The following is a 144,179-nucleotide window of genomic DNA, read 5'->3' as shown; positions in this document are numbered from 1 at the left end:
TGACAACTAATCAACTCTCATTGCATTTCTCTGTGTGTTTTGAGGGTGGGTGGGTCGGTGGATTTGCACGTGTTGCATTAATATGCGTTTGTATGTATATGTATATTGTGTGTGTGTGTGTGTGTGTGTGTGTGTGTGTGTGTGTGTGTGAGTTCATCTCTGTCTGTCTCTATCTGTGTGTGTGTGTGTGTGTGTGTGTGTGTGTGTGAGTTCATCTCTGTCTGTATCTCTATCTGTGTGTGCGTGAGTTCATCTCTGTCTGTATCTCTATCTGTGTGTGTGTGTGTGTGTGTGTGTGTGTGTGTGTTTGTTTGTGTGTGTGTGAATCTTTTGGCCTTTGTTGTTTTGGATTTTGTTAAATAGTCCTTAACATCCATACCATCCTTAACATCCTTATTTCTCTGATTTTACTTTGATATAGAGCAGACATGTGAATTGGACAGTGTTACAGTGTACAATGTCACATTGTTACTTTTATCCTTTTGATGATGAAGTTGACAAAAGAGCAATGTTTGGAATACAGAAGAGTTCAAACTGCAAGAACACCTCTATTACCAAGAGCCTTAGTACTAGAGACCTCAATGTTTACAGATGAGGCCAGGAGAATTATAGTACATGTTCCCAGGTTGAATGAAGATAGAAGAACCTTGTCAGTTGCATTACTTTGACAAGCAAAGTGCACACTGTGTTGTAAACTATCATTTGACATTACTCCTTTGCTGGATAGGAAATATCTACTATGTCTTAAATCAGAAAATAAAGCTGTTTTTGGCTAATACAGTAAACTGTCTGACAGTCCGTTACATAAGTGATAAATACACAGACAGCGTGTTACTCGAGGAAACCCAAAGGGCAGTCAGTGAGATTTAAAGATGCTTTTAAAAGCATTGCCTTGTTTAAGGATTTGCAATAAAGACTTAATCTTTATGTATTACCTTACCTCTTTAAAACATTGCATGCCTTAAGCAATGACACACTCCAGCGAAACTGTCATTTCACTGTTAATTCAGTCTGACATTTTCTGCAATGAACAGTTGCCACCACAACCATTCAAATGGTTGAGTCATATGATCCAAGCATACGGGTAGTATGTTTGGTCAGCCAAGAGTTTTAGGCTGTACCACACAATTCTGTTTGCCTCCTCAGAAATTCCCATCTAGAGAGGAGACATCAAAGTGAATCTTGTATGGGGCATTGTGATATGCCTCTGTGCTCACCTTTAAAGAGGAGGAAACGCACCTGCCACTCAACTTCTCTATCATTTCTATCTTTTATGGTCGATATTCCATTTCCCATGACATGTAATGCCTTATTCATACAATTATTTTATTAATTCATACCTTTTTAAGGACATTTTGACTTAACCCTGTTAAAACAATCTATTCACCTTCAAAGACAGTCCCCTTTCCACCTGACAGACCATCGCATGTTAAAAAAAAAAAAAAAAACTTTCCTCATTTAGGCAGTGAACAGTACACATTTTCAGACCGTCTCATTCAGGTCATGACATGTTTTTAGTATCGGTATGGTATCATGTTGGGCAGATGCTGTGTGCGTAGACATGCGGTGTTGCTGCGTTCTGAGCGTAATTCTTCTCTTTACAGGGGCTAATGTTTATGCACTGCGTGGACAGGTTAAATTAGGCCAAAGGCCTGGGGTGCTGGGAAATTGTGTAGCCCACCAGTGCTTTGCTAGCTCATTTGTGGTTTTTGGTTCTCACTGTGTGAGTCATTTCCATTCTAATAATGGCAAAAGGTCGACAAGCGTGGGACAGTGTATTACACTGCATCACTTTCTGTCCTTTATTACACATGAACTTTCATGTCCCTTGCAGATATGATTATTTAAATGCATGCCATAATTTCAGGGGAACTGCTGGTGTTTTCCAGCGCCACTTTAAGTCAGGACAAAAAGAGAATGAGAGTATTACAATCTATGAGAAGATACTTAAAACATTTTAGTCTGGAGGTTGAGCAGCTTTGCATTTCTTCTCTGTGACAATTAAATGAGGTTGATTTTAGAATTTGTGCTTTTGTCTTAAATATGTAGGTAGCAGAATAAAGGTTCAGTGGCTAAATCTTCAATCATATTCCTTTCTAAAATCTAAACACAATAGTATTTATACAGCACGGTTAGACAACAGATTTCCACTTATTTTCAATCCCTAAATTCAGAGTTCTCCTGAAGTATCTCACGTGGAGAGCATCACAATGTTGAGAGGCGGAACAGCTGGAAAAGAGGGGAAAAGAACGCAGGTTCCCCTAAAATAATTGAAGCCTGCCAGTCACAGAGCAAATTATGCAGCAAATGCTATAGCGCTTAGTGGGAGCAAGTCACTGCTGCAGAACAAGTGGTAGTGAGGGGTTACAGTTGGCTGATATCTGATCCGCTGGAGGGGGGTGACCAGCAGAGCAGCTTGATCTGCCACTGTGCGGTAGTGTCAGACAGACGCATCGTTATAGAGAGAGAGAGAGAGAGAGAGAGAGAGAGAGAGAGAAAGGGAGGATGGCAGAGAACACGGCAGAGCTGCAGCAAGAGCTCTCTTCATGGCCAAAAAGAGGTGCGTTGCATCCAATGTAAGCTAATCACACAATAAACCTTATTTTGAATGAAATACCAGTAACAATGGCAGCTGGTTGAAAGGCTGATTGGCTACCCTGTTAGTCTGAATTGCTCTCCATTGAAAAGGAGTATTAGAGGTCGGTGAAATGCACCCGTGAATGCGTGGAGTGGTTGACCCATTTAAATGTCCTTTATCAGCCGCGCTATGTGTATGCCCACATGTCAGGCAGCGTCGCAGCTGAAAACCGTGGATTTCACAAGTCGAAGCTCTTAGAAAAACCACAATTTCTTCTGTGTCATTGTATTTCTTGTCATTATGAGCTCTTTCCTGTTGGGCTCTGGAATATGATCAGATGAGAAAAAATATTCTGTCATTTCCATCCCTGTTGATGCACCCATCAGTAAGAGGAAAATAAATAAATAAATAGAAATAGTCTGTGCTCCTCTGAACCTTCGTGTGCATGATGTTTTACTGCCATCTGTTGCCAGCTTTCTCTGATTTTACCCCCCCCCCCCCCCCCCCCACACTGCGGTTTTGCCATCTTATTCATTTGCTTAGTTTGGCTGCAGATATTTAGCTAATTCTTTTTTCAAGGCACTGTATGAAATTCATTTTTAATCGTTTTTGTATAAAAAGAAAACAGCAATTGTGTTGATGATGGTATAATGCTGGACATGTCCTGATCACATAAATGCACATTTGCGTATCACACACTAAGCACCACTCATTTTAAGTGACCCCAAGAATGTAATGTCAGTCAAAATCATTTTAATGAGTATTTCTTGAAAGCAGTGACTTGGATAGTTTTTGAATGACATAAAACTTCAGACAGAGCTGACCTAGCTTTCATACCTATTAGGGCAGTGGATCAAGTACTGAGAAGCTTAGAAAAGTTACTCTCCAGTGTTGCGTTAATTATTCACCAGCTAACTCCTCTGAATGAGCATGCACTCGGGTTGAAAAAGTCACTTTTCATTTAAGGCTCAGCCACATGAAGGAATAAATAAATGACCACCGAGAAGAGCAACAAGGAAATATTGTTTATTTTGGTTGCTGAAATATTCAAAAGCTGTTTGTTTTCCCTGAGCTGGTACACAGTGAAAAGACATATGCCCTATATCAGTGAGAATGCTGCACTGAAGGCCTGAGAATACCTAAAGCGTATGCTGCTTTTAAATTTAAAAAGCTTAGCACTTTTTAGAGCAAAAAAAAAAAAAAATCAATTGGAACCATAGCTAGGAAGTGCGGTCAGTTCACTTAAACTACTACAAAGTCTAAAACGTCCATAAGCATCGGTGTGGGTAACTGCATCTGTGCTTAAGGAACCACAGTGCACACATTTGTGGGCATGTTTATTCTGAGCAGTCTGTTCACCAGCTCTATGTTTAGGGAACGATAATTCGTGTGGGATTGCTGATTCCCAGGACTGGAGCTCCTCCCCATCTCGACTGAATCAGTGCACCCAGGCTTCCCTGAGGACAACAGCCATGGTAATTAGCCTGCTGGGCTGCTCACAGGCCTGTACTCTAGAGAGCTCATCAGAAAACATCAGGCTGCTCACCCAGTGAATACACTAAACATTCCTGACCGCGGCACGTTCGACCCACTCCGCAAAGCCAAATAAAGACTCAGAGATGCTAAACAACAGCCTGTGGGAGGAAAGAAATCAGTTTCTGTGTAATCATTTCTTATTTATCATTTGGAAGTAGTGTCTGGACTGCATTAGTCAGGAAAACTATTAAATGGTTGTACTCAAAAATGATCGTATTAAAACGCTGGAATCCCATTTTATTTGTGCCTTCCAAAAACAAATAGCCTCAGAATATGCATCAGTGTCACTATAAGTTCACTGAGCGCACTGCTATGCTAATCATAATGTTTAAATTCAGAAAAAGAACAAATGATTCAAATAGCCCTTTGGTTATGTTCCATTACTTACACTGTTACGCTGGTTGGCCGCTAGTTTGTTTTCACCCGTCACAGTTTTTTTTAGGGTATTTATTGACAATCTGTATGCAGAACGGTTTCTGTAACTTCCCAACCTGTAATTAGTCCTACCTGAAGTTGCAGGCCTTTGATTGCCTTTAGGGAGGTGTCCTGCACGGCTGTTTGAAATTAGCATGAGGGCGATTGCCCTGATTGCTCGCATCTGGTCATTAAAGGAGACTTTTTTTCCCCCCTGACAAGGAGCACCGTAATCAAAAATGGATGGCAGAATAAGAGAACTTCAAGCTGTGCAAAAGCTGATTTGTCATCGAGAAATCCACAGCTTTTCATGTTCTGATGCCAAATCTGGGGCTTTGTGCATAGTGACCATTGTGTTAAAAAACAAAACAAGTAGTTTTCTTTTCTTTTTCTTTCTTTTTTTTTTTTTTTTTTGGAAAGTATGGAATAGAAGCACGTTCTCTATACCAGGTCATTTCTTCATACATACTTTAAGAACTTTATAAACTGTTTTCAAAGTATTCTTCTCTCTTGGTCCTCAAATCCAACAAATGGAAATTCCTTTGACTCCTAACCCGGAGGTCAGCTAATCTGATGCTTGGAGTTCGTGAGAAGAGCTAAGAACTCTCTTGACACTAAAACCAGGCAGTAATTATGAACCTCTCAACCACTAAACTTGAACTCTCAAAACACACTGTGTCTCAGTCATTTTCCAGGATTTAATTTATACATTCAATTTCCTCTACATTTCCATATTTTTGTCCAGTGGTCCACACCATAGATGTTCTATGTGCATACAATTTGTAAAGAACTAAATGAACATGTGCTCTCTTGGTTATACCAGTGTTCATGGTGCTATGAGGTTGTGTCAGTATTTTCTCATCATCCATCCAGACTGTCAAACCATTGTTTCACTGTCTACTGAGAATGCTCTAAGAATTTGATTTGTAAACAGTTTTAATACATGAGGTCAGAATTTCAACCAGGATGGCTTGCTTATTACTTGAATCAGATGTTGGACTGTTTTAATTTGGCAAATATCCGGAAGATCCTCTGAAAAAAATGAGAACACCGCTGGAGCCGTTAGAAGCCGTACTGCATTGATGTTGTAACATTGGCTGAGTGGGAAATACTTTTCATGCTGTTATGCTGTACTTTTGAAAGGATGCTTGAACCTGAGTTGGTTTCACTTGGTTCAGCTCTAAGTTTAATAAATAGCAGGCTTGCAACCACGCAAGTTCCATTAGCAGGCCACACCTCCCATAGCCAAATCTGCATCATGTTCATGCTTAAATGGATTTGTTGTGAATGCTGCATGTTCTAATGAGATTTCCCTCCCTTTACACCCTCTTGTTTCGTGCTCTCTCTCTCAGATATCGGCTGCCTGTCAGGAGCAATGGCGGATTGTGTATGATTGAAATTGCTGTACACAACACAACAGCTAACAGGCAACAGATGTATGTGCCCCAGCCTTCGTCAGAGGTAAACCCAGCATTATCAGTATTACCAAGTCTATTAGAAAATGCTTTTGGTTTTAGATATGTATTTTCTGCATCCATCATTAAGAATATCAGTGACGGACAAACAAAGTATGTCTGTGTGAATGGGATTATAGAGTCACTTTGCTTAGTACCGCTCATGACTATTTTACTGAAAAACAGAACGACTTTAGTTTATTGTACATAAAATGGATATTGTCGCAGGTTAGAATATTTGAAAACGCCAAGCAAACAAAATATTCATTTCTTGCTAATTGAATGGAGCAACAGCATCATTATTTGTACAAACAAGATGAACGGACACGTACTTCATACTCATTGAAAACCATTTGATATAATAATAAATTGAAATGAATATGTTGTGAAAGAGGTAAGAAGCTTGAGGTTTTTTGTTTTTTTTTTTAACTGCAGGAAAAAAAAAAAAGAAAAAATATAATTGGTTCGTCCTAGTGATTCTAATTAATGTAACTTCAGCACAGGCCTTGGCAGAGATTTAATCAGATGCTTTCATGTGGAACATCAGAGGAAGAACGAGTGTACAGTATGTTGGAAAAAGTACACATTAAACAGTCATCCGTTAACACCAGCAGAGAGTCCAAATGACTGGGCGAGGTTACACTATTTTTCAATATTTTTCTATAGGATATTGTCAAAATGTATTAGAAATAACACCGAGGTCAAATGGACCTGCAAAGCCTGACTTAATGTAGATGTGTTAAATTAGTGATTATATTAAGGAATCAACCATGGATGCATGCTCTGGCAGTTCTCAAAGTGCCATTGATTTTTGGATTACTTCGTTATTAGGATATTCACACAGGTACCTGCACATTTACACTCACTCAGCTCCAGCACAACTCCTCCATACCCTTTATAGTATATGCGATATATCTTCAGTTCTCTACAGTTTTCTCTTATTTCTTATAGTGAATGAACACTGGTCATTGTTAACCCATCAGGATTTTAGTCCCTTTGTGTGTGACAATATCTATAGGAAGCTATTTGTGCTATCAGCTCCCTTAGATATATTCCTTGACGTTTAACAGTTGAAAGAAATTTTGCAATGTCCAATCACAAATGCAGAGAAGGCATTGTAAAGGATTTACTCTGTAAGATACAATAATATATGCGTATGTGAAAGTGGAAATAATCGCCAAAAGCGTACTGAGTGTGAAATGCGTGTCTATAGCCTTTTCAGAGTTCTATCTGGGAATGTGTGACTATAACCTTTTCAAAGCCTGGCTCAGCACTACACATTGCTCATTTTTTCCCACAAGGCCCTGTGGAATTAGACTACAATATAATGTGTTTCATTCTTTAAAAATGCTCTATAGGTTTAAAATGAAATATGTTAAGTGGAAATATGGAGCAGAGCTCTTGGAATTTAATAGGGGAGTTTTTTGTTCATCAGTTACCTTAGGCTACATTCGCATTCAATATTTGTGGTAAAAACATTTCAGAACTTATGGGATTTTAGTTTTGTACAAAACAGGGGGCAGTGAATGCTTATGGACTGAAGTAAAAAAGTATTATATGTAGAGTAAACAATATAATTCTGTATTAATAATGGCAACACTGATATTGTCACAAACCTCCAGGTGGCCTTTGGACCTATATTCCTGGGTGGTGTACCGTCAGTTACAGGGTTGCGTGACAGTGCAGAGGAGATGGCAGGCCTGGTGGGCTGCATCGGTGAGCTGCAGATCAACAGTAAAGAGATCTTCATAGTAGGTGAAGCAGTCAGAGGTAGAAACGTTCACAGCTGTAAGACATCAGTCTGTCAGCATCAGCCTTGTCGCAATGGAGGAACATGTGTGAGGTAGGTGAACTCTTGTTTACCAAACTCTCTCTCTCTCTCTCTCTCTCTCTCTGCCATCTTCTCTCTATATATTTCTCTCTCTTTTCCCATCCTGAGCCACTCTTCGGCTGTTGCTTCTTTAAGATCACAGGTTCCATGAGAAACTGTGCTTTTGGGTGAAGTTACAGTACCGCTCCATTCAGAAGCTGGTACTTAAACTTCATGAAGGTTATCTAAGTATTTTCTCAGAGAGTCAGTGATTGAAGTTCACTTCTCGGCTCACTAATGGATTTGTGCACTTGAGTGAAATATTTCTGTCATGTGTTATTAAGCAATACTAAACCCCACCCCACTCTCCATTATTCTCTTAATGACCGGTAAATGTAAAAGTGCCTACAGCACACACGTCCTTGGACACATTGTTCAGCTGGTAACCATCCTCTAGCCTGTAGTTCTCCAGTACACATTTACTCTTAATGTTCCTATCACTCAGTAAGAAATCCATAGCAGCTAATCAATTTATGGAAGCGAAAGAAACAAAAGCCATTAGTTGTACATTAATGCGGAACATTGTTCCTTTTCATTTCCTTTCTCTTGCGGTGATGAAACATCTGTTTTAATAGCCATGTTTTTATAACTGTTTTCTTGATAGATAATTTGTGGAATGAGATCTCAGTATTGGAGGTACGCTCATCAGTCCTCTTTGTTAATCAAATGTATCAAATATATATATATATATATATATATATATATATATATATATTTTTTTTTTTTTTTTTTTTTTTTCATAATACAGCTTTTCCAACTCTTGTTTACAGTTTATTGAGCGTGGTGCTTTTTTTTTCTTGTCATGGGAAAGATGTAACAAAATAAAAAAAGCTGGATGAAACATTGGTAACATATAACAGTATGCTGAGATGTACAAGTTTGTTCACAGGTTCGTCCTATTGGTTATTAACCAAAAAAAGCACAGACGGCCTCCCTATATGAACTCACAAATAATCATAAGAAAACTGTAAAGCATGTCAGTCATAAAAGATATCCCAATGTACTATGACCTACGACTTGCTGAATATTATTAACACACACACGCACACGCACACGCACACACACACATATATATATATATATATATATACGCACACACAGAAATCAGTAGATTTATTGGTCATATTTTATTTACTGATTTCATATTGTGTATGCTTAGCAATTTATCACACTTGAAGTTCACTCTGGCCTGTAACTGTCAAAATAATCGACATGAAGACAGCATTATTGTCCTGCGTCCAATTCCATACTAGCAGAAGAATTGGTATAGATTCCCTTTATGTGAGTGTGAATGTTGTGGGTAGACCCCTTTGATAGACTCTCTGCAGTCAGGCACCCTACTGCCTTTAGGATGCTTGTGCTTGCTCCCTAAAGAACAACTATGTTTCTAACTTTATACACATTTTTAATTATAAATATTCAGTTTTTGAGTCATTTCAAGCAGCTTAAATTTTATCCAAATAATGCCCTGTTGCCATGACGAAGACGTTGCAAATATAGTAAATGGCGTCCAGATGCAGCAGGGAGGATACATACTTGAGTCCAAATTGCCTGTAATCAAAGGCTTGATTGCATTACTCATGTGTGGTAACAAAAGTGCAGATTTAGGAAGGTGTGTTTGTGAACACTGGCAATCATTTGATTGCAGATTGTGCTCATTAAACTGTAAACATAATATTGTTTCAATTTTTGCCCCAAAAAATATATTTTAAAAAATCATTTTAAAGTGTTAAAAACCCAAACCGAGATCAATAATTCATCTTCTGTCTGTCTCTGTCAGTTGTTTCAGTCTGCATGCACATTTAAGAATTAAAACCATTCGAAGTGCCAGTATCTCTATATTTCACTCTCACCATACGACGGGAATGCTAGACTTTGGCATAAAAAATTGTAAAGTTTGTTTCATTATTTATTTCCAGTGATTACTTATATCTGTTTCATGTATTGCAAGGAAAGTTCTATATTTAATCTGAAACTCCGGCATCTTCTTGTATGAGAAGTCTATCATAAAAAATAAATAATGATCCAAATAAGATTGTCAAACTGCCTTTCAAAGCTGACCAGGAAAGACCTCAGTATTTGTGGCAAGTCAAGCTTCTCACGTTGCTTTGCATTTAAATGATCTATTTTCCTAAAAAAAACACTACCATTATTTGTTTTGTTTTTGTTTTTGGTTTTTTTTCCCCATTGTATTTGTGTATTGTATTTCTCATTGTATTTTTTTTTTTTTTTTTTTGCCCAAGGCTTTTCTTGTCCACCTATCCCGGGTAGACTGTTCAGTAGTGCAGCACTATATGTTGATAAGTTTTTATTAAATTTCAGACAGAAATTTGTTTTGAAGAAAGCGCCACACATGCGAGCGCGCGCACACACACACACAGATAGACAGACAGATAGACAGACAGATAGATAGATAGATAGATAGATAGATAGACAGACAGATAGATAGATAGATAGATAGATAGATAGATAGATAGATAGATAGATAGATAGATAGATAGATAGATAGATAGATAGATAGATAGATAGATATGTGTTTGTTTTTTTCAATCACTTTTTGTCTTACAAAAAATGGGATGCTTTACTTTGCATTGTTCGTTCTATCTTGAGTAATGGTATATGGTTCCATAAGAATGGACTTTTTTTCAGCTGTAAAGTAACAACATTCAAGTCCATTCGTGACTGAAGATATGAAACCTGGTCATCTTGTTTGCATTTTAATGCCTTGACAATAGCCTCACTTTACTCAGAGTTTTAAAATAGAGCACACTGCCACAAACAATGGAATATATTCTCTCACAGTCTCCCAACTGATGCTAGCTGGCCTGGTATTCCTAACAGATAGTTCTCTAACGTTTCTGTGTCCTGTATACCACTTCTCTCATAGATATTGTTCCTTGTTCCTTTTGTCATAAGACAAGATTTCACAAAGGTAGGATTAAATCTCTAGACCTAATTCACAGTTATGTTGAAAATATGAAATCATATTTTTGTGCTTAAAACAATCTTTGTTTAATCTATGCATCTGTGGTTCCTTTCTACCAAAGTGCCCCAAACTAACCATCAATCAACACTGGACAGCACACAATCATTTTTTTTTGGTTAATTTAATCTACAGACTCTTAGTCTTAGTGAATGCTGTCCATCTCAGTCTATGGTTCAGGCTTATCGCTATTGCTTAACATTGTCAGTGTTTCATGATGAAAGATAACCTTGAGACCACAAGGTTTAACAACTTCAGATTGATTTGAGTCAAAGCAAAGAAAAAGGCAGGTGTGAACAGCTGTGTGTTATCCACTCAATTCATCCTCTCACACAGAGACATCACTCACTGGCCCTGTCAGAAACAGCTCTAAACTCTGCTACAAACTATGTCATGCCCGCCCAAGTGTATAATTGAGTGTTTGGCCCACTAAATAGCGCAGACAATCTACCGCATTTGTGGTCTGACCAATCAGTCAGCTGCCCTCGCAGCTAAAGCCTGCATGTCAGCTGTACCCTCAGGTTACACTTCGCAACAGTGATGCTTCAATATAAGTAGCTGCTAAATTTAAGTATCCTGACTTGACTTGTGCAGTTCCTACCTTCTTTTTTTTCTTTTTGTTACATCCAACCAAGCTCAAACCACCGCACCAAAGACAGAAGAGGAAGGTTTGAGATTATACGAAAATGTAACAGTAATACTACCACTAACAAATTGTCGGCTTTCCAAATGTTAAGAGTGTCATTAGTAAATGTGATTTTTTTTGGAGGGGTCACTAATCATCTGGGCACTTATTTGTGTATTTGTTCATTCATTTCTTTTATACTGGAAGGTCACTGCTGGATGCAAAGGCAGATAATGAGTAAGAGTTTTGCTCATTAGAGCACTGGAATGGTGCTGACATTCTGTAGCCGCCCATCCTCACTGTATGCGACTTTTGATCTATGCGTAGTCTCTTCAACTAGCACAAGAGAAACGGCACACTGTATCTGTGCTTTTCGAAAGATGTGAAAGGTCTGTACTGCTTGCCTCTCACAAACAACATTATTATGACAACGTGGAGCGGCAGAGCTCCTTTTGTGCAGTGAATATTATTGTAAATATCCACAGTCGAACTTCCTCAGATCTCGGAAAGCGGTGACCATGGAGACTCTCAACTTTGCTGAGGAATGGCCTCTATCCTTGTTAGTGTTATACAAAAAACATTTCAGTATAACTCCAATTATCTGCCCATCAGTAACAAATGACCGCAGAACATGTGTCTTTGGTTTACCATGTCGGATCACTCAAATTATTTCTTGTCAATCATCTGAAAAGTATCACACATAGAATCCTAACATAAACATGAAGCCAGGATGATTCATTGACCCTACCAAATCTTTCCTTGTAATTTATCCTCAGCATGGAAGGATGCTTATTCAAATGTGTGTGTGAACTGCTGATGACAGTCATAGGGTTGAGGTCAAAGAAACTGTATGCCTACCAGATGGCTCCACTGAATGTCGTATGTACCATAAACCAGGAGTGAGTCTGGGGATAGACTGAAGCAAGTGATAGTAGAAATTATCACTTGCTTCAGTAGAAAAACAGCAGAAACCACTATTGTGAAGAATTTGAAGATTCAGACATTTGTTTTGTAGATGGAACTGGACCAGTAAAAAAAAAAAAAAACATTGGTTTCTTTTGCCTTTATACCTGGTAATATACAGTTTTCTTGAATAGGTATGTGTGGCATTTCCTTGCTAAATTATTCAGGTGAATTTATTTCAAGAAGGTTATTTTCTTTCTTGGCCAGTGGTGCTGACAGCTCATTACTTCACTTGTGAGATATATACGTTTGGAAAGCATTTGACCCAATTTAGTTGTGACCTCCGTTGCCATGCTTTCAGACTGTTGCTCAGATTACAATGAGAAGTCACAGTAAAGAAGTGTTGTATTTTTTAGTGTGTGATATTGTGTATTACTTTGAACTTTTTTCACAACTCTGTACGTATGTATTACCAACCTTTCTAAATATGGAAAGGGAGAATTCAGTGTTACTGTTCAAGAGTACCTCCATGGCAGGCAAAATCACTAAACAAACACTTATGATTTGAATAACAAGGTTAATGTAGGTCACATTGCTGTCTTAGGAAAGTAATGGAATCTAACCTACCAGGATCTTGTTTCAGAGCCAGAATTGTTCCTCAACATAATGGACCGTTGCCACCGCTTCATAAAGCCTGAAACTGTGATCTTTTATGTCACAATGGTGCTATGAGCTTCTAACCTGGAAATCCTGTACCGTACAAACTTCTATCGAAGGTCATGTGACTTCTTAAATAAATTATGGCAGCCATTCTCAAAATTACATGTTTTCCAAATCATCAGAATACTTCTATGAATATGTAGTAAGCGCATAGGTTGAGAGTCGAGTGTCCTCCACCATATGTAAGGAACACCTGAGAGCGCTCTTACAGGGCCTCAGACCGAGCCAGAGTGTGTATTGAAGGGCAATCAGTCAGAGAAACAGATGTGTTTGCATGTCGTACATAATGCAGGGCACTAATCCTGCAGCTTGCTGTGGTGTTACCTCCTGCTGTCCCGGAGGCAGTGACAAAGCGCCAGCCATCCCTCTCTGGGAATAGAATAAAGAGCTCTCGCGTAGAATGGCCACAAACGAGGTCAGAGATTGTCTTACTTTAGAGTGGAAGAAAATTAGAGTCAACCTGAGCCACTGTTTAAATATCTGAAAATTAGAGTCAACCTCAGCCACTATTTAAATTTCAGAAAATTATTCGCAAGGTATTCTGTTTAGCATGTCTGGTATAAAACCTTGAAACTGCAATGTATCCAATGTTTTTATGAATATGTTGAAATAACTGATGATTTGTTGTTTACCCATCTCAACACAGTATGTCTGCTCCTTTGTCTGTTCTATTTTGTTCTGTTTTATTTTGGATCAAAGCTCTTATTTTTACTTTGTCATTGTTTGTCCCAAAAGTAACAAAAATACTGGACAAGCTAGTGTTTTCAGTAATATTTTAATTACATTTTTCATATATTTTTCCGCATACAGTGTGACATTTACTCCGGAAAGAGAGTGCATCCTGGTTTCTCCCCCGTCAAGACAGTCATTTCAAACAATTCTAAATTTCAGGGACAGAATGTAAATATTTCATTTCAAGAAGAACCCAGTTCTGGAGAAGCAAAACACATCCTGCTGTGCTGTAGCTCAAAGCACATTATTAATTTATAGGTTTGAAACCCCTCCAATGCTTCCTGTATCTGATATGACACCTTTGAAAAGTGTGTGTGTGTGTGTGTGTGTGTGTGTGTGTGTCATAGTACAGCCAATGAAGTCCCTGTCTGAATATTACTTATCATTCTGGCCCACCCTCCACTTCTCACCCAGACATAAAGCCCAGGAATATAAAACAAGCATGGAGCTACTGGAATTTTTTTGTTGGGGGATTTCTACTTGGTATTACTTCAAACACTTCCAATTACCAGCTAGCTGTAACTGAAGGACTGGATCGAACAAATATACCCCCCATACTTTCAATTAGCTAAAGATCCTCTACTAGGTCTATTATGGCTTTGCATTTGTTAGATGAAGAAATCTATAGTTTAATTTGAATATGTCCCCATTGTACAATCAGTTCATCAAAATGTCTTTTCAGGACGCTCAAACAATGTTTTTCTCATTCACCAAAAGATTATCTAAATCTCATGTCAATATGTACTATTGACTGAAAAACAGTACTTTCATCCAGAATGTGTACAGTGTTTTTGTTTTGTTTTGGGGGTTTTTTTCTCTTTTTTTCCTTGTTGTTTTACTCTTCCTTTCTTTCTCTCTGCTTTATGTACAAGCTCTACTGAACTAATGATGTAGCAAAGGTACATTTCATTTGTGTCCTAATGATCTTTCCCTTTTTTTTTACTTTGTTTGTGTGTGTGTGTGTGTGTGTGTGTGTGTGTGTAGTGATGTGGACAACTGGTTCTGTGTGTGCCCTCCTCTCTTCTCCGGCAAACTGTGCCAGTTCACTGCCTGTCAACGGAATCCGTGTGGTCACGGTGCCACCTGCATTCCCAAGTCTCAGCTGGAGGTGCTGTGTCTGTGCCCATACGGAAAGCAGGGACTACTGTGCAATGAAGGTAAAGCTTTGTGTGTTAGGAAGAGAAGGATTTGTGATTAGGCTTTGGTTGATGGAGGCATCATTTGATGTGCGATGAGAAACAAAGAAAAGAAAAAAAACATATGCTTGGAAGGGGATATGTGTTCTTAGATAATATGCTGGAAAGAGGCTAAGCCCTCAGAGAATTTGATATTGCAGTTCAAAGTAGTTTGATCAACTGAACACTTAAAAAAAAAACAACAAACAAACATAAAATTATTTTAAAAGTATGGTTTAACACACTGTTTAACACAGAACTGGACAGACCACACAAGCCTGGGCATAGCTTGTATTCTACCATTGGTGGATGCCAACAAACAGTTTCTACAGTGATTATGAATAAGAGCAATACAGAGGCATTAAAACCAATGTGAAATAAGTTTTGAACAAGGAGTAATGTCACTGTTGTTGCAACTTTTGGCACTTAGCTAATTAATTCTCCAACTCCAGGGGAAGATTAATTTACAGTAATAGCCCTAAGTTAAATAATTGGACAAATGTCTACTAATGGAGCAAAGTCCAGACCATTTGAAGTGTTCCAGTGTCCTCAGATTCAAAGAACTTTATTATAACTCTGATCAGACAAGTACTGATCATTCAAATCCCAACAAAAGAATAAATCAATTCTTTCCTCATTTTTGGCTTGTCTGAATATGAAAAAAATGGTCACCATCAACACTGGTTAATGTCTTTTCAGTGTAATCCTGTAAGTCTGTTCATTAAAAATCAAGCCCGTCTCTGTATCCTGGCTGAGCTTAACACTTCTTATGAGGGCAGTGTATCTATATCACTCATAGCCTCTCTTCTCTGAGCCTTCCAAGTGTTCTTCCGCTGAACAAATGCGTGCGTTTTGCAGTGATGTAATTAGCGTGGTGAATGGAAGATCGCTTGGCACGGTGTGCGCTGGTACGGGCATGCCAGACATCCCTCTGTCAGCCACAGAGTAGCCTGATGCCAAATGGACTTCTCTAATCTCCCGGTGTCACACTGAGTGCGGCTGACATTTGAATTTAAAGCCTGATAACATCAGATAACATCAGGCCGACTATTGATCACTAGTGAGGCCTCCGCACCTCTCAATGTTTCCCTGCAGTCTGGATGTGCAGTGCTTCCATAAACAGCATTTTGGGGCATTTAAAAAAGACTAATATAAACCTATCTTGCTGCGTTTCAGAAGATTTTCTTTTGTTTGTTTTGTGTGTGGAGTGATTGAAATTACAGTCTATCTTAACTACTTGTGGAGAGCATTATAGCCAATCCTTTATTTATAATCAAATTTTAATTTAAATGTGTAGTGTATACTTAGCTTCTTCGCTAGGCTAGAAGGAAGTGTATCTAAATATTTCCCAGTAATCCTGTGGATTTTTCAATTCTCTGTGGACTGTGACAAACACTGACAGTTTCATAGCATCTGCAGTGTACTGAGGTTCTTCTGGACCGCTGTACATGACATGCTCATGGACCTGTCATAATGCATCCTCTCTAATGCATCCTCTCTTCATCAAGATGGTTCTACATCAGAGTAGAAGATTACAATGTCATCGGAGCAGCTGGAGAACACGTTTGAGCCCGAACAGTGCAAGTTCAGCTGAATCCTATAGTCTCAGTGTGTGGTACATCTATCTAACACATATATGCAGTCAGAGAAAGAGAGAGGGAGAGAGAAAGGTCAGGAGTCTCCTCTGGTTCTTGTTGTTGTTGTTATTATTGTTGTTGTTGCAAGTATGACATTACAGCATCAGGCAATCTCCATGTTACCCATTACTATAATGATACCTAAATATGTATGTAATACCTCTTTATACACATCTCAGACATTATTCATGACAATTAATCATGACTGTAGCCTCCTACTAGTGAATATTGATTGGCACTCAGTTTTATGAAATGAATAAAAACACACTGGTGATATGTGAGTCTGTAAGGGTTCACAATAACTTGGGAGTAGGGCAGAATTTTAACAGTCGTCTACTTACAGCCTCAATCAGCCAGTCCTTCATTCCCAGCGAGAGTGTGAGGAGAAATAGTGAGTGCCTCAGGCAATCTTGCAAGAAGACACCATAAACACTTGGGTACTGTCATGCAGGAGGGTGGGGACAAATATAGCATTGCATTCGGACATTCTTTGAAATTAAAAATAGGCTGGATGAATGGAGATTTGCTGTGAGTTACATCACGCGCTTCTCCAGTCATGTTTTTTGTGCATATGCACAGTAACAGTAACAGTAACAAACCTGTTTTCTTCATTCTAGTGATGAAACAGAGAAAATGAGAAGATCTTTATGGGGAAAAGTAAATTCATAAAAACAAGTAAATAGAAAGTGGGCAACTCGTCTTTAGAGGAAGGCATTGGCTCCAGTGTGTGTTTGCTGCTTATCTGAGCACCTGTGGCACTGCGAAGGCCATTATGATAAAAATTACTCTTATTTGTGGGCAATTGAGCTCATGTCAGGTGCGTATGAACATTACCCAAAATATCCTCCAAAAGCCTCTTCATAATTCTCTGAATGTTTGTGCAGGTCTGAAACTATGCTGATGCCTTCCTTTGCAAATTATCAATTGGGCTTCAAGTCAAGTCAAATCACTGCAAGTTCTTTGAAGAAGCAAGATGATCTGTTTAGTTTTGTTCAAATATGAGAAGGCTGCGTGCTGAAATTTACTGCAGTTTTGTTGAAGGTTGTCCTTTATATAATGACCTACTGAGTCTATAGGCTTGTCACACAGTTTCTCACTCATAAGGATACATTTCTTTTACAGACAGGTGGCTAAAAGACATGTTGAAGCATGCTGTTTTATGCTCTGTAAAAATTGTTTATTTGAGAGAAATCCTTTACTTATTATCAAATACTTTTTTGTTTTTTTTGAATGTGGTAAACCCACATCATCTGTAATCTACCTGTTTGCATCAGTGTAAAATTTTGTTCTTTCTGGCTCAAGGGAAATAATTTTGTCTTCAACTTTCATTCGATTATTCAGTTAGTGAGTGTTTCTCATTAAGTACCTGTCCCTGTCGCTGTTGGGGAATACAAACAGTCAGCAACGAGCATCGTGCTCCGAGAGCACCAGTCCTACTGAGAGTTTGTCATGTTTAAATGACTACAGACGCAGCTGAGCTGTTCATTAGGCTCTGTGCAAATAAAGGAAGACTCGATAATAACTCCACAATTTCAAAAAGCATAAATTATTCAGAACCAAAACAGAGCCCAGACACTGGCAGCTGAAAGAAAACGCAGAACTCTGGATTTAGCTGGTGCCTAAGGGGGGGCGGAGCAGCAGACAGGGAGAAAATGCTAGTGATTTGGGGAGCTGTGCGGCACTGCTGTGCTACCCAGAGAAGGGGAGTGTGGAGGAGAGAAATCAGGATATTGCATCAATCCATTTGGATGAGGGAGAGGAAACGTTTGATACGGCCGTGGTGCAAAATAAAAGGCATGCCTTAATGGGCTGTGTGGGGGATTATATCATTTAGGAGATTATGCATTTCTGAATCAACAAGGCGCCAAAACCAAGGAGAGGTTTGATCATTACACAGAATCCCTGAGAGTTACCTCCCCACTGCTGAAAAGTTTATACATAATGAACAGCTTGACAGATGGAAATTATTTATGCGTTTTGTTAAAAGAAAAAACGAATGTTAGTTAAAAATGGCAGTGAGGAAAGACAAGCTTTTGTCCCTCCATGTCATGAAAGAAGACATACAAATGGAGGGTCCCCTACTTAAAAATGCTTTGGGCAATAGCACCATCTAGCGGTGGTTTAATGAGAACCATCTGGTTACTGACTCCCTTTGCCTCAAAATTGAGCATGTTCTAGACCAGCTGCAGAATACTAATATTAGGCATATCTTGGGAGGTCATATTGCTATGCATTTGGGTGGTTCTTTGTGGTTTATTTGCTTGTTTTGCTTCATTTTGTTTTGTGTTTTATGTCCTACACAGCCATAAACGTTACAAGGGCCAAATTCAGTGGCACTGATGAGTTTGGATACACCTCCTACATGGCGTATTCCCCAATTCCCAGTCTCAGCTTCTTCTATGATTTCAAGTTAAAGATTACATTTGCCAATAACACATCTGCTTTGAAGGACAATCTCATTCTCTTCTCTGGACAAAGGGGCCAAGGTAAGACATGATGCTATAATGACCCAGAAAGTGGAGCTAAACTCGGGGCTTATATTGTCTAACTAGAGAGAGATACGTGTGAGGTCTGTGTTTCCAACACTGTCAACCACTATCTATTGATAACATTCATTAAAATGATGGTAATAAAGATGTAATATTTAGGTTTGTGTTCTCTGTCCTATAATCCTGTGACCTTTTAATGTAATATTTTTTATTTTAGTCTTTTCAATATTTCATATTTGTTTGTTTTTCATGCTGCTGCAAAGCACAAAGGGGGCTGTGTTGTTGTTGTTGTTGTTGTTGTTGATGTTTTTTCAGTGTGAGATTTTTTTAGACAGAGAAAAAGAAGTACTAGGTGCTGTTTCATTGGCCTCTACTTTTTAATGTGTATGTGGTCTTCAAATAATGGGGTTAACATTAAACGTCATTTCATCTGTTAACATTATTTCGCTCAGTGAACAGAGATTTCACTTCAAGTCAAAACACAACGGTGAGACAAGTGAATCAAGTTCATTCTCATTAATTAGGCAAATTGAGCTTCATGAGACATGGAAGCACTATTAAATTGTCTCGCACTGCTCTCATTTTTTTAAGGTCAGTTTTAGCGGCTGCTAACTGACACGTCTCCAGTGCAGGATGTTTAATCAAAAGATGGACAGCTGAATAAGAACACTGGGCTTGAGAATCCTCTGTAGTTCGGCGGGCCTCTCCTGGGATTACAGTTTAGGGTGATTCATCGAGGGAGAGAGAGAAAAAGACAGCAGCATGAATAATGAAGCAATTGTCAAGGGAACTCACAGTACAGTAGAGGACAAAATCGAAGAAGGAGAAATCACACAAGATGAAAAACTTGCAACTCACCTGATAATTGGTCTGATAAACTAGTACTGTTGACTCATCAGCAATGTTTAATTTTACATTTTGCACTTGAATGGGCTTCTGATGAAATGGAAAAATCTTTTTCTGATGTATTTAGATGTTTTTGAAGTGTGATGATCTTTGTGTGTGTGTGTGTGTCTGTGTGTGTGTGTGTGTGTGCATGCGTGTGCGTGTGTGCTTACATGCTTATTTTCTCTTCTCCAAGGTATTAATGGAGATGACTTTTTTGCACTGGGTGTGAGGAGCGGTCGAATCATCCACAAATTCAACCTTGGCTCTGGTGTAGGCACCATTGTGAGTGATCGACTGAACCGTAGGATTCACATACACACTGTGCGTTTTGGTCGACACCTCAGGACAGGCTGGCTTAAGGTACGTTCCATAATGCTGTACCTGGAGAGTGATAGATGGATAGATGATTCACGTTAAGTAAATATGCAGTGTCTCTCATCTTTCTCATTACGTAAACCTATTAAATTATGCCATATATATGTGTATTTAGGTTGATGGGCAGAAGAATAAGACAGGGGTTTCACCAGGGGAACTGACTGGCTTAAACATCTTCAGCCAACTCTATGTCGGAGGTTACAGTGAGTTCACACCAGAACTTCTCCCTGTAGGTGGCAGGTTCCAAAACAGTTTCCAAGGTAAGGTTTTCCACAACCCATTTTAAGGTTCAGTAACTAACAACCGTTCCGACTGCCAGTCCAATGAAACCTTCAATGACAAAACAGCATCTGTTTACCATAGGGCGGGGCGGGGGGGGGTTCTATGTCACATTTACATGTGTAACAAGGGAGGGGCTTTCAGAGGTGGGAGGAGAAGCTGAGCTCTTAAGTTGATTGAGATGTTGTCCTTAATTACAGTACTCTAATAAAGCTGAATGTTTAGCGCAAATCCATTTCAATCCATCAGTCATCTGAACAAGGGCCTTGTCGAGATTTTGTCATGTCCAGCATATCCAGTTTCGTGTCTGTTCATTCCTGGATGACCTTAAACATGGCACGTTTTGTAGGACTCATTCATTGTGCTAGTTTAATTGGAAAGCTGCATATATATATATCAGTGCCTCGGTAACGACAATGACAATGGTGAACAGCATCGCACATTGTTTCGCCAGCGCTACAGTTAGTTCCATCATTATTATTAGGCTTGTTATTATATGAGATTGGCCACGCTTAAATTGAAGGTGAACAAGTCTTTTTCAATTTGCTGCTTGGAATAATCATCATCGCTGTGTGATTTTCATTAAACAGCCTGCGATTTGTCTCTTAAAAAAAAAAAACCTCACATTTGAGAATAATCTCAGTTATGCATCAGTTGGCCGGATCTACGCAGGCACCAAAACACAAGCCTACTAGTGATATGCGCTATGGGCCAATTCCGTCTCATCAACCACAGGCCTTTTCTACAAGTGACAGTGTTCAGTAGCATCTAATCTGGTTCCTCTGACCTTCCTCCCGCTCTCATTTAACTGGCAGGGCTTGAATGAAGTGATAATGTAGTAGACAGTCATCAAAGCTCCAGTGTCCCTAAGGAAAGGTAGCAGCAAAGAAAACACAATGTCTCCAGTGCCTTTACTTTTAAAACTGAGCATCAGGTCGTTCCATTAGATAACATATCATAAAGATAATTAGCTTCAAGGGTGGTCAATTTTGTCTTTTTTTTTTAAAATCAGATCTATGGAGAGCAGTGCTTTGAAGCAGGTTAAAAAGAATCTTAAATGCGGTAGATTGATTAGATGCTGTGTTTAAGTTTCAGCTCTCAAATACAACATAAAGTCTGTTTATCTGATAACACAACTACAAATGTACCATCTACTGCCATTAAAGGGAAGCCCATTTCACATTAGTTCATATTTACATTACAAATTGTTATCATCTCTTTCCTTCTCTCTCTCTCTCTCTCTCTCTCTCTCTCTCTCTCTCTCACACACACACACACTCACACACACACATACACACACACACACACACAGTCGCACTCATTCTTTGTTTCCAACTAATACAAAAAAAAAATCATCTCCCGTTTAAACCATCTGCCTCACTTTGTCAACAGCATATATTTGCAGTTTTGCTTCAGTCGCTTTAGTCTGCCAAGTGCAGGGAGGAGACAGCATCATGTCATGAATATTCATGAAGGAGAATGACATTTCTCCACACATCCTGTGTGTTGGAATGACTAATTCAGCAGAGAAAAGGAGGATGTGACCGTGGGCTTAGCTGGCACACTTGTGAAGGACCCTGGTGTTTTTGGGGCTTGCACTCTGAAGATAGAGAACAGATCACGCTGTGTTTTCTGTTTCTCTTTTCCAACATAAAAACAGACTGGAAAAAGGAGTGAGTCAATAAAAGGATGGAAGAAAAAGTTGAGGGGCAGTAATGTGGAACAAACTGTTTTGAGAATCCCTAAGATGTTTGCTCACACAAACATCTAGACCTACTTAAGATCTACCTTGGGTTGAAAACTCAGAAAGCTCTTCTCAAATAATCTGGTATATGATGTAAACTTTATCAGACTTTCTTGCAAAACTTTTCCAACCACATGGTGTTTGTTGGGATTTTATATGCCACACATTGTACTATATGTTCGCGCTATTGTGATTCTTATGCCATTACTTATGCCATGTCCTATATGTCAGCCTACGTATGTCTTGGCATAAGTGCAACCTCCCATTCCTTACCTTCAATAGCATGGTCAAAAGAGCATTATGTAATTCATTTACATGACTGTGTCTGTAAATGAAAAGACTGTTTGTCTTTCTGAGTTTCCCTCTGTGTGTCTGTTCTGTAACTCTGTCTCTGTTTAGGTTGTATTTTTGATTTGCAATTCCGCACAAGACGAGACGGGAAGTTCAGAGCGCCGGGAGATCCAGAGGGACATCCGGAATCAGGTCGTAGTATGGGTCAGTGTGGTGTCTCTCCCTGCGGCCTTGTCAGGTGCCAGAATGGGGGAACGTGTGTGGACTCTGGATCAACTGTGTAGTAAGTGTTATATGAATTTACACTAAAGCATTGAGTTCGTGTTGGAGTCAGAGTGAGGATCAGAGTTTGAGACAGGGTTAGAATTGGAGTTAGAGCATGACTTTTTGTCTTTTGATCATGTGGGGCCCATTTTGTCCGATGGAATTAACCAAACAACCATATAATGCTCTGAGAGTCATTATCTGTGAAACTGTGTGAAGCCATCTCAGCACAGTATGACGTGTCCCATTGTATGTGAAGGAGTCTTGAGGTGAATTTTGATTGGCAAAGGTTGAAGCTGAAGTGTCTCAGCAAGCATAAGGCTTATACCAGGTGCTGCTGAAACCAGCAGCATAGAGATGTTGTATGTCATACAAAGGCTTAGTGTAGCTCACCATTCCTCCTACTGAGGTAATCAATCTTATTATCCCAGCAGCACAGAGAGAGAGAGAGAGAGAGAGAAGGAGGGAGAGAGAGAGGGAGGGAAGATAATGAGAACGAGGCTCTGTACAACATGGTGACTAAGTGAAGGGTATGGATGTTAAGCAGATCAATCACAGTTTGGCTCAGAAGTTGAACAGATAGAGAGACAAATTGGTCAATTTAATTGATTTTAATGCCACACAACTCTGACAATCTATTTCTGTCACTTTTTTTGTTGGGGGGCGGGGGGTATGGCTATGGATTAGTCTGAAAATAGTGTTGCCATATTTCTTTTGTCCTTCCTATCTCTTTTCTTGAAAATATAAACTTTATTGAAGAATATTTCATTGTGACATTTAAGTGTTGTAAGAGAAAATGAGAAAATTTTGCAGGAACATATGCAACTCTGAACCCTCATCGCTCATGTGGTATTAAAAAGACCCGGCTACACTATTTTAATTAGGCAGCTCAAGGACTGTTAGGAAAAGCCACTTCAAAGCAATATGTGGATTATATTAGTTACACAAGCATATGTCATTTAAAATGTAAAAAATATTTCACATTTTTTGTGTGAACAATTGTTTGTATGACTAACATAAATTCACCTAATAACTGCAAAAGAAAAAAAAAGAATAAATTGAATCGTTTGAGATCAGACGAGCCTGTCAAAAGCAGTTTTGAAAGAATATTTGCCTAGTTAAAGCGTTTTGTTCCTCTAAAACTTCATTTCTTTAACATAGCGTATAATTTTAGTGGTGAAACTGACACATGATGACATTACCGACCAGAGAGTACAGTGCTCCCGCAGTGCAGAGCTAACGTTTCAAATTGCATCTCACAGGGAGGTTATGACAGTCTCAACACAGTGGGGGGCAGGGGCACCCCTGCCGAGACTGACTCAGTCCAATCAGATGGATAGGTCTCTCGGATCTCCTTAGAGATGCATGTCTAACCTGAAATAACCTTAGAGAACCAGACCATTCTGTCCACTGTCTCTCACCATGACAAATCATTCAGGAGAAGACACTCGAGGCCATTTAAAATAACCCTCTTTTGTTCAGTCACCAGCTCTGACCAATCACAACCTATAAAGTCCGTGTGGACACTGCACACGGAATGTACTAAAAAAAAAGAAAATCATGGTAACTCACTACTTTAGCTCACCAAGAACCTGTCATCCCACCCAAAGCCAGTGCAAAAACACAACCATTAAAAACACTGCAGTAAATTCAACTTTAATAAAACCAGGCCATGTAATAATTCCTAATACATTTAGTTGGCTAAGCACCAAAGATATGGTACCACGTTCTTGTTGGTGTTGTTCTCTTTCTTCTTCTTCTTCTTCTTCTTCTTCTTCTTCTCCTCCTCCTCCTCCTCCTCCTCCTCCTCACGGGTCATAGCTCACTAACCATTTGGTAAGTTTTCAGAAGACTTGCACACTGATACGACCATGTCTGTGAGGAAGCAGGGCCAAATGGAATCCCAGCTGGCCTCTTGGAAGCACTGTATAATACAATCCAGAGAATTCAGTTAAAAGCCACCATGAATACATTTAGGTTGAAATGTGGCAATTCAGCAAAATGACTACACAATCCAAATTCGTCACTGCTTTTTAATACAAATTTGAAGGAATGACAAGAAACCTGGTTGAGCTTACAAGCACCAAGGAAGATCACAATTTTCAGCCTCAAGCTGAAAGGGTAAAATCTTTTGCTAATGTTTATATCATATCTTTAACTATCCTGAACTCATGAAAAGTACAAATTTTCTACAGTGTTATAGTTCATTGTTCAAGGATTTTTTTTCTCGTTGGGTTCATTTGTCTTGTGCCACCTTGTGTTCCATTTAGGGTCTGTTCCCCAGAATTTCTGCTTGCAGCTTTATTGAATATAGTTTTATTTCTGTTTGCCCTCCAGTTGCCGGTGTTCATTTGGCTGGAAAGGGGCATTGTGTTCTGAGAGGGTGTCTGTTTGTGATTTGGAACACATCCCCCCTCCCTCATGTTCGCATGGCTCCACCTGTGTCCCGCTCCCGGCCGGATACACCTGCCTGTGTCCCCTGGGCACCGCTGGACAGTTCTGCCAGCAAGGTCAGCCCCCACCCTCCCCCCATCCCCCATCCTCTCCTGTTTGTCCTTATTGTTCAAATACATAAGGGAGCACCCTTCAGAGTGAAAATGTATATCACAGCTCTTTTAATATCTACTTCCTCATCACCCTGTTAGATGATAGCTCTATTTCTCTGCCTGTCACCAGGGAAAGGAACATATGTCAAAAAATACATCAAGAAAAATACAGGGGAAAAAAAAATTATGGACTATTGCTTTTATAACAACCTGTGCTGAAAAGTATGTTTTCCCCTGCGTGTGCAAGGTTATAAGTGTAAGTGTGCTGAAAAAACATTTTTTTTTAATAGTGTGGAATACTCACTAAAGGTCAAGCTCTTAGCTACCCATACACCATCAACCTTATATCGTATCAATCAAACTGACACTTTACAAGTAAATAAAATAAAAATACGGTGAGCTTCATTTTTCAGTGAACAGAGTGGCCTCTAGTTATATTGAGACAGTGCACTTTCCTTGATTTGAGGTGTAATTCATGATATATAGGGTAAATGGCATATCAAAGCTATACATGCAAACTGGACGCACAATCCTGAAACAGTTGATTTACATTTATGAAATTTAAGAAACCCACATGGATAAATACTTTTTTAAAATAAACTACGTCAACACAATTATGTTAGCAGTTGAATCAACACTTAATTATGTAGGTTTATATCAGCTAAATGTACAGAGCTAGAGAAATATACCACAGTACCATGGTAATCGTGAAATATTTATGAAAGATAACCCTCCAAAGGCTACAAGAGCTCTAAAAGAATCACAGAAGTGCAGTGTGCCCTTTACAGTGTGAATGAGTGTAGGTCATGTGTTCTCGTGGCTGTCAGGATGAATTTCACACCCCCTTGAACCTGCCCTGATCTCCAAGTCTCCAATCTCTCACCCAATCTCTCACAAATCTTTTCATTTCTGTCATCACCCTGGCAAGGGACTGCAGTCACACTTCACCCTTCCTGCCCTATTAGCCGCCACTCACATCTCCTTCCAAAAATATTCTCCAACCAAACAGTCGGAATCAAGCTGAGAAACATGGAGAATTGAGATAAGGCATCAAATTGTGAGTGTCAGTTTGCCGTGTATTTTTTTGCTGTTGTCGTTACAGCCCTGGCCATCAGTGACCCATTTTTCAGTGGCAACCAGTCCTCCTGGATGTCATTCGCTGCCATCAGCATCAGACACAGAACAAATCTGCAGCTGCAGTTCCAGACCTTGTCACCAGAGGGCATCCTATTCTACACAGCGCAGTATCTCGGCGCTCGAGCAGGTAGGGAAAACTATATTCCCCCAGCCCTTTTTATTGACTTACTGACTTTAAGAATGAATTACAAAACCATCATTTAATTTTAGTAATTCACTATAATTTACATGATACACGGGAGTCAATCAGCACAATTAATAATTCGAGTTCCTGGCAAAGAGGTACTAATGCAATGCAAAAATTTACCATGTCTTTGGGTCTTTTGATTACATTTTGAAAGTCTTAAATTGACACTTTTAACACGGTTTATACATAAATCTGTATTCAGCTTGTGAGAGGTTGTCATCAACAAAAATGCACTGAATATAGCAATGTATGTCCATAGCCATTCAAATTACGAGAGAGGTTAAATTTACATAATTTTTTCTCATTTTTATTACACAAAAGAGAGCAGTTGTATTAAGGTGCAAAGTGACATTTAGCTGTTTTTTTTTTTCTTTTTGTCATTGTCAGGAGACTTTTTCAGTGTGTCTCTAACATCTGGATTTGTACAGCTGCGCTACAATCTTGGCGATGGTACCATTGTGCTGCAATCTACGAAAAAGGTGGACACAACCGGCAGGACTTGGCACACGGTGAAAGCAGGAAGGGATGGTAACAAAGGCTACCTCACACTGGACGATGAGCTGGTGACACGGAATTTTTCTGAGGGTATGACTACTCTTGACGTTGGTTCAGACATTTTCATTGGAGGTGTGTCCGTCCTAAGCTTAGTTTCCTCCGATGCAGTGGAGAATGAACCAGTGGGGTTCACTGGCAGTATTCGTGAGGTCATTGTCAACAATCAAGATTTGGAGCTGACCGAGGCAGGGGCGTTAAATGGAGCCAATGTTGGAGACTGGGATGGAACAGCCTGTGGGTACAAAGTGTGTCGGAACAACGGCTACTGTCGTCCAGTTGGACTTGCCTCATTTGTATGTGTTTGCCCCCCGGCCTGGACTGGATCACGCTGTGAGCGGTCCATTTACTGTGTCAACAACCTGTGTCAACATGGTTCATTATGCATTCCTAATGTTACGGCTGCCTCATATTCCTGTGTGTGCTCCCTGGGCTGGGATGGAAAGTACTGCAACCGAGAGGTGTCAATGGAAACCGTTCAGTTCATTGGAAATTCCTATTTGAAGTACACAGATCCTAAATACAGCTCGAGAAATTTAACATTCACGCAGGTGTCCTTTAACTTCTCCTCCAGCTCAGACAGCGGACTGATTCTGTGGATGGGCCGGGCGGAAAATGAGGGAAATGACTATCTAGCTCTGGGACTTCATAACAGTTATCTCAAAGTTGCCATTAACCTAGGAGAGAGAATAGCTCTCCCTCTGGTCTACACAAACTCATCTCTGTGTTGTAAACAATGGCATCATGTGTCTATAAATCACAACCGGACTGTCTTCCAAGTTTTTATTGATGACGAGAGAGTCATTTTTGAGGATGTGGACCCTTTTGAGCGTTACGTAGCTCTTAATTATGGAGGTGTGTACTACTTTGGTGGGTTTGAACTAGACAGAGATGTTGAAGCAGTGACAACAGATCTTTTCACAAGAGGTTTTGTGGGAAGCATCAAAGATGTTGTTTTATATCAGGACACAAGAAAGCTACAGTTTCTCCAAGGCACTGAGGGTTTTAATGTTTACAAAGGAGATGAGTAAATATGAAAATATTTTTCCTTATACATCATCAGGAGGCAAAACATGACAGAAAGAGAGAACATCACTATATTGGGTTGAAAGCTGGATGCTGTATATAGACTTACTGAATTTCTTAATTAGTCTAGTCCTAGTCTTAATTTTATGTTCTTAAATATGTGTTTCCATTCTTCAGTTGTGCCATTTGCAGGACGATTACTTTTTTTTTTAACAGTTTTAGTATCTTCTTCTTCTAGTCACATTCTTAAATCATTTAAGATTTTCAGTGGTTGTCAATCTCTTGAAGATGATTTTTAAAAACATTACCTGTAATTTAAGTATTCACCAAGAACCCCAAATCCTCAAAACAAATAACTTAAATGGATTTGTAAATCTCCTAATGGTTTAAATTAAATCTCAAGCAGTGTTTGGCTTGTGTATAGTTCTTGTTTTGTGTATAGTTCTTGTTTTGTGTGTTGTTTTGTATATGTTGTTCTATCAAGATCAAAAGTTCAGTCATTTATGATTGCAGTATCACACTCCACACCACAGTGTATTGGAGCAGCTCTCCCATCATGAAGGAAAAAAAATCTATGAACAATAAAAAGATTGACTTTATTACGAACTGTACATAAACACAATGTGCAGAAGGCACGTCTGATGTCTAATATGCATGACAAGCCAAAATGTACAAAGACAATATTTGTCATTAGGAACAAATAGAAAATATTAAGAGATTTTTTTTAAAAAATTAAAATAAAAAAATTAAGATCGTAAAACAAAAACATTAACAGGAAAGCTGCATTCAACAAAAAAAAAAATCTGCTTTGATGGTTAAACCATGGTACAACCTATTCCAGCTGTTTATAATTCATGGTAGCATGCTAAGTATAAATCTATCTGTGACACCTGCTGTATGTCAACACAGCAAATCTAAACCAGAAACAAATGAGAAGGAACTCTTTTTTTGTTTTTCTTTTCATTCAAATTTGAATTCAAAATGTGATAAAAACTAAAAGTCTAATGTTTTTGTCTTTTTTTCCAGTAATAAAAAGTCTGCTTTCTGAACGTTTTTAATACCTTATTTCTACTGTATTGTAAATATTTTTAAAAAAAGAACACGTATAAGGAAAACTGAAAGTGACCTTGAGTTCAGTCATGAGCGCCTGTCCCTTGAATCTCTCCTTTTCTTCTCATAATCAGAATCGCGTCTGTGTTTGTCTCTGTCCCTGTGCCGACTGCTGTAGTCATCGCTGTGATGTCTGTCTTTCCGTCTTTCACCATGTCTATCATCTTTTGAATGCCGGCTCCTGCCATCTCTATACCTCTCTTCATGGCTGTGGTGTCTCTCTCGACTGCGACTACGACTGCGGCTGCGGCTGCGGCTGCAGCTACGACTGTGACTGTGACTGCGACTGCGACTCCTGTCCCTGTGCCCTTCTTTCTTAGAGTGCTTCCCTCGTTCTCTCTCATGTTCACGTTCGTAGTGCCTGCTCTTGTGGTGGTGTCGTCCATGGTGGTCACGATCCTCCCTCTTGTAATCGTCCTCCAAGCGTCTCGGCTGCCTGACCCACGGGTCGGAGTAAAGCTGTTCTGTTTTCTTCTCTTCTTTGATTAAAGGCCCTGGCATGGGCTCGGAAGAATCGGCATACCTCGTTGTGTCGTAAGACAGCGGAGGTCCAGTTACAGCATCTGGTACGGGGGGAAAGCATGCTTGGGGAGGGACGGGTTGAGTCCAGGGAGTAGGATGAATCTGACCTTGGGGCTCAGGGTGGGGAAACATGATTGGAGGAGGAGGAGGAGGAGCAGGGGGGTAACCAAAATTGGGTTGTACCTGCTGTTGCAAGGGCATAAAAGGTGCTGGACTAGTCTGAGGAGGGTATGTCTGCACGGGTGTTGGATGGTACTGATAGTCTGGTGTGCCAGTGTGTATGGGAGGAAAGGGAGCAGCTAGAGGTCCCGGACTTGAAGGGGTGAATGGATGGGGATTCAGTAGTCGGAGCCTTGACTGTTTAATGTCCTCGTTTTTGCCACTTGATGAAATAGTGGTAATGGTCTGGATTTCTTCCACAGGTTTGTACTCCTGAGACTGGTGTGGCAATGGTAGCATAGAGGCCTTGAGTTGAGATTTGTCAGCATTCATTGTAGGAGCATTATAAGCTTTTTCTTCAACCTTAACAGATTTGGAGTCCAAAGGCTCAGATGACACAGTGGTATTTTTTAAAATACCACTTGTAGGTTGTTTCAGACTTTTTGTTGGGCACGATATATTTTCACTTTTGGAGGCAACAGAAGTGCTACCACCTACAGAAACATCTGACACTGGAAAGGAGGCTGCTTCAAGCTTCTCTTGCTTAGATGTAGCATCTGTATTGGTCTGTGTCATACTTGTAACAGCCGTACTGGTCTGCGTCACATTGGTAGCATCCACATTGGTCGGCACTGCATTGGTGCCAGACTCATCTGTGAGCTGCGCTGTAGAGAGGCTAGCGAGGAATGTCTCAGTGGAAACATCTGGAGGCTTTTCTCTCAGTGACACAGAGGTGACACTGCTAACCTCGTTTGCTTTCTCTTTAACCGGTGAGATGGGCTTCTCATTTGAGCTGGATGACCCAGGCTCTGTTTTAACAGTTTTGGAATCTTTTTTCTTGATAATGAATCGATCCAGTCTGGGAGCGCTGGGTGGAGTTTTGGCAGAAACACCTCCTTGGCTTGTACCATCAGCTGAGGAAGCTTGATTCTCTATGATACCTGGAACATCCCTTTTGTTGTCGCTAACCGATAGAGACTTGTCGGTTGTATCAAGCATAGGTGGCATTTGTCCCCCTAAACCGACTAATACTCCTGGAAGAAAACGTAATGGTTTAGCGGGCTCTTGCTGAGTGACCTCTGCAACAAAGGTATCTTTTTCGACAGGTAGCATACTCAATATGGACTCATCTACAGCTGATTTGAGTATATGTGAGGCTTCCTTTGGGTGAGTTAAAACCAAGCTGCTCTTAAAGTGATTTTCTTTCTCCCGAGGTTCAGCAGGTTGCCGTACAGAGTTGACCAGAGGTTTGCTCTCCATTAAGAAACTCGGAGGCTCTGCAGGTTCATTGGGTAGAATTACCCCATAGTCCCTTTTAGGTCTCTGTCGAATTACGAGCCCAAGGAGAAGGTTTGGACGGTTGGCCTCCAATCCTACATTGCAATACAATGTTGTAATGAATGATTTTCTACTGACAACTGGTAGCTATATATGGAACACTTAATGGATAAACTGGGTTATGATTACAAAAGGGAAAGATCTCACCTGGTCCATCAAAAGGAACAATCTGGTGTGGGATTTTCTCGTTTGACCCCAGAGGAATGAGATACATGTCTTTGACCTGCTTGAGATTATTGGCAACCACTCCATACCTTCTGCGGCTGCTGAAATAGGCGTAGAGTAGTGTGTATGAAATTTCATCCTCTTCTGTCTCAGGAGCAAATCTAATCACACACACCTCCTGGTAAAGAACAGCAAGGGAAAAAAACACATTGCTTCAAACTGAAATAGCACACAAGAGTATGGCATCCCAATTCACAATCTTTATAAAACAAGCTAAGACATTCATATTCTCTACCCACTTTTGTACCAGAGGCACGGATCTTTTCCACATAGTCCCAAACTGTCTGAGGTGAAATTCGCCCACCGACTTGGATACTGTCCGGCAGATCCTGAAGCCAATGAAATAAGAAAATCATTTTAGATCCTCTAAGTAGTCTGGAATAAAAAAATCAATGCCATTTACAATCCATGTCACTTACAATTTTCAGACCCATTTTTCATCTTAAAACTTACCACAGTCAGGTGGTCCAAAATTCCTGAGACTGGATATGCCTTTGTTAGAAACCTAGCTACAGCTGGCATATCAACAAAACCATTCCATAGACTGTCCAAGCTGGCAAGGAACGCTGCTGTATCCTCTTTACTGCCCAAGCTCTCTGACCTGTGAGAAGAACTGGTCTATCAGTACAACAGTGAAGGGGAATTTGCCAGAACCATATCTGATTTAACATTCTGAAACATTAAAAGTTCCATCCCTGAATAAACTGGTAGATCACGGGTTGGTTTGAAATAATATTCTGGCAGAATGGCTCTCACCTCCCCTCATAATTGAGCAGGCCTTCTTCCAAAGCCCTGAGGGATAGGTCATCAGCCACAGCAGAGGTAGGCGTGTGCTGTACTTCTCCATCTGTGGTGGACTGTCTCCTAATCACAGTGGTGGCTACTTTCACTACTTTAGTGGTGGCCTCTTCCACTGGTGGAGCCATTCGACCTAAAAACAAAACACTTGCATTTATTTGTATACAACACATTTGGAAACCTGGGGGATCAGTTTATGAGAAATCTTTAAAAGATCCATTGTAAACTGCTGTGATGCAAACGTAATATGAGAACCAACGCTTTCTATATGACCGACAAACGCCATATCAAATGATCTTACCTGTGCAGATCTTGCAGTTAAGGTCAAACAGGTGAGACTTGTGCAAGCTGGTTGTATCTTTTGCTTTCTTAGGTGAGTCAACCTTTGTTTCCTTGGGCTTGTCTTCAGGCTTTTCAGGTGTTTTGGGCGCAGGCTCAACCTAAGGAGGTATAAGGAGCAAGTGATATCAGATCATTGAATTGAATATGTATTAAAAGTATCAGTGGCATATCAAAAGAATTCAGTCCGTTTGAACTTGACTGCATTTTACCGTCTTACATTGTATAATAATAATGGATTTAACAGGGATTTGTATGTCATTTATCAACCTGAAACACTATGATCTCAAAGTGGGACCATGGTTTGCAGATTTTTTACATTTCTAAATTAATGATTGTTATAGAACAGAAAATAACAGACCGCAGCAATCGGCAGCTTTAACTGAAATAACGGAAGGATTCAGAGCCTCTCCTATTGCCATCTTCTTCATAAAGTCCAGATTTGCAGAACACGAGCAATGGCTGCATTAGTTTCCTCTCTCTCAGACATGGAAGACGCTGTTTACTGGAGAACAGTCAAAAGTCTCTGGTGGCCCTCATAACTAGTGTTCTTCTTGCCAGGATGACGAGTTACTAAGGACACCCTGTTCTGCACAGATTCACAGCTGTGCCACATTATTCCCACTTATTCATAATGGACATCTCTGGGTTTTTAGTCAATGCGTTGGAATATTTTATACCTTCCCCCCGAAAGACGCTTTTCAATAACCCTATCCTAGATTTCCTTTAATGTTCCTTTGTCCCAATGATACAATTTATTATGCAGAGCAACACTCATCGCGACACACAAAGACAAATGAATGTCCAAAAAGCCTATTTAAATGTGTCATAGCAGAGGGGCTATTTTCACAATCCGTTCTATTAGCTTTTGTATTTGTACTTCACCAACTAGAATTGCATTTCCACATTCAAATTAAAGTATTCAGAGTCAATCGAGGCCAATTTCGTTAAATCATAAAAATGTGCCAAAGACCATTTTTCACACAGAATACTTTTGACAGCTGCTGGATTGCTGCTCCTGAGTGAGAATGCGGCCTTCCCCTTACCTCTTCTGCAATGTCCTCAGGTGCTTTCACAGGCTCCTGGTTCTCAATTTCGATTTCACCCTTGTGAGTGATTTTAGTAATTGGTCTTCTCTCTACCTCTCTCTGTTCTTTCTCTATCATTTCAATTGCCTAACAAAAAACAGAACGACACAGCATTAAATTAGTGTTTCTTGATAATTATTGTTCTCAAACAAAATGGCTTTAGTGTAATTGACTACAATGTAGCATAACATCACATGAATCAAAATATAATAATAACTTGGGGGGGGGGGGGGGGGGGGGGGGGCGATATCCTTACATGACGATTCTCTCTCTGTCTCCACGCAGCCAATTCTTTGGAGGCTAGTTCTTCTGCGCTCATTCGAACTAAATCCCCTGGAGAAATCTCCCCTTTGAGAACACGCTTGAATAACACCTAGAAATGGTAACACAATGTAAACAATCCATTACTGAAAGATCTGATTCTGATGTGGTTTAGCAATCCTTTTGAAAGAAAAAAAAAAGATAACAGGAAATCATATAAAATACACAGATTTTATTAGTCTTCATGGAGTTACAAAAAAAAATACTTACATTATTTTTTGTGTCTTTGAGGTTGAACATTAAGCTTCTGTATTTGTTTTTATATTTGCTATCAGTGCTTTGAAACAAAGCAAAAAGCTCTTTCTCAATTTTCTTAGCCAGTTCAGCAGGCCGGTCCGGGGCAACCTTTATTTCAGACTCCTTCAACCTGAAACAGTTTTAAAAAGAGTGTAAACTGCAACCTGTTCAGTCAGATACTGGACACATACTAAGAGGATGTTGCTGAAACAGACTCAAAGCATGACATTTGTTTTTATTGGTTTTGGGGGGGGGGGCATCAGGCACATGTCAGTAATACCTTTTTAAGAGAATTTCCTTGAGTGAATCACGAACACTGCGCCTAATCTGTCCAGTAGATGGTTTCTTTGATGTTGCAGGTGAGATCTTTGTGCGCTTGTCGTTATGTTTCGAATAAGATCCTGAGGAGACAGAAATGGTGAAATGTTTACAATAATAACTTGATTGATACAGAACCACAAAGGATCTAAACACGAGATTATAAATTCAATACCTGTTTTGTGTGCTGAGTCTCTGACGTCTAATGACTGCCCTCTTTCCCCAGAGTCCTGAAATTCATTGAGAGATTAAAGATGTACCTGTATAATTTACCATTAAACATTTGTAATGTAATGCAGCAGCACACTGTTGGAAACAGATGAAAGAGTGGATCTTGTTGTTAGTGACCATGAGTCTGTCTATGGCTTTCACAATTAAAAAAATATATATATATTTTTTTAAAATAATCACTGGTGATGAATTTAAAGTGGTATGTGTGAAAAACGACAGAACAGTTCTCTCTAAACACCCACAGATACTAAATAAACCCACAGATGATAAATAAATAAACAAACAATTTAAAAGAAGGCTGGTGTAACTGGGTATAACTGGAGCTGCATTATGAAGGTAATGGTCAGCATTACTTGCTTCGATCAAATTTAAGAGAAGCATTTTGAATGTTATGAACGTTTGCTACTGCTCATTAAAATACCCCATGGGAACAGCATTGAGCAGAATAAAAAAATAGAAACTTATAAAACTAATTTACTTATCTGTAAGTGCAAAATGAGTTAACAATTTAACAAGTGCAAAATAGGCCACTACTCGACTCAAAAACGTCACTGAGCCATAAAGTTACAATTGACTGGTGAGATATTGTCAAACAAATTAGTTACAAAAATGTGTCAATAAACGGGTCGCTAAAATGTTTTTTGGTTTTTTGTTTTGTTGTGGGGTTTTTTAAAGAGGACGGAGTGTATGATTTGTGTGTGTACATTAATCACAATAACATCAAATGCACTGAGAGTATCTTGTTTGCTTACTCTTCTGGAGGGCCGCACTCCTCCTGACGTTACTGACTGCTGTGGACTAGGTTTCTGTTTGGAAGCTGGGTTATCATCGGAATCTGTCTTTGAGCGCTCTGTCGCTTGGGCAGGAGTCTCTGAGCTAGTTTTGCTATCCTCCTCTGCACAGCACTTCAAGCACACGTACTCCTGGTCTTCTTTCTCCATTTGCTGGACTTTTGACAGATCCAGTCCCACACAGTCACCATGAAACCAATCATCGCAGTGACCACAGCCCACCATGAACCTAAAAATATAGTAATCTTCTTACATTTCACATTGAGAATAGCAGCATCTGCTGTTGGTGGTAGTGTAAAAACACTATGTGTAGGGTAAAAAGAGAAGGTACTCAAATAGACATCCTAGCAGGGGCTTTCTTTAGTCAACTACTTTATACTCATCAGGCACAGCATATATGGATAAGACTGATCTTTCACTTTCTATACACTACATCTATAATTTATAATCCACTAGTCACTGTATTAAAATTCTCCTCGTGCTGAAGAAATAAATAAATAAAATGAACAACAAATTCAAACCTGTTGTTGTGGGGTTTCTTGCATAATCCACAGTGTTTGCTTGGATCCCACACGGTATCATTGTTCAAAGGATCGCTCTCCACAGTCTCCTTTTTCGCAGCAGGCGCGTTATCGGGGACAAACAACTGCGGCTCATCCACTGATACGCTCCTGGAATTTCTACTCTTGTGCCTTTGATGGATCTTCTCTGGTCTTTTCATCTTCAGCTTCTCCTGCTCCTCATCTGTGCACACGTCCTTAACGGCTTGTTCTGGCTTGCTCACTCCTGGCAGAGCATTTTGCAGTTTCTTGTGAGTGTGGGGCTTCTTGACGCCCATCTGCACTCCTGGACTGTGGTCAGAGCCCGCTGTTCTACTGATTGCAGGTGAGAGAGCCTCAGACGTGTTTGGGTTGTGTTTCACAGTATGCCCGTCTCTTAGCTTTTGTATTTTTTCTGCTGGTGGGGTTTTAGGACATACCCCAGGCCGTTTTAAGGCAATGTTGGCAGGCTTGCCTTTGGCGATCTGAAGATTTTCTGATGTAGCGTTTGGAAGCTTTTTCAGTGGGAGATGTTTGGAGGCCTTCCCTAGCACACCTGGTCTGGTGGATACTGGATGTTTGTTTTTGGCTAAAGAAAGTGACTGGCTGGATTTAAATGGCTTTTTGGCTGTGAGCCTTTTCTCCTTTGTCCCATTCTTGTGCTGAGGTGTACAAACAATCTGTTTTGAAGGATCATTTTGGTCAGTGACTTTGGTGTCCACAGATGCAGAATTTACTGTGCTGGGCTTAGCTGACACAGGACTACTAGCATTTTGTACATCATTTGGATTTACGTATGGTCCCAAAACCATGGGCATGTCATCACTGCATCGCTGACTGGTGCTCACGTCATCTGTGGTCGCTGAGGCCAACTCAGCATTAAAAGGTTGGTTTTGTCCTGAGTCAAACGCCATGCTCTCTGCATTTACTGAGTTTTCCTGGAAGTTGAGAGACTGCGCTGGGGCCGTATCTTCTGTTCCAGAAGACTGGGAGGGCCCAGGGAGCAGCTCGATTTTGAATCCTCCAACAGTGACCGTTAATCTCCTCAACACGACAACAGGGTTCATTGACGGATCAACTTCGTGAATTCCAAACCGACGGTTAAGTAACTCCTCTCTTTTCTCCAGGGAGCTGCTGGAGCCCTCCGAGTTCCCACTAGATTCTGCCTCTCCGTGCTTCTCCACTCCTCTTCTACCAGGTCTTCCCTGAGGTCTGCTGCTATAAGGTTTTCTTAAGGGCCCTGAGAGCCTTATTTGTGAACCTCTCCCAGCACCTCTGGTTGATTCTTGGGGGAAAAAAACAGTATCAGTAAAAACACTACTGCAAGTTTCCTGAAAATCACCAATAAAATAGGTCTTTGTTGAAAGTAACAGATATATCAGCAGAAGTCCAGGTTAAATTGAAGTCTTCTATCTAAGCATGCATGCAGTTCTGTGCAATCACACTCATTCTTAGAGATCAATGAGAGGAAGGCAATTTTTTTTTTAAACATTTTCTACAACTTCAGCTGTTCTGTACAGCTGTGATTGAGGGTTCAAAGTTAACAGGTGAGACGAGACATATCCTCACCTTGTACTGTTGTGTTTGTTGGCTTCCTCTGTAACTGAGCAGCAGTTGCTTTCCTCCTCCCCCTAGGGAAACTCTGCTGGGTCAGCTCTCCACAAGTTGAACTCTGACTGCTCTCTGGTACACTCATGTCTTGGCCTGTAATTTTAATACACAGGGTCACGGTTATAACCTTCACACTGACCTTCAAAGTAAGATGTGATTTGTTGACTTTGGTTAGCATATATACCACAAAAATTCAACAAATAAAAAAATAACCTCAAAAAGCTTAATTTACGAACAAAGTTTAATTAAAGGCAAAGTTGTACACTGTATATAACTATGTATGTAACAAAATAAAGTTCTTGAATATTGACACAAGACAAATACTACATTAAATCTTACTATAATAGACAAAAAGTTAAATATACACCTGTCGAGTGGGCAAGAAAGTTAGGATTATCATTCCCCAAGAGATGGAACTGAGCGCTAGCAGATCCAAACATGGGATCTTTGTCACTGAGCATGTTCTTCAGTGAATCTTCTGGTCGGTTCTGACCAGCTCCAAAATCTTCACTTGCTTCACATTCCAGGTTTTGGCCTAATATTAAGGAGTCTTCCAACTGGTCACTGGGAATTAAATGGTTAAAGGTGTCAACTATATCCATGAATGCTTCTGCTTTTCTGTTTGCTCTGTAAGAACAGAAGAATAGTTATTGATATTATTAATTACACTCAGAAACACATCAGCAGTTCCTGCTTTGCTTTACAGATGGGACAGAGCAAATGATAACATGAGAACAACTTATTCACTGCATGCAAACAAAACTTACTGTATATAAAATCAACCTTGATGGTTTGGTATACGCGACAGAAGCAATAAAGCAATGGCAGGCTGAAAATGATTCTTCTACAGAGGACTCAACATTTTAACACCCATTCATGCTACACACAATGGCATTCACATTTTCAAAAAGTAAATAAAATGCAAAGATCCCTCAGAGTATTAAACTGACTGAATAACTTGTATCAATGGCAGCTGCAGCTCAGGCATTTCACTCTCACTAAAAAGAAGTGAAAATCTGAGTTCTGCTATAATGATAAAATGATACATACTGTGCAGGTCACTCTTGACTTGAAGTATCCTCATGACACATCCAGATATGTCAGCAAAAATTCAAAACTTTTTCTATGCAGTCTAAAACAAACCAATAAACACAGTTCATTCCTTAAGCATAACTTCTCACAATTCAATTCATGTTATTGAAAATCACATAGATGTATGAACCTAATATTTTTTTTCGACGCCACTCACCTCAGTTAAACTTACTAAATAATGTCAACGGGTAAAACTCATTGTTACTAATGTGCAAGGTTCAACTGTCAGACTTTGGTATTCATTCGAAATGGACTCGTTCGGCAAAGAACAACAAGTCGGAGTAGATATATTATTATTTATGCAACGGCCCCTCCAAGGCCCTGACCGATAAACTGGGCAGCAATTACGACGTTGCTATAACCCAACCGTGTGAACATATGTGTAGCTAGGTTAGCTAAACTGCCAAACATTTACATGATGTTTTATCCTCATGAGAAGTGACTTCACTTGACTGAATACAATAATACTAGTGTAATTTATCTTTACATCCAGTAACTACGCAGGCGCGTCTGATGTTGTACCTTTAACAGCTCACGAGAGCGTGGACAGGTGTGAAATTTAACTATGTCAATTAAGCTTAGCTTAACACCCTAGCATACCTTAGTTAACACACTGCAGCTTGCTAGGAAGATAGTGGGACAAGCGTTCAATAAACAATCAGAACAACGTATTCGATTGATTAGTCTGCTGGTACCCTGATGTCTAGCTCAAGCGGGCAACTTATTAAAATATCAACTTGCTTCCCTGACACCTCAACGGCACATCTAATGACATGAATGTAATTGCCCCGACTGCTACATCTGGCTAGCAACTTGCTATCTAGTGCTGATACTACAGGCCTAAAGCATCTGTCAGGAAACTACCAACTGGAAAACAGCACACTGACGACTGTTCGCTTACTGGTTACAGATCAGAGAGAACAGACGACCGTTGTTTGCTAACTTCTAGGTGTCTGTATAGTAGCGAATGAAACGTGTACCCAACGTGTACTGAATCAACTGACGGTGTTGCCACGTGATTCTGAAATTATGAATACTAAGGAAAGCAGGTATTTGTGGAGTAAGGCTAAAACATATGAGGTTAGCATGGTAGCTAGCTAAACAGCCAGTGTGCTAATCTGAATCTCTATGAGGCGGGCCAACTTGGTTAGCTAAACTAACCCAAGCTAATTAAACACAGCATTCGACCGACCCATGTCGTATGCTAACTATTTGCACATATGCATGGTAGCATTTACATAAATATCCCGGGAAGAGGATACAGACAAAGCAGTTATTAAACTGTGAGTCAAGAAGTACCATGATTGTCCCTCTTAATGTGTGTACCAAGCTAGGATAACTAATCCTGACCTAGCTAGCAGAATTGCTAATCCCAATGCTCATCGCTGCTAGGCAGATAGGCCCTATGTTTGCTACGTTCACGCCCCCTTGCTCTCGGGCATCTTGACCGAGGGACTTGAGTAAACCATGAAATGTTTGTAAAAGTAAAGCAAACACAGTTACCTTTTAAATGCAATGGAATATCCAGTACATATTTTGTGTTGGCTGTAACTGCAGCTACATTTGTTTCGCTAGGAGTCCGGTAAAGTGTGACCAGCCCTTAAGCCGCCATTGGACCCAGCAACGAAAACCCAACACACGATAAACTCGGATACAGAAACGAGTTATTTGTCACGTGATGTATGTTTACAATAATAGTGTCTTTTGGTCAACCGTGGCACTGGAGGTTTACGGTCATTATTTGAAAAGACACTATGTGAAGCTTACAGTTTTCCCCGATGGTAATGAATACGACATTTACGGACAAAAGTATTTTTGATCAAAATATACGATGACTAGCAAGAATAATCACGCTTTATAGAGTAAATATATTCCACCATATTTAGTAAGAGGTTATTTGAAAACAGCACCGAGTTATAATTGTGCCTAACGTAATTAACTCGTAATTCGTTGTGTAATACAATTGATGGTGCAATCAAATATCAATTTGGCAGGAATGTGGTCACTAATTAATTAAAGTGCTGGAGAAAATAGAAAGGTCCCAGCACCCACATACTTTTTATTTTAGTTACTGACAGCAAAATTTTGATGCATTTTAATTTCATTTAATTTGGTTTTTAATTAAGTCAAATGAAGCGGCAAAAATTATGAATATCTGTTCTAGGGGGACTACATATGCAAAACATATGCCCATGCGTTGTCTCTTGAACTGGCATCTTCAACATCATGTGCCTCATGTGTTAGAGATATTACTAGCAGCATTATCAGAAGGTGCAGGGAAGACATACAAGTTACCCAACAATGATTACACATAATGAGACTTTGATAACTCTTTATTGTTTGTTTACCATATTATGCATGCACATTGTAAATGGCCCAAGGTCTTAGTTAAATTTCATTTTCATACCCCAGTGAAACAATTATATACTATGTAAATCAAGACAAGCTATAAAAATATCAACAATATCACTTTCAAGCAAAACAAGGACTGACACTTAATCAGTTACAGAAAAGTTGAGAGAAGGAACAAATGTGGACAGGAACATACAAACTAAAGGAGAAATCCTGTGTAACAGTACAAAAGACAGTCAAGACGAAAACTATTTGCTAAAAAGTAGCAAAGGGAAATATTATTTGAAGTGTGCTTTCTTAGACAGGATGCCCACAGTAGAGACACAACAGACCACATTATGTAGAACAAAGCCTTGGTATTATTAATAACTGGACAGAGAGAAACCATTCAGTGTTTCACTACTGGTGAACCGTTGGTCACTATTATTTTCTGCAAGGGTCTGTTTTATCTTCTGAATCAGAAGCAGAATGTGCTTGGATTTAGCATTGGTGTTGCACATTGAGGAAACCAGCACACAAATGTATTAATAGAAATACCAGTAAAAGGTTGTTTATTATCAAATATATTAAGGATATAATTATAACTATACACTGCATTAGGGAGTTATAAAATATATGATCAGATGCTATAAATTAGATTACTGATTAGCAACACCTTGAGCAACTTCCTTTCCTCTTGTTAAATATTGTGGCCAAGTATATCAAGCTGGTAAAGACTAGGTAACATTGATAATCTAGGGAATATTGCTAACATGAAGGATACAAGATAGAAGAAAAAAATGTTTGCGATTCAGTTCATGAAATTTATGCATGAAGTGATCATTTTAAAAGGAACACTCGAGTGCATATTATTGCAGAAACTACCAAATTAATATGATATCTAAATTTCGCACATAACCATGAGCAAAACTACAGCAAAATCAAATTAATAACCAATAAATGCAATAACAGATGACTCAAAGAAAAATACAGTAAAGATCACTTTAAATACTGCTTTAGCTAACGTAGACGGGAAAAGTGAAGGAGAAAATCTGTGTGTTAGCCTTGGGGACAGCCGTGGCGTAAAGGTTAGAGAAGCAGGCTCCTGACCGAAAGGTCGCAGGCAGGGGGAGTGAATGAACAGCACTTTCCCTTCCCTCAACATCCATGGCTGAAGTGCGCTTGAGCAAGGCACTCAACCCCCCAACTGCTCCATGGGCACGGTATTGCAGCTACCCACTGCTCCTGCTCCTAGTGTGTGTGTATAAGATGGATTTGAATTTCACTGCTCACTGTTCCTAGTGTAGATGTGATCAATAAAGAACTTAACTTGAATACAAATGCGCAGAAGGGAAGGAGAGAAAATCAGGGGTAGCTGTTCTCTTCCATAAAAGCAGTAAAAGACCTTTGAAGTATGCCCAAATATCATTGTCGCAGTTTCCTTTTGGGGAGAGGTAACAAGCCATCCATGAAAACACTGTGTACATAGGCACTGAAAATAATTATCCACAATGTAAGTCTACGCAGGTGCTGCATATTAGACTAGTCATTTGCAAGGTGAGTTGGACTAAGTTTGAATACTGAATTTTGGCTTATGGAGCATTATATCTGTGCTCTCTTCACTTTTTGGCATTTGTGGTCTATGATCCTGATGCAAGAGATTCAGCTACTGCTGCCCAAATAAAGCACACTGGGGTTTTTTGTTTGTGTGTTTGTTTTTACCTTTCTTTTCTAGCTCAGTGTTTCAGTGTTTTGTCCATGAATGACTGGGGTGAAAACTGCACAGTCATACAAGAACATTTTTAAGTAGACTGAACACATCTCTACAGCAATAATTAATTCATCAACACCAACATACCAACAACTGGTAGAGTAAAACAACATTTGAGAGATTCAGTGGGGATTATTTCCTATTGAGTTCTTATAACAAAAGCCTTGATGAGCATGCATTTTCATCTGGTACAAAGAATACTAAGTATGTTACACCAAAGAAAACAATACATAATTTATTGAATGCAGCACGTGTAACGATAAAAATTTGAGTCTTTGAATCTCAGCCGCATCTTTGGACGATATCTCTCCAAATACAGAAGCTGCTTGCTGTTGAACGCTCCTCTTCGTTTCCTGATTGAAAAGATTGTATTCAGTAGATAAGGTCAACCAATTATAGTGCAACAGGCTTGTTTCTGTGTTAGAGTAGGAATTCCTTTTAACTTCTATCAGAATCTTTATACAACTTCACCCCCAAATAAATCCTCAAACCCTGAGACAAACTCTTGAAAAGTTTTTATTTCTACCCTTCCTCATCCCTAATATATTACCGAATGTCCTATCAAATGCACTGAGGGAGAACTTACTGTCGAATGAACTGGACAGCATCTTCATACTTCATCCCTCTTTCAATCAAGGCAAGGGCAACTAGGACAGGGGCTCTTTGGAGTGAGGAAAAAATATTAAATTTAACAAATAGCTGCTTTAGTTTACGTTAACCAAAGTGAAGAGGGTTTCATGTTGGAAGCTCAAAAAAATATACATTATTCATCTGCTCATACACAGACCTTCCAAGTCCAGCTACACAGTGGACAGCCACACAGCAGCCAGCCTCCTTGTGAAACTTTACCCTGAGGAGATTCAGCCAATCATCGACAATCTGTTTGGATGGAGGAGCTCCATCATCAAATGGCCAGTCCTAACAAAAGATACATGAAGTTGTTACACATCAACATGTAAAGAGCAATGTATACCCAACTTCCTATCGACTGATACCTGTGTCATTAAATGTGATCAAAACACATAATGAAACCCCTAGGGATTCAAAACAAAACATATCCAAGCATTTATGTCAGTAATGCTTACAGAATCAGGGACACATGTTAGTGTAAAGGCTACATTATGTACATTTCCTTACCAAAACTTGAATCCCCTCTCTCTCCACCACAGAAGCGTCATAGGTGGCTTCACACACCCTAACAAGAGTCTTCACACCATACTTCTTTAACTCCTGTTTCAAAAAGAGCATACTTTCACAGACCAACTATAGCATACTGTTTCAAAAACAGCATAGGCCTACTTTATCACATACCAACTATAGCAAGCACACAGGAGTTGAATAAAAAACTGCTATGTTCTGATCAAGAGGAAGGAGATCCATCTCCCTTTCAAAAAGTGTACTTTCAGTTGATTTTGAGGAAAATACATGCATGGGAACAACTTAAAACTATTTATTTTCTGATGTGTTAAGTACACTTTCTGTATTTGAGGGGTTTGTGAGAAAACTGGACTTACTTCAATGAACTTTTTAAGCGTGATGTTGGTGGGGTTGTGAGTGATGAGAAAACGCATACTCTTGTACATGATTTCCACAGGGGCCGGGCGGTTCATACGAGCCATGCTGACGTTTGTTCTTTCAAATGAAATGGAAACGTGGGAGGGAGTTCTCTAGTGTAAGATGATGTTATAATGCCCTACAAAGGATTGCAGTTATATTCAAAAAAGAAACTGCGGGGCAATGTGAATTAATTTCCCACAGCCAAACTGTGTCAATAACACCAAAGAGATGCTGTCCGTCGTAGTGAGGTGAGCTCTCCTGAACTTGACTGTCTAGTCGATGCTGTTTTCCCACAAAGAGAATCGCAACTCCTCTCTGGACTCGCTCTTTAAACACTGGAGCTTCGTTCACTTGTCTGCACAAACGTCGTGCTGTGCCTGGCAGTAGTCTCCACTCCCCTTGAGAAACTCCATAAATGTGCGACCAAGAACACCACAAAAGTGCTGAAACAGACAAACGAATTCAATAAGTTCTTATAAAATCTACAAGGGCACGTAACGCGTCATCATTAAAATCAGACATCCACGTTACGTATGGTGGCGAAAATCATGTCAAAAGCTGTCCACTCCAAAATGTTCGGAGTCTAGGCTACCAGTCATATTGTATCTCTAGCTGAATTCTTACACAAAAATAAGATCTCAAGCATTTGTACTTTAGATTTAGCGAACAGGTGAAGAATCCGGCCTATTTATGAATAAACAGACGTAGGTATTTTTTGTACGTGAACACAAAATGAACACGATTAATTGATGTTTGAAACAATTAATGTTTGAAAATCTAAATACACTCAACCAGACAAATAATTTAACAAATCATCATTATTTCATCAAGTATTCATTTTTTATCTATTGACCTGACACCAAAAGCTGAGCCGAGCTAGATGAAAACCGGCGTGAAGCGGCATCCAGCCCCTCTGAGAAGAAAAATAGGCCAGGTCACAACTTGCCCGACATAACATTAAATGCGAGCAAACTGCATTTTCGATGAGAAAATGATAAAATTGTGAGTAAAGTTACTTACAGGGGTGTGCTTACTCATTGATTGCAGGTTAATCATACAGGCGGTTCTCAAAAAGCGCCAAACGACAAGTCGATTTGAACTACACACACCACGCTACGACACCTTGCCGATTTGGTGACGGATTTGTACGCATCGAAGCTGTGACCTCATTTAATTCTCCCTCTTTGCAATATTTTCAGTTGTTATTGATCATCGCCACCTGCTGTGCTGGAGGACGTAGTGTCGGTGTGTGTGTGTGTACATGCCATTTGCCGGAGGGACTTGGTTGTATATATATATATATATATATATCAAAGTCCCTCCGGCAAATGGCAGTTGGCAACTGAATTAGTGAAATAAGGCTATGACGTTCTCCACTTTTACTAACAGAGAAAATATCTGTAGTACTACAAGGCAAGTTGTGCTATTACGTTTACTTTTCTCTTTTGATCCCCTCAGGTAGGACTTTCATTTTTGTTGGCCAAACCCATGTCAACCTGACTTTCCAGACAAACGGGTCACGTTTCCATGGTAATCGAAGAGTTCTATTCATATCAGAGTGAATAACCCCGGCTATCAGAGCTTGAGGGACTGTCAATCAAAAAGGAACACGCACAATGGAGAGTCGGAGAACCACAACAAAGTAAAGGATATACGGTATACCGTGTACAGTCCTAACACTAATTTGGTGATTACAGAACATGTATGAAGAGGCACTCTTGTGATATGCTTTATCTGAATGTGCTTACTTGACTGCCGGTGAACAATTGCCTAGAGAATCCTTATAGTGCACTCAGCTATGGGGCTGGACCCCTCTCACCTTGTATCATCACTGTCTTTCATTATCATCCTGATTTCAGTCCATACACAAGTTAAAAATTCCTTAAAACACTTTTAGTCCACTGACAGGTGTGAAACCAATCTATCTATTTTCAGGAGACCTCCTTCTCATTGGTGACTACTTGAGATATTTTGAATGCAGAGCTTTGACAATATCTATTAGGTAGTAGTGTCAATATTTAGGCTCTCTTCCCTCAAAGATGACAGAATATTGTCTTTGGTGAGGTGAGTGATAAGATGCTGCTTCATCCTTTAAATTACTTCAGGGCCTTAAGTCCTAATATACAGTGATTAACAGGAGTTCTATGTCATTTTAAATCATTGTATTTTTCAGACAGTGAGTAGGCTACTTTTAGACTAATGAAGTAATGGAGTAGGGTCTGCTTGTTTAAAGCTAAGTATTTATTTCACAGCTTTATGATGTTACCTGTCATAGAGCTACTTTTGTCATTGAGATAGTGAGTGGATACACACACTTAGCCAAAGCAGACAGACGGATGAGTCTTAGGCTGAGGGTACCTTATTGGACTCCATTTCAACAATTTGAGTAATGATGTTGTGGTAAAAAAACTAATTACCAGGTGTTGTTACAAAACTGTATTTAGTAAATGGTGTTTAGTGATAAAGTACTTTTTAACGTCTACAGGTACACTCTGCCCATCGTGTGATTTGTTTGTTGCAATACCATACTATGTACACTAGGTGGAAACACAGACAAAGAAAAACAGGCATTTTTTGGTCATGGATGCAGTTCAAAGAAAAGCAGCAAATTCAATCAATAACTAATGACCCTGACAACAGAAGAAAAAATTACATTTATCAGAAATATAGGCACACTGAAAGAGTATTGCAGCAGCAAAACTCTGTGTGGGCCATCAATTTAACAATACGATCCATTTTATTTTTAATCAATTCAGAATATGACCCGGCAATTAATGGATAAAATCAGCATTTTATGCAATTTTATGTAGCATTTTATATTTCGTTGCTATGTTCCTGTCCAAACAACAAAGTTTAATTTATTACAATACCCAGTTAAGGGTAGGTGATAAATGATGAACAGATACTAAACGTATAAGTATGGAGTGCTACATTATTCATTAGACACATTTTACTGAATTTAATTTCTAACATCTCTTACATTTTAACTGAAAATAGATAGTAATGAAATTATAATACTCTTGTCCATTTCTTCTGACCCTAAATAAAATGAAAAAAACGCATTTAGATCAAGAAGATAGCTGGGAGGATTTACTTGGTCAATTCTGTGAATAAAAGAAAAGGCTCAAACAACAATAACAAAAAATGTCACATTCAGTCATTACTTTGTGATGGTCAAAACAAGCCAATGGAGTTACAGTTGCAAAAATGCAAAAACATTTATTTATGTCCTGGGGCATTTTACCCATTGTGATAAAATGGCAATCCTGCTCATGGACTTACTGTCCTGTGGGGATTGTTTATTTTTCATTTTTCATTTCAAGTGTTTGTTTTGTATGTTGTTTACACCTCAGATGAGTTGCGTGCTCTTTATCTTGCTCACTGGTGAGTACATATTGTTTCGGCAAACTGAGCATGGCTTTGATCTACTTTCCTCACACTGTTCAGATACGACTGGATCTTCCAGGAGCAGGAGCTTTTTTTTTTTTCTCTAACTCACTTTCTCCTGATCAAAAACTCCTCCAAATGTTAATTGCTTTGCAAACTATACCATCCACAGTAGGGGGGGATTCATTATAAAGAAGCCTTTTAGAACCAAAATGAAAGAAAAAAGTTTCCAGTGTTTTCCTATTGTAGAGTACCTTGGGGAGAAAATATCTGTTTTCAGTGAAGTAGAACAAAAATAAAAACTGTACCTCTATGCTTTTGGAATTATTTACATATTTACAGAGATATCATTCATGCCATAGTCCAGGGCTCAGAAAATACAGTACAAGAGCTTAGATTTCATTCTTCTGCTATTTTAATGTCAATCAGCCAGCGGGGACTCTGATAAACTGAAGAGTACACACATATATTCCTCAGGTCTAAATGGGCTTTGAGCATGAGCTGAAGGCAAATACAAGCAGGACCCCAGTTCCTCAGGGCCGGATTTGAGAAACAGTGGTTTAGTCCCTGCATGTGGTATGAATTCTCTAAGCAGTAATGCAGACAAACCGACAGCACAGATGTGAACTATCTTAAATTTTTAACCATAAATGTTAAAACTCGATGAAGATTAAAAGATAACAGTATCAAAAATGTTTCCCACAACACTATTAAAGGTACTCTGAGAATTAATGTTCAGTGTGAATATGTGTTTCTTTTATGTATTAGCAGGAGTAATGATTATGCAGCTCTGTTTGTTTCCTTCTCTTCCCAAGTTAATTAGCTGGTCTATTACCAGCCTGACACCACAGAAGACTTTTGATGTTAGCTTTCAATTAACATCCAAACTATTTCTTACTTTGGTATGCCACTAATCATTTCAACAACTACACTTTCACATTTGATGTTGCAATCATAATAATATTTTTCAAATACAATTTTAGTAGCACAATTCATACAGTAATGCCATTTAAAATTTGATACTTCTAATTCACAAATCGTAAATGTGGCGGTCTGTCATCATTCTGATGCCTTTTTAGATCTATTAAATTTAGATCATGGTAAAAAAAAAATACAACAACAAAAATTTGTTTAACAATACAATTATTAGTGTAATAAATTTTTTCTACCATCGAAAAATAGCTTGCCACATTTTCATAATTCTAGTTTAACAAAATCTCAAAAACCAGATTTGAATTCAATTTTACATCTGTACTGACATTCAGTGTTATAACAACAAAGTAATTAATTGGAACTCTTACACTGGCATTATAGGTTAACATTCATATTAATTGGTCCAAATGTATCAAAAGATGGAACCATGATTATTTCATTTCATGAGATGTGTTAAAACTGGAAAAAAAAAAAAGTTAAAAAAAAATTCACAGGAATGTATATACTCATTTTGACTGAAAAGTTTCCTTGCAATCTTCTTGTGGATTTAAGCCATAGCTCAGGACTTCACCCTCCACTGCAGCCCAGGCCATTCTCTCAGTGTTGAATTTGGCAGCCCAGTCCCCTGTGGGGGAGACCACTATAGCCCCTCCACCACCATTGACCCGCTCGACCATGTACTGCAAAGAGGTCAGGGCTGCCTCTCTGGCCGTCTTACCTGTGTCAAATCACAGGATAAAAGAGGTCTAGCATTGAGCAGAGTCTGTAATAGACTGGACTTATGAGAATACATAGTGTGCAATTACATTGGCAGATACCCTCATACATTAGCCATCTGAACATGTAAAACTTGCACGTTCAGTGAAAAACACAGCGTTGTTTTACAATGTGCTTTGTTGCTTTGTTTTATATTCATGTTGCTCCCATTATATTGTACCTTGGCAATGCTTCCCCTGCATCTGAATCAGCCACTCATTAAACAGGAATAAGACACAACACACAACAGACATCCTGCATTCCAAAACCGGCCCTAAACTTTATCCAGTCATTATCCCCTGAACAGCATTGTGAAGGGAAAAAAAGTCCCTGAGAATGATATATAGTACACACAGACCCAGATATTTGTCTTTGTCAGAGCAATCTCGCTTATTTTTCTTATCTACTGTAAATTGGTTTCTCTCAAAGATGAACACATTGTTAAGGTAGTAGGTAATACTTTTGAGACCTTTAGCAATCCATGCTTTAGAGTTTCTTCCTTAATACAACCATTAAACCAGTTAAAACTCCAGAGAGCTGTGCTGTTACCATGGGAGGACCAACTGACAAGAAAAACATGAACCAAGTGAACAAAAACACAGGAGCCACCCTTGCCAGTTCTCCCAGTCATTACCAAAGTACTGTGAAGCAAACAGTAGCCTGCTGACCTCTCCACAGACATTGCCTCATTATTGTCAAACTGCTGCTGAAGGCTGCACAGCCTCCCTATCCTCTTGTATTCCCAATTAAAATGATTGGCAATAGTAGTGTCAGATCTTCATACTGTTTGCATTAATTCAGCATGGTTACAAAATAAAACTCTGATTTTATTGTCAGGTACAAAGAATCATCACAGAGAATTGGTTATCCACAAAAAAATTTCTGTATCAGCAACATGGTAACAATAGCTGAACACAGAAGAGAAAGAAGCAATCTTCAGCAGTGAAGAAAGGTTTTAAAGAGAACAGTGAGGTTATTATTCTGAAGTATCAGGCTGTCAGATTCTTTCTTGTGAACAAGAGCTGCAGAAGTTACGGACGGATGGACGGACGGACGGATGGACAGACAGACAGACAGACAGATAGACTGATAGATAGATGTCTTTCTCAAAGACAACTGAAATCGGCCTATGGATAATGAAATTAAACTAATACGGAACTAGTGCGATGCATGTGTTACATTAATCTAGCAGAATATTATGTATTGGATCGCAATGTTTAGATTCATTGCTTACTATTATTAAAAAAAGGTACTATTATATTAATGCCTGCACAATCATTTAAATCAATGCCTTTAGGTTAAACATTTCCAGTGTTAAAATACTGCAAGCTCTTTTTAATTAATTAGCATTTGAAATATCTCAGCCAAGTCGGCACTTGTTGCTTATGTGTTCAACACACACACACACACACACACACACACACACACACACACACACACACAACACAGACACTCATACAAACACATAAAAGGCAAGGGTGAAAACAGAATAAGAGAAGAGAAAACATTAGAAAACAGAATAAGAGAAGAGAGAACATTACCTTGCTCCATGTGAAAGAGGATGAGCCTGGCTAAGGTGACTTTGAGAATAGCTTCTCCATGGCCAGTACAGGACACAGCTCCACTGCGATTATCTGCATACCCACCTGCTCCTGTTTCCAAAGCAGCAATAGCAGATACTGTTTACATAGCAGATAAATGTAACCTTCAACGCTGAACTTGTTCATAGAAAAACTGCAGTAAAATTACATGGCTACATGACATAGTCATATGTCTTCCAGACAACACTGATGCATTATCAAAATAGCTCATATTGCATTTACTAAACATGCTCACAAATAGATAGATAAATAGATAGATAGATAGATAGATAGATAGATAGATAGATAGATAGATAGATAGATAGATAGATAGATAGATAGATGGATAGATAGATATTATAAAAATGTATATGTAGAAATGTGTATATTATATATATATATATATATATAGAGAGAGAGAGAGAGAGAGAGAGAGAGGGATATACTATACCTGTTAAATAGATGGCAACATAATATAATATGCAATCTGTCACTACTACAAAGCAGTAATATAAATTTTGCAAAGTGCAACACAGTCAGTCAAAATAATCAAAATATAAATATATCAACTATTACTAAACAAAAAAGAAGCTTACCTATAATAGGTGAATCTCCAACCCTGCCCACCATTTTGTTTCGGATTCCCCCAGTAGAAGTGGCACATGCAACATTGCCAAGTGAGTCCAGAGCTACTGCGCCAACTGTATCATGTCCCCTAGAATAGTAATAAACACATGAAGTCCAATTCTGAATTGAAAACTCTTCCAAACAAACATTCTACATTCTGCTCCAAAAGCATCATATCCCCATAATTGATCAAATTAAGTCAATTTCTGGATCAAAAGCTATGTCCAACACTCACTCTACATTTTGCCCTAACAGGAACATGTCCTGTAAATCAGCAATAAAGGAATAATGTCAGGTTCTGAATCAAAAACTCTCACCATACTCGAAGAGTTAATTTATTAAATTGCTTAAATTGTTAATCCTACCCCTGGCTCATAGCCTGATCAGGCGTGCTTGCCTCATTTCTCCTTCACATCGAAAAAAAAGTTTATGATCCACTAGATTAATTGCTTTAAATTTCATTTTAAAAAGATTATTCCCATGCTTTCAATTGAGTCACTCCACATATTTTTTCCCTCCCTGCATTGAGTTGTCTGGGAAATACACTGTAATGTAGCTACTGACAGAAATGGATCCAGAGAGGCAGTGTACCTCGCTAATAGCTGCCACAAACTGCCCTTGAGGTAATACACATACCTGCAACTGACCCATAACCATCTGTCTGTTGCCAGAGCAGAGGAGCGAGGAGAAATGCTTTTAAATCTCTGCCTTTGCACTAGAGCGTTACTTGTTTGAGAGAGGTCACACAGAGGTCAAGCACAGCGCTAATAAACACTCACTGAAGTTTAACACAAACTGGGCCACAATGATAGGTGTTGAAGGAAATGTCAGGCAACAAATGATGTAGGACATAAAAGTGAATTGGTTACAGAATTCTCCAGTAATACATCAGGCATCAGCCTTTGCTGATAATAAGCCAGTAGAATCTGCTGAAAGAGAAACTCGAGTCCAGAGATACGCGCACAGTCATGGACAACACTCCTGTCATTTGACAAAACCATGGTTGGATCAACACCAGCGATGAAAACAAACAAAAAAACAAAACAAAAAAAACCCCAGCATTTTATGAGTTTTGAGCTATGCTGGTACAGGATAAATCAAGGGTAAGTTGAAAAAAAGCTGAGAAAGCATGGTCTCAGGGGAATGGGTGAACAAACAGATTCCTCACAGGGAATATTTGTCTGACCCAGTTGGGGAGGAATCACCTCGACAGGTTCCTAAAGCGACACATCAATCATTTTTGACAGGCAGCTGATTGCTTTTTTAAATCACTACTGATGGCTGGATCTGCCTCATCGACCCAGGCGAAAACAACGTTTAAGAGGTGTTTGATGGTGGACTGTATTTCAGGTCTAAAAAGTCTGTAGTAAGCTATGTAGTAAATCTTTTGATGTCTACGAATAATGTAATGGACCATGCAGATATAGTTAAGATACAAGATAAAATACTTCTTTTCTCTGTTGAGTGACAAATATTCAAATACAAAACAATCCTGAAGCTAAATGTTTGTAAGTCTATACTAAGGAAAAATTGATAGCTATATCTCATCAATAGTAATTACAATGTACATTTATGTCACAATTTACCCAAGTTGTCCCATCAAAAGGCTGACTGTAACCAGTGTATAGTCCAAAATCATACAGAACCATGGCACAATTACAATGATTTGAATTGAATTGAATTTGCATTATATCAGTAAAGTAATTCAAGTTTCAATAAATTGAAAGTTCTTAGCCTTCCTAATTTTTTTAAGTTACCAAGTGTCTGTCAGCGGTCCTTCCGAAGCAGAGATCAAGGAAATATGGGGAGGGAATTTTAATATCATTACTATCACATACAAGTACGCTATTATAATCTGTCTAGAGTTCTTCCTGTGAAAAGTGCACAAAGTGTTACCACTGTACCTGTTGTTATATACGACTTGGGCTAATAAAACTGGACAAAGGGCTGCTGTAAAATGGTCCTAAATGAAGGGAGAAGGTAATTGAGTTGCGTGGGTTCTGAATTAAAGACAGGGAGACTGGGCCATGGACCGAGCAATGGGAGGCCATCAATAATGAAGCCACAGCAGGGAGGGATGAAAGGCTGTAGCTCAGCCAACTGTCACTTAGCACCTCCAGTGTACTATTTTTACTGGCTCCCACCGGGGGCTGAGGTTACACCCTGCCACGGCCTTGGCTACTTTGCTCTTCAGCTTTCAGCTCTGCAAAAAGGAAAGGTGACAACACGGCACTTTCTGCTGCAGCCAGACCCCTGGCTGCCCTCTCTGAATGTTTTTTGGGGGAAAAGCTGGCGTTAGTGTGACAGGTGTTACACACACCTCCATATGGCTTTTCAAACGCAGCCCATGTGCTATAAGCATTTCAGAAGCCATCCTCCCTCCTAAAAGATTTTTCATTTGGGAGGCGCATAAAGCTTTATGGCCACAAACCTCATGAATCACAAGACCTTGTGGGGAAGGCCAAGAGGGCCGAATTGAAAGGATCATGTGTGGGGTTAAAAACATCCACAGATTAAAACTCCTGAGTTTTTAATTTTCTGGTGTTGAATCCATACGATTTCTAGCCCCTACTGTAGTTACATGCTGTAGGATATAAACAAAAGGGACAATACAATATTAAACTGTACAAAGGACAACCAAAAATATATAAGTTGTAAACTTTGAAAATACTCCTTTGTGATTTTCTGATGATTACTGAACATTAATTTACAGTACAGAAATTGGTTTTTCTTACCATTTAGGGTTGAACAGCTCTTTCACACCAACTATATATTTCTTAAATTTCTCCCATTCTTTTCTCTCATTCTCTGTCACCAAAGCATCTGTAGCGGTTGAAGGAAAGCCAATGCTCTCTGCAAACAGGTTAGCCCCTCTATCAGTCAACATGACGTGGTCGGTCTGTGTCCAAGCCATGTTAAAGAGGACCAAAAACAAACCAAAAAAAAAAAAAAAAAGAAAGTCATTAGCTCTCTCACACAGTTGAATGATCTAAGGAACTAAGAAGGATGTATCACCTTGACCTTGTGCTCGCACGTCTGATAGAGAGTGCGAGCAAATGAAGTTTCCTCAGAAAAGAAATATTCTTATCAGATACATTTCTTGTCTTGAAAATGTTGCATCTGAAATTCACATTCAGAGAGATACACATTCACAGTGTAATTCACATTCCTCTGGCAGCATGAGTAACAGAAAACAACTTATTCCCAAAGCTGTCTTTTGACTTTCTCCAGATTTCAGTGTAAATCACTATCATTAAAGTACTACAAAACACCAAAGACTTTCCATTGACAGCTAACATTTCTAGCACCAGTGACATTAGGTTATTCGAGACAGAGAGAAAACATACCTTCAGTATCCCATGAGAATTAAAACAATATTGCATGACCTGTATAATGTGAGTTGTAATGGATTTTCACCATATGTGGTAATAACAGTGAGTCTTCTCCACAATGCGGGCGAATATCACAGCAATATTCTATCATCAGAACATAAAGATAAATAGAACAGAGCAAAAGGACCTTAGAGTTTGCCTCATTGTTAGCACAACCATGCAACCCTGCCAAGCATCTTAGAGACACAATACAATAGAGGCCATGAAACATTTGTAACCACATAGTTTTTCTAACATAGTTTTTTTCTAACATAAAAATAAATCATCTAAACAATGTCAACAAGAGTCTTCTACCCTCTGTTTGCCTTAGCTGCATCTTCTATACTTATTTGGTCCAATCAAAGACTTCATGCATAACAATCGAAGCGAGACAAAGATATCATGCACAAAATTCCATTACATTTTCACAGGTTAAATGCACTAAAATATTTTTAAAAACCATTCAAATAAAACACTTAAGCAAATGGTATTTAAATTAATATTTATAAGCATTGGATACATATGAATGGAATGCTTACATTTCAGAAACCTACTCTGTACAACATACAGGTTTGCAGCGGATCTAGTCATAGGTAAGCACTGCTCTGTCCACAGTTTTTTCTTCTCTTTGCACAGTTAAAATGAATCAGATTATAACTACACTCGCAATACTGTAAAATATTAACATGGGTATCAACGTTGTTTTTCCTGGAGCACACTTTACATCACAGAGAAAACATGAGCTCAGTGAAGCTCGATTGCTGCATTGATCATGCCCTGATGAATTTTTAATGTTAGCTATTAAACGGATCTGCCAATCTAAAGCAAAGCCAAGGGCTTTTGGGGCACTCGGGACAGGTGCTGCAGCTAATCAATTCTCCTGATATCTTGCACCTTTGCTTCTTGTCTGTCTACTCAGTTGCAAGGTGAAGCTGTGAGGTAAAGAGTAGGGGGAATAAAAAACCCTCCAAAGGTTTCTCTTGCCACCTCAGACATGTAAGTGGGTTACCCCTGCATTTCAGCAAAAATGAATTACAGCTTAGGCAAGAAAAGGAGGTTTTCAATTCACTCTACCAAAAATAAACAGCTGTAGGTAGATCATTATACTATACAATCCATACTATACAATCAATAACATGCCATAAAATAGTACATTGTTCATACCACCAAAAGTCAGTTTGAAATCATTATAATAAAAGCGTTGCTTCAATTCATTTCCCGACATTATAACAAGAGTTTAAATATTTTGTCCATCCGTCTCCTGTGCTGCTTCCAGTATTGAAAACAGGCAAAAACTGCCATCTTCAGATGCAATTCTGAAACACAGTATCTCAACGAGGCTTTAATCTTTTGTATTAGACCTTCACCTCAGCCACGATTCCTGACTTTTAAATGACAACAAAAGCTTTACTTGGAAGAATACCAAGATTGCAAAGCAGGCTAGCGATCCACATTTTACCTGATAATAATGTTTCATTGTAACTGGAATATCTCTTCACCATTTTTCCATGATTGTCTCAGAGAAATGCAATGAACTAGCCTATCTCCATTCTAGATTCTCACTTAGTGGGACCAAGAAAAAAAATAACTTTGCAATATGTCAAAGGAGAGATATCATGCTATCAGACTTCAATTTTCACATTAAAAAGACTGCTGATTGAAATCAATCCGAAAATCAGCCTCCATTGATTCCCTTATCACCGAATCATTTCAAAGTTGCAGAAAAAAGGACGGCATGTTAAAGCTTTACAGGCAATCAAAAATCCAGTCTGACTGAGGTACGCTATCATTTTTAGCTTTGAAGTTAACATCATATCCTTAATATCACATCTTAACTTTGAAGTTCACACCATATTTCACATGCTAAAAGATTTTTTTTTTTTTTTAAATGTAATGCGTTTTCATGAAATATGGATTCGGATGCTGATCAGCTTCTGTTTTTCATTGTAAGATCTTCAAAGAGCACCACTCAAATGTAGGGCAGTCTTAGTGAGAGCAGATATTAAAACATAGTGCTTTTATCATTTTCTTCCACTGTGAATGTCATATGGGGAGCTGGCTTAAACATATGCAAATATACAATGCGTTTTTTATGTAAGTGCTAACATGCGCTAGTGTCTGTATTCTCCAACAGTTCATGCATTGATAAGGTGACAGAAGAGGTTTACATTAACTCCATTTCATAGGTCATATGACATCAGCACGCAAATAGAAAATATTTTCTCCAGATGTGAAAATCTACAGTTTCATTTGAGCTTTTAAAAGGAAAAGCGATTAAAGATATGAAATATCTGAAAACCTTGTACTACAGGAAGTTGTTAATCTACAGTGGTGAACTCAGCTAATAAGCGAGATCACCTATCTTCACTACTAAGTCACTGAACTAATTATCCTCTAATAATAGCTCTGACACTTAAAAAAGAAAAGTCTTAACTGTTTGATTCAAAGTAAGTCTTGCCTTTGTTCAGCTGGTAACATTCCTGCGACTCGCCGTGGAACACAGTAGGTGCAGAACAGTCTAATGCCAAACCATCAAGTTTAGTCAAGCAACCAACACCATTTGAGGCTATTATGTTTAAGCATCAAAAAGACAGTTTGAAGGGTTAGACTTTTATTAGGAGGCATGTGCCATTACATTAATCCTGACACTCTGAGTGAAATAAGAGAGCCATGCTCATTGCACAGCACAGCACTTCCTGATGAAAACTTACAGACAACATTTCCTGTTCTGAATATAACAAATACATATAAAAGCCTTTCTACTTTTATATAATCGTATCATAGTCAGGTTCACAAATCACACAGGGGACCCATAGCTGTGCTTAAGTGTTGATCTATTGCCATTTAAGTGGCATCTAATTTGGCCCATTGAGGCTATGCATTCCACAGCATTGCTCAATGACAGACTGAAGCCCTTTAAAAATTGCCATGGTAACCTCTCGCTAGTCCCTTAACGTTACACCACAAAAACAATAAATAACTATCACAAATTATTTGTTGACACCTTTCCCTGATGCTCCAAAATTAAACGTACAGGACAGGGAATAGAGATGAAACAAAAACACATTCACAGACCATAAGGTGGAGGGGGTGGAGGGGTGGGGGGTATAATTCTCATTTCTCTCCCACTGGAGCACCACACTGAACAAGCTGGTGCATTTGAGCACAGGATAGAAAGGGCAGAAGCTAACTTAACAGTTAAATGCATTGCCTTGGCATTGCTTGTGGCCAATTACATTACTGGAATTTTGAGATGGCAAAACATTTTGGAAACCCCAAGAAATTATAGCCCCCTTTTTGGTACAGCATATTCTGAACTGCCTGACAGCACACACCTGTGGATAACCTCAAAAATGGATTGATCTGTACCTATAGACCTCTGAGGGTGAATCTAAGAGTAAACCTCAAGATAGAATGACACAAAAACATTTGAAATGATCTCAAATTAATTTAAGCATAATGCTTAGTGAGAATATATCTTTTATATTTGATGTTTGCAGATTTTGTCTTTTACACTGTTATGGACAGTGAACAAAGTGCACTTGAGGAAATGAAGCATAACGAGTGGACAGAATGTAGTTTCCAGGGTTTGCTCTGTCTACACTGTCATTTTTCATTTGACTTGTGGACTGTTCTTCTCAGACATGTTCTTCCGCTTTTATACCATCTCAGTAAGGCAGACTGACAAGCCTTGTCACAGCTCAAGAATTCAAAAGTTACAAGGAAACTAAGCATGCAACAGAACAATGAGGTGGAAAAGGGAATTCCCCAATTTACACATAGACATCTGTTGGATTAAATGACAATGATAAATCCTAAGACGTACCCAACTAGCAGGTAAAGCACATTAATGTCCATGTTGCTGAAGACCATGAAACTAAGTGTAAGTGAACACATAGCTACTTAAATATTATCAAACATAAACAAATCCACAACACCATACTATTTAGACTAATAACAAAAGCCACTCAAGCTAAAGTCGCTATGTCTCATTGTTGGGTATGTATATTTTATTTCTTCATCTATTCATTTATTGCATCACATGAGTTCATGTGAACCTGCTACAAAGAAAACAGTGTTAATAGGACGCTTTTTAGACTCGGCATGGAGGTAGGGTTAGAAGCGTCGTATGAGGAGTAATAGGATATGGGTAAGTGTTGATTAGTAAGTGGATCTGACACAAAGCACAGTACTTGCAGGTAAAGACACTCAATCAGTTCAATGTCATTTCAAAAATGGAGTGTCTAGTGTACTTCAAAGTAATTTATGACAGGACCCCAAACAAACTGTCTATTGATGAGTTAGCAAAGGAACACAATAAAAGACAATTTTGACCTTTACTTCCATCATACACTTCACACATCTACAGCATACCGGTTTGGCCTGTTTGTGTAATATTATACATACTTAATCTTCCTGCGGGTTAGTGCAATAATCAGGAAAGTTACATGAAAGAAAAGATGAGAAAACACTTGCAATTGAAATACTCACACAAAATCAAAGAGCACGTAAGAACTGCTAGTGGAGTGGCTACATAGAAATACAGCAGCTGTGCAACACCGCAAGTCAATTACAAAATGAAAATTACTAATGGAATTGGATGTTGTAGGAGATTAAATTGGAACTATTACACTTCCGCAGACTCAGTCTACAAAGATGAGAGAGGCTTTTGCAATGTATCCTGATACCGTATTCGCTAATGGCAACTAGCATGGACCTATACAATCATGTCTGGCAGTGGAAAGCAGTTAAGGCAATGTTGCATATGTGAAATACAGATTTCTATGGCATTAATCAGAGGAAAGCCCTGCTCAAATGTGTATTCTGTTTAAATTATAAGCTCCAAATTGAGTATTATTTCAATGTTCATATTTGACAAGGATACAGCAGAGATCAAAGTGCTTTGAGAAAACCTTGATGCAGATATGTCAGTGTTTTCTCTGCATTCCAAAATACGTGCTATTGCGGCTGATAGACAGGCAGAAAAATTATATGTAATTTAATACTAAGGCAATTCGAATGACACGTTAAATGAGATACATGCTGAATATACATTATGTGTCACAGAATGTGATTGACTGTGTAGACATAGGCGCATGTGAATTATCATTAGAGTTCATTCTCTCTATACTGGCGATTAGAGACGTGTGGACTCACTTGGAGTCACTTGGAACAGCTTGTTCAGTGCACATAGAGCAACAGTTTCTTTCCCTGAACAGAGCCTTGGCAAATTTTTTAAAAACAAATGATCTTACTCTAATTTTATAGCCATACAAAGATACAACTCCAAATAATTATTTGGCAACAGTTTGTATTTATATGCAAATTACCAAACTAGTGTTTGCGTTTCAAGCAAATATGATGCATAATGCTCTAACAAAGACATTTTGTGCTTGGTATCTCAAGTTTTTTGACTGGTCACATTGAGAGAATATTCATAGTGACCTGCACACCACAAAAATTAATTTGGTCCCCCAATTTCAGCTCTGTAACAGATCGTGTGGAAATTTGGACATCAACAATGTTCAGATGTGTTGTTCATCAAGGAACACAGAAACTATGGCAAAAATACAGTTTTCTGAATTATGTCGCACTTGGTGTAAACAGTATGACTTTATAATTTACACTTGGTACAATTAGCACATCAACACCTTCTAAACACATGTAAATGGCCTAATGTTTTTACTCTCGATAGAAAGCTCTCGATTTCTTTTAAAAAACCCATACTATCACATTAATTTATTTATTTGAAAAATAATGTTAACTGAAAGGAGATATCAAAAGGGTTAATACAATGTAACTGGCATCAGCAAGCCAGTGATCTCATCAAATGTTTCATCAAATGCAACAAAACCACCAAGGTTATATAAAGCTAGCTGCACACGTATGAAAAATAAATTAAAAAAACAAAACAAAACAAAAACAAATAAAAACAAAGAAGCTATACCAAACAAACCTTTTCCATCACAGCTCGAGCCAGAGTGACAGGGTTTGCAATGTTTCTGACTGAAGACACGGCTCCAGCAGCCAATGTCCCTCCATCCATAATAATGGCATCCAACTCCACTTCTCCATTAGTATTAAGCACTGCACCATGACCTAAAGTAAGACAAAGAAAACAATGTGCTTTTAGACTCTCACTCGACAGATAATGGATGTTCCCTCCTCTTCTTCCTCTGACTCACTGTTTTCTACAATGGTTTCTTTCCTCTTGCACTTCACTCTAAACCATCTTCTCACAGGAGAGAGGAGTGAAAATTAAGTCTGACCTTTACTCAAGCTCAGAGGGGGGTTCACTCAAATCTTACACTTCATCCAGTCGATGGGAGGGTGAACAGACTCTATCAACACTAGGCATGCTGTGAACCACAAGTCTAACAACTATCATTTCAAAATGAAATGACAGATTCAGTCGTCTTGGTGGTTCAAGTTAGACTTCATACTTATACTCATTGTTGTGGTCATTGTCCAGTCCATAGTTAAAGTTAATTGCTACAGGATGACAGACTACAACAAAGATAGTAAGCTGCAGTGCATGTGTGTATGCATGAAAAACTCCACAGACTATCATTTAACTTTAAGGTTTGAGGTTCAAACAAATCTAAAAGAAAATCTTCTGTCCACTGTATCTGACGCGACAACTCGATAACTTACATTTTTTTTAGATTCTTGATAAAAAAAAAAAAATAGGACTATCTTCCTTTTTTTATTTGTCTAAAGTGCTACCAACATCCACATGTGCTCTCTTTCTTTGTCTAAACTTGTGTGTGTGACTTTCTCCTTTCTGAGTAGGACTGCATTAGGCGCCTATTGATCAGTCTCTGCTCCTTGCTACTACAGTGTATAGAATTATCCCCTGATGAAGTGCTGATTCCACTACTCTGGTATAAAGAGGATCTGGCATTTCACCTACCATGGCAGTTAGCCATCACAAATGAGATGGATCTTGACAAGCAGGGTGCGTTAATGAAGTGTCTTGTTTTGCTCCTGCCGGCTTGGTGTAATCTGATGATTACTTGAAAACTTCTCACTTTGCTCTCAGGATGATCATTAAAACAAAGCACCAGGGGTGTACAGTGAAATACTGCCCTACTCTTGGCTAAGATGAAGTCTGAAAATAATTCATTTTCAAAGGATATCCCACTGATTACAGCAGAGAAATGAAAATAGGTGAGGACAGACTAACCTTTAGATGTGATAAAGTTTTACTCTCATTTTAATTAGTGACAGAAAACCCATGACCACAGCAAAGGTAATTCAGTCTCACAGATAACACAGCATAATTGATGGCGAAGGATTTTAAGATTAATCAAACCACGTTGACATTCTTTCTAACAAATCTCTCTTTTTTAACGCGATACTGATGTTGTATAAAGAGTGTTGTGTTTGAATGACACCAACCTGCATCAAAAACAGGGTCATCCTCCAAGGTCCTCACAGCTTTTTCTACAGCATCAAGTGCACTACCTCCATTCCTGAGGATCACACTGCCGGCCCGAGCCGCGTTCTTCACTCCATCAACAGACGCTTTTGATATGTCATCAGGAATGGCCCATGCTCCACCGTGCACTACAATCACTGTTTTCATTTTCAGGTGTCAGCAGCTCTGCAGAAATAAATATACAACTGTGAAGTGTCACAGAAAGATGCATTTCTGAGAGTGTAACGAATTCCCAAAAAGGGCCCTGAGGCCTATGCTGATGCATTAGGGGGAAATGTAGCTTTCACAGCTCATCTCAACAAGGGGAGAGACTGTTAACAGCAAGATCGTTGTCAGGCGCCTGTCATGTTTCGTCTTCCTCCATTAAGGGGAGTGAAATGAAAGATGACATGAAAAACAGGTTCACTCGACTAGGACCACTCTCACGGTTTTTCAATAATTGCACACTTTAGCTTTTTACTAGGTATACCTTATTTCAACAAATTTATGAATGTGTATTGTTTAGTATCAGCTAATCTTTGTGTTAAACACAAGGAAAACTGACCAAGCTCAGTCTCTAAGTTACGCCACAGTTACCACTTTGTGAATAAGACTTCGACAGGTGTTCATATGTCATGAATTTTGCTGCTATGTTATGTATCTGGTGAATTATTAAAATGAAACAGGGATTAGAAAATTCATTAGAGGTGTGCAACATGGTAGCCCACAGGTTCCAAAGGATAATGTGTTAAACTGCACTTTTCCCACTGCGAGTGGGAGGTACTTCTATTTGACAGTACAGGAACTTCGATGCTGTCTTAATGTACCGTCACAACATAAACAATGTACTTTTCCTAGAGTGACAGTCTTAAGAGTGGATAAAACCGAATACAAGTTGCATGCGCTATCTCTGAATTACATCCAAATACCATAATTGTATTCTATTCTTTTTACGCCGCTCAGACAAATATTTAGACTTATGGGATATTGCGAGTCTGATTTCCTTTTGAAAAGCTGCCAAAGATAAACATTAATGCTACAGCTCCCTTGTTACGAATCAGCTTTTCTAAACTCACTCTGTGTGGCACTCACAGTACAGCGACGCAAGCAGACCCCACTAACGGCAGGACAAACATTCAATCATAATTGGAGACTTGTGTTACCGATCAAAACGCAACGTTATCTCATAAGCAAGTTTTGAGTTTCGACATAATCATAGATAGAAAAATATATATATATATATATCTATACATATGTATGTAACAATCCCCGGTACTTACTGTGCTCGCTTAGGGTGCAAAGTTTGCTTGGGCTGGCTAATGAAGTTATCCAGATCTCCGAGGGATAGCCGCATTTTATAAGCTACACAGAAGGTTATCTAGTAGGAAGTATCGTCAGAACAGTATCAGCTGTTTCAACAATTTAAAACGAGTCCCAAAAATAACGAGGTATGAGCTTTCAGCCTCTTATCCTGTTTGGTTAATTTTTGTTAGCTGCCTTTTCAACCGACATATCGTACCATAGCATTTGTCAGGGAATTTGGTGTTAAATAGCCTATATGAGGCAGGTACTCACGAGAAGGATAAAACTGTTTTCGTGGGATTGTAATTCGGATCACTGGCTCTGTGAGACGTGAGCAGAAGTGAAAGTATCAGTAGCCCACCAAAACTCATCAGTCTTCTAACGCTGCATCTTTTCTGAAATGGATTATGAAGGATTATGACAACAACTGGATTCAGTTCACGGCGTCCACTGCATTTACTGTAGTTCACTACTCATTTATATGTGCCATAAGTTTGCAACACAACACCAAATTTCGCCAAACTCAGCAACTAAATCAGAATTATCTGTTTTCCAGAACAGTGAACGCTCTCTTCAGGCCTGAAATCAGTCCGGAGTTAAATTGATATTCAATACAGAAAAATGATGGGAGCAGACAGAAGAATCGGGAACTCGAACACTAATATTTATTAACTTTTAAGAAGCTGGGCTGCCCAGCATTCAGAACAGTTACAGTCCATCTTCTAATACTGTTATACAACTGTTTTAAACACTGCAGTTTTTTTTTTTTTTTTATGTTTTAATCAGTCCTCAAAGAGGAAACCTAAAGTTGTTTGAGGTAAGGTAGTGGGAATCAAATCCACAGTCTATGCACCAGGACCTCCAATCAAAATCCTACAGTGTTTGGAACTGGTGACTGTGGAATGCAATGGAATGCTTTTGGCTTCATTTTGGCATTCATGAAATTGCTTGGAATCTTTTTTAGCTGTGTTTATAGCTCTGCTACCATCTTAGAAAATGAAAAAAAATGTTTATGTGAGTATTATTATCTTGAGGAAAATCTATTTGCACCACAGGGTACATTTGCTTGCATTCCTGGCCATAATTCTACCATGCACAGCAATAACTGGATGCAATGATGCCCACAAGATATCTGCCCGCCTATAACAGGTCCACCATCATTATTTGACAGCTGGGAACAGGCGGATTGGGATGAAGGCTTTCTTTGGCTTCCTCCAAACATAAACCTGTCCAGATATAGGGAAAAGGGTAAAAGATCTCCCAGAAGACCATATTATTTTCTTCCATTGCTCTAGATGGGAGGTTTTGTGCTCAGTACCCTGAACTAAGTATCATTTTGTGTTGGCCTTGTTTACCATGGTTGGCAGCCCTGTCATAAATATCAGCTTTGTCCAATTCAAATTGTGTTTTTTGTTGAGAATGGGGTTCAGATATGTAGATTCAGGTCTTCTTTTCTCCTGATGCCATTTTCTTTGACTGGTATGTGTCATCATAATTTATGATGCCATTCCCTTCAATACATTCATTAATTTTATGGCTCCCATGACTGATGCACTGCGGATAATTGAGCTCTTTCAAAAACCAGTGGATTTCTTAAATTGCTCTAGAAACTCATTTATTAAAGAGCTGACCGGGAGATGTTCTTTATAACAGAAACATGTGACTAAGGTGTGTGAAACATATGTGTAAAACCAGTGAAGCATCCTTTTGAAATGTTCTTTGGTCATGCCAAATCAGGGATCATTTTCCATTTTGTGTATTGCTTGTTCAATCAATATTAGTTATTAGTCTTGTCTAATATTTGACTGATAAATTCGCATGATCTGAGCTTTACATGTTGAAATGATTTACCTTTTGTGCAAAGTACTTGCAACTTTTTGTTTGTTTGTTTTTTGGCCTTATAAGTCTGTGGGAGGCTATGGAAAGCATATTCTGCAATATAGTGCATGTGTCTATGTTGTATTGTCCCAAGGTACTGATATACAATCTCTCTCAATGCCTTATTTATTATTTATTAGTAATTACAGATATATATTTAATCATTTCACGCTAATGCATAGTTCAAATGTGGACTTTCCTTCAAAATGATCAAATACATTTTTATTGATAATCATTAAATTCTCTTTCCCTTCCTTTTTTTATGTTAGAAATTCTCATCAAGATGTTGGTATCCTTCTCAGGCCATAAAAATGATGTATTCTCAATGTCAGTGGATAACATCCTCCTTGACCCAAGCACATTGTACAGGGTTAGAATTAAGAGAGAGAGGAGACACACGGCATGCTCTTCTCTGTCTCTGAAGGCATGTTAATTGCTAACGCATTTGAGTTTTCAGCTATGCGGATGCCACTCATGCTGCAAGAGAAGAGGAAAGAGCAGAGAGATGAGTATTTAAGAGTCAAGTGTCCTGAGGAGAGATCGACCATGACGATCTCTAAGGAATAATGATGAATTAGAGCATCATATTTCTCCTGGCATGCCATATGTATTGATCTGAACATGTCTTATGCATTTAAGAGGACAAGTGGGAGACCAAACACTTAAGCTATGGATTCTTTATTTAGATGTGGTTTTCAGCTAATGAGTTGGGTAACACTAGCAGGTGTTTGTCCCCAAGAATGACAGCAAACTCATTTCCTGTGCAGCACAGTAAAACTAATGCCCAGCCCTCTCAATGAATTGTTATATCTGTGCTCAAAGTGATGTATGGGTGGGTATATAATGCTTGATGTATGGTTCTCCTCACTAACTCATTTGCACTTAAGAACCATTTTTTTCTTTACGATCAATGCTGAGTATTTCTACAAACTTCCTCTGTGTTATGCATTTGCTCCAATTATTTTTATTGAATTTTTCTCCCATAGGAGTGTAAAAAATGGCAAACTGCAGTCATAAATGAGCTTGGCTTATGCCATTGATCTGGGCTATGGTGTTTCTTTTAATGCCATGATATTGATCATAGTCGTCTATCTTTTTTTCTAGACTTCTTTCCTGTGCATTAGTCATAATTTTTGAGGTTTTTTAAACTGACTTTTGCTTCACTCAGTTAGGTCTCTGGGGAATTTAGAAGGACATTTATAATTTAAAAGTGATTGTTTGCATCATTATATGACAATGTACGCATTGTTTATGTATTTTCAGTGTGAATTAATTGGCTTGTGTTAGCTATATGTATAATTCCAACAAATGTTCCCCAGTATATCCCTCTATTACAAAAACAAGATCCACAACACTGTTAGGACCCTCAAAGACAATGTTTAAATTGAAAATAGTTGAAGTACTATTGCAGCTGATCTAATGCTGTGGGGAAGACTGCTTTAGATAAGGGGCTAGTATACACCATACGAAGGACAAATTAGTTTTAATAAACTTCATTCTGTTGAGTGGGGTTCTTTTATGGGTAACTAGACTGTAATTTATGGTTAATTGGCGGGTAAAATGCATGAAAAATCAATGCCTGTTCTTTAAAGTTACTACATACAAGTCATTTGGGCATATTAAGGGTAAATGGTTTGAGATATTGTCCATTTTGATTCAATGCCCATTCAAACCTCTTTTTAGTTATCTTTTACTCTGCTCTACATTTTGAGGTGTTATTCTTTAAAATGTTCTCATTGATTTTCCCAAATGCTACTCATCCCTTGGGTATTGAGAGAACTTGTTACGTGTTCATCAACAGCCTAAGTGTTTGGAAATAGTCACTTTGTGTATCAGTAAAGATAATGGCTTTTTTCTGAGTAGAGTTGTCATGCTCTGAAAGATCTGTCTCCTCATTTCAGTTAGATTTCAGTTAGATTAAGTTAAATTTCAGTTAGAGTTTGAAGAGCTCATTTAATTATTGAAAAATTTTACATAGTTGACAAAGGAGTAAAAGATGCAGAAAACTAGGCCTTCATCAGTATGCATTGTGGACTGTTGAAGGCAATGCACTTAAATGCCTTACAAAATGTTTACCGAATATCTGATTTGTTTATTTGATTAAGATATCCTAAATATTTATAATACACAATCTTAAAACATGAACTGTAGTGCTTTTACAGTCATTGTTTCATTGCCTCAAGAATAAGTAAACAAAAAACAAACAGATAGATAGATAGATAGATAGATAGATAGATAGACAGATAGATAGACAGACAGATAGATAGATAGATAGATAGATAGATAGATAGATAGATAGATAGATAGATAGATAACAGAATCTTCAGATTTTCCACATTTTTTAAAGTAGACTTCTGGCTGCACAACTGTGAGATGTTCCTCTTGTTTTATGCAGCCAAATGCCCTGCACCCTGAGAATCAAGTGTATATTAAAAACCATTCATTCTTTGCTGGAGGAAAAACAATTTAGCTTGAAATTCTGAGCATGCTTGCCCAAACAATTATAATTCCTGTCTTCCCCTCAGTCTGGAGCACAAGGTGTTGGCATTACCATGTGCTCAGGAGGTGGATGGTAATTTAAAGTATTTTGTCTATGTTTATTAAAGCTTATGACCCCTCAAACTGCCAGAATTTAATTACAAATCCTAAATTTTAATTTAAATTAAGTCGCCCCAGTGACAATCAAATCATTACTTCAATTGTCTCCGTAACTGTCAGGTATAATCTTGTCTTCAAAAGAAAGGATACGGCCATGTCATTGCATGCAAAAGGCTGAGGAACCAGAAAGATGAGAGAATATATTCATCACTGGTGAATTTTTGTAGAAGCATGGATACACTCTAGTTACTATCTGTGGACCTGCGGTTCCATTTACAGCTGTTGTAATTAACAAACATGCTATACTTTGTGCACATTTCTGACCAGAGGCAGTTATTGAACTTTCCTTTACTCAAGAGCTGACAGTGTAAATTAATATGGGTGACAACAAACAGTGGCATGTTGGAACACTAAAGTCCACCAAACTTATAGCATGTCAGACTTTTTGAAGTTTGAAGTTATTACCTTTTTGGGTTAGAGAAGCGGGCTTGTGACTGAAAGGTCGCCGGTTCGTTTCTCTGGACCAGCAGGAAACATACATGGCTGAAATGCACTTGAGCAAGGCACTTACCGTTCCACGGGCGCTGCAGCTGCCCACTGCTCCTAGTGTGTGTTCTCACTGCTCCCAGGGTGTGTGTGTGTATAGGATGGATTAAATGCAGAGGATGAGATTCGCTATGGCAATCTATAGAAGTCGGATTTACATTTACACACTCAAAAGAAACCTGGTTATGACACTTTTGGCCAAGAGCAAAGATAACCATTATCAGTTCAGTCCTATTAAAATTAATCATCTTACCAGAGCAATATTTATATCAGGCACCAACAGAAGAGTCATCTCCATCCACTCAGGAAGGTACTTAGACACATTGCAAAGACAGCTACTGTATTCTGTAGTACATCTGTGATAAGTATATAAGCTATAAAATATGTAAATATGTATCTTTATCCATCCATTTCTTCATTTGTTTCTCAACCTGTATGAAAGCCCCTCTCTGGTCCCCTTTTTTCTGTGACAAAGTGATTGCCAAGAATAGAGCAGAAAAAAAAAGAGTTGAGCAGGAATTTAACTATTATAATTCATTGTAGCACACTTCATGATGGAACCCTCCTCTGAGCAATCTGTAATGTGATAGTGTCTCTTCATGATGATTTATCTCACCACCTGCTCATAGCTAATATGGGCTTATTTTCCACTCAGCAGTGAGTGAGATAGATATAAAAAAAAGGAGAGGAAGAACCTATATGAGTAAAAGAGAAGATTAAGGAGACTCTGGGGCCTTGGACACCCTGAGATTCATTTGTTCTTAAATAGACCACACAAGCTTTAATATCCCCATTTTCTCCAGTTGTCATCTCCTCCTAAACAGTGCTGCTGAATAATTCAAACAGAAAGAAATGGTGTCTACACACGCTAGTTTTTTCTTGCTAAAGAGCATCCATTATCTTCAATTTTGTTCCATTTTCATTGGGGTTTTGGTGCATACCTGAATATTTTTTTCTCAGAATAATAGTGCAGGTTAAGAACATTTGATTGTGTGCGAAAAGAATTCTCTAGCTTCAAAAATTGTTAGGGCTTTGCCTTCATCTTTCATCAAGAATCTGAATTAGTTAGATATCAGGAAAATTTATAACAATGTGTGGGTAAATGGCATGATTTAATTTCAGCTAAACTCTGGTGTAAAATTATAGAGGTTTAAACAAATAGACTTTGTCTTGCAAAACATAGGAGAAAATATATTTCTCATTCAGATGCAAATGTCTGCTGGGCTTTTTACCAGAAAGTGACTGATAAAACTCCCACAACATCTCTTGATATGAGTTCTGAGTACAAGGTAAACTGCAGTGACTGGTCATGTATATGGCCATATGTCTAATAATGCTGTTTCAATCCCGGCCACTAGAGTGCTGCAGAAATCCACTGAAACTGCACTCTTACCTTCCACACAGACAGAATCTATTAAATCATAATGAGAAACAAGAAAAGCTGTGAGTTAAAGTAACAGTAAATGAAGAGCATGCTGAAATTCAGCACTTTTATCTAAACTTATGTGTTGCACACTCTCCCAGGACTTTGTGGAAGCAAATTAAAAAAAAATTCAAAGCAGTACCTATTAAGCATGCACACCTCTGTGGAGAGGAAAATGTGAGGCATTAGTTGATGAAAGTAGAAATAAATTCTCTCTAAAAAATGTAATTTTGTATTAGAGGTACTAGCTCTGCATATGATGAGATGAAAAGATTTAAGTTTCCTACACATAATGCAAAGAATGGTTGGAGAGAGTTGTAATATTTTATTTTTACTTACATACTTGGAAAATTAATCATCTTCCATAGCATCTGATCATTCTTCCCCAATCTGTCAGAAAAAAGAAAATAAAACAGACTGGTTGTATGGGTGGACAGTTCACAAACAAATGAAACCCAACACATAAAATACATCATTGACTGGCTTTTCACAACTCTCTTGTCCTATTTTATCTTTAGACTTGAAAAAATGCACCACAAGATATCAAATATTCAGCCAAGAAGAAGAGGAAGAGAAGAGGAGAAATGGTATGTTAATGTGATATGTGATATGTTAATGCAGTTGAATGATTTGAAATTGTTGATTACAAGAATTGTGTTATTATTCAGTACAAAGAAATGCCAGAGGTATGGGGCCATGGAGATGCCAGTGATTTAGCATACAGATTCTTGCATATTCTGGAGAACTAAAGTTAGATTTAAGAAACATCATAACTGTTCCCATTAGCAGTTTTGGGCACTTGGTCAAAGTACAAATGATTCAGGAGATAAGTCACTGGTGTGTATAGGATATTGCTTAAGACTTGTAGCAATATTAAGGGAAATAAATTTCAATGAAAATGTGATCCAAGACACCTTTGTTACATATATGCAAAATCCTTAACACTGCACAGCAAATATGTATATTTTGTTTCCTTGTGTAAAATTTCTTGGAGTTGCTTTCTTTTCAAGTGCTTTCAGAGTGAATTAAAGTGAATAGTTTCTTTTCAACTGAGACGGATCACATATCGGGAGAACATTAAGTATGCAGTAAGTGGCTTGGTAATTTTCTAAAATTATGTCTCAGTTTTGTTTTGTAAAGTTTCTTTACACTGGTCACATCTCTTTGAAACTTTTAGTGATGATTTCATTTGTCAATATATGTTTTGTTTTTTTTTCAAAGATGCCTTACAGTAAATCCATGTAATTAGCACTGGAAACATAAGTTTGCTGTCATCACTGACACTCATACAGTTTTCCTCCCATAATTATTGTTAGTTAGCAAACCTAAAGCACATCTATATATTCCAGTATCATAAGATCACATTCATAGGCAGTCACTAAACATGACGCTAAGTCTGCAGATGTTTGCCAACAGCTCTCTAATTTATTCCAACATTAATTAGGCAAGTTGCCCACAAACAAACCCCCCCCCCCCACCCCCACCCCCCCACGAAACACACACACACACACACACACACACACACTTTCACTCACACACACACACACACACAGCCCATCACCACCTAACATTCTGCTGCAACACTCTGTGTGTGTGTGTGTGTGTGTGTGTGTGAATGTGGGTGGTTGGGTGTGTGCATGCGCATTTGCATGTGTTCGCCTATAGTCCTGCCACAACTGGCTAATCCATCTTGGCAAACTAAGTCACGGAAGAAATCCATTGATTAGTATTCATGGTCATAACAAATTGAGCTGACTTGGAACTCATCATCAGGACAGAATAAATATATTCTGAGGACTCATTTCGCCTTGGTTTATTTACTTATTTTACTCAGCAATAGCACTATGAATTGAATCCTCCTGGATTGCATTAGTGCAGAAGGCATACAACTTCTATCTAAAAAAAAAACAACACATTTATACTGCAAGAGTTATTTTCGTCCTTTCTCCGGTACAACTCAGTAACAGTCATCTGTGAAATTGAGGGACTGGTGAACTTAATTTCGCTGTGAAAAAAGCATCTTGTTTCCAGCTATTGCTTATTGATTTGTAATTTAAGAGTAAACAATCAGTTTGCTGTCAAAACACGATTACTTTTCAGAACCACTGACAGAGTCAACGCGCGAAGACGAAAGGAGTAGATGTGCTGCTGTACTGTATTATCCTTGCGTTTAGACCGTTTGAGATTTCGAGCAGTCAGTCCTGTGATATGACCAATCAGCATACAAAGGGGCGTGTTCAAGCGCTCGTTCGGTAGCTAAGGTGGGAGGATTTACAGGAGAGAGTTACGTTTAAACAGTGCATGGAGAGATGGGTGCACACCATTGAATTCTTTCACATTGTGAGCTTAACGCGTGCATAAACGGCGATACACGGTGCCGCTTTTCTTTCAGTGGCTGTCCAGATAAATACAAAGCAATATCAAGAGACATATCCCGTCCTTTCATTACTTTTGTCGTCTCACCTGCACTTACAGTGGTCAGGAGAGGTATCCTAAAATGGATCAGGACAAATACTTGCCAGAGCTGATGGCCGAAAAAGATAGCTTGGACCCCTCGTTCGTTCATGCTATGCGCCTCTTGGCTGAAGGTAACGTACGATCACTTCTGCTTTTATGATCACCTTGCTTTCGCACTGTGTCGTTGGTCTGTTTCTTACATCGCATGTTAGACAACTGGATAACTGATTTAATAGATAAACAATGATGAAATCTCGTGTAATGACAGTCTTAGTCCTTAATCCAGTGCCGGTGATTTTCCCCTTTATTCTGATACGAGTTAATATTTTCCCTTAGGGAATCACTCATTCGCAAAAGATCCATTCTTAAGGATACTCTGTGTTTATTTTTGTTGCATGTAAGATCACGAACTTAGAATGAACAAGAATAAATAAAAATTCAGCATACTGCACATGTGCATGTACATTTATTTTTGTATCTGCGTGACTAAACCGAACATCTGGGAGTGAAAATCGTTGCTTTTCTCTCTAACCATGATAAGAAACCCTTATTCCTGCTTAGAACCTAGTGTTCTCGCAAATGCTTTGCTACACTTAATAAAGCCAAACAGTCGAATGCTTCTAGGGTGGATATGACCAACCTGCACTCGCCGCCCGTCCCACCTGCCAGAACATACACGTTGTAGCCTGCATTTCTATGTTCTTCAGATAAAATCATTCCATATTTCAAAGTGAAAATTTGTCCTCTTATTAGTTTATAGTGTCAACAGAATTGATCCAACTCGGGTTGTACGACATGTTTTCAAAGGCGAAATGCGAAGAACAACAACAAATCGCCGCCTTGAACACGGAGTCGGTCCAAAATTGTGCTTGGTTCACTGTACCACACTTTGTATATTGAGTCAGTCATTGAGGCTTCGGACTTAAGTCTGAAACCTTCCAAAGATTATTTTAAAGACGCGCTTATTGTCTGCTTTTTTATTTCATGACCATGTGTCGCTCATTGACATGACCGTCATTATGACTTCAGAATTGCAGACTCATGTAGACCCACGCGTCAGAATGTAATATGGAGCTCCTCTTTGGTAACGTTACAATGCTTTATATGAGCTTGTGATATTATAATAGGTCATTCCGCGGCACTTACCCTCATTATTACAGTCATTTATGTCATTGTAGGGGTTCTGTATTCAAACAGTACAAATTTAATGTGAGACTCGCTGTCAAAGTTTAGTGGTTGGACAGTTTGATAGCTGTGTTTGATGTTGAGAGAAAAAAATCTTAAATGAGAGATTCGTTAAAAAGGCTCTTTGCCCTACATGGATTCTTAGACAGTGGATGCATTTCTTGCAGATATCTGACTATGGCCTCATTAATCAGTTCCCTACGAATCGAAATTATGTAGGTAAAATGTTGTATTGGAGTCTGTCTCTCAGAAGCTTTGGATATGCTTAATTTGAATCAATACAGTCAGTAGGTCAATCAGTAGAATTATTGTGGAACACTCCAAAATTTGGCTAGTTGTGCCTGAGAACATGAAAAGGCAATCTGTGAACCCTGTTTCAATAGATGTGGACTCTGTCTCTTGTGGACGCAATACAAAGATAATTATTCATGCATTTAGGTTCCATGACTTACACATACAGTCATCACTGTAAGCACCGTACTAAGATTTGGGGGGAAAACGTGTCATGCTGACATTAGAGGCACTTAAGTCAAAATAAATACAAATAAAGGTAATGTAACTCATTCTGATTAGTGAGAACTAATTTTCCATATCTGATCAAGGTATTATCTCTTTCCAAAAAGAGCATAAGTCATTTGCATGCTATTACATTAGTTTAATTATCAGAGCTTATGGAATTTTGAATTCATCACTACAGAAGTAAAAATAACTTTGCTTTTAAGGGGAAAAAATGGCATAGAATTCATGAGACCCATTAATAGAACATTCATCTTTAGATGTGTTTGAGCTTTCTCATGGTTGAGTACGGGTACACACATGTGTCCTTGGGAAATGAAGAGTAGGTCCTGACCTTGAGGGACAAGTAAGGGCCTCCAAAATCTCTTTTTTTTTTCTTTTTCACAATAAACCTTTGTGCTTTTTGTGATATACAATCACAACAAGCATTTCCCACCAGTAGCTGAACACAGGCGATGTTAGCTTATTCTAGATGCAGTTGTTGCAAAATGACACTTTCTACTGCTGTGTACTGTAATAGAAAACACTGTGGTGGTTTGTTTGAATGTCCTGCTGGGATACTGGTTCAATGCCAGGTTTTATTTACCCAAGCATATGTTTTATTTATCTCCTTCAGCTTGTTTCATGATAGTCTCATGCCTCCTCGGGGTGCCTGAATCTCAGAGGCCAGGGATTACAGAACACTGCTTACATTGGCATAGCAGATTAACTGAGTCAAAGTTGATAGTTCCATAATGGCGCTACAACACACACGGACTTATTTCCCCCTCTGGTCCTTTAGGATTTATGGTTCAACTATATTTATCTCAGCAAGCTCAGAATATCAGAGTTATGCTAAAAGTTGTTTTGCCTCTTCATAAAGGAGAAGCGGTACACCCAGTTCTTTTTATTTTCAATCTAGAAAATTAAGTGCACTCTTGAAATGTAACAAAGGAGATCTATAAGGAAAGAACAGAACTGAAATACTATGGGGAAAAAAGGGAGGTGTAAGCATTTTGGTCAATGAACCATGTGTACCAGACTCTGAAATTAACTCAGTTTGATCAGCTTTAATAGCTTCTTTTTGTAATGCAGACCTTTTTATATTTTTATGACAAATGATTAATAATTTCTTTTCTCTTTTAAATATGAGATGTATTTTGTGGGACTTATTATCTTATTACAGCTCATTCATGCCCTTCCTTTGGGACTGAATGCGTGAACATGTAACATATATCAATCTACTGTGGTCTCAGTATCCAAAATATATCTCAGTGAAAAATCCAACGGGTTTTGTTGTATAACCCCCTGTTTGATTTCTCTGACTCTGAGCCTAATTCTTAAACAAGTATGACTTCAAAGTTATTTCTTTATTGTTCATTCTATATTCTGTTTCTGACTGCACCAGCAGCAGAGAACTCTGAGCATTCTGCATATGGTTTGGCTGGTGTGCAGACAGACAGGACTTTCTCATGTCCAACTCCTGTGACAGTTATCTTCAGGTTTTTTCCAAAGAATAAACCAATTATTTGAGCTTCTCGGCAGAGACATTACTCAGATTTCCTGTTAAGTTTCCCTTACTCAAATAACAACAACAACAATAATAATGATAATAATAATAACAGTAATAATAATAATAACAACAACAACGATACATGATAATAATACCATTATAAGTTGAAAAAATGTTTGCGATATTTATATTGCAATTTTTTAATGTTAAAATGCAGCTATGGGTCTAGAGAGGGGTTATCTCAGTTGTATTAATCAGTCCTGTACTACTTTGCAGCTGTTTATTGTGTACTAGTTCAAAGTGACTGAGGAAATCCACTTTAAAACTGAAGAAAGCCAGAGGAAAGATGGCTGCAGCACAAAACCACATATTAGCTTGTCAGGCAAAAAATTTGTCAAGGTGGCTCACAGAGGGCTGCCAGGGGCTGGAAACATTATGCATGTATATTTATACGTGTACAAGTTTATTAATTACATTAGATTGTTACCAGACAATGCTGACAGCATTTGTATATTTCTGGTCTTGTCTGAATGTTACTTTGACCTTGCAGACAATGTTTATCTATTAAATATCCATGGTCAACATCTCTGTCAGGTCTCCGTGATAAGAAAACAGGCTATAAAGCGTGTTCTTCTATTTCATTTCACTGATAATGGGTCGTGTAATGCGCTCCAGATGGTTGTGTGGTTATATCGGGTACAGTTCTGAGAAGTTTCTATGCTGCTAGTGAATAAATAATATTGCTGAGAGCCTAGAAGTGGCATGTAGAAATCACAGCTAATATGATCGGTACCTTTACCCATACTGTGGAAATTGCAGTGTTTTGCCATATTGGATATGGAAAGAAATGGCATAATGCTCATATAAATATTTGTAACCGCTGTATAACTTTATTTATGCTGGATCAATTTATTATAGAAGATTAAGAAAGATTAAAAGATTTACTACGTTGTATTTTACACACTTGTCAATCCATTCTTGTAAATAAAATTAAAAGCAAGTCTCATCAAAATGTTAAGAAAAATATTATGAAAATTGTATGGTCATACAGCTGAAACCCTAGTTTTCTTGTAGTAAATCAAAATACAGTGTATCCAGATAATAACATGGTGTTTCACAATTTTTTGTTGTTGCTGTATTGCTGTATAGCAACCATTTTATACATGGACTTTAATTAACAAATGCATTTATACACTGACTTTAATGAAAGTTGACTGTGGTCGAATCATATTTGAACTTCCAAGCTTTTAAGATGTTTGTCCTCTTTCAATTCTCTTTGCAAACCTAGTTCTTACGTTTTATTTATCTATGACTGACAAATATTTCAGAGTCTGTATACAGGCCTGCTTTTAAAACAAAAAGAAAAGCTATACTGTATTGTTAAAAATGGCAAATGGCAAAGTCTATGAGACTCACAAGTGTGGTCTTTATCCACTGTTTATGCTGATATTCTATTTTGGTTTGTTTGAAATTCCCAACATCTGTTGTGTAGGATTTGTGGAGAATACATGTGCATTCTGTTGCCCCTTAACCAAATGTGTTGATGAAACACCTGCTTAGGGAGAGAAGGTGCTTTTGAAAGCATCATCTCTTACTGACAGCCCTCAATTTTCAACTGCAACATCACTCTGTTTCTCTCCTCCACTGAATAAATATTAATGGCTTAATGGACTATTGGTAATTTTTCTAAATATTTGTGCTCAGTACATTCGGGCTGTTTAGGAACAGATAATGATACATGCCCTCATGCCCACCTCTTCACTGATTTTTTCTCCCTCTCTTTGAAATCACTGAAATTTGCTGTGGCAGGATTGGTTGTTAGCTGCTAGAAGCTTAGTTGAAAAATCTGAAAGATGAGGGTGTTCACTGATGTCTTACTTTTTCATTTAAACCCAGATGAGTGGCAGGGAACTGAGCTGTCTGCTAAATTTGTCTCACCTTAATTTGTTCTAACGCTCAGAAATTTGGAATATCATATCAGCTAGAGTTAAAGTTTCATCACCTGAAACCTTTGATTAAGTTTAAGGTGTATTAGTTTGAATTCTTTCAATTTTACGTCAATCCAAATGGTTGAATTGAGGGCCGTGGAGGTGCAGCGTCGTCAGGTAATCATCACGTAAAAGTAAAGGAACTGAAATGTTGACAGTGATGTGGAGGCTGTGACTGCAATGTCTAAGCCAGCTGCACTCGGCTCATTGAGAGCTGTCTTTTGGGCTGTATTTTGGTGGGAAGTACCACTGGGGCCCTCCCTCCCCTCCCCATCCTACTACCTCCATTAAAGCCTTCTGCTGGGAGACACAGCAGGTCGTCAGAAGTTCTAATCTTGTTCTTGTATTTCACATGTGCACGACATTCTCCCTCTATCACCCACATGGGGAAATTGAAGCCTAAGGCATAGGCTCAATTGAGGAACCTTATTACAAGTAAAAGAGCTATTAGTCTTTTGTTGAAGAAAGGGAATTATCGAAAAGCTTGTGCGTGTGATTTATGGGTATTTTTGGATTTTCTCTCTTCTCTTTTCTCTGTTTGACAATGAGTTTGTCAGACTTAATATATAAATGTTATCAGTCAGCACTAAAGTGGCTTAGTATTCACTTATGTCATCACTCATACACATTTGTGAATGATCTGCAGCAACTCAATTCAGTGCCTGTTTCAGATATTATTTTTCCTTTTTGTACACAATTCAAAGAACAAACTAAAGTTATGAAAAGTGTTCAGTAACAATTTTGTTTTTCACAAAAGTAAATATTTATTTGTTACTGGAGAGTAACAGCATTTTTGGTTTCTCATTAACACTGTCTTTCAAATAAAGGTTGATTTATACTCTATGAGGAGCCTACGCCGTAGCCTATGCCGTTGTGAGCATTTATACTTCTGTGCAGTGTGTCTGCGTCGCTCTGTAATTACATCGCCAAAACGCTAGTTTGTGGTGGGATTTCTATCCCACTTTGTTGATTTTTTTCGTGCATTACAAACGATGACATGTATAATGTTAAATAAAAAGTCAGAATTCAAGCCTTGCACAGCAATATCTAAAACAAGTTTTGCATGCAAAAGAAGGACTAGTTTCTAAACTTTGTGGGATAAACAAATGAATCTCTCAAAATAACGAGCGCTCAGTTTGCCATTTTGCCGAAAAATTTCAATGGCGACTGAAACTGAGCAGATCATGTTGGAGTTGGAGCGAATAAATGTTGAACAAGAGTTACTTTTACTGAAATTACTGCAACACAGAAAAGAGAGAAGACATCGGAAGAGATGGTGTGTACAACCATTGAACCGATTTAGGCAGAAGGAGGTTGATGCTACCAAGCAGACCAATCACAGTTGTTGCAGACTGCATTGATGTGCGTCGAAGCGACGCGTAGTTACATTTCTGGGGAGGTGCGCGTCCAGCGGCACCAGAACAAGTTTTAAAGTGGGGGGGGGGGGGGGCAAGAAAACAGGGCAAACCCACACCTGTAGGGCAGTCGGGGGCATCCTCCCCCGGGGAAAATTTTCTTAATTCTGGCAGCTAAATGCACCATTTTCCTGCAGTTTAAGACAGAAACGGAGAGCATAAAGGCAGTGGCGCTACCAGGATATCATAGCGTGTGCCACATTGCAATTACGCGACTTCTAATTTGATGCAGTCAAAACTGTCAAAACGCAGACACTGGAGCTGAAGAGCTGGAGCCTTACGAAAGCTCTCACAAACCAAATTATCATTCTGGAAAAGTAGAGAATCAAATGCAACTCCAGATCCTCCAAGTCGCGTTTAATTCTTGACTTCTCCAGATTGATACTTAGGTTTGCGAGAGCTTTTGCTTTTTTTCAGTGAGTTCAGACATTCTGTTGTACGCTAATTTAGAGATCGGTAGGTTTATTTTCTTCAGACTAGGGAGGCTGCATCATATGTAGTCGAAGTAGCCTGTGTGTGAACACAAAGGTAATGCTAACTTGTTGAGTTTAGCAAACTGAGTGATGGGATGTTTAGGTAGGTTTGTATAGGTAAACAAATGTTACAGAATAAATGAAGACATGACAACTCTTGACTGTTTTCTATGCTAGGTATTGTTGGATTTTCTTGTGATTTTACAAGTAAACGAACCGGACCAAAAGCGCGCTTGGCCAAAAGTGAGGGGGCAAGTGCCTCCCTGCCCCCCAGCTTCCGGTGCCCCTGTGCGCGTCAGGCTACGGTGTAGGGTTTGCAGCTACATAGAGCCGTAGGTGCGGTGTAGATTCGACACAGAAGTATAAATTGGCCTTAATGGTGTATTTATGAATTCCATATGACATTATGGTGGTGCAGTGGGTAGAGCTGTTGCCTCATAGCAATAAGATCCTGGGTTTGATTCCTGGCCAGGCGGCCAGCGTCCTTTCTGTGTGGAGAAAGGCGTGTCTGCCCTGCGATAAACTGGTGACCTGTCTGGGGTGTTTGCCCGCCTTTTGCACAAGGACTGCTGGGATAGGCTCCTGTAACCCTAATTAGGATAAGTGGCTTAGAAAATGAATGTGTTGTTGTATGATTTCCCTTTAAAAACAATACTTTTGGAAACAAATTTGATTCAATAACAATAATAATTAATTAATAATTGACTACCCACAGTAAACGGCATGTGCACTGGGCAAGCTGAAGTTGTACTTTTACTGAGACTTGAATTGTTATGACCAATTTATATGAATTTTCTTTTAAAATATGAATAAATGTTTGCTGTCCCATGTCTAACAACCTTCAAAAATTCCTACTTGCTAGCATAATTCCTAACTTAATTAATGTGAGTCAGTTTTCTAATTTAGTTATGGCAACCCTTGAAAGAACAGGGTCCCTGCTGTGCTGACATCTGCCGACCAACTCTCTTAAAGAGTTGAGGCATTTCTTCTCTGCAAGTAGTTCAGAGAGAAGGATAGTGCAGCTCACACATGACTAATGAAGAGGAAATAAGATGTTCTGTGTTACAGTGTGGGGCAACAACAATTGTCAGTGAGCTCTTTACATTCTAGAAACATCTGGCAAAAAAAAAACACAACAAATCACCAACTTTTCATTAATATTTCACAAGACAAGAGACACAAAACCTAAGTTAAAAAAATTTACATTTTTCATGGACTCTCGCTCTGTCTTTTTTTTCTGTTTAGGTTATGCTCTCTTTTTCTCATTCAGTTTCACTTTGGTCTTGATTTTGATTTGATAAAGCTATTTGAACACAACTTATTGTCTGTGACTATTGAAGCCTGAAAAGATCATTGTTTCCTTGGGGCTAATCAAATGGATTCAGTAATGTGTCTTAGTACAATAGACCAAACAAAAATAGTTCTTCAATAGGTGTAATACATCCAAGGACATCATAGCTGTACACTGAGTTATGCACATAAAGAGAGTGGACTGTATAAGGTGAAATATTAACAGAGAAACTGAAAGATTCAACTAAAAGATTACACACATCCATGTTCGATATACCTCACTTGGTATATTCTTTGTACTGAGTTTTCAACAATAAGAAATTAGATGTAAACAGCTGGTAAGAAGTGGGTGGGTGGGAATAGATCCTGGATAGAGCAGGGTAGAGGTTAGGCTGGACTTGACCCTGCTTTCACGTGTGTTTAAGATGTTGTCACGCTGGTGGTGTGGTGCAGGACTCAAGTGCAAGACACGATGATGAAGGTGACAAAAGGAGGACTTCACTCACAAACTGAAGATAAAAATACAGGTGCAAAACAGGAACAAAAACCGATAACAAAAGGTGCAGCGAAACAGTGTGTTCAAAACGCAAACGCAAACACAAACAACAATAGACAAAGGACAAGGCAAACACAAGGGCTTAAATACAGAGGGAGAACTAAACAGGGCAAAACAGGATTGGTACAAATTAACGAGGTTAATAAACGAGACAAACAGGAACAGGTGAGGGGCGGAGACAGACACAGAACAGGAGCACAAAGACAGAACAAAATAAGAGTCCAAAATGGAGGTGCAGGCTGTGACAGATGTAAAGATGAATGCTATCAGTGAAGGTAACATGTGTGCTTTTTTGTTAGACTGGTCTTAAGAAGCTTCTTGTCTTGGTATAGGAAAAAAAAAACAAGAATTGCAAGATATTGGTAGGTAGAGAAAATAAAAGTTACATTTTAAATCGCACTGTTTCAATTCAATTTAGTTTGATTTAGTACAGTTCAGTTCAGTACAGGTCAACTGCATTTGTTTAGAGCTTTTTACAATGGACATTGTCACAAGGCAACTTTGTGAAAACCAACCCTGAGACCCCTAGTGTGCAAGCCCAAGGTGACAGTGACAAGAAACCTTTAAAAAAAAAAAGAAAAAAAGAATTGAAATAGTTAACCATCCTTTTAAGACTGTTTGCATACAAGGTTAAGTCAGCCTATTTTAGGAAACAAGGCGATAAAAAAATGTGAAAGATGTGAGATCCATTCCAAGAGCATTGGTTTGTCATGCAAGAGCAGACACAATGTTTATCAAAGGAGATTTCAGCGAGGGTTATCTCAAAAAGAGATTAATTTACCCAGTAAGTCCAAAAGTCATTCACCACCACTTCACTAATACTACTAAAAGTACTACTTACAGTACTCCTTTTCACTGTCCCTTTTTATGTTTCTCATAACAGTGAAGGTCAAATGCAGTGATTCAATAGACATAGCCTGAAAAGAGCATTTTACTGAGGTGATTCTTTTTATTATTTTTTTTCTCTGGAAATCCCTGTGAAGATGCAGTCATTGTCCAGCTATTTTGTGACATTGAAGGGTGCATTTCAATGTAAGTATTGTTATCAAAGACAGAAATTTGGACATTTTATCAATATTTCATCATTTTGATAGAGTGCCCCCCAGGGACCAATGCACTCTCTAGATGTGTGACTATGACAATATTTTTTAAATAAAATGGGTAAATATTGTAAGCAGGAAGTAGATAACAGAACAATGTCTAGCGTGTTACCTAGTGAAACTTTGAGATAATATAACAAACCATTTACAACTCCTCCCATAGGGAACAGAGACCTACTGTCCTCCTCATGGTTGGTGAGGTTGGTACTGAACAGTATAGACCACAAGTATTGGTTTCAACTAAACTTCAAAGACAACAGAGTGAATATGCATGCAGGTAAAACCCATGACTTTGCTAAGCTTCAGAATCAACAGATTTCTATTAAAAAGAAAGCTTCTAATCACAAAACTGGTCGGCTTTATTATTGCTGTTTGTGCTTTATCATCATTAAATCAGATATAGGTGCTTTTATCCTCTTTATCTTCCTTCAGATCAAATAACACGAGCTGCCAAACCTCTGGAGAACACGCGACCTCCACTGGTAGCGTCCGTTCTCTACAGTCCACTGGGGGCTTTACAGAGCAAGTTATAGCCAAGTATAATCAGCAGATGCTGGAAACAAACAGACAGTTTACTCACAGCTTCAAAAACAGAAGTTCTCTACACTGGTGCAAATTTAGGGTTAGGATTTTGTATCATAATATCATATATCACAATATCATATGTAGAGCCCGACTGATAAATCGTGTGCTGATATTATCGGCCGATATGAGCTAATTGCAGATAAATCGGTATCAGCGTTTATAACGGGCGATAAATGACAGTTAAAAAAGAAACGGAGAGATGGAAGATGGATCCTTCAACCATGTTATGACATTCATGTCAGCCATACCTGGTTTCCTGCAGTAACGTGAGAACCAGTACCATCAGTCCAACATCAAAATTACATTAGAAGGTTTATTTATGAAACAGTAAGGCAGTTGTAGTTAGTAAACAAACAACGGTCATATTATTTCTCCCATGTCACTTCTAAAAATTCTCTGGCAACATCACTTGCAGCAGCTTATAACGCTGTCCATTGCTAGATTAGGTTACCCTCAAAGCTAGCTAATGCTATGTTTATCAGTGGAAGACCGCTAACATCAATGAGCAGTTAAATTATAGCGTTTAACTTGCATTTCTGTAGTTACAGTTGGTGTGTTGGAAATTATTAAACCAGAGGGGACGCGTAAATAAACGTGAGCTGAACAAGTATCTAACATGGCTTGGTAGTCAAACAAAGTTAAAATCAAGCTCAGTGGTTCTCAATCCTGCATCTGGGGGACCCCTGCTCTGCATATCTTCTATCTATCTTTAGTCCAAACACACCTGATTTGTATGATTAACATGCTCTTGATTAAATCAGGTGTGTTCAGCCAATCAAAAGTGCCACTGATGATTTCAGTCAGGTAGGTAGAGCAGGGAAAGATGGAAAACTTGCAGAGCAGGGGTCCCCCAGGAACAGGATTGAGAACCACTGATTAGCTTCTCTTTCAAACGTGTAGTGTGAAATCCCAAAGTTGCAAGTCCTTGCTGCAGACAGTCATGTAGTACTAGAAGCATTCAACAGCAGCATTTACTCTAGGTCACTTCATCAGTTTACTGCATTATTTATCAGAACTTTCATATATTTTGTTGTACTTTTGTTCAAAGTACTATTTATGACAATAAAACAAGTTTATTTTTAAACTGCATTATGTCATGTTATCTTGGTGAGGACTCTTAAATAACTACACATAACAAATGTTAGGGAAAACCTATGTTATGTATTTCTGGGAAAAGAGAGAGTGAGAGAGAGAGAGAAAGAGAGAGAGAGAGAGAGAGAGAGAGAGAGAGAGAAAATTGGCCAATATATCATTATCAGATTTTTAAATCCTCAAATATCAAAATCGGTATCGGTCTTAAAAATCCTATATCAGTCAGACTCGAATCATATATTTGGTATCAGGAAAACAATGGCTCTGTTTTCTTTTCTTAGTTCTCTACTCTTCATTCATCAATTCAGATGTCAGTCAGCTCTGTAGTTTAGGTCTAATTCTCACTGTTCTGCTCTCTTTAGTGGCATGAAATAATGATTAACTCTTTTTTGTGAGATTTCTTGAGAGGTTTGGGTTCACAGTGGCGCAGTAATTTCAGGCAAGTTCACATGAGTCAGTCAAACTACTTTTAGTTGATTTATTGTACAGTGATGAAATAGCGTGGTTGTTGAAATATGTAGTTAGCAAACTATTTATCAATTTTTACAACCATTTGTGGTGGATAAATCAGATGAAAGACATCAAGTTCAAGACTGTGTGTTGGCTCTTGAGTAGTAGCATCCCGAGAGGGCAAATTTGATTTTTAAGATGTTTAAAGAGAACAAGTAGAATACTCCTTAGGCCCTCATTTATTTTGACAGTTGAAACTGATGAAAACCATTTCAGAGTTTGAAATACAATATTTAGTTAAAGTGAAGCTGTTATTTCCAGTGCAAAGTTCTATTCTCAGAGTAATTCTATAAACTGTTAAATATCAGTCAAAACATGAGGAGAGTCGTCCTTTAGAGACACCCCAAATTTCCAGTGTGATGCCTCTTTCATCACCACGATGCTCCCAGCCTTTAATTATGACCAGAAATGAAATGTTAATTCAAAGTGTTGGGGAGATGTCTTTCCTCATCATTCTGTAGAACATAAAAGAAGGTTTATGATCCCAGCATTTCCATCCACGTTCTGACGTTTTCTTTCTGCTAAATCAAATTCACATTATCATTCGTTGTCAGTCTCTCAGTGCCTGATTCTCAGCTAAGTATGGCTTCTTTTGTACTGGTATGAGAAAGAAAGGGAGAGAGAGAGAGAGGGAGGGAGAGAGAAAGAGAGAGAGAGGCTAAAACAAATCATTTGCTGTAATCCTGAGAACAGAAAGGATATATTTTTTGTATTCATGCGTAACCATAGTCCACATATCCGAGCAAACTGTGTGTTTAGGAATGTGTGTGGAATAGATACCATATTTGAAATCCAGGCTTTTAAAGCAAGATGAGCATGTCTTATTTAAATTTTTTGTCCAGACACATCAACCAGAACAGAAACCCAGAAAAATAAACTCTTCAGATTATTATTAACCAGTGATGTGTCGTTGTTAGATCTGATTGCAGTGGGAAACCATGTGGACTGGTTCAGTTCCAGTGCTGTGAAGCTTAGCGGAGTTTTACAGGGCTTACAGTGCAGACGCTTGACATTACTCAGATAAAGCGGCTCTCCTACACATTACAAGTGCCTCAAAGACAACAGGGCAGGTATATTCACATTGTATTTGAGTCTGAAACTGAACTCAAATTATAGAGAGAATTATTGGTCTCATATTTCTCATATTTCTGGCAAATGTGTCCATGATTTGTTTATTTTTAGAAGTAATATGTTCTCTAAAGTACACTGTAGCCTAGATTTAACTGATTTAATTATGTAAAAGTACTCATCACAACATAACAACAGGCATATCATCAAGTTTATGAGGATCTAATTATTTTTTGTGATTTTATAACTTATTATTTGTGATTTTATAGCAGTTTTAATTAAGACAAAAACAACCAGCCAAATTCACAGTATGTTTCAATGAATAAATTACTTTCGTGTATTGTCTCACCACTTTATTTACTTAGACCCATGGCTGAGAGAACTTTTTTTCAAACACCGTGTGCCATATGTAGGAAAACAGTGGTGTTTATATTGCATGAAACCCCTGGGACAGCCTCTTCTTTCTAAACTATGTGTGTGAACCAATTCAGTTTGACTGCAGCAGGAAATGCAAGATGCATTCACAGGGCTGAAAAACCACTTAACTGTTAGTGAAGCTAACTCAAGGCTATGTTGTCTCATAGCTGCAAAAAGCTTCAAGCCAGAGGTCCAGATGAACAGCATGTGTTTTGTGCATACAGCTTGTTGATGTGCAAAGTTAAAATAAGTGAATCTAACCTGCAGTGGTTAGAAGCAGCTTGATTTTTCTCTGAATTTGAGTTTCACCAAAGGAGGAGAATAATAAGCTTCCTTCTCCAGCAGAGCACTCCAGCTTCTCTCTCTCTCTCTCTCTCTCTCTCTCTCTCTTCTCCTCATACAGTGCTCTCTCCTGTATTGTTCTAGAGTGGCGTAGCTTCATAATTCTGAATTCTGCTGGGCATTAATTTACCTGTGGCAGGCTGCATGCCCCTGAGAAAGCCATTTGACAGCTTCATTTCTTGACTCCTTAATGTGTTGTGGCTGTTCAGTTTTGACGCAATTCTCAAAAGCACCATAAAATTTGTCAAGCAAAAAATATCACCATTTTAGTTCGTATCTGCTTTGCTAACAAGTCGGGTTTAGCACTCAGTGGATTTGACGGCATGCATATGTGACACAACATAAGCAGTCAAAAATCTGCGGTTACTTTAATTAGACATTTAGCAGCACGTAAAATCAAGAAAACAAACAGCCCCATGCGTGCAGCTTCAATCTTACCTCAACCAACGTCTCACCTAAATGAAAAACAGTAATAACAGTGAAAATTATAACAGTTATCAGAGCCAGAGCACTCATCTGCTTTATGTGTTTGCATTTGTCAGAATATTCAAAACAGAAAAATCAAGCAACTCTTTAACACAAGCTAAAAAAACATATTTGGCCTTAAATCATATTTCGTTTGATAAATTTATGTATACCATGACACAATATCACAAAATGTTTCAAAATATCTTTCAATGAAATAATTAATTTGTATTTTTTAAAAGTTATCAGTTTACTTTGGCAATAGTTAATCCAATTATTTTTTTGTGAATGATAAGCAGGCCTCTATTGTAGGGCTTAATAGTGCTTGACTGAACCAAGAGATTCTTACTCCTTTGTTTGATTAGCTGATGGTGGCGATAAGGCTGGAAGTGTAATCACCTTCTTATTGTTAGTTAGAACTGAGAAGGTATTTGTGAGTTAAAGTTTGAAAGTTAAAATGCTGATGAATACATTCTTGCACATTATAAAGAGATCTGACAACTGAACAGCTGAAATGAAACATTTCTAAGGTCTAGAATCAGAGTTCTAAACACACTCCACTTTCTCTCTCTCTCTCTCTCTCTCTCTCTCTCTCTCTCTCTCTCTCTCTCTCTCCCTCTCTGTTCCAGAAATTGAGAAGTATGAAGGGGATGAACAGAGAAAAAACGGAGAAGTGAAGAAATACCTTGATGTCATAAGTAATAAAAACATAAAGCTATCAGAGAGAGTGCTCATCCCGGTTCAGCAGTACCCTAAGGTAAGACGACAGTTCTGTGATGTTACCGTAATTAAATGTTAAAGTAGCCTAACGATTGGCCAAATGAATTTGAATGATTGATTTAACAACTCTGCCGGAGTTATGTGCACAGGGGTCAAGAACAAAGACACCAGCAAGTTTCAGATGGCTTGGAGGTACTTCAGGACCTCAGACCACAGAGGATTCTATGTTCTCTGTCTCATTAACTTTTAGAATGTATTTAACCATCATACAGATATTTAATACCTAATGGAACACTGTATTTCTTGTAATGATCAAATCATATCTGAATCTAACAGCATAAAACAGGAAGGTGTCAGCTTCTAAAACAGCAGACCAATTCATTTTAATCTGCAGGTTACATTTTTTTTTATTTATTTATTTTGTTTGTTTGTTTTACAATCTTTCAGCAATCTTTCTCTTTTATAACTCTGTGAAACATTTGTATAGCACGTCTGTCTCTCCCTTAGTGAACATTAGTTTATTGAATGACACTTTATTATCAAGGAATGATTTCTTTGCTTTCTTCGTTTCCTCAGCTGCCTCCCACAGTATCAGTTTTCTAGTATGACTGCAACTGTACATTAAATTATCTGTGTCTAGAACTAAAGAGGCAGAAAATCATTTCATCTACCAACAATATCAATTTTGTGTCCTGTTATTGTTTGTTACTCCACAAAGCTTCTAGGGGAGTACCCCATGTGGCTGAATATTTCTGCTTCTATTTGTATTTGTTATGTGGTTCAGTTTTATTCATGGACAACAGCTGAGACCAAGAGACTGGCTATTAATCATATCACTTTGGCTGCTTATGCACAAGAGTGCAATATATACACAGGTCCAAAGAGTACAGAGAAGCTGTAAGTAAATAAAAACAGGTTTCAGACCACCGCAGCACCAGCTTTCAAACCGAGAAGACCTGTCTGTTTGTTTTTCAGACTGATTACATCAGTTCGATTTTATGTACAAGAGGATAGTTAGGACTGAGCTCTAAGTGTTCTGAAAAATATTTGCATCAAAGCATCCATGAGTGGTATTCACTGTCCATGTTTACAAAGACTGTCTTAGGCTGTGGCCTACTTTCCAGCTACCTCACAGATAAAGTAGTGATTTGTTAGAGTTATTCTTCTTGCATATTTACTCAGAGTTGACAACCTAAGCCTACTCGGCACTCTTCTCTTTTCATCAAAAAAAAAGATTTTTGAGTTATGCCCATCTGACTGTCTCTCATGTAAGAACCACACAGTTACGTGAATAAGTATAAGCTGAAATACTTATTTATCTCTACTGTGTTTAAATACCAATAAAAATAGTGTTGTTTACATCACATGTTTAATAATTTACAACTACATTGATAGCACGCTTCAAAAATTCATTTTGTTGTCTTGTAAAATGTACAGAATAAAAAAGGACTAATTTCCTTTGATGGGCTCTCTGAATGGACCGTGAAGATACAGATGCAGAGATGTGTAATAGCAGAGGGTAGGATATAAAGTTTTGTAGGAATTATTTTGAAAGAACAGTGTATTTTTGCTCATTCCCTGATAATTGGAACCAAGAGAGACAAGAGCTGGCATTGTCCATGTATGGAAAACACTTCAGCATACTCTAATTCTGCACACACACACACACACACACACACACACACACACACTGGCTAATCGTCTCAATCTGTAAGTCCATTTGAAAGGTCATCGTTATTCATTGTCTTTGATCATATATCAGATAACAGATAATAATAGATGATGTTTGATAGACATATAGATAATGGATAAATATATAGAAGCCGTTTGGTGTGAGCAGAGGAGACTTAAAGTATGTCTGAGCCATCCTCTGGATGCTTGAAGGACTATGGTTGGTGTTGCTTCACTTTAGATATCAGCATGAACACAGCTGAAGACATGCAAGGCTGGGTAGAGATATCAGTTTCCTGTCAAGATTATCGCTCGACTCACCCAAAGAATTATCTCTGAGATTGTAATTAATTCATGTGGGGGATTTTTCTGTTTCCAAGTTGTTTAAAGAAAACCAACTTAGGAATTCTCCCAGGAAGTGCGTCTCTGCAGTGACTTCTACCTGGACTAAATATCTTTGATGTTCACATTAAAGCAGGCAGACTTTTTTTTTTTTTTAACAAGTTTCATGTATTTGTGTAAAGTAGTGCAGAGCGTTTGGTAGTGCAAACCATTTCGTAATGCCAACTGATTGGTAGTGCATTCTGGTTGATGGAGCAGTCCATTTGGTGGCACAGACTAGTGGTGCAGACTGTTTGCTAGTGTAGACTATTTGGTAGAGTAGACTGTTTGGTAGTGCATTCTCGCTGATGATGCAGACCGTTTGATATGGCTCATTTGAAACTCACTGATATTGGGCCGTTCCATATGCCTTTTTTCAGCGCATTTCTGTTTTTGTTTTTGTTTTTTTTCCCCTTTGTTTCTGTTGTGTAACTGTCATGCTTAAGAGACTTTTGAAATGTCTAGAACATCTCCTGCGAGATACAAATTTATTACCTCTTTTCTAATTGAGTCTTCATTATCATCTAAACTTGAGATGCGTTTTGATTAGAGTAAAGCAGTATTTTAACATATCAAGATTAAAAGAGTTTTTAATTGCCTGTTTTACAGACTGCTTTAGTAAAGCATTCACACATATCTTAATTCAGTCAAGTATTACAAAGGCCTCAAGAGAAAACCTAAAGCACCAGTGGCTGTGGATGAAATAGGAGGAAGCATTGAAAGAAAAGACTCAGAAAGGGGAGCCCATCCTTCTCCAGCCAGCACTGTGATTGTTTATAGTCTCTAGACTATTAAATGAAATGACAGCATTTAACAATTTCAGAGAAATGACATAGAAGACTAGGGATAACATGATGTCTTAGGACACTGTGAAGTCAGTTGAGGTTGGTGTTTGTAAAGAGTATCTCAGTGGGAGTTCAGTCAAAGGAGAGGTTGAGGAAGAGGGATGGTGGTGTGGGGATCTGGTTGGCAGGCAGGTGGAGAGGTTGGCAGGTACGCAATATCTTTTAGCTGGCCAAATCTCTCAAGTGGAATGTCTGCTTTCTGCTGGCTAGAGAGATTATTTTCTGAAATACACATTCTCTCTGAAGTTATGATACCAAAGCAGTTCAAAGAGAAAAAAACAAAATAGGCTTTTCAGATACAAGTGTGAGACACGAATGAGATAGAGTTCATTTATAATAGTAATGATAACATGTTCTGTGCCAGTGAACTTCAAAAATGGATGTTGTGTTCAAATAGCAGTCTCAAAAATGGCTTGGACATTTTGATTTCTTTAATTTTCTATGAAAGGAGTCCTCCAAATTATTGACTTTAAAGTCAGCCTTGAAATTGTTGATGTAAAATTACCACTTGTCAAAGTAAATATTTCAGGGCTGGAAGAATATTTCTGGGTAGTTCTGTATTTCTTGGTCAGTTGATATTGGATGATTATTAGAGGGTGTTCAACCACAAATTTAAAACAAGCTTATTGGACATCACTAATATGAAGTTTACACATTATCAAGCAAATGCTACTGTGTGTTTTCATTAGCTGTTAGTACATTTTGACATCCCATACTAAAATATTGAAAACCTTGAAGAAAAAAAGTGGAACTATTGGAGAGGAATGAGCAGTGACACCTTTGAACTGGACACCAGATGAGACTATGATGCCTTTATGGTTATGTAGCCTACATCATTGGTGCTTTCAGAATCTGAAGAAGAATGCTAATCTTACAAATATCTACACATAAAAACCCAACAATAAATATCTACATTCAGTTTTACAGTGATTGTATTTTTGTTTTGTGCTGGTCCTGTGGCTCTTGTCAGTAGCCAGTTTCTGCCAGGAAGCTGATCTTCCAGCAAGATGATATTGCTCTGTATACTTCAAGGTCACCCAATAAATGGCTAACTGGCCAGAAAATCAGGGATGATGGAAAGGCTGTCTCAGTCTCCAGACTCAATCAAAAATCAGAAGTTCAAATTGAAGAGAGCAGTGTTAGTGGAAAAATCTAAAGAATCTCGAAAAGTTGGAGGAACAGAAGAATGATCAAAGATTCACCCAAATACATTAAATACCTTGAAACCAATGTTTTCCTTGAAATGTGGCTGAAATACTGAAAACAGGAGTAGAAAATTGTTACTCTATTTAAAAAAATGAATTTATATTTTCAGAAAGCTCACTGTGGTTGATTGCTTTATATTGTTGTTGAAGTGACAACCTCTATATGTTTATAAGGTTTTTTGTTGTTTGTTTGTTTTGGTTTGGGTTTTTTTGGCAGACAGTCCTATTTGTTCGTTGTTATCAAAAATTGGAATGGTTTTGGAGGCTACTGTACTATTAGCGTACTGCTGGTGCAATGGATACTATTTGGTATTGTGCGAAATAGTTTGGCTTGTGTTGTTTCATCACTGGTGTGGTATCTAACAGTATTTACAATATATCCTCAGTGCTGACACTTTCCTTGATGCTGAGATAGAAAGCAGGAGACTATCACAGATTGAAGGCAGTCCAAGAAATGAATGAGAATGCCAGCATTGCTATCTAGTAATGTCAAAGATGTGGTTGCTATGGAAACTCATACATTAAGATTTAGTAGAGGGATTGGAGTCATCCATCATGGAGAATTTTTGCAAGTCGTGGTGTTTCGGTGAAATTGTTTTATGTGTCTGTGGTCTTTTATTTTTCCTAAAGAGATGAAGTGCTTTTGATCAAAGACATTAGTAATGATCAGGGATATGTGACGGGGAACTCTGGGTAATCCACTTTTTAATATCTGATCTTTTATTTGTGTCCTGGTTTGTTGAACAAATGCCCTGCTGCTCGAAGTGATGTAGTGCTGTAATTAAGAATGAGTCCCCGTCTCCTGGGTGAATCTGTCCCTAAGGAGAGAGAGAACATTGGCAGCTCAGCAGAAATTGTCAAACTTTTGGTGTATGGCTTTGTTATGGTCTCAAACTGAGCAGAGATCGTATAGGAGTAAAGAAAATTATTCTAATGGGACTGGGTATTAAACTGATAAACAGGTGTCTAGCAACAATAACAAAAAGAAAAAAAAAATCAGCATTCTGCCAATGCTTTAAATCATGACAAATTTGTGACTGCGTGAACCTTACAGAAGTAAACATATCTAAAACCATGGCAGAATGGATTGAGGAGTGAGTTAAGCTTTTATCTGCTCTTGGCAAGTCATCAAAAGTTTCCTTATGATCCTCAGCAGGATCAGACTTATGTTTGCGCTCTGCAATGACCCCTTTAGTGTTTTGTCATGTAGTTTTTTTGTCATGTAGTGTTTTCTTATAAAAGCTCTAGGCACAAGGGCTTGATAGGTCTGGTTAGAAATAGTCCAGATCCTCACTGAACATCTCAGGAGATGTAAGATTTACCCCTCGGCATAACAAAAAAGGGGACCAAGTATAAGAAGAAGTATAATATTTATGTGTGTTTCAGATCTTAAAGCTGTGATGGTAATATTGTAGTCTTATTGGTGCAACCAGGACCAGATGTGTAGTGTGGAAGTCAGGCATAGAGAAGATATGACAACACACAATGTCCTCATATTCTGCACTGCCCTACCTAGCTTTCATTCTTTACTGTTTTCCTGAGTAAGCATTATTTTTCACGATCCCTGTGAGGCAGTCTATTCCTCTAGTGGGCCGTTTTCATTTTTTTTTTTTCACAACCTTCTTTTGATTCCTTCCTTTTGGCTGGTCTTATGTCAGTTTAGAGTTAGCCTAGATGGGAAGAAAAATGCCACTATGATGAATGATGAGAATTACCACGCACAAATTCTCCATACACAACCCCCACTTACCATAAAGCTGGCTAGCTTCCCTTATTTGCTTCTTCATGCCATCTGCTTTCTTAATAAGACAAGACTCAGTTGATACATAAACTCACCCAGCACCTCAGAATGTGTGTTTTTAATCTTTTAAAGATTGAAGAGTGTCTTTTTTTTATTTACAATTTCAGATTCCAAGAAGTTATTTTTGTTACCTTTTCAAATTAGTATTAATGTAGACAGGAGCACATCCTGTATTTTAAAATAAGATTATACTTGTTACATGTGATGCACTGGAGAGTTTTCGGTTCGACTTTGTATACTGACATATTGCATAGAGTTTGATGTGTGTCAGTGGTTAAGATTTTGCCAGCTGAAAACTTTTCAGACAGCTACCTGTTATCATGCTATATACATTCTTACTAACACAGTGTGTTTGCTAGAGCTCCTACCATTTCTTTTTTTTAAAGTATTACAGGCTTGTCTTGAAATAGTTCTAGTTTAGTTCAGCTAAAACAGTTATAGAATTGAGAGGACACATGAAGGATTTGTACCTGTTTTGTACCTCTTCAGATACGTGGGGGAAACATATTAAATATAGAACATATAAAGGATAGCTATAAAACCGCAGTTCAGCCATGGAGAAAAAAAGATTTTTAAATTGTTTATTGATCCAGCAATAGATTTCAGGTGAGATGGTGTGTTTCCTGATTGCAGACAGATTCAGCGTGTCTGTGTGAAGCTTGAGGTGGAGACAGAGCGGGGGAAGACAGATGAGAGATTTATAGAGCCTTTTGACAGAATCAGCTTAGTTTCTTAAATTGAACTTAAATAAACTTTCATTTCTGCTATATATATACAGGTATATATATAATAGATACCTCTTACAGCAGTATTAAAACCCAAACCTCTAAACGTACCTCTAAAGAGTATTAAAACCCAAACCTCTAAACATGTCTTGGTAATTTCATTTGGGATTTTTCAACCAAATACATTTTTTTTTTTTGCAGACAAACTGTAGAGACTTTTTTCTGCTAGAGTAGGCATGCTACTGATAAATGCAACAAAACTTCACGTTGATTTGCAGATGCTGTTTTTTTTTTTTCGTTCTTTTTCTTTTAGAAGCAGGGACATGTTTCCTGACCTTCAGACGGAGGTTCAGACAGGTCTTATGCTTAGAATAATCCCATTGTTGTCCAGCCCAATAAACTCCTGGTCCCAGAACAGTTGCAGCCTTGCAGAAGGTGTTTTACATAGATAAGCCTGTAGAGAAGAACCCGACTGTATACAGAGAAAAATTGTTTAGCAGTTGTAAGAGTTGTCTTCTCTGAGCATTAGAAGAAAACAGTTGGTTTATTTGATTGTAAAGAGAAGCGCAGATGAAGCACTTATCTCGTAGCTTGTTTATGTAGTTCTAAGTGTTTATCTGAAGAGAAATTCAGACATTTTTGGTGGGCTTTTTTTTTTGTTTCCTAGAGCATAACCAAACGTTATCAGTTTGTCAGCCTGTGGCAAAAATCTTACCCACCAAACATTTGGAGACTGAAAAAAAAATCCATGAATGTCATTGTCGTGGAGGGTAAACACTCTCATGCAAATGTGTAAAATCTGTATTTAATGTGATGAGTCATGTTTTAATCAACAGACGGTCTTCTTTAGAAAGCCTGGCAAATAAGGGGGGAGTTGGTTTCTCATCTGAATGAGTAATAGGTCTCATAACTGGCCCATCTCTCAGTGCAGAGGTAGTCTGAATGTCCTGTTTGTTTACACCACGTCTGTAGTGCTTGCCCTCCAGTGTCAAAGCTCAGGGTGTTAGGCACTGCAGGGAATCCATCACCCCCTTTTCTCTCATAAAAGTATGATTCAGCCACGGAGACGTAGATTACAAAAACTTCTCAATAGCTTCTCAGTTTTTTAACTTGTTTTGGTGTTATAAACCTCAGTTTAACCCTGCATTATGTTTGTTGCAAAAAAGGTGCACATCTGTACAATTTTGACCCTAATTCTAACAATAACCATTAATTGTTAAATGTAAATGATAAATCATACAGTAAATCATTTGCGATACAACTGCTTGCAATTTTACCTTTACCCTTTGGGATTTATATTTATATTCATGTTTATATATAAACATGTGTCACATTTTTACCTGTTGAGCTGTGTCACATTTTTACCTGTTGAACTGCAAAAACGCTATTCTCAGAGTCTTGGCTCACAGTGTTTGTCATTTCATGAAAATGATGGCACCATTCTGCTGAGCTACTCTACTCTGATTTCAAAGCATGTCAGTCTAGTTCAAGCCAAAGACTCTGTGTGTGTGTGTGTGTGTGTGTGTGTGTGTGTGTGTGTGTGTGTTTGTGTCTGTGTGTGCGTGCGCGCATGTGTGTATTTGTGTGTGGGTGCGTGTGTGTGTGTTTTGCATTAATTGGATGATTCTGCAGCCTGCATACACTTGTCACTGGAACTTAGGCAGAAGGACCAAATCAAATTCTTGTGTCGCTATTAATCAGTCTGCAGAAAGTCTGAGAGTTTGTCCAGCTCATTTAAAGTTAGGGCTGAAATCAAGATTGTGCACCCTGTCTACTCAGAGACCCTGCCATGTGGAGCCATTAGCTTGCGTCTATCCAAGTCTCACAGTCTCTCTGTAGCCTCTACTTACTGCCATGCCATTCTGTTACTGTTTGAGCTTTTTCACTGCTAATGCCTGTGTCCTCTAACACACAGAAGCGAAGTCATCTTTCATGGACATTACAGCCTAGTATGCTGCTCACAGCTATAATCTTTCCATCAGTTGTAGACTGGGGCTCCCTGGCAGTCCTGCTGGCTGCATTGGCAGTGGAAGCCCTGCCCCATCTGTGCTTTTCATCAGCTCACACAGCCAATGGCAAGGCAACGAAACTTTGTCCTCCACCCCAAAATAGACAGAAAAATATTCAATGACCTTTTTTTGTTTTGGTTGATTACATTACACATTTATGGCAAATGTCTTGACCTCTTTGAAGCGATTATGAAAATATACAGAATGTCTGTGAAGATATTGGATTTCTGAAGCTGCATTACAAAGAACAGGGAATGCCTAAGGCCAAATATATTCAGTTGCTATAGTTATGGTGCAATGAGTTGGTGACTAGATAAGCAGTTGCTGGATAGTCAGGAGCCTTGAGAAGAGCATTAAGGACGAAATGAGCTTGTAGTATTGCTAATGTAGTATAGCATGTATGCCCTGCCATCAAATCAAAGGGTGTTTGTAAATGACACATAAGCCGGATAAAACCTCCACAAAATGAATAGAAATGCAGTAACTGTATAATTTAAATAAGCATTTTCCAGTGCAAAGTAGGTGAAAGAATTTCAGTTCAACAGATTAGGGTGAAATTCATGATGGTAAACATTTATAATATAAATAGATGTCGACCTTAATAAGCTTTAGGCCACATTTTACTGGCATATGAAGAAAACAAAAAACAGAAATGCATTTGTTGAGACAGAGAATGGAAATCATCCAAAAATAAATTACTACGTTATTAAGTTTTCATATAAGAAACATGTCTCTGCCTCCCTTGACAAAAGGATATGTAAAATAAGGTTCTCCAATGTGGCATACACAACTGCAAAGGTGTTGTTTGCGTGAATTCAACTGAGACTCACAGAGATAGAGAAGAGCGAACTAGAACAGCCATCTTGGGAACATACATTCTGAACTAAAATCTTTGCCATTTTAATTCAAATGACAGGCACAGTGTTTTAAAAGTACATTTTCCACTGGTGTTTGAAATCTCATGCAGGTCTTCAGCTTTTTCCCTGACGTTTTCATCAATTTCATTCAGTCATTCATTCACCCATTCATTCATTCATTCATTCATTCATAACATTTCTGATCGTTTTTCATGACTTTGTGGAATCTGAAAATGAAGTTCATAAATGTGATGAAAGAAAACGTAAGAGCAAATGTTGACATGTGTATGATATATCTTAGGTGGAACGTTGGCCCTTTGGAAATGACCCTGGCTGAATGAACCATCCCCTTGTAAATGGATTCTAATGTGTTTCTTATGGGCCTGAGTATGGTGATAATGGAGAACTGTGTGGTCAGTGGGTGACCCCTGCATGCATTGACAGAAAAATCAATGCTGTCTTCGTCACACTCCATCCAAGACAGAAGGACCCTGTCACCAAGATTCCAATATTAAAAGTCATTTGTTCAGTCAGGCGGAGATACTCAAAAACAGGGGACCCAGAACAAAGAAGCGCTGCCTGACCGTGTCTAAATGGCTTTCCATCCTGATTATTCACAAAATGAAAAGTAGTTTGCACTCGCTCCTCACACTCTCTACTATAACATAGTATTTTTATTTATTTATTTATTTATTTATTTGTGAAAAGCATTGATTCATCGGAAGGCGCAAACTTTCTATGTGTAATACCTGTATGTGAATCACGCAAGCTTTCTCCATCTTATCGCTCTCTGCTTGTATAGACACACACACTCAGGCACAGTATCATGGACATCAGATGAATCACATCCAAAGTGTCAATCTTACATTAGAAACTCAACATGCCTGACATCCACAGACCTGTCAGTGTTGGGGACTGCGGGGAGCGGCTTGCATCATTTCAAACCTCATTTAACACTGAACCGTGCCCCCTAATAAAGCCCAAATTGCCCACCATGGAGTCACAGAGTGACTCCAGACATTCATTAGCTTAATGAAAACAGGCCACTCCACTGGTGCCGCCCAGCGAGGGCCTTCGCGCCGCAGCCGAAGCCACCATCTGCTCAAGGGCTTAGAGCCAGCTGTAGGATATTCCTGTCATATCCACCCTGCAGGAGCAGAAATAAACAGCACCATGGCCTCAAGCTCAAGTACTCAGAGACGATGCACATCAACACACTGCAGCTGCACTGCTTCCACACCACGCTTTACTTTTTTATGAAATCCTGCTGGTTCTTATTGCCGTGTCTCTTTTTTTTTCTTTTACCCCGAGAAACATGGTAAACACACTGCACAATATGCATTATTCCACAGCTGGTTAAAATTCTGCAGAAGAGCATTTTGTGTTAAGGCAATTCTAGGCATAGCCTATGTCAGGCAAAATATGTCAACATGTGTAAGAGCTAACTGTTGTGCTCCACTTCTAATGCATTCACTGACCTTCATAAACATTTGAAGGATGCACACTAAAGCTTTGGCTCAATCTATGGTTCAGTCAACCAGAAATCCAAAATGAGAAAAAAGAAAAACATGGAAAAACCGCCCATACATATGTCCATATATAAAACATGGGTGACCAAGGATGTTACATGTAAGAGCTGTAATACTAATATGGCAGAACAGAGACAAAGAAAAAGATTGTATACTGGTCCAGCAGTTTTGAATAGGCACTGGCTCACTTTTAGTCTGAAATGTTAGTTGTTGCCTGAGGGTATTCAGTAGATTGCTCATCACCTGGATAGTATTACCGGAATTCCCTTTGGAAGAAAACTCATCTTGTTACACCCAATCCAAGCACAGACTTCTGGACCAGTCTGTGGATTTCTACTTGCACCGTGTTCAGATGAGGGACACCTCAGTGACTCGGAAGATTGATGAGAAACATGACTGACAAGGGTGGATCTTTACAAAGCAGTTCTCTGACAGAGTTGAAATCTGTTAAAGAGTTAAGGATGAACAGTTTTCATAAATAATAGAAAATCTAAAGGAACAAAGACAATAGTTGAAGAGCTACAAAGCATTTAATTATTTAGTATATTTGCGATTGAAATTCTGAACGTTTAGTGGCCATGATGTTTTTTTTTTTTTCCCTTAAACATGTTAATTTATTTGTGGGACTGTAGCTGGTTTCCTTCACAATGGAAAAAAAAGCATAATTTGACTGTTATTCATTCACATTTTTGGTAAGAGAACTGTCAAGAGCCTTGCCGTTTGAGAGGCCGATAAAATTGCCTTTCCTTCCTTCCATTACAGTTTAATTTTGTTGGGAAGCTGCTGGGACCCAGGGGCAATTCCATGAAAAGATTACAGGAAGAAACAGGAGCAAAGATGTCCATCCTTGGAAAAGGCTCCATGAGAGATAAAGGAAAGGTATGACGATAGCATTCCCTTCACTTCTTTTCAAACATCTCTCTAAACCGAGCATTGAAATACTGTCTCTCTTGTATCATTTGAGATATTAATCATTCATCTGAGTTTGGACCACTGGCACAAAATCCAATATACCCTCACTTGAGACTGGAGAATGAGCACTACAACTGCAAAATGTATATAACTGTAAAAGGGCTGAACAGAGTATACATGCACACGCATGCACACACACACACACACACACACACACACACACACACACACACACACACACACACACAGCACTTATTCGACAGCAGAGTCATTCATCCCTTTGACTTGTTTTCCCCTGAAACCAGCCTAGTGTGAAAAGAAACATGGGCTCAGGATCAGCTGTGAGAGCAAAGTCAAAGAGAGGGAGGCACAAAATTCTCAGTACTGCCATCAATATCACATGCACCTTTATAGTCAGCTATTGTTAAATATGATCACGTCAGTCCATATCTATAAAAATTTACATGTCTAATACCAGTGTCTGTAAACAGAGTTGGAGTGTATAGTATTCTCTTGACATGGAACAGACCTAATTAGGTCAAGATCAAAAATACCTCATGGAGTTGTGATGTTATCAGCTATCAAATTAACATAGTATGGGTGGTTTTAGTGTCAAATCACCACGATGAGAGGGGACCGCTTACTGACATCTCTGGTAATTTGGAAGTAATATGAAAGCACTTCATTGTGGTGCTCCTTGCTGGGAGAATGTATAAGAACCCATGCATCTGTACTCTGTTGTTTGTGTGTTTGGGTATTTGGTGTTTTGTATCAGTCAGTAGGATTAGAGAGGTGGAAAGTTGATCCTTCAGATAGTTTGATTTACATCACTGTCAGTTGTACTGTAACATTAATGATATCCTATGGGCAAGCAGTTTCTCCACTCAGCCATCTGCCAAACGTTGACAGTTTTATGGATGAAAAACAAAGAGTGAGAATCCTTTGTGCATACATACAGTAAACTTTCACTTCCTAGCCTCATCAAAAGAGATATTACTATGTTTTCAATATCCATTCACTGTGTTTATCCTGATTAGATTAGAGCAGGAGAGGTGATTAAGTGTCCTGTATATTGGTAAAAATGTCCTGAATGTACTATGGATTTATTAAAATTCAGAAATTTGCCGTACAGTCGTATCTTGCCAGAGTCGTCTCCCATGGAGTTCACCCTGAGTGGAAAGGTGTGTTCCATTCATAAATCTGTTTCTTCTTAAACTAAACTGCTTATCTGTATTCATAAAGTAGATCTAGTAGAGTCCATATTTTTTTAGTATATTTATATCCAAGCTTTTGCAGTTATTTAATTTTATACCTCTTAAACTTAAGTTATTTGTCGGTTGAAAATATATTTTTTCTTTAATTTGCAGTCCAATCAGAGTATTCCCTGTCCCAAAAATGTTTTTTTTTTTTTTTAAAAAAATGTGGTTTCTGATATGTCTCAGTTTTTTTCTGATGTGTAGCTGAATCTTGAATGTGTGCATACTTGAAGCAGATGGTGTAGACAAAAGTCAAAATCTCAAACATTAACATAAATCTCTCACATTGCTCTTTTTTTCCTGACTTCTCAGTTCCTGTATAAAACGGGCACCTTTTTTTAAGCACACAACACTTCTTTGTCTATTATTCTGTTATCCTGTTGTTATTCTGTTGATTTCAAATTTTCCATTAAATGACTGGCACAACTGCATTGTACAATTATTATGAACTGTTTAAATGTGAAAACTCTATTCACCCATCGTGAATTTAACAGCTCAAGGTGAATATTTAACTAGGAATACATTTGCATGTATAATTAGATATGGGATTTGAAGCAATCCAACGAACTCTTGTCTAAATCCTGTTATAACTTCGAACTGATCTCTGTAGAGGCCCTCAGATGTTCTGCATGTCTGAGGAGTACACTATCAGAATGACTGATTCTCTCTCTCCAGCCTAAACAGAGCAAAAAACCATCCACCTCTCTCAGTTCTGCAAACACTCCACACACTTCAGTCAATATACACATCCTTGTTTTGTGTACCATTTTGTAGGGAAGAAAGCCTTTTTTTAATCAGCTTTCCCACACTTTTCACTTGGGTCACCAGCTAGTTTCACCTGATGTCCACTCAGTCTGATGGCATTGGACCGCAAACTCCCATCTGCCCGTCTCCTGCATGATGCCAACTGTCATTTCTGTTTGCTGCTCTTGCCTGTGACGGCTGAATAACCTTAAAGTCCTATGCCAGACATGCTACTAAACCATTTCCAGCCAATGTCGGTTTAAGCAACAGTTAATGTTCTGTGTGACTTGTCTGCTCGTGCTGGCAAGTGTCCTCAATCTAACGAATAGATGTGCTACTTTCAATTTGAACAATTAAGGCAACAATAGGCATTCTAATCAAGTAGATTCTATTAAGCTGTGAGGTTCAGAATAACACAAGTAAATGAAGTATAAACACTGTTTTCCTATTTACATAGCTAAAATAATAACTTCAAATAAACTTCTCTTTTTCGTAGTCTTACATATATTAAGCAGATTAATTAAAATGCTGTCAAACTTGAAATGTTTTGTCAGTCTTATGCAAAAGAGTACACACAGAACGTGCTCTAATTTTATAACAGTACAATTGACTTGATTATCATTACAATTATTATCATTGCCTGAATGTAAAGCATGAAGTAAAGTGAAATATGAACACCTCTAATGTAATTTTAATAGTCTGGACCACGAGATTTGTCTGTGAACCTCACAAAAATGTGCTGTGAACAGAGTGACAGCTTTTAACTCCTCAGTCATATCACTAGCTAAGCAGTGGACTTAGGTTGAAAATATTATAAACATTTTTGCCATCGATATTTTTTGATTGGCATGAATCAGTGTGTGTTCTCTGACCCACTCTAAACACATACTTTACACAGACTGTCGAGGTCCGCTCATAATAAATGCAGAGCTGTAGTCAAGACCACCTTTGTCGAGTCCAAGACCAGGTCTAGTCGAGAGCAAGTCCAAAGAGGTTCGAGTCCAAGTCTAGACCGAGTCCAAATGAGAGAGACAGAGTCAGGCGAGTAGCCTGACAGGCCTAGGCCCACCCAGAAGATGCATAGGCCCCATGAGTTAGGATGGAATTATTTCATTTAATACTAAAAAATAATACGTTATTAATTGTTAAGTTAGTTGATATTTTAGTTATATTATCATCACAACCGCTCCTGAAATAAAGAAAATGTACTGTAATTTTTTATTTGTATAATGTTTGATGGATTTGACCGACATCTGTGTTAGCCAATTTACAAGTTTGGTTTTGAATTTATAGTCCCAGCGATGTAAACCTTCAACAGGAGACAGCAGCTGGTTTTCCACCCAACACATTAGCACATTTTAAGCGCAGTCATGAAAATCCGGTAAAGGAAATGTCTGTGCACGTTTCCATCAGCTATGTTATGCGGATTAAACATGTACACTCTCCTCATCGCAGGAGGAGCTGAGAACAGCTGTGGGTTTAAAACTTGTCTACAGCAACTTTAATGGAAATACGTGATAAAATTGTAACAAACCCCTTGTTGATGCAACTAAACCTGTTTCCATCAACCAGTATCGTTTTACCCTATGCTAATCACCACTGTCCAGTGAATACATTTCTTATACGACTTGAAAGAATTGATGCGAAGTTTAAGCGTTAATTTGCATTAAATTGCTGGATGGAAATCAAGCTAGTGTTGTGACAGTATGGTGCCTTTGTTGTGACAGGGCATGCGGTTTATGCTACTTCTGGTTAAAGTATGTTGTGGTTTACTACATATTCCATTTCAATGCAAGCAAAGAACAGAAGATTGGACTGGCTTGGTTATTAAGTTGAGATACGGAGTGTCTGACCTATCATTCAGTTCAGCAGCTGGTTCTAAATAATGTGTAGGCTAGTGATGGACCGTGAGTAAAAGTCGTGCCCGCTCACTTTTACTGAGGCCTGTCTCAAAATAAAATTCTGGCTATGCAACTGGACAGTCTCAAGATTGAGACCACTTACTTACCTGTTTATAATTTTTGTGTGATGCTAGAGACCAGGGCTAGGCGATATGGCCCATAAATAATATTGCAATATTTCTACGCTATATCGCGATACAAGATAGGCCTACATATCTTGATATTTTGAAATCTCCTATAAAGCACTTCAAATTGCTCGATTTAACCCTTTGATGTATACAATCACACCAGTATGATGATTCAAGTAGTTCCTGCAACATATTGGGTCCGTCCAATTTGACTCCACACGGCCTCTTTATGATTAAAGTTATTATATTATTGTAAATTGTAAATTATACAGTTTAATTGTCATGTCATACAGTTCACTGTGCTCAGAAAACTAGCACAATTAACTTCTCTACAGCTACCTTCTCCATTTTTGGTGGTTGTTATGGGAAACGACAGGTCTCACTACTCCACTTGTGATTGGTCAGCTGTCAAACAAGTGTTTGACATAGGGCGTTTTTTTCTGAGAAGTTGAGCTTTTCTCAGCTAAAGAAAAGAAAACACCTTGAGCTGGGAAAACGCTGATGTTTTTGAAAACACGGTCTACTCCATAGGAAAACAAACAATGACAGCTTCAAAAAAGATTGTACACGTGAACACAGCCTATGTCTGTATTAAAACAATCTTGTTTATATTCATTAGTGGTTTATATTGGAACAATTTTAAACTTGCATGTAAAAAAGGGGAAAATCAAGTTAAATTTAACAAAACAGTATTTATTCAACATTTTCCTCGTGATACCCAAACCAGTGTCAGACGATGGATCCAGCGCTGTTTCTTTTCGGAACCAATTCGTGTGCCTGCATCTTCTATTACTGTTTCCAAATTCAATAAATAAACTTGCTTTGTCACTTCGCTTGTTTCGCTCTCTCCAGGCTCTTTCCCAGTTCCCTTCAGATACAAAAACATACGTCTCACCAAAATATGTCACACACACTCGCCCAGGAGAGTGGCAGGCATATGTTTGGTTACCAGGCGGCCAATGTCAGTGCCCATTCTAGATGGATTTTGAGTTAATTAGGCTAAACCAGTGACACTTTTCTGAATAAGCTCACTTAATCAATGACTTTGTTTTGAAGGAGTTACTTGAGAAAAAAATAACATATATTTTTTAAAGACTTGGTCGAGACCAACCAGAATATTTGCCAAGACCAATGGCCAAGACGGAGACAAGTCGGAGTGCAGATACCAACGAGTCCAAGACAAGTCCGAGACAATAGAAAAGACATCTCGAGTCCAAGACCGGACTCAGGTACTACAGCCCTGAATAAATGACACAGTATCAAAGTCACTGTCAGGAATCAAGAGCCTAGCGACCATCTGCTGACAGGTATCCAGGAAAGAGAGACAAAGTACAGATAAGCAGCAACAAAACTGGACCATAAGAAAAGAAAAAAAAAATAGAAAAAAGTTTATCAATACTAATGTTAAGGTCAATGATTATGATCATTTAAGTGATTAAAATAATTTAAGTAAGAAGTACCATTGTATCTTAGCTTTAATTATTAATTAAATTTAATGTCCAGAACTAAAATAAATAATTTGATTTAAATAAATATTTTGAATAAATCATTTAACTTAGACTGTAAAAGTCTGTAAATGTCTCCTTACTGATGGTCTGAGTAATTGTAAAGAAGGGTAGACTACACAGTGAAGGGTAGACTACACAGACACAGAAACATTGAATAAAAAAACCGACGAGATCAAAAAGCAACATGCCCCCAATTTGTTTTACTGACGTAATTATACAGCTCCTGCATGGCTGTTTGATGTTATTAAGACGTTGATCAAGCTTTTGATCTCTCATTCAATGTTTCACCCCACAATAAAAATACCCATACTCACTGCTATTAGATGTTCCTGAGAGAGGATCTCAAGGTGGAAGAACTTGTCATGCAGTCATAGATTTTGCTAAACTTAGACAGATTCACTGCACTGCCTTTTGAAGTTGATTCCGGAGGAAAGACACAGCTTTTAAGACAGAGCATTTTGCTTATGGAGTGACATAAAAGGCAACTTAAAGCTTTCAGACGTGAAGCAGAACAAATGTCATCTGACTAAAAGTGCTTCCTTTCAAAAGATGAAAAAATCATAAAGCAAACACCTCTCTCTCTCTCTCTCTGTCTGTCTCTCTCTTTATCTATCTCTATCTCACCGTCAGTTGTGAAAATGGTAAAACACACACATATACACACACACACATAGAGAAACGCATATACACACACAGACACGCACACGCGCGCGCGCACACACACACACACAATTCAGAATGTTTAGAATCAGCTGCCTGCTACACTTGAGCACTACTATGACTTTTTAAGAACGTTGTGAAGATAGCAGAGGAGTCTCCTGACCTTGACTGCGCGTCTCGTCTGAGTCACTACGGGCTCCTGCAGACATAGCATACCTAAGTGTTTATTAAATATGAAGAGGGGAATGGGGGAGTGCTTGGCTGATCAAGCATCTGTGAATGGCTTCCACATCAAAGCCCTCCAAATTCTGAATGCAAACCACAACCAAAGGTAATCAGCATAAGAGGGTAATACTGGATGGCTTTAATTACCAGTCTGCTGAAGAGCAGTTTCACAACGACCTTCAGTAATCAAAGTGAATTCTCTGAAAAATCTCTTTCCTTTACAATATTATTGAAAATAAATCATAGGACCGTTTATTTACCATGAAAAGCATTTGACTATTAAGTGTATTAATATTTCATGAATCAAATGATTCATCCACTTTTTATTGTAAAAATGAATGAAAATTAGACATTTCATGTCAATGACTGATCTACATACTTGTACAAAGACCTCTTGACGAATACAAACCAGGGTGAAACTGGACAAACCTTGTTGGCGAACTAATGATTGGGAGTGCTTTCAGCAGAGCGCTATGTATGCTCCAGTTGCTTAATATCTTATCATAGTCAAAATATCACTGCTGGAATGGACGTAGAGGTTGCTAATACAATCCTTATATAAAGACCTAAGAGTGAGCATCAACTTTTCCTTGCTCCTAGAAGAAATAAAAATAGAAATAAAAGAAATAAAAAATATTTTCTTAATGTTTTCTTTAATATGTAGTAAAAGCCTAAAAAGCTAGTATAAGCCAGGCTATATCATGAATTAAGCCTATTTAAAAGTTTTGCCGAACAGTTTTGTTTTACTTTGTATAATACTTTGTATGATATACCATGTCTTTGACTTGTCTTCGCTTTAATACAATATTCATCCACCTACAAAATGTTATTTACATCAAACATACTCATCTGGTACTGTCGTCATGTGCTGTCAAATTCAGTTGGATTCTTTTTTCCTCTGAGAGACCAGAAGTTACTTCTGCATTCAATTTCTGTTCGTTTCCCAGGAAGAAGAGTTGAGGAAAAGTGGAGAAGCAAAGTATGCCCATTTAAGCAATGATCTCCATGTTTTAATTGAAGTCTTTGCTCCACCTGGAGAGGCCTATTCCCGTATGAGCCATGCCTTGGAGGAGATTAAAAAATTCCTAGTTCCCGTAAGTTCACTCAAACCATTTCATTTTCTCCTAATCCTAGAGGGTAGTTGTGAGTTGGACACAAAAAAGGGGTTGGGCAGGCTGTACTTTTTGCTCTGAATATGTCTTCATACTTTTACCATGCTAATAGATGAAAGGTTCAGAAAAGTTAAGCATATGATTAACATCCCCTGGAGGATCAGATGAAATTCAGCAATGTAATGGGGTCAGTTTTTTTTTCTTTTTTTAAGATTCTTAGTTCTTAGTACTTTTGCAGCGTAAGTGAAATGACATTTCATTTTTTTTTTTTTTTTTTTTTTTTTAATAAAACCTGCTGTTTCCATCCTGACAAGACAAATTCAAATGAACATACTATAAGATTGCAGAAAAAAATTATTGAATATTCTTTAAATATCAGTGACATCCAAAATCGAGGTTTTGCGTATTTGAAATACAGAAAGAAATGCTTGACTCAGCATCTTTGAATCCAACAAGAAATGTAATGTATTCCACACTTAATATGTGTGGCAAAGGCAAAACCTGCAAAGCCCAGCATCTTTGGGCCCAGAGCATTTAACTGTAATTAATGTGCACACCATATATCCATGCTTAGTCTGTGCTGTAAATATTAATAGTGCATCTCAGCGTGTGCCTTAAGGAAGACACAGACTGTGACAGGTTCTTTGAGGGTCTGATTGGGCATTTTATGTAAGATGCCTGAAGGCTACCTTCATAGTTTTTCTCTTTTCAGAGTCAGGCTTTGCGTTTTGACACATACTGAAGCAGTGCCATCAACCACTGTTCCAATTTTCACTCCTGTTTAGAGCTAAGATTGGCTTTGCAAATTGATGGGGCTCTCTCTTATGTGTAAAACATAGCACATTGAATACAAGTGGGGTTCTTTTGTTTGTTTTCTTTTCTTTTCTTTTTTGCTTTGTTTGGTTTCGTTTGGTTTGGTGGGGGGCGGGTTTCTTTTTGGTTTTGGTTTTTTTTTTGTTTGTTTGTTTTTTGTATTGATATTTTTATCCCAGTAATGGCCTCACTTTTGTGAGATGCCTGTCTTGTGTTTCTCTGCTGACACTTGATCTCTTGTTTTAATTAAAAGTACTATTAAACTAAATATTATTCATTAGAAACACTTTAAATGTTACCTAATTTAAATTAAATCACGCATTGTTTTGTTCTCGCCCAAGTTTTACTTGTGAACTTCCTATAAATTCCATCTTGAATTTACTTAGATTGTACTAGATTTTACTGAATTTTACAGGTTTTCCTGGTTTTTCTTGTTTCTAATTGCATAATTATGTTTCTGTCCTGAGAAGACTGATTTAAAAAAGTGCAGATTCTCTTTTAGTACAATACAATGTATGGAGAACAACCCAACCAGAAATATTCACCATACTACAGTAATAGTAGAGATGATTCTGTGTAATTTAGCTACGGTGCGCTTGTTCTCACCACCTTTTTACTATCAATAACTGCTCAACAAATTATCACATTATGTGAGCATGCATATTTTCCTAGTATATGCCTGGAACTGTGAAAGCTGACCATTTGGTTATAATGTGGGAGTTAGGGCTTGCACGAGTACATAATTTTACAACTCCAGTACTCGTTTCCTGAAAAGCTCAAGTACTCGAGTACTCGGTGCGGGGGGAGGGGGTGGGGCAGATGCTGCTGCATCAATTAAAAGACTATGCAACTATAATGCGGTTGGTCTCCGCGTATAGGGCAAAGCATAAGAGTAATGATATGATACGAAGATAACACTTGGTCTTAACTTATGCAATGGTGAAGTATGGATGATACCGCCAATATTTTAATGTGATTGTTACCAACATTTTACAGTAGCCCATAGAAAGCAGTCAACAAAGCATGTTGTGCACACTATAGTGGGTTAAATCCGGGTAAATTTGAAAACGCATAATTATTTCTCTATTAAATGTTCTTATTGCGTTTAGATATAGCAGCTATTTTTTGCCTGGTCTTCATTAGTAAGCCTAACCGAGTTAAAAATTAAATCAGTCATATTTGCGTGCATCTATCTTTTAACAACATTCATTTGTTTAGCCACATTAGTAGCCCACTCTATTATATGACAGACTCAATGTTAGAGCCATCCTTGAGAAAATCGTCCACAACTCACAAATGCTGCACGTTTATTTCATCACAACTACAGATGGGAAAGAAAATTTGCACAGTGAAATACAACAATAAAGCAAATAAACAATCAATTCACCTTTTTATGCTTCCGCCATCCTTCCTCTTGTTTACCAAGGGCTCTAACTGGAAACTGAGTGCGCGAGATATGTAGCATCACGCGATTAGCGAGTACTCAACGATAATGTAGAAACTCGAGAGTTGATGTAACTGCTCGAGTACTCGAATACTCAAGTACCCTGTGCAACCCCTAGTGGGAGCAGAATAAAATATGAAACCTAGAGGAAACTAGTCTGATCAATTTATGGTGATGACTTTGAAATTGGGGACGTTTCACCCTCAGAGAGCGGGGCAGTCTTTAGACTGAAGGCTGACTGAAGTCAGTGTGGTTGACATTCTCCTCTGGTTTAATATATTTCTGCCATTCCCCCCACGCCGCCCCCCCCCCCCCCCCCCCCCCCTCCATATCTCTCTATTACTGGCATCTGCTCAGTGTGAAACACATGTCTTTTCAGTAGGAAAATTGAGCTCATCATAGTATAGTTGTAGGGACGGTCAGGACAATCAAATGACTGGGCTTTTAGACTGATGTTAGTCACAGCCTCTGTAGTGTCTGAGATGAAGCATGATTGCATCGTTACCATTCAGCATGTTCCAAAGATCAAAATGACCCATTGCTCAGACAGATCTTCACTAAGTCTATATAAAGCACAGCTGGCTGGTAGGTGGGTTTTTTTTTTTTTTTTGGACAATGGACATGTTATGCGAAAGAGAGGGAGAGACTAAAGAATGTGAATTTAATGAGAGAGCAATATTTTTAAGTGATTTTCCCAGAGCTGGAGGTAGAAGAGATAAGCAATTTATCTACGCAGCCCTCTAGTGCGGTTACGAACATTTTAAAACCAGCTTCATTGAAGTTATTTCTGAATGCAGAGCAAAGCTTTATGTTCTCAGAAAACGCACACGTTTAATAGAACTCCATCACTCAGTGTCACTGATTTTGGATTATATAAAAAAATGTGTTCAGGACTAAAACATATTATGTTCATACTAAAACATATTACATTTATTATTTAACTGTTAACAAGTCACATGGCAAATAAATACACCTGAATAAATCTTGATAGCTTGCCAAAATCCAACTAAATGAAAGAGTCAGAGCTTTAAAGCTCTCTATGCAGCGTTTTATCCTGTATTGATATTGATGATAGGCTGAGTCACTGGAAAATAGCTGTTGTCCAGTGGACAGTGTCTCCTCTTTGTGCCAGTAAGCAACTGTTCTGTGAGACAGGAAGAGAAGAAGTGGCTGGAGGAAATGAGAGACGTTTATCTGCCTGTGTGGCGCTGTCAGGATAATAAAATAAACATCATCCACTTTGTAATTGAGCCTAGGATTTAGAATCCTGTCATGTTCAATCAAATGAGGAAAAAGAACTTTATATACAGTATGTTTGGGAAGTTAGAGTGTAAGTGTAAGCCCACACTTTGAACTCTACACTGATAGCTAGTGTCAGTCTGCTTTATAAGCCATAGGTAAGGCCTTTTAGATACTGTACACGCACATTAATCGTGAAATTTTCATTGCATCTGTGTATTTTTTCAGTGCAGATCGTGGCTTTAGTGCAAAAACAAAGGGGAAAAGGGTAGTATCTTCTCAGAATGTATGTGTGTGTGTGTGTGTTGTTTTTTAATGTGAACAGGTTTGCTGTTCATTTACAGGTTAGCCAACAATACCATACCCACACTCTCTAATAATGATTTTTTGTTATACTGTGATAGCTGTAAGTTTTTTATCCTGCATCAATAGATTCTTTCACCTTTTCATATCTGTTTGATGTACGTTCAACTAAACTATGCTTTTTATAGTACACAGAGGGGTTTAATTATGCTTTTGTGCTGCAGCAGTGAGATATTGTTGTCATAGGAAGACAAATCTCGTCTTTTATTTAATGTGCCGCCTGTTCTTTTTCTCTTCCCTCAGGACTATAATGACGAGATCCGACAGGAGCAACTGCGCGAACTCTCCTACTTGAACGGGTCAGATGATGCAAGCAGAGGGAGGACTGTACGGGGGCGGGGCTTACGTCTGCCGTCAACGACGACCACACGGTACTTTTCCTCTCCTCCCCTTGAAATGGTTGATCCTTAGTTAACATAGTTCTGTGCATGTGTAAGCTGTGAAAGAAGCTGTGGTAAAAAAAAAAGGTGTTTATTCTGTCATCAGTGGTTTGCATTGTCGCGACCAGGACAGTGTCAAAAACTGCTTAGGTACATGGGTAAATGTTATCCATTTCACATTCAAACGTACAGGTTGTATTTGATATTGAGAGCGCCCTTGGCACTATGGTTTAGCACCTTTACCTTGGCATGTTTAATCCAGGTTATTTGATAAATCTTTAATCCACTTTCAAGTGCATATTTTATACATGTCACCATTTATTATTAATATTTCTCATATCTTAAACATGCTCTCTGTTTCTAATTCATATTTCATATATTTCACCTGTGCCACAGCTTGTCTGTTTCAAAGTAGTCCTTGAGGATAAACACCCCCACCCCCATACCCCTTCCCAACCTTCCTCCCAAGGCACAATGACAGCTTGTTCTGCCTGTGGTAGTAATGGATCCAAGTTCAGCCTCTTCATTGGCTGTTTCAGGTCCAAAATATAAGACACGTCTTCCCCATTTGGCAGGGTCCTGATATAGCACAGAGATGTCGTTACAGTTAATCACTTTGTGTACACTCCAACCGTGAGCCCATAAGTCTCCTGTGTGTCTCTGTAATTTACAGATCTAATGGACCTCAAAGCAGAAAAGCATCTACCCATTTAGTATCTTACCCTTGTCTTCTGCCATTTTGCCGTGGTTAAAAAAAAAAAATGTCACCGTGAAGTCTCGATTTTTTCCTTTGCCTTTTTATTTTTTTCTAAACATTTTTCTCTTGACATTTTTATACTGACACTGGGTGTGCAGTCAAGACTTTCACACCCAAAATGCTTAAGAGTGCATTGGAGTTTTTTCCTGCTCTCTTTACCTTAAAAGCATTTCTGTATTTGCCACAAAAGATAATATTTGAAAAAGACAGTTGTTCGATCACCAATGCCCTAAGTTCAGCTGTAAGAGAAGCCTGAGGGGGGAAGAAGTGGATTGAGAGCTCAACAACATACTGCACACATCGCTTGTCAGAACTGGTGCTTTTGTCAGGATAGGCTATAGCATAAAGCAAGGAATAGTTCAATATTTTGAAAAAGGGCGAGAAAGATGGTGATTTGGATGCCTTTGAAAACTCCACAGTATCACCTTATCGGGTCATTGACAATACAGAGGCTTAATAGCCTGTCAGGGATGAAAATGGAATGCTGACAATAGTCGACTGTCAGATCACTGCGGCGCCCGCCGACTGACACCAGTGCCTAGTGCTTAGGTTCCACTTCATAACATACAACCCCCTCAATCCACTCTCTCTCTCTCTCTCTCTCTGCATATACGCACACACACACACACACACATACAAGTGTGTGTATATATATGTATATAGGCCTATATTTATATATATATACATATATATATGTGTGTGTGTGTGTGTGTGTATATATGGAGAGAGAGAAAGAGAGAGAGAGAGAGAGAGAGAGGGGGGGGGGGGGGGGGGAGATGTGTGTGTTTGCTTGTGTGGATGTATCACAACCAGTACAGTACAAGGTCATGACTATATAGAAAATAATCCTGTTCCAGTTGATTTACGTCATTTTTGTTTCCCTTTTTTTTTGTTTTCATTTTTTTAAGCGTATTTGTTAGAGTTAACGTTGTCAGGAAAGAGTATGTGAATAGAGTATGACAGTCATGAAATCTGTATAGTTATTCTACATGCCACTATCATTAGGCTCAAAAATGGAATTCAAGGCAACTTTCATATTAAACAAAACTCTACTTTTTTTTTACCCCTATTTTTTAAGGGCACGAGGAGGCGCGGCCCCACCTCCTCCGCCGGGCCGTGGAGCAGCTGCGCCCCGTGGCTCTGTGGGCACGCGCACCTCCCTCCCAGCAATTACATTAACCAGAGGGGTTTCGGCACCAAGAGGGAGGGGAGCTGCAGGAAGCACAGCATACAGACTCCCATTACTACAGGTCACACACGAGTCATACGACGACTATGTAAGTCCAGCATGCTGAGCACAGCCTGATACACCTCTGTGTTTAATGCACAGCCTATGGTTTTGTGCCTCTCAGCTTGGTATTTTTCTTGGTCTCTTAGCTTAGTAGTACATCTTGGTATTTTTCCTGAACTTAAGATGTTTTGTCACTGTTAGATGGGTAAAATAAGTGCCTACCTCGTCATTACTGACGTTAAGTTCATTATACAGCACATTTTAATCTGTTCTAGGAAATTTTGGGGGGAAAATAGATGACAGAGTACATCCAGGCAGACTGAAGACTGTAATGCGCTGATAATTTTTCTTTCTTTCTTTCTTTCTTTCTTTACCTCATGAGCTTTCTTCATAGTGCTTTGAAACTATTCCTAACCACTCAGCGTTTGAGGAGAAATTTTAATATGCTTAAAGTACAGGGTTTTTTTTTGTTTGTTTGAGTATGAGTATGAGTTCTCAGATAACAATAAGGACTACGTGAGTGCTACATATTAGTGCATATCTATACACTCATTACAATGCGCAAATGTGGTTGGTATAAAAAAATCCTGGATATCAGGATTACAAAATATAAAACAGGACACAAGGCTATCATTTGCAATAAAGAAATAAATTTAAACTTAGCAATCCTCTGGTCTCTCGAGCAATGCAAGGTTATTTTGAGAAATTGAAGTGTGGTGTACGTCAAATTCCACCCTAATGCAAAAAGCAATATTTCAGTGGAGTGGGTTTTCCGCAGAGCTTTCTCTCTCTATGCAAAAGACCTGTGTGTGTGCAGGCACTGGGAGATTGGTTGGACTGCATGGGGAAATGTAAGAGTACAGACTCATTATCAAAGTGAATTGAGTTCTGCTAGAGAGCCCATGTATAGATGGAGTGTCCAAAAAAGTGAACATTTTTCTCACAGTAATTGGGGCTCGGGCAGGCAGGTGGGGGCGTAAAGACAGATATCAAGGGATTAGGAAATGAGCAGTTTGCCCAGAACACTTTTCCACCACCAGTCCTCACCTTGTTCCGGCTTTCACCTGACTACTGCAGATACTGCTTCTGCTGCTTCCAGAATTTGTCAACACTTTCTGATATGTCATAAGACACTATTTCATGCTTTTTTATGTTCTCTCTCTCTCTCTCTCTCTCTCTCTCTCTCCCTCCCTCTCTCTCCCTCTCTCTCTCTTTCTCTCAGTCTTGCTCATTCACTCACTCTTTTCCTCTCTCACCTACTTGTGAAGAGACAGAGAGAGAGAGAGAGAGAGCGAGACACAGCAATTATGAGAGCAAGAATACTGGTCAGTATAAATAACATGAAAATAACATGATTGAAGGGATAGTTTTTGATTTAATTTCTTTTCACTTATCAGTGTCTATTTAGAGAAGTTCTTGTCAGAGTATAGAACTGATACATCTGTTCTGCGTTTTTTTGTTTTGTTTTTTTGTTTTTTGTTTTTTACACACACAGAGGAGCATGTAACTAGCTCATCATGTAACAGAATTCTTCAAGGCCTCCCAGATGATTGATGGACTCTGTCAAGTTGTCAGTCTGCTTCATAAACGAATACTATGACAGTGGCTATCCATAGCTTTTTTTAGAGTGCAATATCGATTCACAGCTGTAGTGTATATTAAAGCTAGAAACAAGGAGAAAATGAAAAAAGGAGTGAAAAGATCTGAGATGCTGTATAAATTTACAACATACAAAGGGGCGTGACTTTTTCATTTGTTTGGCGTTTTTTGTTGTTGTTGTTATTGTTGTTGTTAGATATTAGTGTTACCAGAGTATCTCCCTCATTTGGTTTGCAAAGCCATAGAAAGGATGAACACGAATAAAGATAGTGTTTGTATGGCGTTATTCATTTCTTTTGTTTGTAAGGATTGACAGAATCCTGTTAATCACTGCTCTTGTGTAGATCAGCATAACGGAGTCATTCTTCCTCCCCATTCCTCTTTCTCTCAGTTTAATAGCAATGCTAAAAGATTGCATACATTTATGTGCCATGTTCATTACTCTTTGCAGAGTCAACGAGTAATTCCTCTTCATCTGAACAGCTTAGTCCGTTTGCATGTAAGATTCTCTCTGTAAGATTCTTTCTGAAAGATTCTCTTGGAAGAGTCTCTCTGACGGTGAGGATATCCAATATGTAAATGTTGTAGCTGGCCTCTTGTAAATTGAGAGAAAGGAGAAAAAATGATGTTTAACAGGCTGTAATACAGTCGGATAACGTAAATCTGTTTTCACTCGACAAAGGTAATGGAACACAGTAAGAAGCACAGTAAAACTACTCCATTTTATTCTCCATATAAATAGTAGAGCAAGACTGACTGCCAGACTCTGCCATAAAAAGCAGTTAAGAGGAGAGAGGAAGGGGGGGGGGGGGGGTAGTCTGAGAGTATATTCTGTCGAAACTACACCACAACACCACCCAAAAAATGTAACCTGCCCCTACCAAACATGCTGGATTATTTTCACACACCAAACACACACACACACACACACACATACACACACACACATCAAAGAAGCGTTTCTGAATTTAGGTGAAGAATTAAAATGTAACACAATAACTCATCAAAATTTCACAATTTCATAAAGAGGGCTCTCCCAGCTGCAGTAATTGTTTTTTAATAATAGGTTGACTTGCACCACTGAGTTGACATTTCTAAGGTGAACTAATTATGCAAATGAATTTCTCCATGCAGAACTCTCTTGTTTAAGAAACAGATGTATTACATACAACTCAAGATGTTTTTTTTTTTTTTTATTAATTTCAGACTCCCTTAGACAAGCAGAAAACCTGAAGGCTTTAGTATAATTTCATTATCCAGCATTGCCTGAGCCCCTGCTAGCGGTGCTACTGTTTGAAACTCAGCAGATGGAGGTGTAGCTAGGGCATTGCGAGCCAGAACGGAAAAATATGTGGCAATGTTTCCACCCGAAAGGCATATGGGTATGTACATACTATAGGAATTTCACACTGCAGCGTTTTTCTTCCTTTATTCTGTCCTTTATCAAAAATTATATGCAGAAACTGCATATTGAAGAGGTATGGTAGCAAAACCTGAAAAAAAAGGACATTCATCTGAAATGAAACAAGAATAACATCATCATTGTGACCCACCTCCATAATATCTTTCAAACAGAATTCAAGTAAGGTTTTAATGAGAGAATGTTTGATAGAAAGAGACAGCTAACCTTGAACCACAACAGAAAGTTGAATAATTTGCATCTTGTCATGTGAAAAACGTCTACATTTATGAGGAATCATTCTGATTATGAGAGTTCAGGGTCATTCCATGTCTGAACGCGCACACTCTTTTCCCCTATGTGAATTAGGATAGCAAAAAAAAAAAAAAAAGCATTTTTATTCAGTTATTTAGGTCAGCAAGACCACATTATTAAGCTCTGCTATGTAACTGTTGCAGCCACTGGAATGTTCCAGAAAATTTGTTCAAGAGTTAATGACATATTTCACATATTTCAACAAGTACAGGTATGTGTAATAATAGTAGTTTGTCAAACAAGCAGAAGATTTTTTAATTTAGCCTCAGCATATGGAAGACGATTCTCAGAGCCATTAATATGCATGTATTTATTCCAGGGACTGGCTGATTAGAGAAGCATCTTCTGGGATTCACAACAAGCCAACATCACATAGCTTTTTAATTATGATTGAGCAATTGCTTACAATTATGACAAAAGCAAATTGAAAACTGACTGTTGGTGACCAATTATAATTACATTGAGCAAATTATTTGTGCATTTTTTTTTTCCCTTGCTTGAGGCAAAACCTATGTAAATATATTCATGTCACTTTACATATTTAGCAGGTAGCACCTGTGTTCTGTTACTTATTTTACCTAATGTATTATCTTCTCTCATTAATATACATGAAGTAATTTACTATTTTTGCGGTAAAACAGAGGTTTATTGAGGCAGAACACGTGGGCAGATGTCACTGGTCAAAGGGCCGAACGTGACCCGACATATCAAACACACAGCCACAAATATGCACATAACTCAAATCAGAACATCCAGTCTATAGTCCCGGCATCAAAATTGAAGCATATGTGACTTATAGCTAAAGGAGACAACACACAGTGTTAAAATTCAAACTTTTTTAATTGCATATACCATAGGATGAAAATGCTGTTGGTTATAATACTGAATCTTGTCATGACTATTCAAATAGCTTTCACACACAGACTTATTAAAGTGTTATTAAAATTACTGGTATCAGACACTGACTCACTGTAATGGACAGAAATAGCACCATGGTAGCATTTATGTCGTATAGGAAAGATAGGCTTTTGGATAAAGGCATTTCTTTCATTCTCAAAACTGTTGAATTCTTTGTCTGATTTTTTTGTTTGTTTGTTTAATAATCAGTTTTTTGTCATATTTATTAATCAAAGAATGCTCCAGGCAGTTATGCCAAAGTGTAAGGATTGCAAAAGACATTTGCTATATTGTTTGAGGAATCTGACTAGTCATATTCTGTGGCTGGTTTATTACTGACTCGAAATGTGTAAGATTAGAATTCTGTTCAGGAGTAACTGAATTTCATTGTTTGTCAAATGAAAGCTTCTGTGGATTGGGGAGCGGTTTAGCCATGGGCTTAAGGTAACTGTAGGTCAAGGATATCCTTGAGCTAACACATATTTGCATGAAAAGCCTTATTGATTCCAATCATAAATTGAATACTTGGTTCGTGTTTGTTTATGCTCTTGTGTAATTTTTTTTTTTTGCCTCACCAAATGGAAACTAGGATGAGAGAAGAAGGGTACAGTCAAAATCAATGAAAGCAAGAGAGGCTTTACCCGAAGACTAGAATGAACGAACACAAAGACAAAGACAGCTCAAACACACATTTCTTTGCCATTCTCTTTGGAGGACAGACATTCACAAGCACTCTCGCAATGGCCATCAGTCACTGTCATGGAAGGTAGTGCTTGTCAATTGATAATGAAGCTGAGTATTGAGGGCCTATGCTTCCTCACTGTCCTAATTACTCCCTAGCAGGGCCCTCCACCCATGTGTTAACACTTGATTTATTTCCTGTTAGCTTGTTCAATAGGGCTGAAGTTAATTGCTTCACCAAATGAGCACTGAAATACAAGAATCAAGCATCATTAACTAGAGACTGCACTTGTTATTCATAGTGCCTTGTAAGTCTGTGTATAGGTCAGAGAGGTGGAAGATGAGGGCTTTTGTAAACAACCGTAACGTATGTTAAGTGTTATTGACATTATAGCCCTCAGAGCAACAACAAGCATTGGCAAGTCATTGTTCAGTTTGTCCTGGTTTAACAACAATTTTACCTTTCCCACAAATGTGATAAAAGAGTGTTTATCATGCCCAGATTAGCACTGATAAAGTGACCACAGATGCCTGCTTGCTTTATTCCTCTGGAGTAAGCTTTTCTTTGATGGGCTTCGGTGTTAGTCTGACTAACACATTCTGACTGATTCAGGGAAGACTTTAAGCTGCAAAACCCACTGGAGTATCTGTACTTTTAGGCTTAGTATATGCCTTAGAATGTGCTCTTAAGCAATGTTAACAAAATGGTCAATTAATAACAGAGCACAGCTTTCCTGACCCCTATATTATGAGGTTAGACTAATGGAAGGAGACTTCCATGATAGATCTCTTCAACAAGTTAATCCCTGACATAATCCTTAACTTTAATGTAGTCTAATCCACGTTACTCATAAAAGAGTGCATGAGGCGAGAATTTAATGTAGTTAGAAGAAAAAGAAGAGACCTGTTTTTTCTTGTTTTTTTTTCTCCCAAACTGATTTTTTTTTTTCAGAGATCGTTCCTAATCAAAACAGGCAAGTGTTTTCTTTTAACCAAACGGAATCATTAAGAAAGCAGAAGTAATGGAAAAGTTTACGACCCTGCAAAGTCTGTCATCCTTAAATTACAGTTTCTGATGTCTTGTAAATTCAGCTTGGTTATAGAGAACATATTTGTGTTAGAAACTTTAAACGAGGTGCATTGCAAATGACTCGACTTTTTCCATGTACCATTTAAGATCTCATAAACTCAGTTGTCACTCTGCTCCTCGAGAGCTCATGAATCCAAAGTCATCACGCACAGTCTCACCAATTATTAATTTTAAACATGAAGTTTAAAACACAAGACCTTTTAGATCTTTATAGAGCCTGTATCTGCTGATCTAATTTGCATTTGGAATATGCTTGTAATTGAAATGAAGACATTGCTGAACTGTGGCAGGTTTCTTGTCAGCACAGGGATTACTCTAGAGGATTATGATGATGATTGACACAAATGAAGTCTTTAAACGATATCAGGATGATTAAAATGGTAAGATATAGTGATATTAAAGAGCCCTGAGCATCATAAAAGAAAGGAAGAAATAGACCAGGGAGAAGACAATGCTCAGAATAATCAGCTCAGCAGAGAATTAAAGGAGAAGTACACCCTTTTGTTGTTTAGGCTCATTATGGCTCTTACCTCTGTGTGTGTGTGTGTGTGTGTGTGTGTGTGTGTGTGTGTGTGTGTTTGTGTGTGTGTGTGGGGGGGGGGGGGGGGGGGTAAGGGGGTTAACACCTTACAGTACTTTCTAGTATTTTCATCCATCATTCAGAGTTTTAAGGGGTTTTTTTTGTTTGTTTTTTCTTATCAAAATGCTCCTCAGAAATAAAGAAATGTGCCCCCCCCTCTAAATTAGGCTGGCAATAATGATGATGGATGTTTCAAATTTCTGTGCCCATTTTTAACATCAAAGGGGTTAAAACAAAGACCCTATTTTCATCTTATGTAAGGTAGCCTTTTTAATATTGTGTTTAATCTGGTTGACACTATTCAAAGTTATTCTCAAAGGAGCAGGGCCAAAGCTTTGTCTGTTTCTGTCGGCCTTTAAGACAGCACATGAATGTGTTTTCATCCAGGCAGCCCACAAATATAGAACTACTTAAATTATTTACCACAGAAATTGAACTGAGCATTTCATTAAAAGGAGGCAAATAGGCCAAAATGTGAAAAAGGATGAATCTCCCTTTTAAGTATTCTGTCTATTGGAAGTTTGTATGTGTTATGCATCGTTCTCAGCATGACAGCTATTAGACCTTGCCGTTTTCATGAACACTCACTGGGTTTACATGCAGGGTCTATTAGTTGTAAGAGTGTTGCCTTTTCCATCTTAAATGAATAGTTTGAACGTGGAGTTGAAAAAGAAATTGATTTATATTTACAAATGGCACAAAGGAGGTGAAATCTTAGAGCGGACAGTTTTAGTTAACATTGAGTCAGCAATAATGTGAAGGCATTTGTATATACCTTAGGAGCTTGTGTTGTTGGATTATTAGACAACAGATATTCCAGAGCTGGATTACATGCTGTCTTTGGAATCGCGTTTCAACCTTCTGTAGCACAGTCATAGTCTGGATCAAAACACTCAAGCAGAGCGGCTTAATGAAGGGACGCTGAGTTATTAACTAACTGACCGCTGTATACTTGGAGTGTGTCTAATGACAAGTGGCAGTTTTCAAAGCCATACTATTTTGACTTTATTTTGATTTTTACATTAAGGAATATATCTGATATTTAGGGCTCCTGTGGTATAGAAATTTCCTTACCATGGTATTCGAAGATTACTGACCTTGCGGTTTGCGGTAATACCACAGCCGACCCCCCCCCCCCATGTTTAATTATTTATTCATTTGACGTTATTTGGCCCATAATATGTTGAAATCAACACTTGATGGCATCTATTCACCCGCTGTTGTTGGTGAAAGATGCTGTAAGCAAAGCGTCTACTACCACTTACCATTTTGACAAAGTTGCAAGAAAATAAACACTTTTTGCGTGTCCTCGCCTCTTGCGTGTTGTTTCGTGAGTATAGGGATAAAATACTCAGTCGGGGATCCCTCCCAGGTGACAGATCTTGTCATTTGTGAACCCTTGTCTGTGCTCAGTTGTGCAGGGTGCACAGCACAAAGTTGACATGACATCAGATTACAAGAAAGAATGTTGTGTAATTTGAGCGGTTCTGCGATTTTAGAATCTTTAAAGTTGTGTAGTCTGAACGTGGCTTTAGCTCGCTTGACTGATGCCTTTTTTACCACAAAAGCAACATGCTGCCTCTTCTATATTGGCTTGTCACCCCCTGTCATTGGGTTCAAACCCCAAATGTTCCCAAACTGGAGATCGCACATATGGCTTTGCAGCAAGAAACATTGTTTCTACTGTTTTATCGCTTTCAAAAGACAAAAATCCATCAACTGGGTTCAAGGCCATAGCCTAGGCTAATTGTAGGCTACTAGTTTAATTATGGCATGCCTTTCAAAAACCATATAAAAACGCTAAATATTTGGCTGATTAACTTAAAACTAAAGAAATAGTTATTAATGCATTGAGTTTTGTTACAAATTATAATTAATAAACATGGGTATAGACTGAGGTTATCATACACTGAATGTTTTCGTCCACAACATTATTTGTTGACAGTGGCTCAGTGGTTTTCAACACCAGACTCGCAAACTGCCTATCCTCAGTGTCAGTCCTCTCGATTGATTCGATTGGTCAGTTGACCGGAAGGTCACAATGATGAGATGTGCTTGCTAGTGTATGCTCAGTGCAGAGGTATGGGCGAGAGATGGAGAGATTAAAACAAAACAAAACAAAAAAAAAATGTGTGTACTGTGGACATGATCCTTTTCAAAATTGATAGAAAAAAGTGAGTTTTCGAAAATATGCGAATTCGTGTAGACAAGGCCACAGACCAAGCTAAAAGCTACATGAGGATGGCAGCACTCTCAGATAAGGGGAGAAAAAAAGCTGTTATGACGGTAATAGCGGTGACAGGCTCAACACCGCGGTACACCTCCTAATACTGCGGTATGGTAGTGATGCAGTTATTGTTGCAGCCCTACTGATATCATGCGTTGCATTACACAGGATATGTTTAATGCTTGTCATTGCTTCTAAAGGCTATCTTGACTGAGAAAGGGCACACAAACCAAAGGCTTTGTTGGTTTTCTCTGCCACTCATAAGCAGAGATTGAAATGAAACTGTATTATACAACACTTTATTCTACATCCAGTTGTCCTGTAAATGCATTTGGTGCTTGTTAGACAGGTCTGCCTTTTTGGGGAGGGTGGTTTTTGCATTCGGAAATGTACTGAAAATGATGATGACAAATCACTGTATGTGAAGGGATTCAAATAAACTGATGGTTCTCCTGTTTTGATAGGCAGCACTGAAAACTGTTTGTCATTAGCATTTCCAAGATAAAAAGGGAACAGAACAGAACAACTCAGCATCCAACCAAAGCAAGACCAGTCCAGAGGCTGTGAGTGATGTGGAAACTCTTGAATTTTTCGGGTCAGATAGAATTTTCGTGCAAGTTATGAAAAGTTTGGTGATATCTTTGCACTGGTGCAAACCTATCTCTGTGGCACCTTGCTGTAATTGTTCTTGGTTATTATTCCCTCTGTCTCTCCTGCTCCTGTTTACACAGGACACCAGCTAGCTTTGGGCTTTGTTAGTTGTCTTCTCATGCCAGCACCTGACATGCCTTATGCTAGACTGTCAGTGGAGTGGAGTTTGGAAATAGCATCACAGTGCCTTGGTTCTTATGGGTGAGGTTTCACTCATGAGCTTAGGGTGCCTCTTGATGAGACAGGTGCATGGACAAAAACCGAGCAGTCCCGCATGACCAGAAACTGTTAATTGCACTTCATTTACACTTTTCCAAGATCCGCTCAGTGCAGATTATGTGAGAAATTAACATTGTCTTGAAATAATGCTTCATTGAAAATTAAAATGATGTTTTACTGTGGGTTTCTCTTCAAAACCTCTGAAAAACCTTCTCACTAGTATCAAAAATAGGTCTTCTTTTTGCATCGAATCATCATATTTGTACTTTTATTTCCCATTTGTCAAGGATAATGGGAATTAATTTGCACCTCATAGTGGACAGCTCTTGTATCACAGCTGCTTCAAATACTGGGTACTGTGCATGTGAAACAACATTGAATAAGTTCCTAACATCAGATAATAGGACAACATTAGTCTCTTACTGTGGCAAGCTTTTGATATTTGGTCTTTTTTTATAACCGATACCCCTTAAATGTGACCAAATAGCAAAAAAAAAAGCTCTCCCTGCAAATACTGTAGGTCCTCACATGCTTTAAGATGAGAGCAAGAATATTGATAAGGAAGTTGTAAATCAGTCTAGAAATAATATGAACATTTTGTAAGACATCTTATTACCAGGTCTTCATATTATAGAAATTAGAAGTCTCTATGCTTTTGAATGGTATGAGTGAATTAGACAAGAACGGTTTATTTGGTTTATCATTCATTTGTTTTCCTCTGAGTGCTTCCTGAACAAATGTGCCTGAAGTACTTTGTAAATTGTTTTTCAGGTTCGAAACAGAATTACAAAACATGCTTAAAGCCAAAACGTAGCCATTCCATGAAATGATAAGATGTTGACTGGTGAAGTTATTACTGGTACTATATTAGCCTAATCATGGCTGGACCTAATCCAATTGTGCCACAATGAGAGTATTTAATTAAGTTTTCATTTATAAGAGAAATCCTTTTCCTGTGTAATTAATCATTGATTATTTTTCAACCCTCAACAATGAAGCTCTTGTTTTGAGATTGAATTGTCCCTGTGTGTGTGTGTGTGTGTATGTGTGTGTGTGTGTGTGTGTGTTATTTCAGGGATATGATGATGGATATGATGGGGAGTATGATGACCAGAGTTATGATACGTATGAGGACAGCTACACTAACCAGTCTAAAAGGTGGGCAGTCAAATTTACTCGTAAAACAGAAAAGTTGTTTTTGATAATTCTCTGTTATCTTTAATAATGATGTTCAACATCTTACTTTATTTTATTTCAAATACATTAATTTAATTTTATCTGTACAATTCATATTTTCCTGTAGGTAACAATATTATTCTGTTTATATATGTACAGTTTTTTTTTTCAATGCCAAAATTCTTAAATGACTAAATAAATTTTACATTTTATTAAGGATAAATAGAGACTAAACATTTCTATAGTTTTATTTGTCTTATTTTTCAAACAGATGTAATTTTATTTTATTTTTATTTAATTGAATCAGTATAATGGAAGCTTTAATAGCATGTTGTTATCATTTTAAAAGCAGCCTTTAAATGACAAAAGTCCCTGAGGTCTTTGCCAATGGCCAAAATTCTGGGCCTCAGACATGTTCTTACCAACTTATAATAATGAAAAAGAGACTGTTGACAACTGTAATGTCCAGTTTTTTTTGTTTGTTTGTTTGTTTTTTTTTTAATTTCAGTGTTTCTGAATACTATGAATATGGCCATGGAACCAGTGAAGACGCCTACAATAATTACGGTAAACACACATCACATTTGTTCACTATAAAAATAGTGCTAATCGACTTTAACTCTCTTTAACTCCTGACATTTCGATGTATGTGAACTGATTAGCATAAATAAAGAATTGAGAAACGCCTATCTGTACCATTTCATATCATGTATATGCTGTTCTATGTTAGCAAGGCTAGCAAGGCTTGCAGAATTAGATGGAGCTCTGTCTGTGCAAACTGCCCTTGCCAGAATCCAGTTCCATCATTTCCCATAGTGATGTTAAATGCTCCATAGAAGAAAAATAAGGAAAGACACCTTGAGGGATTCACCGGTGGCCGAACCACCAGGGTCCAAGGCGTAACCATGGCATTCAGTTACCGTGGGGCAGGATTTTAGCTGTTCTTGAAAGAAGCCAGTGCTGGAGGCCATCCTGATGCCCAGCAAGGGAGACTGGGTAGCCTTTCAGCCGGCAGTTTGCCTTTTGAACTCATGTTCTCGCAGGATTACACTTGATACCAGGAATCCTGCTGTTTTTGGCAGGAATCCTATGGCTCTCTTCTCAAGCCAGTCTTTTTTCTTTTTTTTCATTGCTGGTGTGCCTGGCCACTCATTTTCAAGCTTGGTCAATTGCACGTGGGAGTCGTCCCCTCCAACCCCCCTCAAATGGGTGCCACCAAAACCAAGAGAGCAGTGATCTGATTTTATGCGTCATAAACACCATTTGATGTGGAACCGACAACTCCACCGTGCCGCTATTGTAATGTCTTGAATCTTAACAAGGTACCACGGGCAGAGGCCAGATTTTCTCTGCTGACCAACTGTGGGCAGAGAATCATCAAATTCATGTACTGTAGCAAAACCAACTGCTCCTGTGGTGTCTTTAATGTGTAAATATAGGACCTTAAAGAGACTCTTTTTTTTTTCTGCTTATATTATGGTATGGTTTTCCATCTACCCCATCTACCCTTACTGTGTGCTATGACAGCCAAACCCTGTGTGGCCTGATACTGAGCAGATTGTTTTGTGAGCGTCAAACTGAACACACCCCTAGACCCTAACCAAGCACTGATTCCCAGCACACACTGTATCTCCGACAGCCGGGTCACGCTGTGAACTCAGCCAGGAATTCAGGCCTCATCAGTTCAGCGGATGCTAACTGATAATTAAAGAGAATGTGACATTTCATATTTTTCAATTCTCTGCTAATGGACAGAGGGAAATGTTTGATAGAGCTTGATGAACAGAAAATGGGCCTGGAACTAATACTGAAAATGGATGTGAAACATTTTATGTCGTTAAAAAGCCTGGCTCTTGTTATTCTCCCATGCTCAACATGAATATACAGCTTAGAAATGTCTCCAGAGGAGTAATATGCTCATCAAGAACAAAGCACGAAATATTTCTTGTACTCTGAATAACTGAATGGTTGCTCATTTTCAAATGTTCTATTTTTTGTTTGTTTGTTTTGTTTTTTTTTCTTTAAGAGGCCTCAGTCATGAATTACATTTGAATGATTTCAGGTAGTCTGGAATGTGCTTGGGAAGAATATTTCACAGTCTTTTCCTTTTGAGCATGGCAAAGAAAACAACCCCAGCTGTGTTTGCTTTGGGGTTTTTTTGTCTTTGGACACTACACTGTGGTTTTGGGCCTGATCTGATAGCACACATCAACAGATGTCATACGGATCTGTTGTACAGCCATCTAATCCTAAATAAAGTAGGTCATGGACCTGCTCTTTAAACAAAGTGTTATCAAGTGTTATCAAAATTCTAATATGGAAAAGCTATTTGTCACTGTATCACATTTGAACAGAAAGCTCTTTAACCACAAATTAAAATTTTTAATCTTTTTTGTTGTTGTTGTTGTTCATTTTACTTCCAGGAGAAGAAGAATGGACCTCCTCCCGACCCAGCCTCAAAGCCCCAACAGCAAGGCTCTCACGGGGGGGCTACAGAAAACATCCCTATGGTAGATATTAAAGGTGCTCCAAATCTGTCACCTCCAAACTGCGCCAAACTTAACAGTTAGGTTCTCTTTCTAAACATTTATCTGGTCCTAGCTTTTTGATCGACTCAACTCCCCCCTTTTAACCAAGGACCAAGGAACTGCATACATAAACCTTGACTTTTAAACATAAAGTTTGTTTTTTATAACATGGACTCATTTGTAGAGTACAAAAGAAAAAAGGTAAACTAAATCAAAACTGGGCAAAGAAACTTGCATTAAACTCCCATCCCTTGGAATGGTATCTCTCTTGGCTTGTCCATTGTATGTCCTTCAAAAACAAAAGCATGGAGTTGCTTTATAGACTTATGCTTCTTGATAGCCCTTAATGGTCTATTTTCCCATCAATGCCAGAATGAATTGCTACTATACCCAGATACTCGATTTGTACATAACATCCTTCCTAATTTGAGAATGGTAAATATTGAGTTTGTATATTTAATTTTAATATTGATATTGGGTATGACAGCAATCAGCTATGTATGTAGCAATCTACAAGTGCTTTGCATTGTGTTTAGCCTGTATTTGTACATAAACATGTAATAATAAAAAAAAAAGACATTAAGCACATGTGTAAGCTTCTCTAAATAGGTGGCCATAATTGTTAAATTTGTGTTGTCATAAATCTGTTAATAAAGCTGAAAGCATTTTTTGTAAAATTAGATACATTCTAAGTACATGTTTCTAGTTTCCAAATGCCTGCTTGGGTTCAGGAAATGGCTAAAATGTTTTGATACTTAAAAAAGGGAAAATCATCTAAAAAAATGAAATTTAGCAACGTTGTCAAGTCTTTTTTCTTTTTCTTTCTTTTGTGTACCAATAGATAAGCTGCATTAATATTACTAAGACTTTGTTAAATAATTTTTAAAGTTAGAGCTAAATTGTTCATTGAATCTTGATTAATCATATTAAATGTATAACATGTTAATGGAACAGCAACTGTTTAGACCAATAAATTGATTTTTATAACATATTTTTTTAAGTTTGACCTCATTAAACACAAATTCTGATTGACTTGTTTGCACTAGCATGACTGTGAGAATGATATGGAGATTAAAGAGGTAAGAACGTCCCCATATTACAATAAGATGTCTAAATGCCTTCAACCTTTGGTGTTGACAAGTATGCCCAAAGTATGTGAATATTTGCATATATTCACAATGTCATCACTCTTGGCAGTGACCTGGATTTACAAATTAGATCTCTGTTTCTGACACCTTTTTTCCCATTTCTGTTCTTCAACTTCAGAGAGTTGTATTTTTGTGCTGTAAGTTGAGTGTTTTTTTTTTTAAATATCACAGCCATTGAAAACCCTTTAGAGATTTCAATTCTCTTTTGTGACTGTTAGAGCCGATTGCTGGTGTTTATTAAGAGAGTAGGTCACGGGACTGTCAAGATGACTAAACATTAAGCAGGTAACCCCCCCTAATAATAACTCGTAATGTTGCAAATGCCAGTCATAAATTATTACGTTACTTGCACTTAAAAAAGTAAACCTGCCCTATCTAACCCCAAATAAGAGCCTCAGCCCTCTAAAACCGCTAATGAATATTAACTAGTAACTTCAAAAAAAAAAAAAAAAATCACTCACTAATATTGTAGAGAGCAAAACAGATCCTAACAATGTTTTAATTAAAAAAAAAGGCTAAAACTGATATTAATATCAGACCAGCTAAAATAATTTACATAACCAGAGACCAAAAAGAAAAAAAAAGAAAAAGAAAAAGAGGTGGTTGCTCTGAGATGAAAATTCTTTTTTATGACGGCTTTTGTCCCGCCTCATATATTGGTTTACTTTTTTGATCGTAACACGGGTCTTCACATCCTGTTTGTAATCCATTAGGCCACATTGCATGCAAGTGTAACTTTGTTTGAAATATCCGTCTTGTTCATCGTCTGTCATATCTCTTTGATTGTGAGTGACACAAAATCCATCTCTGAAATAAGACTTCTTTTTTTTCCCTAAACAGGCGAAATACAAGATGTAACTTGATAGGCACAGGAAATAGTTGGAGCTGGTAAGTGATCACATTTTGCTCTTAAAACATCATGTTCAGTTTCATTTCAGATTTGGTTTTAAAGGTCTTAGTCTAATGTCTCTTGTGATTTAAGTGAGGATATCCACTGACTATATGCACCATTTAATGCAAGAAAGCCCAATCATAATGCAAAGCATTAGATTAATTTTATGATTAAAAATTACAGATTATTTGATAAAAATGTATTAGTCAGATTCAATTGTCCAGATAATTAATATAGTAACAACTGTGTGATTACGTATACATTTTAACTAAAACGTACTGAAATTTTAACTTACTCATGGAACTAATGTTTTATTCAGGACCATTCATGCTCGCCAAAAAGATATTTAAGCTTAAACTGAGTTACACTGAAACAGCAAAAAACACAAATAAACTTCTAAAATCCATGAATATTTACTTTTACAGCCAGTAAGGTTGTCAGTGTATCCCCACTGCGTACAGATGCTGGCAGTGACAAGTCTGCCTGTCTGTTGTCTAAGAGGAAAGCAAATGGGAATCTTGCTTGTTTAATACATAATGCCTCAAAGAGATAAAGATAGATCAAATACATGGGGAAAACACTGGGGAAAAAAAACTCTTTTCAGGAGATTGTTGTTGCTACTTTTGTTTTTTGTTTTGGTTTTTTTTTTTTTTTTTTTTTTTTGTTTTGTTGTTTTTTGTTTGTTTGTTTTTTGGTTGATTTTGTTATGGCAAACTTTATTTTATTCCATCATTTATTAATTCATTAATTTTTAAAAGATCAGTCTTACACTAGTAAGTACTACAATCAGTTTTAAACATTTTTCAATTTGCAGCATTAAGCTTAAATTCATTAGAAAATGGAAGGTGCTGGTGTTTGTTTACACAACGGCTGTATTAATCCGTTTAACCAAGCACCAGCCAGGTCTTTTTGGGCTTCATTTGTAGATAGGAATTGCCCATAAGCATTCAGAGTTTTATAACTGAATATATAGATTAATTATACACTTTACTCGCAAGTCCTTGGAGAATACTGCGCGTACTCAAGTGTAAATGTGGCCTTCCTAGTCAGTTTGTGTAATTAACAGTTCTGTTAATTATTATGCTGGATTTTCTCCATACTCATCTCTACATGCGCGGAATTTCAATAGAGACAGTCACACGTATGTAGGAAGGAGAACTAATCATCCTAACTGACATTTAGACCTAATTAATAAGGGTTTCCCCTCATAGCTTTTTATACGAGGGGATTTCTTTGGACAGTTTAAACAATACCTGCCCTTTAAGGATGCTATGAAGCTGATTCCACATTGCAAACCTATACTTTGTACCTTAAGGAAACAAGATCCCAGATTAACTCAGGTTAAAACATTTTAGAGCCATATATTTTAACCCAGCATGCCTTAAGGATGAACGATGATATATTACGACAAACATATGATATAAAGATCACATGATTGCAGGGAGATCAGGTGATATTCTTTCATCTGTTCCCTCATGAATAAGTGCCTGTGGGTCTGAGTTGAATGCTTAGCCTGAAAAGGATTGTGGTAACTGTATATGACGTTTTACATCTGCGTTACAGACATCTGTTTGAACACTGATTTTATGAGCACTTGCTATCAGATTCATTTGAAGGAAAGACTCTCATCTGTTATTGACCTCTGCTCATTGTTACATAAAAAGGTCATGTTTTAGTGGTGTCTGTAGGAGAGTATTCATTATTAATATTGTTTTCTTTTGTGCACTTTTGTGGAGCAATCTCTGACCAATGACCTGCATAGCACATGGTCAAATTTGTATGCATAGCAAATGGTCTTTATATTTTAATGCTAGATAGACTGCACATTAAACACACTGCAGTTCTTTATTTTAGCTGAAATGGTTATTACATAGTTATATACTGTGCATTTTAATGTGTAAATAGTTCCCAAGGATTGTATTTATCCCGCTTTGGTTTTTTTGTTGTTGTTTTGGTTTTTTTATATCAAATATATGCATCCTATTGTTGTATTAACTGAAAGAACAGTAGTTTATGGCATATGCCAATGCATCAATTCTACCGTCTCTTCCTCCACACAGTCTTGTATCATACATTTCAGATAAATATGTGCTAATACCTCTTCCAGTATGGCAATATTGATGAACAGAATCATCATTTTATTTGGAAGAGATTATTTTGTTGAAACATTACTCTTCATCTGCATTTTTGCCTTTGTTGTTACAAGCGGTTGTATTTCGAAGTGAATGATAAACTCTGAGACCGTCTGTTTCAGTGCCAGGTCAACAGAAAGCTTATTAATGTTGAAGGCGGGGAGCAGTAGAGACACACGATTTCGCCAGACACGTTTGACATGTGAATGGCTGAAAGGCTGCTAATTAAAACAGCTAGTCTCTTCTAATCAATGCCTCCCAGGTGCTAACTTTGTCATCTCATAGCCATGCTAAGGGCAAAGCCGTATAAAACAGACAAACTTTGAAGCTTGGATACTTAGCATTTCATTTGTCGTCGCTCTGGAGTCTGTTTCTGATCAATGAGAGTCTGTACTGAAATGTTTAATTATCCCGAGGGTAACCAAGCGCACACCAGTCTCAAGTCAGCATAAAGAGCCCACAGATATGTAAGTTCCTCTGACATATTTCAACCATGCATTGAATTAATGAGGCATTGTCCTCTAGAGAATAACACAAGCATATTTAACAAAGTAAACTTACAGACAGTCATGGAAAAAATCCACTCCTAACCTATTTTATCTAATAGTTTTACTTGGAATGAGAAAATGCTTTGTTAATAACAACAAAAAATATTTTTTTATTTTTGTATCATTGAAAAATTTGTCACTTACTGAGAAAAAAAAAGTCTTTGGAAACAGAGGGTTGTGGTTTCCAACCCCAAACATGACAGATTACTGCTTCTGCACCTCCCAACAGGGCACTTAACCTCAAGTTTGTCCTGCCGGCACTTAACCTCAAGTTTGTCCTGCAGGCATTTGAATTCTTACTGAGAGGAAAAGCCTGCAGAAACTGTTAGGGTATGGCAGTAAAAGAAGCAACCCAGTATCCAGAAAGTTGTGGATTCAAACTCCAAATCTGACAGTTCACTGTTTATGTGCCCCTGAGCATGGAGCACTTAAACCCTGAGTTTGGCCCTCAGGCATGTGAAAGAAAGTGATAATTATGTCACTCTGGATAAGAATAAATAAATAAATGTTATTGTAAGTGCAGTTCTATTCCATATAGCTGCACAGTAAATCTGGCCATGAGTCTAGCGCAAACAGAACAAATATGTACAAACACTCACTCACTTTCAAAGCAGCTTATCCTAATTAGGGTTGCGGGGGGGGGGGGGGGGGGGGGGGGATGCTTGAGCCTATCCCAGCGTTCATTGGGCAAAGGTGGGGAGACACCCTAGGGCAAACCTGCATGTCCTTGGATTGTGGGAAGAAACCGGAGCTTCTGGAGGAAACCCACGCAGACTCCGCACAGAAAGGACCCTGGCCGCCTGGCTGGGAATCGAACCTGGAGCCTTCTTGCTGGGAGTGCTACCCACTGCGCCACCATGCCATGCTGCCCTACGTACAAACATATTTATTAAAATATTTACATTGCAGCGCACAACCCTCAATTCCCTCTGCAACAGTTTAGATTGTTGTGCGCATGATACGACAATCATTGCATTTAAACATAACTTACATGAGACAAAATTATTACAATATAGTAGTATAGCAATCAGACTTAATCAGCGATGCTTATTTCTTGTGTCACCATCAAAATGATAAACATAAAGTGTACGGCAAAGCTGTGCATTGCCTGTTTGTGACATTCATCAGAGGAAAAAAGGGAGGCCGTAAATGTCAAGAGAAGTACAAATTGCGTATTTAATTGCTCTGCTTTTTAAATCAGATTAGATTCCTGCATCCAAGTGGCATAAACGTTGAATAGAATTTGATTATGTGAGAGAAACACACACACTTCAAAGGTATTAAACAGCTCTCATATTTCATATTTGCAGAAAACAGAGAGCATAGAATTGTAAAATGATGCTAGTAAGATGTATCACAGACGTAGGAAATAAATTATTCTAAATATTGTGAACATTTCTTAAGGTAGAAGGCAAAATATTAATGATACTTTTTTTTCGATTTTTCTACTATTTATAAAAAAAAATTCTGATAATACATACCATTCATGTGTAGGCCATACCTCACACTGTGGTTTCAGCTTGGTACCTCTTTTGTCTTCAACAAAACAAAGAGCATGATTTTCTATTGTTTTTGAATTTTGGAGGATGGCTCGCGGGGTTCATCAACGTCTATTTAACTCAACCCCTTACAGTCATTCTGTAGACACTGAATCATAGAGATGTTTGTTAATTACTACATTTGTTTGATGTCAATCAGACAAGTGGACCAAAGATCCCTTTATGAATCTAGGACCTTGAGTTGAATGTGTATGATCTATTTTAGAGTTGTTCTTGATATTTTGTAACATTTGCAATTCAGTGAGAGGAACTGCAAATATCATGGGCCTTTGAATCTGTCTCCCTGGAAACTTAGGGCACAGGATGAATAGTCCACTTCATTTACCCTAGATTCAATATTCAAAAGAAATTAATTTTGCATAGAAATTCTGGGTCCGTAATGATCTTCTGCGCAGTTATCAGATCTCACCTAACACAATCAAAGTTTGTTCCAGCAGTGTGCATATTCATCTGAACTGACGCTCAAACCCCTTCTCTTACTATGCAAATTAAAACACGTAAACTCAGGGAAAAAAAGAAACCTTTTTTGTAATGCTACACATCACTAAATGTTCAAATGATTTACTTAAACCGCATGGTTCCACAAACTTTGCTTGCTGATCTTGTAAATTGAATTCAGATGGGTTTTAAAACTGCAGGATAACAAACACAATTAGACGTTAAGGACTTTAAGCTCTTAGCCACAGAGGGAGAGGAACTGACACACGGCGCCTCATCTTTATGCAATATTTATATGTCTGTGATCTGACAGTGTGAGTGAAGGCGAGTCTATTGTACTGTTTATTCCATGAAATATGGCCCTATTTTAACTTATTATAGTGTGACGATATTATCCTATTAGAAAGAGCTGGAATTAAGGCTGTGCTAAAGGAAAGCCAGAGAGGTGCATGGTGTGGGTGCAAGAAAGGTATGTTTGTTAATGCAGTCTCGTTCTCCTAACTCTCTCTCTGCTCCATGAAACTCTCTCTGTCAGCCGGTGCTCTCTGTGATCAGTGCTAATAAATGGAGCACAGCAGGAAATCCCTTCCCCATTGTCACTCCCTGATCACAGATAAGTGTCGCTGATGGAAACAATTTTAGAAATAAACTAGCTTTAGTCTTGTTTTTTGTTTTTTGGGGTTTGTTTTTCTTTTTTTCTTTTTTTTTTTATCTGTCGGGTCACTTTAAAAGAGAGATGGGACTGAAGATTTCATCATCATTTAAATCTGTGGAATGGTTACAGCTAATCCTTTGTTGAGGTTGATTTAGATTAATAAAATGCTAACATTTTTGGCTTAATTGGCAAAAAAACATAATGCAATATGGTTCAAAAAACAAACAGAAGGAGGTTTTTGGTGTTGCCTGAGCGGGAAATGTGCCACCTCTGGTAAATGAATGCTTTCGCCGAACTCTTAAGAGATTCTTTCCCCATCATCAGACCTGAAAAGACTACAAAGACCAGAGAGAAGCTGGGCTGACCCCAACTGGATGCTCTCTGGAGTCTTATTCCTAAGGCTCTGGGCCACGCAGTCTGTTTAGATTAGTGGTGAAGAGGTCAAGCAGTTACAAGGAGTGGCTAATAGGTTCAGGACAGTGGTTTTAGTACATATTTAATTCTGGTCTAATGTCTAATGAGCAGTTATACTGTTACAAGCATGCTTTAAATCGATTGACTTTTAAAGGAGATCGTTAAGTCATAGTCCCATGAAAAGTCACGCAACATGAGAAGTAATGAGTTCTTTTTTTTTTTTCAATTTGAGGAAAATAACACTGCTAATAACACTGCTGTCCCAACTGAAATGATTATCTTATTGTACCACAGAATTTTTTCTTTAAAAATCACTGAGACAATCGATAAGATCATTTTACCTCGCCATAATTCTGTTGGCCATTTGGTTAAGATCATGGCTCCATTCTGATCATAACAGTGTTATCCATCAAAATCACACATTCACAGTATTTGAGGTGCTAACAGGACAGTATTCCTGACATAACAGGGCAATGATCTAGAGAGTAGCTGAATACATTTCCTGATTCTACTCCTATGCCTTCAAACAAACTACTTTTTATATACTCTACATTCAGACTACTCACTGAAGCAGAAGAACTCATTTCTGTTGTAAAATGGACATAAGGATTGCACTGTATTGCATTTGCTTTGTGAAATAAACTATTATCATGTGAAGGTCATCATCATAAAATTGCTATAACCTAGAGCTCTCGAATTACTTATAATCTCAGTGTAAAACTCAGCCTTTATGGATCACTAAATTTGTCATCTGTGAGTGTCTTAACTGTGTAACATGTTATCCAATCAAAAATCCAGAAACATCCAATGAAAGACATGTCCCATTACACAGAGTGTAAGGTAATGTACCGTTACAAGCGTATCTTCATAAAACAGATTTACAAATGGTAGTCTACTCTCTCAGTCTATCAGACTTAGCTTCTTCTTCTTCTTCTTCTTCTTTTTCTTCTTCTTCTTCTTCTTCTTCTTCTTCTTCTTCTTCTTCTTCTTCTTCTTCTTCTTTTCTTTTTCCTCTTCTTCTTCTCATAGTTTTGCCCTCTGGGTAGAGTTTAGTCACAAACGTTAATGTTGAAGCATAACAGCTTTGCACAATGAATGTCTCCTACTCAATTCTCTGTCTTGAAATTTTGTATGCTGTCAGTTCTCTCTCTCTCTCTCTCTCTCTCTCTCTCTCATTTTTTTATTTTAATCTCTCCTCCAGCATATAATTCATCTGTTAGTCTAACAACATATGACATCTTAACACTGCTTGCTCCTCTACTGCAGGGCCTTACCGGCTGCCACACGGTGCAGGCAGATAAAAGCAAGCACAGAGGTGAAGCATCCTCTCTCCTGGAATAAGTGCTTAGTACTACAGATAATTAATATGCTGTGCAGATACACCTGGTAAGTAGCCTTTTAACACGTCTAAATACCATGTACTGTGTTACAGTCAGTATTACTTATTGTGACCATATCAGTTATGATCACAGTGCAAAATTATGGTCATCAAAATGAAGGATTCCCTGGTCTTTTCTACTTCTTCTTCTTCTTATTGTTATTATGATGATGATGATGATGATGATGATGATGATGATGATGATGTAATGGAAGCTCTGAAGGGCAAGATGACAAAATGAAGCCCTCACTCCTAGGAACCTCAGGAACTTTTTTCTTTTATGATTTTAAAACTTGCTTCCATTCAAGCCCTCTTTATCACACAGAAATGGAAAGGTAGTCTGAACAGATTGAAAATTATGATTGTTGTAAAAGTTCTTAATCCCTCAAATAAATATTATCTCTAATTCCCCTTAATTTCTCAGGGGCTGGTGTACCAGACACAGTCTGAAGCTAGTACAGGACTGAAAAAGACTTTCAATGAAGAACACACTTTAAAAGTGAACAGTAGTGCATGCCTAAAATTAATCTGGCGCCTGGAATACAGCCCTGTCAGTTTCTTTCATATTTGCCATTCATTCTCAGTGTTCAGTGAACAACTGAGTGTTGTTTGTGGTAATTAGCGGGAGGCCAACAGGCAGAAAAGTCAAAGTAAGCTTATTTACAAAGATCAGAGACTGGGATTGGATACAGTGGGTATACTAAGTCTTACTCCTTTATTCTTTTAAATATATGTATATGTATGTATTGACTCTATGAAGTAATTACTTTGGCCAATGCATTTATCCAGGGGATATTGTCCCTTTGTAAATCAAAGCCTCCTGTTATTAAAATATAAAACACTAGCAAACCCAGTCTTTTTAAATGAAATATAAGCTTTGACAGTGTATTTGTAAAGTGATAATTAGTTGAAACAATAGAGGGCAAACAGTGCAACATTATGCAAGTGGCAATAATGAAATCAGCTGAGGACGGGAACATCACAGATTACTTTAAAATGACTATACACTGACTTGAAATGTAGCTGTTTATTAATTGTCTGTTCATATAAATTGGGAGAACATTCTAGAAAAGTAAATAGGCGTCAATCAGTTGAGAGACCATGTTGTAGATGTTTTTTTTCATATGTGCATAAGTTTCTTGTGTTTATGTTTTTTTAACTGTCTGCTCTGTCCTACTCTGGGATCCTTCCTTTCGTCAAAGATAAAATTGTATGTAAGCTGGGGGAAAAAACAAAACATTTGCAGTAAATGATACCATGTTGTATCTTTAAGGATGCAAAATTAAAAAAGAAAAAAAGCCCAAGCTAGCAACAGGCCCAAATAATTCAAAACCTAAATGTGAAGTCATCTTCATGAAGGATTCCCTGGTCTTGAGCAAGGAGTATGTCATGAGCAGAGTCCTGCAGGCCAGATTGGTATGGCATCTGTTAGCTCTAAATAGTTGATATGACTGATTTGCATTGCAAAGGTAAAATAGCTGCCAGTGTTAGCTGAGCAGTGTATGCCAAAAGCACTCTCAGATCCATTTTCACACCAACCATGAGTAAACAGTTGCCAAGGGCCAGAATCCCCAAGTCCTCAGTGTATGTAAGTGATTTTTTTTCTAATGTGATTTCCATAGTTCTGATCCCATTCTTCAAAAAAAATACCAGTGGCTCATTCTATGATAAAGTTGGTTTGCAAAAAAGAATAGTTTTAGATGTGTCACTTGCCTTCTTTATATAACTTATGAACTCAGCAAAAATGATTAGACATGCACTTAATATACCATTTTATGTGAGCAGGATAAGAGAGACTGACCAAAAATAGGTTTCAGTAGCGTTAATAAAGAAACACCGTCCAAGGTTTTAGTCTATGCACGGCACAGTTAAGAATGAGATCATAGTTCTATTAGCCAAGAAGCAACAAAAAAATGATTGAAGACTCAATTAATACCACCTGAGTGAGATTCCAAATATTTGACAGTGATACAATGATACCATCTGCTTGCCTGGATGAGCTGGCAGTGTCTTCCTGTCTGACACACTGATGACACAGTGGTGACACAATGCTATTGCCAAAGTCAACAGGTTTTTTTTTTTCCTCTGAGAACTAAATATAATTGCATTTATTTTAATGACTGAGGTTCTCTGACAGATTCTTGTGACAGTAACTATAGTTTCTTGAGCGACACAAAAAAACCCCCCAAAAAAACAAAAACAGAGTCAGAGGTGTTTTCCTACCTGTGTGAACAATCATCCTTCACATTTCCTATGTTTGAGTTGCTTTATGTTTGCTCTTTGTTTTTTTCTTTTTTTTTTTGAAAGCGAGAGTGAGAGAGAGTGAAAGCGGATATGGGTGACTGGGAACAGAAAGAGCACCATTTGCACTGTTTACAACTGAGTGGTTCACCATGAAATTGTTTTGTCTTAGAAGATTTGTGTGTCTTGTTTTCCACCAGCAGCTCGGTTCTCAGAATGCTTTCTCTGGTTCCTCAGATCCATGTAGAGTCATTTGTGAAATGAGCTTGAGCTTGGCACAGGATGGTTGCATGGCAAAGCCATGGTGATTGCACATTGAGCTGGGTCTTTCTCTTTCCTTGTGCCAGTCGGAACTGAACCAGACTGGCACCAGGACAAAAGGAAAAGTGATACAATGAGCTTGCCATGTTATTTAAGTGCATGCCCAATGCTTTTTGGCACGTAGTTGCAAATGCCTCATATTCAAAGCACAGTTTAAAAAAAAGAGGGGGGGGGCATTCTAAATAAACATTATATAAATATCTGTCCTGTGAAAATGAAACTATGAGAGCTGAACATACAAATGAGTGTCCTCTTTGCATTTTTCAGCAGATAGATGGAGGCTCTGCAGACTGACCTTGTCCACATCAGCAGGTGAAGCAATGTGTCCTGTTTTCATTTTGCCTTCAATTTATGAATGTATTCACATCCTCCCCAAATACCCATAAGCATGCGAATCGTGTGAATTTAAATGACTTGAGCGGATAAAAATACAATGTTTATGTCACCATATTTATGGAGTGTCAGAGTAACTGAAGCAGATTGCTGCTCTGATCTCGTAGACTGTGTTGCTATGAGTAAAGTAGCAAAATAAAAAGCTTTGCCCACACAGTGACACAGATGCATTCAATCCACTTCAGGCAAAATTAACTTTCAATGTGTGATGGATGACAATGAGAGCAAAATATATGCAACTCATTGGAATGAAACATTTTTCTGAGCTTAAAACATATGATTTATTCTTGATAAATGTATGCCATTTTTTCTTTTTCTCATTTTCTTTTCCTTATTTTTTTATGCTTTCTCATTTGTGCCTCCACTTTGGGCAAACAAACAGGCAGGTATATTGTTACAGGATCAGTTTTCAATTTTCTAGACTATTCGAACTATATAACTACATGCTACGACAACCTATTTGGACAGCATTTATATGTCAAGCTATATACACAATGCAGTATTACAATTTAAAATTCATTACATCTGCTCTGAATGGAAACTTATGCGCCTCTTGTAAAGAATGGAGTCTTATCCTTCACTGCCATTCTTTTATATGCAATAGGTTCCAATGTATAGCATGACCAATCTACATTTTCCAGGAATAAACATACATTCATAGATCCAGTTTCTCTCTCTTCAAGAACATTAAACAACAGCTGCATGCCCCTGTGTTTCATAATTCACGCTAACTCAGACTGATTTCATAATTCATGTCACATTCATAGAGCCGGTTGTGGATTATGTTGAAAGGAAAGACTTTAGAGCACAATAGATGCATTTGCCGTGGCAGTCCATAACACATTCACTCTAACAATGAAATGTACTGCTCTGAGGACAAAATCTTTTAACATTAGTATGGAACTAGCCCAGCTTTTAGCATTTTTCAGTTTTTTTATACCATAGCATCCAAATTTTGGATTTAATTGTATTCTTGGCTGTCTCAGTCTGTAGTCGTCTTTTAAAATGGATGGGGTTTTCTTTGTTTGTTTGTTTATTTGTTTTGGTAAAGTGAAAGGCCTGTTGTAAGATGCATTTCAATCTTGTAATTCTCGGATGACAGTTTAGACACCATATGCTTTGTAATATGTTTGAATTTCCATATTGCAGGCGGCTTGTCATAAACCCTACATCAGTGTCATGATGAATGCTCACTATACATAAGCGCTTCCCATCCTGGCCTTATCTGCTCCATGGAAACGGAACAGCACAAGAAGAGAAGGAGCTTACATATCCTGTAAACATTTTTATCAAATCCGTGAATTGAGTTTTCTTACAATGATTTTTTTTTTTTTTAATAAAATTGTCTGATTTTCTCTTCCTCGTTTCCATTTCTCCTTTATTCTTTTTTTTAATTGACCAGTTTATTGACTTTGTAGTACAGCTCTCCACTAGTTTAGAAAAAAAGAATTCCTCATTGAATCCGAAGTGAAGCAACTTTTTCTTCTAGTCGTAGAGTAGCAGCATAACAAAGGATAGTGTTTCAAAGGGAAATGTGCCCGATGTGCCCATAGCTCTCAGAGACGCTGGATTTGCAGACATGCTGTCAGCTGGAGTGTGTCATCAATAAAAGATGAAGCAGGCCTTGGGTATCTTTCATGCCTGGTAATAAATGGTGTGCTCAACAGTGCCAACATGACCATGTTAGTTCATTAGACAGTCAGACTTACCGCTGTCTCCCAGGCCAGATGTCACGAGCTCTTTATTGCACTAGTGTGTCACCAGCAGCAGAAAAAAAAAATGATTGTCACACAAAGCCAGTTAGTCATTCTGCTTCCAAGGGGCAACTCATGTGACAGTGAATGGAGTCATCTGAAGCCTCACATCTGGCGAGTTGTAATGAAGAGCATAGAGGCAAGGCAACAGTGCTGCAGTATAAAAAGGTAATCTGCCAACTGGAGTGTTTGGAGACATCCCAGTGGCTGTAGTTCTACTAGGAGGGGTAAAAACTTCCAGGGTATGTTTAAAATATGTGCTAAGCCTCAGGTTGGCTAGCATGTTTATAATGGACATAAAAGCAGGTGAATTCTGCACAGGTTCTCTAACTTTATGTGTTACACAAGTCTGGAGGACATTTCCTCCTTGCTATGAATTTAATTAAACGCTGACTGTTGATTTTATTTGCACAACTCAAATGTATCATTATGAAATAGCATAAGAGATTTATTGTGTGGTCTTACAGGAGATGGATTTTTTCCTAACTCACATGATAAAAAATTAAGATAGAGAGAATTTAATCATGCAAAAGAACTCATCTTAACATTGTAAACTCTGAAAAAAAGAACAAGGTCAACAAATCCAAAGGACTTCAAAACTGCTCAGGGTGTCTGTAAACACAGCTTGAAATCCAGTGGTGAAAAGTAAGCGGTGCTTTGCTTAAACAGAGCCTGGCGTTTGTTGTACCTGATTGACATTTCAGCTGTCAGCCTATGACTGGTCCAGAAAAGGCTGCTCACTTGTATAGAATTCATAATCAACATGTTTAGCAGAGTCCTTGGCATTTGTTGCCACTGGTGTTTTTCCTGAGTTGGATCAAAACATCACTTAATATGGCGTAAGCTGTTGACATGTTGACAGCCCAATGAATTACCCCTGAAAATACTTGTTATATTTCAACACTGTCACATTCAAGTGTCCCCTTAACACAGTTTTTGCCCTTTACCTGCACTCTTTCATCCTATTTTTCATGTAATCAATCACATTTGGCATTTTGAGAAAAGTGAGGAGCCCATGAGATATTGGTAAGTATTGTATGTATGTATCTCTACCAAATTTGTGGAAGTGGAAAATATCAGTGGGGCATTGTGGTATGCATAATGTGTGTAATTTATCATGAAACAGCTTGCATTCCTTCCTGAGGCTTTACAGTGTGTGCATGTTTGAGAGTTTTCTGTGACAATATTTCTTTGACAGTTTCATTACTTCCGATATTTTGCACGTGTGAAAAATACGATTCACTGTTAAACCATTTCATAGGCCGACTCGATTAATATCATCGCCATCCTACCATCTTCTCATATATGAATTATTGAGTGTGTTTCAAAACCAGGGCAGAAATGTGTTTTAAAAATGCAAATGTAGTACTGAATATATTATCACATATTCATCAAGCCTTTTCAGAACGCAACTGAATCGTAGACGAAAACATATCTTTTCATTTTCTTTACAAAAAGAAAAAGAAAAGAGGAGGAAGAAAAACCACAACAAAGTTTTGAATAATGTTCTGCAATGGGTCAAAGAAATCACTAAACTACGTAAAATTGAAAACCAGCATGGAGAATGTCTTGGGCTGGGCTGACATTTTTGTAAAATATTACCCTAAAATACGTCACATGTAACCATTTTAAGGAAATGTTTTAGAATTAGGGTTAGGAACAGGGTTAGGATAAATTGTTGGCTAATTCAGAGAATGATATCTCTTGTGAGGCACCTGGTTAGCCAATTAGAAATATGGACTTTCAAACAAGCCATCTCTTTAGGTTTACTGTGCCTGCAGTTGTGGCACAGTAAGAAAACAAAACAAAACAAAAAAAACATACAAGTATGATAGAACATTTCAAAAAGTGGTTTATATTCATTTGCTGTTAAGGTTACATGAAACAAATGTCTCTTTATATTTGCCATATAGAAGCCATATCCATCACATAGAGCAACATTTAGACAAAATTCTAATTTAGGATTCCCGAAACCTTGAGGGAAAGGCTGGGGAAGAGGACTGTTCTATTTATGTGCAAAATACTGTCTTTCATAGTCCGATCACAGTATAGCACAGTGAAATAAAGATCAGTCCTCAACTGAAATTCACAACTGCTTTCAGCAGCTGCTCATCATTATGGACTCTCCATCATATGAATTGCAGTGTTTATCCAGTGCTCCACCACTCCACACAATTATATCAGGCTTCCAAATTCTCTTTTTTTAACCGTAGATCATTACGTTAGATGTTCGCAACTGATTCCAATAAGATTCCCTTGGAGTGTATAACAATTCTACCACTCTGCACATCAGTTAAATGCACAGAGCATTCATATCTCTCAAACACATAGAAAGAGTTATTCAAGACAGCGAGCAATTTATGGAACGGGCTGAGTGATTCATTTATGTCTTTCAGCCCCCCTCCCCCACCGCCACCTCCACCCCACACTGCCCAATTAGTCTCCCTCTTACCTGGTAACAGCCTCCGTCTAGACAAGTGAGGCTGATGCACGTCACCATCGATACATGTGTGACCAACCCATCCATCTTTTCATATTATGAGAAGCTCAGCTTCACAGAGCTGCAGTGCACATGGAGAGCACTATTCATGCAACAGTAACCATAGCTGTATTGACACCTTACCGCCAGTGACCAACCAAAGAGCAAACAGAGGGAGAGAGACCCTGGTCAGGGACGAGGGACCCTGGGCAGTTGCGTTTGTGTAAACCCTTAGTGAGCGAGAGCATACTGTGAGACACTGCAGGAGCGCTAACCTGTGGCCTGTTTTAAAATGGTTTAAACTCTGATTACTAAACTAATTCTGTGCTGTGACACGTATACATTACCATTCACTCTGGATCCCAATGTCTACACAGATTTGTGCTAGTGGGTGAGGGAGACAGTGGCATATAATGTGGTTTGATGATAAAATTTGTTTATTTTCTAGCCCTGTTTTTGCTCTGTTGCTTGCCAACGCTTGTGTTGTGGATCTA

General features: G+C 38.3%; 5 protein-coding genes across 5 annotated transcripts in view; 2 read left to right on the top strand and 3 right to left on the bottom strand.

The window, feature by feature from the left end:
- The window catches only part of eys (eyes shut homolog), a 151,984-nt gene extending 123,574 nt beyond the window's left edge, over positions 1-28,410 (top strand). Inside the window, exons 41-50 of the mRNA XM_030772255.1 lie at positions 5,881-5,989; positions 7,605-7,825; positions 14,800-14,972; positions 18,931-19,113; positions 20,198-20,364; positions 20,495-20,639; positions 22,802-22,976; positions 25,295-25,467; positions 26,606-26,767; positions 27,215-28,410. Of these exons, the coding sequence (XP_030628115.1) occupies positions 5,881-5,989; positions 7,605-7,825; positions 14,800-14,972; positions 18,931-19,113; positions 20,198-20,364; positions 20,495-20,639; positions 22,802-22,976; positions 25,295-25,467; positions 26,606-26,767; positions 27,215-28,410 (2,704 nt within the window). The remainder of the gene's footprint in view (positions 1-5,880; positions 5,990-7,604; positions 7,826-14,799; positions 14,973-18,930; positions 19,114-20,197; positions 20,365-20,494; positions 20,640-22,801; positions 22,977-25,294; positions 25,468-26,605; positions 26,768-27,214) is intronic.
- Positions 28,411-29,186: 776 nt separating this feature from the next.
- Positions 29,187-40,718, bottom strand: phf3 (PHD finger protein 3). The gene is made up of 17 exons (XM_030771517.1): positions 40,628-40,718; positions 39,083-39,164; positions 38,400-38,659; positions 37,991-38,125; positions 36,404-37,706; positions 35,844-36,111; positions 35,036-35,090; positions 34,823-34,943; positions 34,516-34,672; positions 34,241-34,357; positions 33,943-34,071; positions 32,859-32,997; positions 32,516-32,690; positions 32,213-32,360; positions 31,999-32,088; positions 31,682-31,877; positions 29,187-31,569 (listed from the first exon to the last, which is right to left on the bottom strand). Exons 3-17 carry the CDS (start codon positions 38,632-38,634, stop codon positions 29,543-29,545), a joined length of 5,295 nt encoding a protein of 1,764 aa, XP_030627377.1. The 5' UTR covers positions 38,635-38,659; positions 39,083-39,164; positions 40,628-40,718; the 3' UTR covers positions 29,187-29,542.
- A 2,727-nt stretch (positions 40,719-43,445) lies between these two features.
- LOC115810008 (protein tyrosine phosphatase type IVA 1) lies at positions 43,446-45,904 on the bottom strand. The gene is made up of 6 exons (XM_030771903.1): positions 45,804-45,904; positions 44,741-45,226; positions 44,364-44,456; positions 44,014-44,144; positions 43,813-43,887; positions 43,446-43,579 (listed from the first exon to the last, which is right to left on the bottom strand). The coding sequence occupies exons 2-6, from the start codon at positions 44,843-44,845 to the stop codon at positions 43,462-43,464; spliced, it is 522 nt and encodes a 173-aa protein (XP_030627763.1). The 5' UTR covers positions 44,846-45,226; positions 45,804-45,904; the 3' UTR covers positions 43,446-43,461.
- A 3,705-nt stretch (positions 45,905-49,609) lies between these two features.
- LOC115810325 (isoaspartyl peptidase/L-asparaginase) lies at positions 49,610-64,179 on the bottom strand. Its single transcript, XM_030772254.1, has 7 exons — positions 64,138-64,179; positions 62,839-63,043; positions 61,394-61,536; positions 54,802-54,965; positions 52,036-52,154; positions 51,401-51,511; positions 49,610-49,821 (listed from the first exon to the last, which is right to left on the bottom strand). The coding sequence occupies exons 2-7, from the start codon at positions 63,023-63,025 to the stop codon at positions 49,610-49,612; spliced, it is 936 nt and encodes a 311-aa protein (XP_030628114.1). The 5' UTR covers positions 63,026-63,043; positions 64,138-64,179.
- An 8,922-nt stretch (positions 64,180-73,101) lies between these two features.
- Positions 73,102-127,326, top strand: khdrbs2 (KH domain containing, RNA binding, signal transduction associated 2). The gene is made up of 9 exons (XM_030772817.1): positions 73,102-73,192; positions 88,185-88,312; positions 100,061-100,177; positions 107,580-107,726; positions 111,847-111,974; positions 113,819-114,017; positions 124,705-124,787; positions 125,314-125,372; positions 127,229-127,326. The coding sequence occupies exons 1-9, from the start codon at positions 73,102-73,104 to the stop codon at positions 127,324-127,326; spliced, it is 1,050 nt and encodes a 349-aa protein (XP_030628677.1).
- The last annotated feature ends 16,853 nt before the right edge of the window (positions 127,327-144,179 follow it).

This window comes from Chanos chanos, chromosome 4 (assembly GCF_902362185.1).
Source record: "Chanos chanos chromosome 4, fChaCha1.1, whole genome shotgun sequence".
NCBI lineage: Eukaryota > Metazoa > Chordata > Actinopteri > Gonorynchiformes > Chanidae > Chanos > Chanos chanos.
Note: the sequence above shows the minus strand (reverse complement) of the source record. Positions and strands in the feature narration are given on the sequence as shown.

Bases quoted from the DNA above. Each gene is read 5' to 3' on its own strand.
- phf3 (XM_030771517.1), bottom strand. From the start codon at position 38,634: ATGGATATAGTTGACACCTTTAACCATTTAATTCCCAGTGACCAGTTG. The intron at 38,126-38,399 runs GTGTATATTTAA...TTAAAATTACAG, and splicing joins CTTTCTTGCCCACTCGACAG to GCCAAGACATGAGTGTACCA. The intron at 32,691-32,858 runs GTAAGATCATTT...TTTTGTTTTTAG, and splicing joins TAACTGCAAGATCTGCACAG to GTCGAATGGCTCCACCAGTG.
- LOC115810008 (XM_030771903.1), bottom strand. From the start codon at position 44,845: ATGGCTCGTATGAACCGCCCGGCCCCTGTGGAAATCATGTACAAGAGT. The intron at 44,457-44,740 runs GTAAGTCCAGTT...TTTTTGAAACAG, and splicing joins CGCTTAAAAAGTTCATTGAA to GAGTTAAAGAAGTATGGTGT. The intron at 43,580-43,812 runs GTAAGTTCTCCC...CTTTTCAATCAG, and splicing joins GCTGTCCAGTTCATTCGACA to GAAACGAAGAGGAGCGTTCA.
- LOC115810325 (XM_030772254.1), bottom strand. From the start codon at position 63,025: ATGAAAACAGTGATTGTAGTGCACGGTGGAGCATGGGCCATTCCTGAT. The intron at 52,155-54,801 runs GTAAGAAAAACC...TTACTATTCTAG, and splicing joins GAGCTGTTCAACCCTAAATG to GGGACATGATACAGTTGGCG. The intron at 51,512-52,035 runs GTAAGCTTCTTT...CTTTGGAAACAG, and splicing joins TGGAGATTCACCTATTATAG to GAGCAGGTGGGTATGCAGAT.
- khdrbs2 (XM_030772817.1), top strand. From the start codon at position 73,102: ATGGATCAGGACAAATACTTGCCAGAGCTGATGGCCGAAAAAGATAGC. The intron at 114,018-124,704 runs GTAAGTCCAGCA...GTGTTATTTCAG, and splicing joins ACGAGTCATACGACGACTAT to GGATATGATGATGGATATGA. The intron at 124,788-125,313 runs GTGGGCAGTCAA...TTTTAATTTCAG, and splicing joins TACACTAACCAGTCTAAAAG to TGTTTCTGAATACTATGAAT.